This window comes from Canis lupus, chromosome 1 (assembly GCF_011100685.1).
Source record: "Canis lupus familiaris isolate Mischka breed German Shepherd chromosome 1, alternate assembly UU_Cfam_GSD_1.0, whole genome shotgun sequence".
In the NCBI taxonomy this organism is placed as follows: domain Eukaryota; kingdom Metazoa; phylum Chordata; class Mammalia; order Carnivora; family Canidae; genus Canis; species Canis lupus.
In genome coordinates, this window is record NC_049222.1 from 100030406 (window position 1) to 100151624 (window position 121219).

Sequence of the window (121219 nt, forward strand, 5' to 3'; positions counted from 1 at the left end):
GGTTGGGGGTTTGCTGTGACACACTTGCCCTGGGGACACGTGTGGTCAGTACAGGACCCTGGCTGGACTGGGGGTGGCATCTGGGGGGTCATCATATTATGTGTGTTTACAAACAGTGTAAATTGTCTAAAATGCACAAAATTCAGAAATACATAGAAACACTGAGAGTGGGTCTCACCCTGACCTGTCCAACCCTCATTGGTCCATGTGTGTCCTGGTCCAGCCGCAGCCCTGGCCCCAGGTCCCCTTACTGCCCCCCCATGGCCCCCACCCTTGCCCCCTGCTCTTCATGGAGCTCCACAGCCCCTCGGGGTTCAGCTCACACAGTGACACCTGGAGGCCCCGTCCTGGTGGCCTTCCTATCCCTGAGACCCCAGGGGATGGGGGCACGTGGGTCATCCGGAGCACTTTACCATAGGGCAGTGTTTTGTTTGCTGCCGTCGTTCCCCCGGCCTCAGAGACTCCATGTTCCCTACCCAGAAGCCCCCAGTCCTCCCCTGGGGCCTCCGGAACCCTGCTTGCCCAGCAGCCTCACTCGACCCCATAGCGGTCCCAGAATGTGACGTGTTGCGGAAGGTTCTGTTGATGTCTAGATTTATCTGTTTGATGTCCCGGGAGGAGGCTTGGGCCTCCTCCTTCATTTCCTGTGGGGAGAACTGGGGGAGGAGGAGCGGCATCAGGGACACAGAACCCAGACTGTCACCAACTGCTGTCCTAAGCAGGGGGCACTGCAGGCCACCATGTGAGTGTGTCCTACAGAAACCTCTTTCCTTCCCCTGTGAAGCCAGGGGACGAGTGCCCGCTGTGCCCATGGGGCCTGCCTGAGGGCCTGTGCTCAGCTGTCGTGGGCAGGGAGGGAACTCAGGGTCAGCCCGGGTGGGGAGGGGACAGGGGGGTTCAGCCCTGGGTGGGAGGGGACATGGGGGGGCCAGCCCGGGTGGGGAGAGGACATGAGAGTCATCCCTGGGTGGGGAGGGTTTCCCAGGTGTCCACCCGAGGCTCCTCCCCAACCCCAGCACAGGGCCTGTCCAGGACTAAGCCCCAGGCTGTGCCCTGAGCTTGCCTCTGGGGAGGCTGCTCCCTGAAACCTGCTCTCAGGGCACCTGGGGAGACATCGGGGGGCCTCTGCTCCAGGTGCCCTCCTGAGTCCTAGATACTGCCTCCCCTGCCAGGTGAGGCACAGCACAGCTGGCTGTCTTCCCCTTCCCATCCCCACCCTAAGCGCTCATCCTGCTTTGTCCAGCAGGAATCTGGCCCCAGCCCACCTGCTTGGCCCCACTCAGGGCTCCAGGCCTGTCCAGAGGGCCAGCTCCCATCACCCCGATGCTGACCCTGCCCAGGAGGAGCTCAGAGCCCTGCAACCCTGTCCCTTTCTGGACCTGGGCCTACTCTGCTCCAGGGACAGTGGGACTGAGGTGGGGGCAGCAGAGAGGTGGGCGGGGCACTTGGGTCAGAGAGGCACCAGGAGATGCTGGGGCCACCCTGGGTCCCCAGGCAGCTGACCTCCCCCCTCCCCCCAGGTTCCCCTCTGCTCCTGTCCAGGCCTTCCCTGTGGGCCATGTGTCTGCCGGGAGTGGAAGGGCCCTACTTGGTATTTCCCTGGGTTCCTGGCTTTAACCTTCTCAATCTCCAGCAAATGCAACCACACCTGTCTCCACACCTGAGGTGGAACCCCCTTATAGACCCAGTGATGCAGCTGTAGGAGGGAAGGCAATGCTGGTGAGATGGGCCCAGGGTGGCCCCTTGGAGCTCAGGGAGCAAGAGGTATCTAGAAGATTCCGGCTTCAGCTCCACGGTGTCTCTGGAGAGGCTGGGTCTCCCTAGAACTGGGCCCCATCACCCACAAGGAGCAGGGGCGGTGGCCCTGACCTGACACTCCTTCCACTGCCATCCTTGGGCCTGGGGAGGCTTCGGCTCCAGCAGCAGACTCTCCCCAGGCGGGGGACTCTCCAGTGGACACAGTGCCCTCGGGGGCACCCAGCGCCCCACCTTCTCACTGTGGTGGTAGTGGCCTCATTTCCTGAGCATTGTTAACCACTTGTCAGGTCTCCTGGCGATGTTTCTGGAAAAGGACAAGTGGGGGCAGTAGATGAGCCTCCAGCTGTGGGAGGTGGGTGCTCGGTGCCGCGTCCAGTCGCCCTGCAGGGACTCAGAGGAGCCAGAAAGGCACAGGGCTGCTCCCGCTGACCATGGCTCTGGGTCTGGGCTGCATTCCCAGCAGCCCATGCAGTGCTGGGATGGGGGATTTGGGTAGACACCCTTGGGGACATCCTGGGGGGCCGGGTCTGCAGACAGCTGGCCCCCAGCCCACCGCCCATGTCCTACCTGGTGCCCAGGAGGGGCTCTCACCTTGGCCTCATGGGGGCTGGGGCCAGGCAGCTCCTTCTCCCTGTAAGGCAAGAGACACAGAGCCCTGAGGCCCAGGCCCCAGCCCCACAGCCCATATGTCTGGGCCCAGGGGACTTGGATGGGGAGGGCTCCCGCCAGGGAGGGCAGGGGCTGCCAGCTGCCTGTGGTCAGGCAGGGGCAGATTTCTGGGGGGTCTGAGAAGGATTGTGACTGGTGATGGGCTGGGCAGGGGCCCCTCGGCACCCCCAGGAGGTGACCTGCCCCTGTCCTGAGATGGACCAGCCCGAGAGCTGTCAGCGCAGCCTGGGTGCCCCTGTGATCGTCCGGCTGAGACCCCCCACCTTCCCAGGGCCTGACTGCCCAGCATCCTCCCCCTGCTGTACCCTGACTCCACCCCTCTTGCTGTCACCTCTGCCACTCTGGCCCATTTTACCTCTTGTCCTGTCAGAGCCCCTGAGCACGACCCACTCCTGACCCATCCAAGCAGCCACTGGGCAGTGAGCAGGGCTAAGGGGATCATGAGCAGCCCTGTTGGCCCCACATGGAGTCTCCAGCATCCACGAGGTTCTCATCGGACCATCAAACCAGCAGCCTCCTCTCCTCCAACCAAGGCCACTGGCCTGTCCCAGTTCCTGCCCCAGGGCAGCCTCCTCCTCCTATTCCCTCCTCCTGCCCAAGCTGGTCGGCCCCTCCCTCTGCTGCCAACCCTCCCTCCCTGACCTTGCCTTGTCCCTGGCATCTACCTGAAGCCCCGCAGAAGCCTTTGGGACTGTGGAGGCCCTGGCCTGGGGGGGTGTGAGGGAGGAGCACCCCTGCAGACTCGCCCCAGGCCAGACCGTCCTCCTACAGAAAGCACGCCACCATCCCAGAGCCCCTCACCCTCAGGAGCCCCTGCTGAAGGGACTGGACACCCTCCCTCTCCCCTGGATGCAAGAGGCAGACACCTGGCCCTGCCTGAAGCAGGCGTGGAGGCCACTCTTCTGAGTGCCCAGGAGCCTGTCCCCAGGCCCAGCTCCCTTCCTGCCCACTTCCCGGGTTTGCCTCCTGGGTCTCTCAGCTCCAGCCCAGCACAGACATGGCCCTCAGAGGCTCCGGGGGATGAGGTCCTGACCTGGGGGGATGGGTCAGCCTCCAGAGAGGCGTTCTTGCAAATGCAAACCCCCCTTGAGATGGATGAAGCGGTGTCCAGGGGACTCACTGCAGAAAGGCCTGATAATCCATGACCTTTCACAGTGACAGGTCTCGTGGAGACCTGCTTGGCATGCCTGAAACAGAGGGGGGCCTGTGGTGGAGACTGATCAGAGCCAGGGACAAGGGGACAGAAGGGAGCAGAATGGCTCCTCTCTCCCCTGAATCCTGAGGGAGCCCAGGACCCTCTGAGATTGGCCGGGCATGAAAGGAAGGGCCTGTCTGCCCAGTGGAGGCAGCTTGACAGCCTCACCTGCTTCTACCAGCAATGATCCCCACCTGGGCCTGACCTGACCTGGTGACTATGGTCCCCACCTGGGTTCATCTGCTACAGATGACTATGATCCAGGATGGACCCTCACTTGCTACTGATGCCCGGGACCGTCCCCAGGGACTCACTTGTTCCTGGTGACTATGGTCCTTGTCTGGGCTGACCTGGCTCATCCTTGGCTCTGATTCCCACCTGGACCTCACCTGCTCTTGCAGGTATGGTCTCCACCTCTAGCAAGTGCTCTAGCATCTGTGGTACCTGTCTGGGACTCACCTGATGGTATTGAGCTATGATATCAGCCCTTTCCAAGGCCAGCAGGGTCTCCAGGTCCTCTTGCATGATGCTGCAAACCAAACACACCCAAGAATGACACCGCATGAAAACCTTCAGAGGACACATGCATCTGTGTGCTCCCTGTGGGCAGATCCCTATCTGAACAGAGCGTGGAGACAACCCCATAGCTCCAAGGAGGACATACTGGGCTGGAGGATCACACATAAGCACTCACTCACTGTCACTCGTCCACCTACAGTCCACCTTCCCAGCCACTGTCCCAGGACATGCCGTCATGCTGAGATGACTGAGCTCCCCCACCCCATTATCAGGAGCACACGGGGGTCCCCGGAGCCTCTGGGGAACTGCTGACCTGATGCTTAGGGTGACATCTCCCAGCCCGGGGCCAGCATCGAGATGGTGGTAAATGGGCCAGCCAGCAAGTATTCCTGCAGGCTTGGGGGGGGGATCGAAGGTTTCTCTTAGATTTCACAAGCACAACAACCAAAGGGAAACAGCAACGAACTGGACTTCATCAAAATTAAAAACTTATGCCAGCAAGAGTGTGTCCAAACTACTCACCCTGAATGCAATTATGTGCACATAGCCTGACGGGGGAGTCCTGGGGGGAGCACGAGGAACTCCACATAGCAGTTCATGAAAAGCAAGCCTGCTCATGGGCCAAGAGGACCCAGAGAGCCCTGACTGCCCACCCCAGACCACAGGGCGGGGCGGGGGTTGTTATCACATGTCCGGGTCCATGGGTCTAGGACATGCTGGAAAGGTCATGGCTTGGGTCTCCCCTACACAGCACAGAGCTTACAGGGGAGTGGGGGGTCCCAGGTGACCTGCCCAAGCTCTGACTGCAGCCTCCTTCCCTGGACTGGGGCAGCAAGGCGGCCGCCCTTACCCCATGGAGCTGTGGAAGGGCTACAGGGGCTGCCTCATGGTCATCGCATGGGGGTCAGGGTGTTCTCGACCCCAGCCTGGGAGACCAGTGCCCCCACCCAGCTCCACAGGCCCCACAGTGGCCCGAGAACAGCCCCACTGTCGCTGTGCATAAACCTTCTCTTTATGCACCGGGGTACTGGGGAGAGTGGAATAGTTTGGTTACTGTGAGCCAGATCCGGAGCACCAGTGCCTCCAACTGCCTGCAGACGCAGAGTGAGTGCCAGGCAGCGGTGGAACCATGGGGCACCACAGTTCTGCCCACAAGGGTCCCACATCATCACTGTAGGCAGGCTGGGTCCAATCAGCACTTAGCCCTTCACCCTGATGGCCAAGCGTCCCGGGGGTGGGTCCTGTCACCACGGGGGGGGGGGGCGGTGTGGATGCAGGCATCCTCCCACATCCTTAGTTCCCATCCTTTTTTTTTTTTTTTTAATTATTTATTTATTTATTATAGTCACAGAGAGAGAGAGAGGCAGAGACACAGGCAGAGGGAGAAGCAGGCTCCATGCACTGGGAGCCCGACGTGGGATTCGATCCCGGGTCTCCAGGATCGCGCCCTGGGCCAAAGGCAGGCGCCAAACCGCTGCGCCACCCAGGGATCCCCTTAGTTCCCATCCTTAGGCCCTCCAGGCCTCCGGCCCTTCTACGCAGACTGAGGGTTGCAGATGTCCTCCAGCACTCCAGGGTTCACAGCATGGGTTTTGCACTTAAGAACATTTGAGGGGCTCGTGGGTGGTTCAGTTGGTTAAATGTTGACTCTTCATTCTGGCTCAGGTCAGGATCTCAAGGTTGTGGTATGGAGCCTCACGTGGGGCTTGGGCCCGGGGTAGGTGAGGAATCTGCTTCAGATTCTCCCTCTCCCTCTGCCCCTCCCCGCTGTATGCATTCTCAAATAAATATTTTAAAAACTAACATTGAAGACATTTGAGAAATCTTTATCATCTCTACAAAGGTGGCTTCATATCTGTAATGGCTGTGTAATTGCCTTTCAGGAACCCACCGTGATTTCTATCAGAAACCCCTATTCTGGGGCAGCCCGGTGGCTCAGCGGTTTAGTGCTGCCTTCGGCCCAGGGCCTGATCCTGGAGACCTGGGATCGAGTCCCACGTTGGGCTCCCTATAGGGAGCCTGCTTCTCCCTCTGCCTGTGTCTCTGCCTCTCTCTCTCTCTCTCTCTCTCTCTGTCTCTCATGAATAAATAAATAAAATCTTAAAAAAAAAAGAAATCCCTATTCTTTAATATTTATTGAAGTATAGCCGACACACAATGTTACATTAATTTCATGGCTACAAATTAGTGTTCGACAATTCTGTACATTACTCAGCTCTCCCCATGAGAAGTGTCATCACCATCTGTCCCCATACAAAGTTGTTACAATAGTACTGACTCTATTTCCTAGGCTGTACTTTTTAAATTTCTGTGACTTATTTTTTTTAGAACCAGACGCTTACAGCTCTTACTATTCTTCATCTATTTTGCCCATCTTCCACCCACTTCCCCTCTGGCAATCAGTCAACATGATCCATCACATTAATGAGAAAAGGGACAAAAACCATACAATCATCTCAATAGTTGCAGAAAAAGCATTTGACAAAATACAACATAAAAATCATAGTGGGTCTTTTTTTATTTTTTTTAAGATTTATTTATTTATGATAGACATAGAGAGAGAGAGAGAGAGAGAGAGAGAGGCAGAGACACAGGGGGAGGGAGAAGCAGGCTCCATGCCAGGAGCCTGACTGGGACTCGATCCCGGGACTCCAGGATCGCGCCCTGGGCCAAAGGCAGATGCTAAACCGCTGAGCCACCCAGGGATCCCCCGGTCTTTTTTTTTTTTTTTTTTTTTTTTATTCAGAGAGAGAGAGAGACTGAGAGGCAGAGACACAGGCAGAGGGAGAAGCGGGCTCCATGCAGGGAGCCCGACGTGGGACTCGATCCTGGGTCTCCAGGATCAGACCCCGGGCTGCAGGCGGCGCTAAACCGCTGCGCCACCGGGGGTGCCCTCTTTTTTTTTTTTTTTTTTTTAACACAACATTTTATTTATTTATTCATGATAGAAACACAGGCAGAGGGAGAAGCAAGCTCCATGCAGGGACCCCAATGTGGGACTCAATCCCAGGTCTCCAGGATCACACCCTGGCCCAAAGGCAGGCACTGAACCGCTAAGCCACCCAGGCTGCCCGCATAATGGGTTTTGAGGAAACGTCCATCAACAGAATAAAGGCGGTGTGGGAAGACCCGTAGCTGACATCATCCTCAATGATAAAAAACCTGAAATCATCACCCCTAAGAGCAGGAACAAGAAAGGAAGTCCCTCTTAGCACTGGAAGTCCGACTGTAGTAAACAGACAGGAAAAAGAAAAGGCATCCACACCTGTAATGGGAAGTCGAACTGTCCCTTTTGCTGAAGACATGGTACTAGAAACAGGAAACTCTAGAGACTCCACCAAAAACTGTTAGAACTAATGAGTGAATTCAGTAAAGTTGTGGGACACAAAATGAACATACAAAGATCAGTAGCGGATCCCTGGGTGGCGCAGCGGTTTGGCGCCTGCCTTTGGCCCAGGGCATGATCCTGGAGACCCGGGATCGAATCCCACGTCGGGCTCCCAGTGCATGGAGCCTGCTTCTCCCTCTGCCTGTGTCTCTGCCTCTCTCTCTCTCTCTGTGTGACTATCATAAATAAAAAATAAAAATAAAAAACAAACAAACAAAGATCAGTAGCCTTTCTGTGTACCAACAATGAACAATCAGAAAGGAAATTAAGAAAATGACTCCATTCTCAGTAGCATCAAAAAGAACAAAATAATTAGCCCAAACCAAGAAAGTGAAAGACTTGTACACTGAAAACTACAAGACTGGGAAGACATCCTGGGTTCATGGGGTGGGGGCCTTCATATTGTTAAAATGTCGATAGTACCTGAAGTGACCTGACCCTCAGTTTCAATGTAATTCCTATCAAAATCATGATGGAATATTTTAAAAATAGAAATAACAACCTTAACATTTTTCTGCCCCCACAAATGACCCTGGACAGCAAATCAGTAGTGAAGAAACAGAACAGAGCTGGACTCAGGACTTCCCTATTTCAAACTATGTCACAGAACTACAAAATTAAAACAGTATGGTTCTAGGGCATCTGGCTGGCTCAGTCGGTTAAGTATCTGACACTTGATCTCACCTCAGGTCTTGATCTCGGGGTTATGAGTTCAAGCCCTGTGCTTGGCTACGGATAAGGCATGGAACCTACGTAAAAAAAACAAACCCACAACAGTGTGGTTCTGGCATAAGCTGATGAAGAGACTTTTTTTTGGGGGGGGGAGTTAAAAGGTTCAATTTATTAGGGGTAGGATCCCTGGGTGGTTTAGCAGTTTGGTGCCTGCCTTCAGCCCGGGGCATGATCCTGGAGTCCTGGGGTCAAGTCCTGCATCGGGCTCCTGCATGGAGTCTGCTTCTCCCTCTGCCTCTCTGTGTGTCTCTCATGAATAAATAAACAAAATCTTAAAAAAAAAATTTATTAGGGGTATCACTGCAGACAGCACTGCCTGTCCCCAAGCGGATTTCACACAGACCAGACTCCCAAGAGATGGGAGTCTCCTTCCCACCCCACCCAGATGTGCTCTTCTCCTGCCCTGAGCCTAGGATGTTACAGAGAAACAGGCTGTGCCCCACCTCTGCCCTCCCTTCTGTTCCCATGGACTCTGTCCTAAGGAACAGATTACTCTTCCAAAACCCCAGCAGCCCCTGGCCCTTTGACTCTTGCTGCACCCAGAACCCACCCCCTCCCCTGGGAAGGGACAGGTTGGAGGGAGAGAGCCTGGAAGGAAATGCCCTCTGATATGGTCAACTGATCTTTTTTTTTAATTTAATTTAATTTAAATCCAATTAGTTAACGTATAGTGTATTATTAGTTTCAGAGGTAGAATTCAGTGATTCACCAGTTGAATATAACACCCAGTGCTCATGACATCCTGTGCCCACCTTTATGCCCATCCCCCAGTTACCCCATTCCCCCACTCTCCTCCCCTCCAACGACCCTCAGTTTGTTTCCTATGATTAAGAGTTTCTTTTTCCTCTCTCTTTTTTCATCTTATTTATTTTTTCTTCTGTTTTCAGATGCTTTTCTGTCTTGCTTCTTTAATTCCACATATGAGTGAAACCATAGGTAATTTTCTTTCCTGATTGACTCATTTCACTTAACATAATACCCTCTAGTTCTATCCACCACATCATTGCATATGGCAAGATTTCATTATTTTTGATAGCTAATATTCCTATCTATCTCCCATCTTCTTTATCCATCATCTGTCCAAAGACATTGAGGCTCCTCCCACAGTGTGACTATTGGGGACACTGCTGCTGTGAACATTGGGGTGCAGGTGTCCTGGCATTTCACTGCATCTGTATCTTTGGAGTAAATTCCCAGCAGTGCAACTGCTGGGTCGTAGGGTAGCTCTATTTGTAACTTCGTGAGGAACCTCCACATTGTTTTCCAGAGTGGCTGCACCAGCTTACGTTCTCACCCACAGTGTAAGAGGGTTGAGTGAATTTTGGTGGAAGTTATAAAAGTTTTTCCACATTTCATTTCATTTCATATTCTATGGGTTCCGATTCATTGTCCGTAAGTATTTCTGGAGAAGCCGGGATGTTGTGTTCCATTTCAGTGAGACATTTCCAAAGCTTATAGGACTGCTGGAGCCTGGAAGAAGGCGGTATGGCCCTGGGAGTGAGGACGCTCCTCCGGCACGGCCTCCTGCAGTGCCTGAATATCCCGCGGGGGGCGCCCGAGCTCAGCAAGGACCCAGCAGGGCACGCGTGGGCAGTCGGCCTTGCCCACCTGCTGTAACAGGAGCCCGGCCCGCACTGGGGAGGGCTTGGGGAGGATGTGGGACCGCGTCCACGCTGGCAGGAGCCCCGGCATCCTCAGGACAGGCGGGGGTGAGTCTGGGGGCTGATGTAGGCCCCCACATGCCTACAGAAATTGCCCTTCAGGACCCGTAGTGAAGGGTGCAGGGCCATGTCCACAGGACAGAAGCGTGGCTTCCTCAGGGCCCGCTGGAGGCTCCTGGAGGCATTGGTCGGGTCCACACCGACATCAGCAGGGACTACTCAAAACCACAGGGTAAATGATGTGTTAGAGTTAATTTTAGAGTTAGGGGTTAGAGTTTAGGGTTGGAGTTAGTGGTTAGGGTTGGGAGTAGGGGTTAGGGTTTAGGGTTAGGGCTGGAGTTAGGATTAGGTTTTGTGGATTAGGGGCGGGGTTTAGTGTTTGGTTTTTGGCTGGTGATATGTCTAGTATTAGGCTTAGGTTAAGGTTAGGATTAAGTTTAGGGTTAGAGTTATTTTCTGTGTACAGTTAGGGTTAGGGTCTGGGCATATGCCTGGCATTTGGGACTCCAGTATCTTCAGTGGGTTAGTTGTTTTTTTGTTTTTTTTTTTTTCAGTGGGTTAGTTTTAAGCGTTATTTTTAGGTTTTGGGTTGGAGAATAGCCTGGCTTCACCAATTCAGAGGCCTCTCCAGAGAATCAAACTCCAGGCTTCTGCTGGGGTGAGAATAGACATGGCAGGCATCGCCTGAGCTGAGCTAAGGAGGGGATTTGTGCTCTAAACACTCTTTATATGGATATTCAGTTTCCTTTGTTTTTATCTCTTGTGCGCACCCATTTCATCAATACTAACAATTGTTATTTTAAAGTTTTACTTGAATTACTGTTAACACAGTATAATATAGTTTCAGGTGTACAACATAGTGATTCAAGCCTTGGATACAGTGCCTGGTACTCACAGGTGCCCTCCGTTATCCCCATCCCACGTTTCCTCATCCCCCCAAACACACACTTTCCTCTGGTATTTATTATTCTTTATATTTAAGAGTGTGTTTCTTGGTTTGCTTCTCCCATCCCCCCCTTTGCCCAGTTGTTTTGTTTCTTAAAATCCACATATGAATGCAATCGTATGGTATTTGTCTTTCTCTGACTGATTTATTTCAGTTAGCATAATTCCTTTTCGCTTCTCCCACATCGTTGTAAATGGCATCGTTTCATCTCTTCTGATGACCAAGTGATATTGCAGTGTGTATATTTACCACATCTTCTCTGCCCATTCATCTGTCGATGGACATCTGGGCTGTGTTCATAGTTTGGCTAGCTACTGTTGATAATGCTGCTATAAACATTGTGCTGTGTCCACATCGAGTCTGTACTTTTGTATCCTCTGGGTAAATACCTAGTTGTGCAATTTCTGAATCGTAGGGTAGTTCTATTTTTAACTTTTGAGGAACTCCCATACTGTTTTCCACAGTGGCTGAACCTGTTTGCCTTCCCACCAGCAATGTAAGAGGGTTCCCCTTTCTACACATCCTCACCAACACCTGTTGTTTCTTGTGCTGTTAATTTTAGCCATTCTGACATGTGTCAGGTGACATCTTCCATGTGTCTGGTGGCCATCTGGATGTTTTGTTAGAGAAAATGTCCATTCATGTCTTCTGCCCATTTTCAGTTGGATAATTTGTGTTTAGGATGCTGAGATTTATATTTGCTTTATATATATTTTTAATTTTTTTGCTTTATATATTGTTGATACTAACTCTATTGGATATGTCGTTTACAAATATCTTCTCTCATTTTTATGTTGCCTTTTAGCTTTGGTTGTTTCCGTCACTGTGCAGAACCTTTTCAACTTGAAGTCCCAATAGTTTATTTTTGTTTTGTTTCCCTTGTCTCAGAGGCATATCTAGAAAGAAGATCCAATGGCCAATGTCAAAGACATTACTGCCTATCTTTTCTTCTTTTTATGGTTTCAGGTCTCACATTTAGGTCTTTAATCCATTTTTAATTTAGTTTTCATATATGGTGTAAGAAAGTGGTCCAATTTCATTCTTCTGCATGTGGCTGTCTAGTTTTCCCAACACCGTTTGTTGAAGAGACTGTCTCTTTGCAACTGGATATTCTTTCCCGCTTTGTTGAAGATTAATTGAGCATAGAGTTACAGGTCTGCATCTTGTTTTGATTTTCCATTCTGTTTTATTGGTCTATATGTCTTCTTCTTGTGCTGCACCATACTCTTTTGATCACTAGAGCTCTGTAATATAACTTGAAGTCTGAAATTGTGATGCCCCAGCTTTGGTTATTTTTTTCAACACTGCTTTGGCTATTTTCAATCTTTTGTGGTTCTATACAAATTTTAGGATCATTTGTTCCAGCTCTCTGAAAAATGCTGTTGCTATGTTGATAGGGATTGCATTAAATGTGTAGATTGCTTTGAGTAGTATAGCCTTATTAACAATATTTGAAAAAAAAAAAAAAAACAATATTTGTTCTTCCAATCCATGGGCATGAAATGCCTTTCTATTTTGTTTGTGTCATCTTCAATTGCTTTTGTCATTGTTTTATAGTACAGGGCATTGTTTTATAGTACAGGGCATTCACCTCTTTGATTAGGCTTAATCCTACCTATCTTATTGTTTTTGATGCTAGTATAAATGGGATTGCGTCCTCAATTTCTCTTTTTGCTGCCTCATTATTATTGCATGGAAATGCAACAGATTTCTGCAAGTTCACTTTGTATCATGCGATTTTACTGAATTTACCAGTTTTAGCAGTTTTTTGAAGGAGCTTTTTGGTTTTTGGTTTTTCTAAAAAAGAAAATCATTCATCACCAAATAGTGAAAGCTTGACATCTTCCTAGCTGATCTGGATGCCTTTTATTTCTTTTTGTTTGCTGACTGCTGTGGCTAGGACTTCCAGACTACGTTGAATGAGTGATGAGATTGGACATCCCTGTCTTGGTCCTGACTGTATCCCTATTGAGGATGATACTCTGGGTTTTTCATCTAAAGTTTTTATTATGTTGAGGTACATCCCCTCTAAACCTAATTTGTTGAGGGTTTTCATCATGAGTGGATACTGTGTTTTGTCAATGCTTTTTCTGCATCTGTTGAAATCACTTTTTTCTTTTTTTTTTAAGATTTTATTTATTTATTCATGAGAGACATGGAGAGAGAGACAGAAACATAGGCAGAGGGAGAAGCAGGCTCCATGCAGGAAGCCTGATGTGGGACTCGATTCCGGGATTCTGGGATCACGCTCTGAGCCAAAGGCAGACGCTCAACCGCTGAGCCACCCAGGCGTCCCAGATCATTTGGTTCTTATCCTTTCTTTTAATAATGTGGTGTATCGCATTGATTGATTTGTTAATATTGAACCATCTTGGCAACCCAGAAATAATCCCCACTTGATCATGGTGAATAATTTATTTTATGTATTGTTGGATCCACCTTGCTAGTTTTTTATTGAGAGTTTTTGATCTCTGTTAATCAGGGATATTGGCCTTTAGTTCTCTCTCTCTCTCTCTCTCTCTCTCTCACTCTCTTTGTGGGTCTTTATCTGGTTTTGGTATCAGGGTAATGGTAGCCTCATAGAATGAATTTGAAAATTTTCCTTCCTTTTCTTTTTTTGGGGGGATACTTTGAGAAGAATAGGTATTAACTCTTCTTTAGATGTGTGGTAGAATTGCCCTGGGAAGGCCATCTGGTCCTAGACTTTGTTTGTTGGGAGATTTTTGATTGCTGATCCAATTTCTTTGCTGGTTATCTGTCTGTTCAAGTTTCTAATTTCTTCCTTTTTCATTTTTGCTATGTTGTATATTTCTAGGAATTGATCTATTTCTTCCAGGTTTTCCAAGTTGTTGGTGTATAATTTTTCATAATATTCTCTTATAATCACTTGTATTTCTGTAGTGTTGGTTGTTATTTCTCTTCTCTAATTTGTGATTTTATTTGGGTCCTTTCTCATATTTTTACTTTTTTAAAGATTTTATATATATTTCTATTTATTTATTTATTTATTTATCACACAGAGAGAGAGAGAGAGAGAGGCAGAGACACAGGCAGAGGGAGAAGCAGGCTCCATGCACCGGGAGCCCGACGTGGGATCCAGGGTCTCCCGGATCGCTCCCTGGGCCAAAGGCAGGCGCCAAACCGCTGCGCCACCCAGGGATCCCAAGATTTTATATATTTATTCATGAGAGACACACAGAGAGAATGGCAGAGACACAGGCAGAGGGAGAAGCAGGCTCAATGCGGGGATCCTGATGTGGGACTTGATCCCAGGACCCTGGGATCATGACCTGAGCCAAAACAGATGCTCAACCACTGAGCCACCCAGGTGCCTTGGTGATTCAATTCCTTTGCTAGTTATGGATCTGTTCACATTTCCTATTTCTTCTTCAGTTTTGCTAGTTTGTACATTTCTAGGGAGTTGTCCATTTCTTCCAGGTCTCCCAGTTTGTTGGCATATAATTTTTCATAGTATTCTCTTATAATTGTCTTATTTTTCTGGTGTTGATTATGATCTCTCTTCTCTCATTTGTGATTTTATTTATTTAGGTCCTCTCTATTTTCTTGTTGATAAGTCTGGCTAGGGCTTAATCCATTTTATTAATTATTTTGAAGAACCAGCTCCTAGTTTCGTTATTCCATTCTAATGTTTTGTTGTTGTTTGTGTATTGCTTATTTCTGCTCTGATCTTTATTTCCCTTCTTCTGCAGGCTTTAGGCTTTATTTGCTGTTCCTTTTCTAGCCCCTTTAGGTGTAGGGTTAGTTTGTGTATTGGAAACTTTTCTTGTTTCTTGAGGTAGGTCTGTATTGCTATGCACTTCCCTCTTAGGACTTCCTTTGCTGCATCCCAGAGGTTTGGACAAACATGTTTTCATTTTCATTTGTTTCTATATATTTTTAAAATTTCTTCTTTAATTTCCTGGTTGTTCCATTCATTCTCTAGTAGTATGTTCATAATCTCCACGTATTTTTGGTCTTCCCCAATTTTTTTTTTTTTTTTTGCAGTTGACTTCAAGTTTCATAGTGTCGTGGTCTGAAAATGTACATGGTATGATCGCAATCTTCTTGTACTTGTTGAGGGCTGATTTGTGTCCCATTATGTGATCTGTTCTGGAGAATGTCCCATGTGCACTTGAATGTGTATTCTGCTGCTTTAGGATGAAATGTTCTGAATATATCTGTTGAGTCCCTCTGGTCCAGTGTGTCAAAGCCATTGTTCCCCTGTTGATTTTCTGCCTAGATTATCTGTCCATTGCCATAAGTGGGTGTTAAAATCCCCTGTCATTGTATTATTTTCAGTGAGTTTCTATATGTTTATTGTTAATTGGTTTATATATTTAGGAACTCCCATGTTGGGGGTATAAATATTTGCAATTGTTTGATCTTCTTGATGGAGAGTCTTCTTAATTATGAAATAATGCCCTTCTTCATCTCTTCTTACAGTATTTGTTCATTCTTTTTTTTTACTTAAAGATTTTATTTATTGATTCATGAGAGATACACAGAGAGAGGCAGAAACATAGACAGAGGGAGAAGTAGGCTCCCCAAGGGAAGCCTGATGTGGGACTTGATTCCGGAACCCCGGGATCACACCCTGAGCTGAAGGCAGTGGCTCAACCACAGAGCCACCAGGTGTCCCTAGTGTTTGGTTTCAAATCTAGTTTGTCTGATATAACTATGGGCCCTCCAGCTTCCTTTTGATGTCCATTACCATGATAGATGATTTTCCATCCCCTGACTTTCAATCTGCTGGTGTGTATAGGTCTAAGGTGAGCATCTTGTAGGCAGCATATAGATGGATCTCCTGTTTTAATCCATTCTGATACCCTAGGTCTTTTGATTGGAGCATTTAGTCTATCTACATTCAAAGTGATTATTGAAAGTTATGAATGCCTTGGTGTTACCAGTAGGTGTTTCTGGTGATGTTCTCTGGTCCTTTCTAGTCTTTGTTGCTTCTGGTCTCTTTTTCTCCCCCACTAGAAGAGCCCCCCTTAAAATTCCTTGCCGGACTGGTTTAGTGGCCATGAATTCCTTTATTCTTTGTCTGTTTGGGAAACTCTTTATCTCACCTATCCCGAATGACAGCCTTGCTGAATAAAGAATTCTTGGCTGCATACTTTTTCCCATCAGTATATTGAATATTTCCTTATACTTCTTTCTGGCCTGCCAAGTTTGTGTGGACAGATCTGCTGCAAACTTGATTCATCTTGCCTTGTAGATTAAGGACTTACCCCCACCCCAACCGCTTTGAGGATTCTTTCCTTGTCTGAGTATTTTGTGAATTTAACTTTGATTTGCCTTGGCAATGGTCAGCTTTTGTTGAATTTAGTGGGAGTTCTCTGTGCTCTTGGTTACAGCCTCTGTGTCCTTCCTCAGATTAGAGAAGTTTACATAATTTGTTCAAATAAAACTTCTGCCCCTTTTTCTCTCTCTTCATCTTCTGAGTCTCCTATGATATGGATGTTATTGTGGCTGAGTTTCCTAAGTCTGCCTCTGTGGTCCATTACCTTTCTTGTTTTTATGGCTTCCACTTGGGACTGCATCTCAGTTATAGCATTTTTAATGTTGGCCTGACTGGATTTTAGTTCTTTTATTTCTACAGTAAGGGATTCTCTAGTTTTCTTCTGTGCTCTTTTTCCAGCCTAGCTACTATCTTTATAATCATTGTTTTAAATTCTAGTTCAGACATCTTACTTATAGCTGTATTGATTAACTCCTAGTACTACCTCGTGTTCTTTTTTGGAGGTGAATTTCTCCATCTCATTATTTTTCCCAGAAAAGAAGGAAGATAGAAAAAGAAAAAACAAGAAAAACAACAAGAAAAATAACAAGAAAACCCCCCAAAAAACTAGATCCTGTGTGTGTTTTGGCCTGCTAGTTTAAAGAATTTAGATCCCAAGATAAGAAAGAAAATTAAAGTACAATGAAAGTAAGTAAAAATAAGAAATATATAAAGTATATACATAAAATTTAAAATTAAGCAATTAGGGCAGCCCAGGTGGCTCAGCGGTTTAGTGCTGCCTTCAGCCCAGGGAGTGATCCTGGAGACCCGGGATCCAGTCCCACGTCTGGCTCTCTGCATGGAGCCTGCTTCTCCCTCTGCCAGTCTCTGCCTCTCTCTCTCTCTCTCCCTGTGTCTCTCATGAATAAATAAATAAAATCTTTTTTAAAATAAAAAATAAAATTAAGCAATTAATAAAAAAAGAATTGAAGAAAATAAATGAAAAAATATTAATAAAGTACAAAGGAAGCTAGGTCCTACTTTCCCCATAGAAGCTAGGTCCTACTTTCCCCGTAGAGCTTTTGCAGCCTGTGGTCAGTATTGTGGTCAGTACACTTGGTGGGAGCGAGTTGTCTGTGCGGGTCTTCTGGGGAAAGGGCCCGTGGCGCTGATTGTCAGGTGTACCTGCCTTAGTGGAGATGCACCTGCAGGGCTCAGAGGCGGGGCTCGGTGTAAGCACCTCTGGCCTCCACCAAGCAGCGCTGTGCTGCTCCCTGAAGACTCAACGCTGACCGGTGGGATGAGTGTGGGAGCGCCAGATTCTCTAGCCCTGGAGCTGAACATCGGGACCCAGTCTGCAGTGAGCCTTCACAGAAAAGCCGTCAAGCCCTTTTGTCTCCTCCGTTTCTGTCAGAACTCTGCGTTCACCCTGCCTGTGCCCGAGGTTTTTTGTTTGTTTTGTTTTATCTCAGACAAGTGACTGAATTTCAAAACTCCAAATTTTAGGGACTTCCCTGGTGGAGACCCGTGCTCTTCCTGATGGGGAGGGTCTCCTCCACTTCTGCCCTTTGCTGGCCCCTCCCATGAAAGCGGCCCCATGACTGCACAGGGGTTTGCAGTTTATGGCCACACACGTCAGAGAGCTGGCCCCTAGACCCAATGCTTTCAGCTGGTTTCTTTGCTTGCTCCTGTGCCTGGGAACAGTTGGCACCACCATCATTGTGACCCTGGGGATCCTGAGCACACCCTGTCACTCCAGGGGTGGCCCCCCACTTCGCTACCTGAGCACCATTAAGGCTGGTGTATCCCCCACTGTAGCAGACTTCTGAAAGTTCTGATTTTGTGCTCTGCTGCTTATAATACTGTGTGTAGACCTGTAAGCTGGCTCCCTGCCCCTGTGGGATCCGGGGCTGTGTCTCCCCCAGATCAACTGATTGATTGAATTTTTAAGATTTTATTTTTCTGTAATCTCTACACCTAACAAGGGGCTTGAACTCACTACCCTAAGATCAAGAGTCGCATGTTCTTATCAAGGGAGCGTGGCACACGGGAAAAGTGGACTATTTCCTTTACCTGCAGTGCCTGAACATCCCACAGGGGGTGCCTGAGCTCAGCAAGGACCCAGCAGGGCACGGGTGTGCAGTTGGCCTTGCCCACCTGCTGTAACAGGAGCCCAGCCCGCGCTGGGGAGGCTTGGGGAGGATGTGGGACCGCGTCCACGCTGGCAGGAGCCCCGGCATCCTCAGGACAGGCGGGGGTGAGTCTGGGGGCTGATGTAGGCCCCCACATGCCTACAGAAATTGCCCTTCAGGACCCATAGTGGAGGGTGCAGGGCCATGTCCACAGGACAGAGGCGTGGCTTCCTCAGGGCCAGCTGGAGGCTCCTGGAGGCGTTGGTCGGGTCCACACCGACATCAGCAGGGACTATTCAAAACCATGGTGTAAGTGATGTGTTAGAGTTAATGTTAGGGTTAGGGGTTAGAGTTTAGGGTTGGGGTTAGTGGTTAGGGTTGGGGGTAGGGTGTTTAGGGTTGGGGTTAGGGGTAAGCATTTAGGGGTTAATGGTTAGGGTTAGGCTTAGGGTTAGATTTAGGGTTTAGAGTTTAGGGTTAGAGGTTAGGGGTTAGTGCTAGGTTGGGGTAGGGTTAAGGTTAGGAGTTAGGGTTAGATTTAGGGTTTAGAGTTTAGAGCTATGGTTTAGTTGTTAGGGTTAGTGTTGGGGTTAGGGTTAGTGTAGGGTTAGGGTTTACTGATAGGGGTTGGGGTTAAGGGTTAGGGGTAGGCGTTAGGGGTTAGGGTTAGATTTAGGGTTTAGAGTTTAGGGTTAGGTGTTGGGGTTGGGTTAGGATTAGTGTTAGGGGTTAGTGGTTAGAGTTGGGGTTAGGGTTAGGTTTAGGGTTAGATTTAGGGTTTAGAGTTTACGGTTAGGGGTTAGTTGTTAGGGGTTAAGGGTTAGGGCTAGGGGTTAAGGGTTAGGGTTAGAGATTATGGTTAGGGTACACAGTTGTATCTGGTAAATGGAAGGATTAGAGGTCTTGGGGTTGTAATGATCTCAACCTATTCTCAAACTTTAAATGGATAAGAAGCTCAGCTTGCTGGCATAGATCTGGGCGTGGAATGGGAGTGCCTAGTGGGCCCCTTTGGGTAAGTAGAACTGGCGCTGTGGGATGAACCCAACACCAGGCTAAGGTGCCCGATGTTGACATTCATCAGACCCCAGAAAACGAGTTGGTTGATATAGACAGGAGGACAGTGGCCATGGAAGTCGGAATCCGCTAAGGAGTGTGTAACACTCACCTGCCGAATCAACTAGCCCTGAAAATGAATGGTGCTGGAGCCTCGGACGCATACCCAGCCATCACTGGCAATTGGTCACGCGCCAGACGGACAGGAGCGGGTGTGGGAGGAGGGTGCGCTGGTTTCCCTTCCTGGAGGGCCGCCGTTGTTCCCCCACCCCGTGGATACTAGGTATGCTGAGATGGGTAGGTGGGCTGCTGCAGTGAGCCTTGAAGCCACCCGGGCTGCCCGGATCTGTAACTTTAGGATAAGTATTCGCTCTAGGGGCTGGGTCGGTCGGGCTCGGGTCAGAAGCAGTGGTGGGCGCGCTCAGCCGCTGGACAAGGCGCCGCAGGCCCCTGCACGCCTGCCCCCGCCCAGGCCCACCACCTCCGCCCTCCTCATCCCTACCCAGCGCGGCTCCACCCACTCTCCTCTACCCCCTTCCCCTCCCGAGGTGGGGTGACAGGGGAGGGGGATGGGGGGGTGGGCGCGTTGGTGCGGGAGGTCCACCAAAGAAAGGGCCTGCGGCCCAAGGTCCCGGGCACCCAGGGGGCCGGCAAGGGCGGCGACTGTAGAGGTGAGCCAGGCCCTTACCGTGGATCGCCCCAGCTGCAGTGGGCATCATGGCTGCACCTGGGGAGCCCGGCGGGACCCAGCGCACCCCGCCGCGCGCTCAGGGAGGTGTCGAGCTGCAGGAGGCAAGGATTCTGTCGTCCCAGTCTTCCCCCGCCCTCGCTCTTGTCGTCGTTTAATTGAAACAAAGCATCGTGGGGCAGCCCTGGTGGCTTAGCGCCTGCCTTCAACCCAAGGCGTGATCCTGGAGACCCGGGATCGAGTCTCACGTCGGGATCCCGGCAAGGAGCCTGCTTCTCCCTCTGCCTGTGTCTTTGCCTCTCTCTCTCTCTCTCTTCATGGATAAATAAAATCTTTAAAAAAAAACAACAACAAAGCATCGTGAAGGCCTGCAGCAGGTGTTGACGCCATGCGATTTCTGCCTAGTACTCTGAATGTCAAAGTGAATAAATTCAATGAAGCATGGGGACACGGCCGGAGTAACTTATGACTATCTTAAGGTAGCGAAACGCTCATCATCTAATTAGTGACTCGCAGGAATGAATCCAGGAATGGATGAGCGAGATTCTCACTGTCCTACCTACTATCCAGTGAAACCACAGCCAAGGGAAAGGGCTTGGCATAATCAGCGGGGAAAGAAGACCCTTTTGATCTTGACTCTAGGCTGGCACGGTGAAGACTTAAGAGGTGTAGAATAAGTGGGAGGCCCTGGCGCCCTTGGGGCGAGGGGGCGGGGTGATGTCTGCCAGCTTTGTGGGACGCTGGTGAAATACCACTATTCTTATCATTTTTTCACTGATCCCGTGAGGTAGGAGGGCGAGCCCTTGCTTCTTGTGCCAAGTGCCTGGTGGCGCCAGCTGTGAAAGACCTGCTCTGGGGACAGTGCCAGGTGGGGAGTTTGGGGCGGTACACCTGTCAAATGCTAACTGCAGGTGTCCTAAGGTGAGCTCAGGGAGGACAGAAACCTCCAGTGGAGCAAAAGGGGAACAGCTCACTTGATCTTGATTTTCAGTATGAATAGAGACTGTGAAAGCGGGGTCTCAGGATCCTTTGAACCTTTTGGGTTTTAAGCAGGAGGTGTCAGAAAAGTTACCACAGGGATAACTGGCTTGTGGCAGCCAAGCGTTCATAGCGACATCGCCTTTTGATCCTTCGATGTCGGCTCTTCCTATCATTGTGAAGCAGGATTCACCAACCACTGCATTGTTCAGCTACTAATAGGGAACAATTAGACCTAATTGGGTTTAGACCATCGTGAGACAGGTTAGTTTAACCCTACTAATGATGTGTTGTTGCTATGGGAACCCTGCTCAGTACAAGAGGAACCGCAGGTCCAGGCTTTTCATGTATTTGCTTGGCTGAGGAGCCAAGGGGGTGAAGCTACCATCTGTGGGATTATGACTGAATGCCTCTAAGTCAGAATCCCGCCCAGTCAGAACCGTCAGGCAGCACCCCTGAGCCCAGGTTGGCCTTGGATAGCTGATCCCCCACTGTCCCCGCAAGCGGCCGGGCACCCCACATAGCAGGGTGTGGTGTGCCCCACTGCACATCGGGGCAGGGGTCCTGTGCAGAGAGACCCTCCTCCAGGGAAACAGGGCACAGCCAGAAAGGGGGCCATCCCCTCGCTCCTCACGCAATGCACGTTGGTGGGGAACCTGATGCTAATCCATTCGTAGATGACCTACTTCTTGGTTGGATTTTCATATGTAGCAGAGCAGCTCCCTCACTGCAATCTATTGAAAGTCAGCCCTAGAACACAAGTGTTTGTCTTCCTCGCCCACACGCCAACCCTGCCGCTGCGGGAGACTGGGGTGGGGTGGGGGCCTGAAGCCATCCCCTCGTCGCTCCATCCTTCCTCCTGCGGGTCCGCTTCCCGGGTGGTCCTCCGCGCCTTGGCTGTTCCGCGCGGCTGGTGGTCGCCAGGTCAAACCGTGCCGCCTTGGCCTGGCTGGCTGGCCATCGGGGGTGGGGAGAGGCGCCCAGCCCAGCCCTGAGGCCCGGGAGGAAACCGGGTCGCGGGGATCGGTGGGGAGCGGTGCGCACCACCGCTCAGCGGCCGCCGCGTTAGGGCAGCTGGCACGCCAACCGTCTCCCGCCCACCGGGGCGCTCAGCCCGGGGCTGGGACCGGGAAGGGGGAGAGTCGGTGGGTCTCCTGCCGACAGGCGCGTGGGCGTCGTTGGGATCGGCCGCGCGGACCCTTTCCTAGAGGGGACACGAGGCGGGATGGCACCTGCTTGCCGTTTCGCCCATTTTCCTCCCTCCCTCCCAGTCGAGCCAGCCGACCAGCGATCTCGTGGGTGTCGCGGTGGTGGCTTCGCCAGAGTCTGTCCAGCCGCCCCCCCTCAGCAACTCCGAGGTGCAGATGACAAGTGTCTCAGCTGGTTGGTTCGAGTTCGGGTCTCCCGGGGGCGGGGCGACCACACGGCGGGGTCTCCCGGCTCCTGGGTTGACCACCCTTAAGGGGCTCCCAACCCACCCCCACCTTCGTAACTTGTGCTTTCTGCGGTCGGAACCAGAATCTGATCGCTGGTAGCATGGATGAACCGACTCCACCCTCCACCTGACCCTGATCGTGTCTAATCCTCCCCCCCCCCCCGCCTTTTTTTAACGACAGATTTTATGTATTTGTTCGCGGCAGACAGAGAGAGGCAGAAGAAACAGAGAGAGGCACAGGGAGAAGAAACAGGCTCCTTGAATGGAGCCAATGCGGGACAGATCCCTGGACTGGGATGATGCTCTGAGCCACTCAGGCGTCCCTAGTCCACCCATCTTACTCCCCATTGCCACCAACGGTCTTTTTTTTTTTTTTTTTTAAGATTTTATTTATTCATTCATGAGAGACACACACAGAGAGGCAGAGACACAGGCAGAGGGAGAAGCAGGCTCCATGCAGGGAGCCTGACATGGGACTCAATCCCGGGACTCCAGGATCATACCTTGGGCTGAAGGCAGGTGCTCAACTGCTAAGTCACCCAGCTGTACCTGGGCCATGGGCTTTTAAGGGTTTCATTTCTGAGCCTCTCTCTCAGCCTTCTTCTTACCTGTATGAATTGCTGATCCCACTTCACAACATCCATCCACCCAGGGATGAAAACTGTTCCCTGTACATCCTACATCCTGAGCACTATGAAAGCTACTGATGAGATGCGAACAAGAGAGAAATCCAAGTCAGGTGAATCAAAAGGCTGGAAAGATGTCTAGCAGGTGGAAAGCATTGACTGAACATCAAGACACTTGAAGGGTTTTCTTTCTAGGGAATCCTTCCTCATTTGGCTAAACTATGTGCATTACTGGTATTTCCTCCACTCAGAGGGCAGCTGAGCAGAAGACTGCTCAGCAGAAGAGAGGTCACAGGTGAAGACCTCACATTGCTTTTTCAAGGATACGTATTTCAGGGCACCTGGCTGTGACTCAGTTGGAGGAGCCTGCACCTCCACACAGGATCAACAAGCTTCTGAGAGCCAGAACTGTCTCTGATGGGTGTACACATGACCTCGACAAGCTAGACAGGCAGAGGATTCAGAGACGCGATGGCCCTCCACATTCGCCTCCTCTGGGTTCTGCGGGACTGATCCCTAGGAGTGGGATCACTGGGTCCTCTGGTAAGAGCATGTCCCGCTCGCAAAGGAATCACCCCTATCCCTATCCAGGCCCTTTCTGGAGATGGTGGCTGAGAGCCTGCAGGGCAACCGGAAGGGAGCAAGCAAGGCCACGAAGGAGGTCCGAACCAAAGATGCAGGAAAGAACAGTGTCCCTAGGGGCACCATCTTGACCTCCACCTTCTCAGCGTCTGGGGCCCTGACCCGGAGGATGACCTTGAAGTCAGACTGATGAATGGGGAAAAGGAGCAGACCAGTTTGTCCCTGACAAGCTTCACATGGCAGAGCCATCCTAAGCAAACAAAGACCCCGAGGAGTGGCAAACCCAAATGCTTGTCTATTGGGTTGAACAAAGAGAAGAGATTGTGGAAGAGTAACTCAACTATGTGGGGAGGCTAAAAGAACACAAGGATTTTCTTTCTTTCTTTTCTTTCTTTCTTTCTTTCTTTCTTTCTTCTTTCTTTTTTCTTCTTTTTAATAACAAGATCTGTTTGTCCAGCATTCTCATGCTCATGCTCAACTTCCTGTCCTTGAAGATAAGAGTATCATTCACTCCCTCCTGGCACTCCCCTCCAAGGCACCTTCCAGGGGCATGGGAGGGGTTGTGCTTCTCAGGAGGAAGCTGGAAGGGTGCTTGTGTTTCATTGCTGTTGCTGCTACTTTTTATTTTTTTAAAAGATTTTATTTATTTATTCATGAGAGACACAGAGAGAGAGAGAGGTAGAGACACAGGCAGAGGGAGAAGCAGGCTCCATGCAGGGAGCCCGATGTGTGACTGGATCCCGGGTCTCCAGGATCATGCCCTGGGCTGAAGGCGGCGCTAAAGGAAGTAATCTAGAGGAAGTAAAAGTCGTAACAAGGTTTCCGTAGGTGAACTAGTGGAAGGACCATTAACAAGAAGGGAGCTGCTGTTGGACGGCCCAAGGGAAGGGGTCATCGCTGGATGACAGCTGTGGGGGAGGGAGGAAGTCTTCGCTCTTGAGATTTGTGCTCTTTCTGCCCTTGAGCCCGGAATCTGGTCACCAGTAGCAAGGGCCAGTGACTCCACCTCCCAGCTAATCATGATCATGCCAATCCACCCCCCCCCTTTTTTTTACGACAGATTTTATATTTATTCCTGAGAGACACAGAGAGAGGCAGAAACTGAGGCACAGGGAGAAACAGGCTTCTCGCAGGGAGCCCGATGTGGGGCTCGATCCAGGATCCTGGGATCACACCCCAACCAAAGGCAGCTGCTCAACTGCAGAGCCACACAGGTGTCCCTAGTCCACCCATCTTACTCCCCATTGCCACCCACGGTCTTGCATGTTCTTCTGTTCCCCACATACGACCTCATGCTCTACTTCTATCTCTAGACACACCCTCTGATACCACTCTAGGGAATAAGCTAAGACAGGACCGATTCTCCTTTGACCATTCTTGAGTTGAGGACTGTCCTTTTTTGCTGTAGCAGTGTCAGTGAAATAAAGGGTCTCTCTCCACAAATGGTGCTAGGTCATGGGGAGATGACGCAGGAAATACGGATTTCAGTTTGCAGACATTTCTACATCCGATTGGGAATGGCTCCCACCCTCCAGTGTCCTGGGTCTTTTTGGGTGAGGGCAGCAGGACACCTAGGATGACATTTCCAAGTGTGCCCTTGCCTGGGGCTGAAACCGGAACTGGAACGGAAACCACAACTGGTGCAGCCTGGGTGATTTGGGAGGCACCGGCGGTGGGGGGGTGGGGGGAGGGGAGGAACATGCCCTCTAGTATTGCAGATGTCCCCGTCCCTGGGAGGAGGAGAAAAACACCCCCAAGGCTCCTCTTTGGCGCCTGTCCTGAGTCAGGGAAATGCTACTGACCCAGGTGGATCCGGACCAGGCTGTGTCCCAGCCCCCCTGAGATTCCATATTTGTCACCCCTGGACTCCTGCCTGCCTGCCTCCTTTCTCTACATTCAACTTGCAACTTTAAGTCCATGAGGTTGGAAGCTTTAGCTCTCTGGGTCTTGCTAGACATTTGCCATACAATACCAGTTTCAATCAAGCATCTGTGACATGAAGGGAATTCTCAGCCTTGAATGTTTCTGGGCCCTGCTCCCTTGGCTTTCACACTGACCCAGGTCCAAAGGGCTCGGAAAAATCTCAGCACGGGGTCTCTAATTCCATGTCTCTGAACACAAGTTGCCTGTCTGCTTCCCTTAAAAATAAAGAAACAGGGATGCCTGTGGCTGCGTGTTGAGCATCTGCCTTGAGATCAGGTGGTGATCCTGGGGTCCTGGGGCTCGACTCCCCGCATTGGACACCCCGCGGGGAGCCTGTTTCTCCCTCTTTAAAAAATGAAGGAATGATTAATTTAAATGAATGAATATACACATAAGCAAGCAAGCAAACAAACAAACAAATAAACAATATCAATCAAGGGGTGCCTGGCTGCTGGCTGGCTCTGTCAGTGGAGTGTGGGACTCTTGATCTTGGGGTTGTGAGGTCGAGCCCGACCTTGGGTGTAGAGATTGCATAAACATAAAATCTTTAAAAAAATTTTTTTTCAATCGATCGATCCCTAAAAAACAACATGCCAAGCCCAAAGATGAGAGAATGAAAAAAAAACCTTCTTTCATATTTTGAAATTTGATCTGCCTTAATACTATAAAATCATTGAGAAGCTATAAAACATTAACCTTTTAAGTTAAAGACTGAGAGTGTAAGCCTCTCCTCAATGAAATATCACAATTAGATACATCAACTTGATTCATCACAATTCCCTCAATAGTTTTAACCCTATTCATTATATTTCAACTAAAAATTTCAAAACACTATTATCCAGAAAATCCAGGATTAAAATCAATAAAACCATCAAAATAGTCTACACCTTGGGAAAACAAATTGAACAAAAATTTATTCACCTCTTCCATTACTCCAACAATAATAGGACTCCCTATTGTAATCTTAATTGTTATATTTCCAAGTATCCTATTTCCCTCACCTGTCTAATCAACAATTGTCTCGTCTCCATTCAACAATGATTAATTCAACTAACATCAAGGCAAATACTAGCTATCCACAATCATAAAGGATGAACTTGAGCTCTTATACTAATTTCACTTATCCTATTCATTGGCTCAACTAACCTACTTAGATTATTACCACACTCATTTACCCCTACCACACAATTATCTATAAACCTGGGAAAAGCCGTGCCCCTATGAGCAGGGACAGTTAGTACTGGTTTTCGATACAAAACTAAAAGCATCCCTAGCGCATTTCCTGCCCCAAGAAACACCCCTCCCCCTCATCCCAATACATGTAATTACCGAAACTATCAGTCTATTTATTCAACCCATAGCCCTGGCAGTACAAGTAACAGCTAACATTACTGCAGATCACCTATTAATTCACCTTATTGGAGGAGCTACTCTTGCTTTAATAAATATTAGTACTACTACAGCTCTCATTACTTTTATTATTTTAATTCTATTAACCATTCTTGAATTCACTGTGGCCTTAATTCAAGGCTATGTTTTCACCCTACTTTGAGCTTATATCTACATGATAACAACTAATGACCCACCAAACTCATGCTTATCACATAGTAAATCCAAGCCCATGACCACTGACAGGAGCTCTTTCAGCCCTTCTTATAACTTCGGGCCTAATCATATGATTTCACTTTAACTAATAGCCCTACTAGCATTAGGACTGACAACCAACACACTAACTATATCAATGATGATGAGATGTCATCTGAGAAAGTATATTCCAGGGACACCATACTCCCATTGTCCAAAAAGGACTGCACTACGGAATAATTTTATATATTGTATCAGAAGTATTCTTCTTTTCAGGATTCTTTTTTTTTTAAATTAATTTATTTATTCATGAGAGACAGAGAGAGAGAGGCAGAGGGAAAAGCAGAGTCCATGCAGGGAGCCTGACATGGGACTCAATCCCAGGTCTACAGGATCACACCCCGGGCTGCAGGCAGCGCCAAACCGCTGCGCCACCGGGGCTGCCCTCTTTTCAGGATTCTTCTGAGCTTTTTACCACTCTAGTTTAGCTCCAACCCTGGTTGCTGGCCACCTATAGGCATCATTCCCCTTAATCCCCTGAAGTTCCACTACTCAATACCTCAGTTCTCTTAGCCTCTGGAGTCTCCCTTATCTGAGTCCACCACAGCCTTATAGAAGGAAACCACAAACACATACTTCAAGCCCTATTCACCATTATCTCCCTAGGTGTTTCTTTTAGACTTCTTCAAGCTTCCGAATACATCTTTTACTATCTCAGATGGAGTCTATGGCTCTACCTTCTTCATAGCCATAGGATTCCATGCATTACATGTAATTATTGGCTCAACTTTCCTCATCGTTTGTTTCCTTCAACAATTATATTACCATTTTACATCCAATTACCATTTTGGATTCTAAGGGGCTGCATGATACTGACATTTTGTTGATGTAGTCTGATTATTCCTATACGTCTCTATTTACTAATGAGGATCCTACTTTTCTAGCATCAACTAGTACAATTGACTTCCAATCAATTAGTTTCAGATAAACCCTGAAAAGAAGTAATAAGTATAATATTAACCCTAATTATCAATGTATCCCTAGCGTCTTTACTTGTAATAATTGCATTCTGACTTCAACTAAATATTTATGCAGATAAGGCAAGTCCCTATGAATGAGGTTTTGACCCTATGGGATCTGCACGTCTACCCTTCTCCATAAAAATTTTCCTAGGAGCTAGCACATTCCTACTCTTCAACTTAGAAATTGCACTACTTTTCCCACTTTCTTGAGCATCACAGACCAATAAACTAACAACAATACTAATTATAGCACTATTACTAATTTCCCCATTGGCTGCAAGCCTAGCTTACGAATGAACCGAAAAAGGTCTAGAATGAACTGAATATGATAATTAGTTTAAATTAAAACAAATGATTTTGACTCATTAAACTATGATTAAATTCATAATTATCATGTCCATAGTATACATCAACATCTTCTTGGCATTTATTCTCTCCCTAATAGGCATACTCCTCTATTGATCCCATCTAATATCATCCTTACTGTGCTTAGAAGGTATGATATTATTCCTATTTGTAATAATATCAGTAACTATCCTAAACAATCACTTCACATTAGCTAGCATAATAACAATTGTCCTATTGGTATTCGCCACTCGTTAAGCAGCACTAGGATTGTCTCTAGTAGTCATGGTATCTAACACCTATGGTACCTACTATGTACAAAATCTAAACCTTCTACAATGCTAAAAATTATTATTCCCACCATAATACTTATTTCACTAGCATGAATGTCAAAATCCAACATAATCTGAATTAATACAACCTAGAGCCTACTAATTAGCTTAATCAGCCTATCATATCTAAATCAACCCAACGACAATAAACTCAACTTCTCACTGCTATTTTTCCTCTACTCCCTATCAGCACCCTGACTAGCACTCACATGACTTACCACTCATACTAATAGCAAGCCAATCCCACCTATCCAAAGAACCTTTAACTAGAAAAAAAACTATATATTTCTATACTCATCACACTTCAATTATTCTTAATCATAACATTTACTGCTACAGAACTAATTCTCTTTTCATTTTATTTGAAGCCACATTAATCCCAACTCTTATCATTACTTGATGAGGAAATCAAACTGAACGACTAAACACAGGACTTTACTTCCTATTTTATACGCTCTTTTTTTTAAGATTTTATTTATTTACTCATAAGAGACAGAGAGAGAGAGAGAGGCAGAGACACAGGCAGAAGGAGAAGCAGGCTCCATGCGGGGAGCCGGACATGGGACTCGATCCTGGGTCCCAGGATCACACCCTGGACTGAAGGCAGCGCTAAACCACTGAGCCACTCGGGCTGCCCAGTGTTACTCTTTATACAAAACACCATGGGCTCCCTAAATTTCCTCATAATTCAATACTGAATCCAACCTCTATCAAACTCTTGATCCAATGTCTTTCTATGACTAGCATGCATGATAGCATTCATAGTAAAAATACCTCTATATGGACTTCACCTATGACTACCAAAAGCATATGTAGAGGCTCCCATTGCTGGCTCCATAGTCCTTCCGCCATACTTCTAAAATTAGGAGGGTATGGTATAATACGAATCACAACCCTACTAAACCCTTTAACTAACTTCATAGCATATTCATTCATAATATTAACCCTATGAGGCATAATCATAGCAAGCTCAATTTGCTTACATCAAACAGACCTAAAATCCTTTATCACATACTCCTCAGTTAGCCATATAGCCCTTGTCATTGTGGCAGTTCTCATTCAAACACCATGAAGTTACATAGGAGCAACAGCCTTAATAATTGCGCATGGCCTAACATCATCTACGCTGTTCTGCCTAGCCAATTCAAACTAAAAATGAATCCACAGTCGAACTATAATTCTTGCACGAGGACTTCAAACCCTCCTTCCCTTAATGGCAGCATGGTGACTATTAGCAAGTCTCACTAACCTAGCATTACCCCCTACAATTAACTTAATCGGAGAACTATTTGTAGTGATAGCCTCATTTTCATGATCCAACTTCACCATTATTCTAATAGGAATAAACATTATCATTACCACCCTATACTCTCTCTATATATACTAATCACCACACAACGCGTTAAATACACTCACCATATTAAAAACATTAAACCATCCTTTACATGAGAAAACGCCCTAATAACCCTACATTTATTACTACTACTACTTTTTTTTTTAAGATTTTATTTATTTATTCATGAGAGACACAGAGAATGAGAGAGAGGCAGAGGGAGAGAGAGAATGAGAGACACAGGCAGAGGGAGAAGCAGGCTCCATGCAGGGACTCCATCCTGGGACACCGGGGTCACGCCCTAGGCGGAAGGCAGTGCAATACCGCTGAGCCACCCGGGCTACCCTACCACTACTACTCTTATCACTCAATCCTAAAGTAATTCTAGAGCCAATCTACTGCAGACATAGTTTAATAAAAACATTAGATTGTGAATCTAATAATAAAAGTTCAAATCTTTTTGTCTACCGAAAAGTATGCAAGAACTGCTAACTCATGCTCCCTGCATAAAAGCATGGCTTTTTCAACTTTTACAGGATATAAGTAATCCATTTGTTTTAGGAACCAAAAATTTGGTGCAACTCCAAATAAAAGTAATAAACTTATTTGCTTCCTCTATAACAGCTCTAGTTATGTTAACTCTACCAATTATACTAACTACTACTGAACTCTATAAAAACAAACTATATCCATATTATGTAAAAACCATTACCTCCTATAGCCTCATGGTCAGCATAATTCCTACAATAATATTTACTTGGGACAAGAGATAATTATCTCAATCTGACACTGAATATTCAAACTATAAAATTAATCCTAAGCTTCAAATTAGACTATTTCCCAATAATCTTCGTACCAGTAGCACTCATCATTACATGATCAATTATAGAATTTTCCATATGGGGCAGCCCGGGTGGCTTAGCGGTTTAGCGCCACCTCGGCCCAGGGCCTGATCCTGGAGACCTGGGATCGAGTCCTGCGTCGGGCTCCCTGCATGGAGCCTGCTTCTCCCTCTGCCTGTGTCTCTGCCTCTCTCTCTCTCTCTCTCTCTCTGTGTCTCTCATGAATAAATAAATAAAATCTTTAAAAAAAAAAGAATTTTCCACATGATACATGCATTTCAGACCCTTACATCAATCAATTCTTCAAATACCTTCTTTTTTTAAAAATTTTTTTTCAAATATCTTCTTATATTCCTCATTACCATAATAATTCTGGTAACCACAAACAATATACTTCAACTATTCACTGGCTGAGAAGGAGTGGGAATCATATCCTTCCTACACATTGGGTGATGATACGGCCGAACAGATACAAACACAGCTGCCCTACAAGCATTTCTCTATAATCGAATTGGAGATGTAGGATTCATGGCTATAGCATGATTTCTACTAAACCTACTAAATCTACTAAACTAAAAAAGAAAAGACATTGCAGAAGAGGTTTCTGAAGGAGACTTTTTTTTTTTTAAAGATTTTATTTATTCATGAGAGACACAGAGAGAGAGAGAGAGAGAGAGAGGCAGAGACACAGGCAGAGGGAGAAGCAGGCCCCATGAAGGAGTCCGACATGGAACTCAATTCTGGGACCTCAGGATCACGCTCCAGGCCGAAGGCAGGTGCTAAATCGCCAAGCCACCCAGGGATCTCCTGAAGGAGACTCTTTGAGATTTTTTTTTAAAGACTTTATTTATGTATTCATGAGAGACACAGAGAGAGGCAGAGACGCAGGCAGAGGGAGAAGCAGGCTCCATGCAGGTAGCCCAATATGGGACTCCATCCTGGGACTCCAGGATCATGCTGTGGGCTGAAGGGAGGCGCTCAACCGCTGAGCCACACAGGAGGCCCTAGTTTGTTTGTTTGTATTTTTAAAGATGTATTTATTTATTCATGAGAGACAGAGAGAGCGGCAGAGACATAGGGAGAGGGAAAAGCAGGCTCCTTGCAGGGAGCCCGAAGAGGGGCATGATCCTGGATCCTGGGATCACGCCCAGAGTTGAAGGCAGATGCCCAACCGCTGAGCCACCAGGCGTCCCTAGTCCACTCCTCTTACTCACCTTTGCAACCCACGGTCTTGCACGTTCCTCTGGGTCCCACACACAACCTTGTGCTCTACTTCTATCTCTAGACACATCCTACAATACCCTTCTAGGGATAGGCTAAGATGGGACTGATTCTCATTTGACTGTTCTTGTGTTGAGGACTGCCTTTGTTTGCTGTAGAGGTGGCGGTGAAAAAAAAAGGTCTCTCTCCACAAATGGTGCCAGGTCGTGGGGAGATGACACAGGAAGGATGGGTTTCGGTTTGCAGACATTTCTACATCCCATCGGGAACATCTCCCACTGTCCAGAGTCCCGGGTCTTTGGGGGTGAGGGCGGCAGGATGCCTCGGATGACATTTCCAAGTGCACCCTTGCCTGGGGCTTGAACCCAACCTGGACCTGGAACCAGAACCAGTGTGTTCTGGGTGGTTCAGAAGGCGCTGGCAGCTGGGGATGGGGGGCATGCTCCCTAGAGTTGCAGATGTCTCCGGAGGAGGAGAAAACATCCCCAAGGCTCCTCCTGAGTTGAGAAACGCTACTGGCCCAGGTGGATCCTGAGCAGGCTGGATCCCAGCCACCCTGCGATCCCATATTTGTCACAGCTGGACTCACCAGAGTGCCTGTTTCCGGCCCTGCCTGCCTGCCTGCCTCCTTTCTCTGCATCCAACTTGCAACTTTAAGTTCATGAGGTTGGGAGTTTAGCTCTCTGGGTCTTGCTAGAACCCAAATATAGAAAGAAATTTGCCATACAATAGCAGTTTCAATCAAGTATCTATGAAATGAATATGGAGGAAGGGAATTCTCAGCCTTGAATTCTCAGCCCTGTTCCCTTGGCTTTCCCACTGACCCAAGCCCAAAGGGCTCGGAAAAACCTCAGCACACGGGCACTATTTCTGTCCATATGTCTGAACACATGTTGCCTGTCTGCTTCCATTAAAAATAAAGAAATAGGGGGATCCCTGGGTGGCTCAGCGGTTTAGTGCCTGCCTTCAGCCAGGGCATGATCCTAGAGTCCCAGATCAAGTCCCACATCAGGCTCCCTGCAGGGAGACTGCTTCTCTCTCTGACTGTGTCTCTGCCTCTGTGTGTGTGTGTGTGTGTGTCTCTGATGAATAAATAAATAAAATCTTGAAAAAAAAAGAAAGAATAAAAAGAAAGAAAGAAAGAGAAAGAAGAAAGAAAGAAGAAAGAAAGAAAGAAGAAATAAAGCCACCTCCCTCCTCCACTCCACGCCCGCCTACCACGACGCCCGACATAACCCACCATCCCCACCCACTAAAGCCCTCCGACCGCCACTCGTCCCATTCCTGGGGAACTGCATTAATGAATGAAGGAAGAAAGAGTGACCTGGGTGGCTCCGTGTTGAGCATCTGCATTGGGGTCAGGTCGTGACCTGGGGTCCTGGAGCCCGACTCCCACAGGGAGCCTGCTTCTCCCTCTGCCTCTGTCACCGCCTGTCTCTGTATGTCTCTCATGAATAAATAAAGAAAATCTTTTAAAAATGCATGAAGGAATGATTAATTAAAATGGATGAATGACATATTCATTATGTATGCATATAATATATTAATAATTAATATAATATTATGTATGTATATATACATACATACATAAGCAAGCAAGCAAATAAACAAAATCGGTCAAGAGGTCCTGGCTGCTGGCTGGCTCTGTCGGTAGAATATGGAACTCTCGATCTTGGGGTTGCGAGGTCAGCCCTCCTTGGGTGTAGAGATTACGTAAACATAAAATCTTAAAAAAAATTTTTTTTCAATCGATCGATCACTAAAAAGCAACCTGTCAAAACTGAAGATGAGAAAACAAAAGAAAGCCTTCCCCAGAAGGTTCAAATTCTAAGCCTTGCACGTACTAAAAACAGAAAATAAACTGTCCAGTTTTTACAATGTTCCTCCTCATGTGGACACCCATCTCTTTTTTTTTTTTTTTTTTTTTTTTGACACCCATCTCTTTATGGAGAATGCACATGCACAGGCAGGTGCATGCAGAAAACCAGACCAAACAAAACCAGACCCCATAGAACCCTGCACCGAAGGTTGAGCACATGACACACACACACCCCACCTCCACCCCACCCACCCCCCACCCCCACCCCCACCCACCCACCCCCACCCCCCCCCCCCACCCCCCCCCCCCCGCCAGCCAGCCATAGAAAGCTCGGGCTGGCTACCCTACCCATACGATGCTTAGGGGGCCTATACTTACTTGCAAGTGCTCACTTACCTAGGTCATGTGGAAGGTTAGCCTGAGGCTCAGATGGCCCAATGGGGTGAATGGGGTTCTTTGCACATGCCTGAATGCTGTCTACAATTACAGAAAGCTGGCGATGAGGCCAGCCAAGGGACCAGAACCTGGAAAGCCCTCTGGTTCCATCAGGAAAGTCCCGACTTTGGGGGAGGAACCAGCGCTCAGCTCGCTCGGGGAGATACTCCGGTCTTCCTTGGGTTGATTTGTTGCTGCAGCTTTTGGTATCTTTGCACGACACCAGCCCTGTTCTGATTGGAAATGGAAAACAACAGATGGATGGGATCCAGATGTGGTCATGCGACCTGGCAACTGGAGTTGTTTTCATCAAATGGGGAGATTGGAACATCAGGTCTTTCATAACCTCTCCACAAATAGGAGTGAGACAAAGGCTAGAGTTTGTTGGCATCTTCTTTGTGTCTGCGTGTCCCTATGTGTTCTATATGGGAGAAGTTTCTTCTGCCTCCAGAAGCTAATGCTAACATCCATTTGAAAAGAACTCTAGCTCTTGAGTTGAAAGGCAGGCGTGGTTAAAAATAGGGCACCCTACAGTTGAGAAAGATAAAGACGAGCCCCAACGCTTTACAAGTTCCCATGATCTGGGATGAAATTCCCTACATTTGGGACACCTGGATGGATCAGCAGTTGAGAGTCTGCCTTTGGCTCAGGGCAGAATGCTGTGGTCCTGGGGTTGAGTCCCCCATCAGGCTCCTGACATGGAGCCTGCTTCTCCCTCTGCCTATGTCTCAGCCTCTCTCTCTCAAAAATAAGTAAAATCTTTAAAAAGAAAAGAAATAGAAATTCTTAACATTCGGACTTCTAGGTCACCCCATCAGAAAGATGCCTCATGGGACAGGACCCAAGAAGTGGTCCAGAGAGATAAAGATAGACCAAAATTTTACACACCTGACCTGACCTCCCAATTCTCAATAGTCAAAATCACGAAGAGGGGAAAGAAGTTCAGGCGGACGCCAGCAATCCAAAACCCACTTCTCCCAAAGCACAAGCACCAGAAGCGATGCCCAACCCACTGCCTGCTCCTCCACCTCTTTCAGAGTGCTAAAAGTCACCACAGACGAAGCCTGTATTGCAGGAGGAAAAGACAGGAGATTGAGATGAAGGAACAGGTGGAGGTGGAGGCAGAAGGGTGGAAGGTGACAGATAAGAAAAAGGAAAAGAGGGATGCCTGGGTGGCTCAGTGGTTGAACATCTCTGCCTTCGGTCTCAGGGCCTGATGCTGGGGTCCTGGGGTTCAGTCCCGCATCGGGCTCCCTAAGAGGAGCCTGCTTCGCCTCAGCTTGTATCTGTGCCTCTCTCAGTGTCTCTCATGAAAAAATAAAGAAATCTTTAAAAAGAAAAAACCAACACTTTAAATCTGCCTCAGGGCTTGCCTGCAGGTAACTACCCTGAAATCTCTGCTTCCATCCCCAGCTCCCCCCACTCCGTCTCCCCCTCACCGGTCTTCCCCTCCTCCTCCCCCTGTTTCAGCACTCCCGTGTCTGGAGTGATCAACTCCTCTACCATCCCATGTGCCTCCAGCGCCACCATCCCCCCACCTCCCCACCCCCAGCAAGGAGCAAAAATCACCCCAAGCCATTGGGCCACCTCCTTCTGAGGTTCACATTGGAGTACTTCCCAAATCAGCAAGCTGGAAGGGGCCCTGAGGGCTCTCCTGGACCTAAACTGCCTACTTCAGACTTTCCCACGGGAACCTGACAGTGGGAGTGGGAAACACATTGACTTTTTAGGGGACACAGGGGTGACATATGGCTTTCAAGCCAATTCAAGGTTGTTGGTTTATTTTGAAAAGACGTATCCTTGGAGCTATCAACATCACACACCATACAGATAACCAGCTTTATCTCTTCCCCACCCCACCCCACCCCCGCCGCCCCATCAAGTCGTAAAATTGCTTGATTTTCAGTTCTGTCTGCCTTACAAGCCCTTGGGGTGGGTGGTGGGATGTGCTGTGCTCCTGTCACAGTTTGTGAGCCTGGAATGGAGGTGAAAGAAATAGGCCCGTCACCTTTATACAAAGAAACCACGTTTGCTCTCTTGTTATACAAGAGGCACAAAAAAGAAAATGAGAACTACTTATGCCCTTGTTCCACCCAGACTGACCCAGATCCTGGAGGGTCCAGGCCCAAGGGATGGTCCTACTCAACTTTGCTGTTACTTCAATGGATTAGTTAAGTTGTACCTGTTATGATTTGCCCACAGAAACGACTTAAAATGATCGATTTTGACTGTCTCGTATACTTTTCGTTGTTAAGAGCAAATAGGTAAAAAAAAATAAGAAAAAGAAGAAAGGAAGAAAGAAAGAAGAAGAAAGAGAGAAAGAGAGAAAGAAAGAAAGAAAGAAAGAAAGAAAGAAAGAAAGAAAGAAAGAAAGAAAGAAAGAAAAAAAGGTTTTTATATGTAAACCTTTACAACAGCTTCCAAAATCTTTGATGACCTGAAACTTTGAAGTTGTGCTAGGTTAATTGACAAATTGGGTTGAAGTCATCTGATGCCTACATCTTTTCAACAGAAGGTAAAATACCAAGGCATGAGTCACTAAGACACCCAAGGTGGTTTTTTGTTTTGTTTCCTTGTATTTTCCTTCCTCCCCCCACCTTTTCTTCCCTCCCCTCTTTATTCTTTTTGTCTTATTCTGGAAAACTGCAGATACCTAGGTGTGTTAGTAAACATGTTTCATGCTTTCTTTAAAATTGTATCATAAACACACACACGCACGCAAACACACACACTGTGTTTCTAAAACTATGACATGTATTCATACATTTGCCATTCTAAAGAATTTTGGTACAATAGAGAGTGTGCCATTGGTTCCTACTGACTTTTCACCAGAGACTGAAGTTTCTAGGAGTTAACAGTCTGCCATATGGGGGAGGCCTGAGCGGCTCAGCGGTTAAGCATCTGCCTTCTGCTCAGGGCCGGATCAAGGAGGGGCAGGGGGCCTCTGAGATCCATTCGGGCTTCTGGCTCCTTGCGGGAAGCCTGCTTCTGCCTATGTCTCTGCCTCTTTTTCTCTCCCTTTCCTCTCCTCCCTCTCTCTCCCCCTTCTCCGCTTCACACAGTGCTCTCTCTCTAAAAAAAAAAAGTAAATAAGTACAATTTTTTTAAAAGTCTGCCACATGGAATCAAGACTACTGGAAAATATAAGGAAAACATCTCCGTGTGTGTGAAGGTAGGAACGTGTAGAAGAGGTATAAGGCATGAGAAGACATTTTTTATTGAGGGAAAAGAAAATAATTCTGTCCTAAAATAAGCCTGGCTATTTTTTTGTATTTTAAGATTTTATTTACTTATTCATTGTTGGGCTGGCGAGACTGGGGACCTCAAAACAGCCAACCCGAGGCCCCCAACCTCCCAACAACACTGCCTTACCGCCCTACCCTAACTTAGCTTACAAACCTCGCCCCCCCCCCCAACACTTGCCCTAACCGGAATGCCACCCCGCCCCCATCTTCCCCGCCGAAAACTATAAACGCCCCTGCGGTTTGCCTGGGTGCGACTTCCCTGACTCAGAACCTCGCCTGGGAGCGCTCCCCATTAAAGCACTCTCGAACCTACCGCCTGGCTCTGCTAATTTTCTCCGCCCATCATTAAAAGAAAACCTAACATTCATGAGAGACACAGAGAGAGGCAGAAAGAGAAGCAGAGAGGGGAGAAGCAGGCTCCATGCAAGGAGCCTGATATGGGACTGGATCCCAGGAATGCAGGATCACGCCCTGAGCCAGAGACAGACGCTCAACCCCTGAGCCATCCAGGTGTCCCAGAGCCTTGCTATTTAGAGAAAGAAAACTTAAGACTAACTCTGGACGACAAAGGACATTGTGGAAGGGGTTTCTGAAGGAGATTTTTGAGATTTTTTTTTTTTTAAGATTTTATTTCTGTATTCATGAGAGACACAGAGAGAGAGGCAGAGACATAGGCAGAGGGAGAAGCAGGCGGGCAGCCCCGGTGGCTCAGCGGTTTAGCGCCGCCTTCAGCCCAGGGCGTGATCCTGGAGACCCGGGATCCAGTCCCCCGTCAGGCTCCCTGCATGGAGCCGGCTTCTCCCCCTACCTGTGTCTCTGCGTGTCTCTCTCTCTCTCTTTCTTTCTCTCTCTCTCTCTCTCTCTCATTAATAAATAAAATCCTAAAAAGAAAAACAAAAAGGAGAAGCAGGCTCCATGCAGGGAGCCCAATGCGGGACTCGATCCCAGGACCCCGGGATCACGCTCTGAGCCAAAGGCACCCGCTCAACTGCCGCTGAGCCTCCCAGGCGTCCCTGAAGGAGACTTTTTGAAAAGGAATTGTATGCATGGTTGGGACGGACTGAGATTGGGAGAAGTGAATTTTACAAGTACACTGGTATAATATTTAAATTTGGCTCTTCTCTGTTAAAATGACAAGGTTTTCTTGCATTGGTAGTCTGCTCTTGAGAAGAGATTGTGAACAGAGAAGAAAAGACGATGTTTTTTTTTTCTTTACATGCCCAGAACAGCAAGGTTTTTATATTCATTTTTATCCAGTCCTTACCTACATAAGAGAGTGAAAACTTCTCAATATTAAAGGAGCTACATTTTGGTGACCACTCTATTACCTGTAGAATCTCCTAGGGCCACCTTGGCGAAACAGATACTGAAGTTTTCAGTTTTGTAATGACCTGTGATCCTTTGCAGGCACATGCCTTGAAACCTTGTGAGATATTGGTTGGTTGGTTGGTTGGTTGGTTGGTTGGTTGGTTGGTTGGTTGGTTGATTGGTTTGGCTGGCTGGCTGGCTGGCTGCCTGTTTGCTTGTTAATTCATTTGTTCATCGATTTTCAACAGATTCCCAGAAAGTCAAACCCTAAATAGAGTCTCTTGACTAATATATGTAGTTTATCTGCTATGTGAAGTCACATGAGAAGCGTTGTCAAACAAATAATAATAAGCCCTCTTAGATTCTATTGGGTGCATGAATGTTATTGGTGTTCCAAAAAACGAAATGAAATTCCTAAAGTTGTAACATGTCCTGGTACAGTGCCATCCCTCAAACTGTTCACTTGAGTGTCATCACTTGAATTGTTCACTCAACATTCGAATTGTTAAAATGCTGTGTGTTACAAAAAATAATCAAATTTTCTTCTCGACTGCATTCTAATGTACTCTTATCAGGTCTTTGTTGTTCTGATGCTGTTGCAAAAATATGGTCCAGCTTCCAGAAGATTCACGAAAAGGACTTTTGACAAATACCGGTTTCTGGTCACCCTGAGATCATAAAACTCCAGTAGGAATTGCCAGAACTAATGAAAAAGCTGCATCTAAACAGAACAAAAAGGAACATGGAGCTGAATGAGTGAAGGACAATGATGACCATTTTTTTAATGACTCTTGTTCAAAACATTGTTGATCCCCTCATGTTTGCTCTTCCAGATTGAAGGAAACTTTGTCTCTAGCGATATCTGTAACTTATAGAAATCTTATGAAAATATTGTTTGTCAACAAATTAAAATATTTATCTTTTCTCCCTACCTGTGACCCTCCAGAGTTCAGAAACTCTCAGTGAGTACTCTTTCTTTTATGGCAATTTTTTTGTGTGTATTTTTTATTGGAGTTCGATTTGCCAACATACAGTATAACACCCAGTGCTTATCCCGTCAAGTGCCCCCCCCCTCAGTGCCCATCACCCAGTCACCCCATCCCCCCGCCCACCTCCCCTTCCACCACCCCTTGTTCGTTTCCCAGAGTTAGGAGTCTCTAATGTTCTGTCACCCTCTCTGATATTTCCTACTCATTTAATCTCCTCTCCCCTTTAAACCTTTTCGCTATTTTTTATATTCCCCGTATGAATGAAACCATATAATGTTTGTCCTTCGATTGACTTACTTCACTCAGCATAGTACCCTCCAGGTCTATCCATGTTGAAACAAATGGTAGCTATTCGTAGTTTTGAGGCCAGGTACTTTTGACTGACATCGTAACCAGACACTGTTGGAAGGATTGGTTGTATTACCTAGGCCTTGAGTAGAAAGAAAGGCTTCTGTTTTTCTTTTTCTTCCTCCCCCCCCCCTCCCCCCTGCTCAGGTTTTAATTTTCAAATTAACTCTAATCCCAACATAGGGCTCAAACTCACAACCTTGACGTCAAGATTGTGTTCTCTACTGACTGAGCAGGTCAGGTGCCCCTGGAATCTCATCCTTAAGACACATGCATAGACTCAGATAGGATCAGACAGCTTGGAGAAAGTCAGATCGACTTTTTGGAGCCAATCAAGCCCCTTAGAAACTGTTGGCCTGATACCTTCCCTACAGCGGTCCCCACAGCCTGACCAGGTGAGTCAAGAGCGCCACCTCCTGACAGATGAAACCAAGAGTCAGATGCTTAACCCGACCAAGCCTCCCAGGTGCCCCTATAAGGTGCTTTGAAATGCTTCCTTCTTGCTTCGCTAGTACAGGGATGATGTCAGTGACCACATCTGTCTACCTGGAGAGGAATATTCCATATTGCTGAACCCTGGTTTTCCACACTGCGGATGACAGGACCCCCTCCAACCTGACCCAGGAACTCCCTTACTCTGAGCCAAGGACAGTGGGTCTTGTTTTGTTTTTAAGTTGTGGTTAAAAATAGACATCACCTATAATGGAGCATTTTAGCTGTTTCTAAGCCTAGGGTTCAGCAGTATTAGGTACGTTTACATCCTCCTCACCACGTTATCTTTCCTTTCCATTTTTTAATTTTAATTTGAAATTTTTTAAAGTTTTATCTATTTATTCATGAGAAACACACACACACACACACACACACACACAGAGGCAGAAACACAGGCAGAGGGAGAAGCAGGCTTCTTCCAAGATGAAGGCAGATGCTCAACAGCTGAGCCACCCAGGCACACCATACATAATTTTTTACAAATTCGTTCATTCATTTTTCATTATCTCTAGACACAAGGTAGGACTTGAACTCATGACCCTGACTAAGATCAAGAGTTGAGTGCTCTTCTGACTAAGCCGGCCATGTGCTCCTTCCATTTCATTTTTTCAAGAACCCTAGGATTATGGCTCAGAGTTACCATTTGTCTGGTGAGCCCCCTCCGCCCCCCCATGAGGAAGTGCCATCTGTCAGGCTGGTTCATGTTTGTCCATCTTCCTTCCTTCTTTTAGTAGACAGAAGGTGGCTTGTGAAACAGCCAGTGAATATGTCGAATGAGACTGAGGATTTCCCTTGGGAAGTGGGTGCAAGAGGGAGGACAGGTCGATGGAGAACCAGTAAACTTTTGGTGTTGCTTTAGAGGAAAGAGTGTGCTTGCTGGGCCCTCACCCAGGGTGGATGAGTCAGAGCTGTCCCCTGCCAGGCCTCCCTTAATCCTTTGCCCTTATCACTCTCTGCCTGTGTTTGTCCTCTGAACCCTAAGACACCACCATCAAGTGTTTAAGTGTCCCTCAGACTCAGCAGGCCACACCATGCCACGCCCTCCTTGATACACCCCCACCCTGGAAGGCATTAAAGTGAGATGTCATCCTCTACATCCATGATTCCCAAAGGGTTTATTGGGGTTTCCTGGGTTAGGAAACCAGGAAGGGATTCTTTTGGCCCCCAGACAAGGTGAGTTCTTCAGACATCCTCTTTCCCCTTCCCCTTCCCTTTCCCTTTCCCTCCCTCTCCTCCCCTCCCTTCCCTTCTCTTCCCCAAGCAGTCTGAGGGCTGGGGGAGTTGAGGAAAGCCATTCAATGGAGAGAAGTCCAAGGCTCTGACTTTAACAAGATAGCCTTGTGCATTTGAATGAAATGATTGAATGAGGCCCATTGGAATGGACCACCCTGAACCTCCCTTCAGTCACTTGGCCATACCCTCCTCAACTGTGAGTCCTACAGTGGATTTGGGAATGGAAGACCAGATGTGTGTGTGTGTGTGTGTGTGTGTGTGTGTGTGTGTTTATATGTATTCACATGCTGAGGGTGGTGGGGCATGCTCAGGCTGGCTCCTGCAATTCAATTCATTCTGGGAATATTCTGTTGTTTCTGCTGAATTGCCAGTTGCTGCGATGAGCAAAGCTAAACTCCCATTGCCTAGTTCTTAAAAAGCCTGATTCTCTGGTTTTCTTGGTGAATGGAGTCACCCACACCCTCCCATCCCGCCAGAACCCTTGTGCAAATACTTCCACTTGAAGAGTTCTTTCACCTTGTCCAGAAAACAAACAAACAACAGCAACCCACACCCACCCCATTGCCACAGATATACAACCAACTGGCCTCCTTCTGCCTCAACCTACTATAGAGTGTCACTCTCTTAGACATGCCTTAGGCTCAATGACTTGATGCTATCTCCCATTCTCTGCCACAATTCCATCCCCCATTAGGTCCATATTATAATTTCATGACCACACTGCTCATGTGAGCTGGAGACAATATGCTAAAGTGACCGGATGGTAGCACCGTCAATCTGAAAGGACCTACATGCCAAGGCGTCCATAAACATGGTCCCTGGAAATCTTTGACATTCACATGCCTCTGATGAAATCATTGCTCTGGAAACTCCAACATCTATAGCTGATCTTGTCCATGTTCTTCTAACCTTTACTCACCCTCTGTTCACCTGATATTTTGTCTGATTATTCATGGAGAAATTAGATCCCATCCCGCAAGAGGTGAATCTGAATCCTCTGCTCACCAGCCCCCCCATACAGAAAAGAATATGCACAGGTCTGCACCCATCTTATCGTTCTCCACCACGGCAGAAGAAAATGTGGCCTGCCCTCTCTCCTCCTGTCAAAAGGCAAATCTGAGATAAGACTTGTATATAAAGGAAACCAGAATACTTTTTTGAATAGACACTTTTAAAAAGTTGCTGAAGCAGCAAAGAAACACACACAAAACACCCCCCAGCAGGTGGAAGGAGGGTGTGCTGAATCCCCTCCTTTTCCTGGAAGGTGCCTTGGAGAGGAGTGCCAGGAGGAAAGTGAATGACATTCAAGGACAGGAAGTTGAGCTTGAGAATGAGAATTCTGGACAAACAGATGGTTATTAAAAAAAAAAAGAAAACCCTTATGTTCTTTTAGCCTCCCCACATAGTTGAGCTATTCTTCCACAATGTCTTCTCCTTGTTCAACCCAATAGACACACATTTAGGGTTTGCCATTCCTCAGGGTCTTTGTTTGCTCAGGAGGGCTCTGCCACGTGAAGCTTGTCAGGGACAAACTCTTTCGACTGCTTCACCCCCGCCCCCGCCCCCCCCCCTCCCGTTTGTTGTTTGTTGGACTGACATCAAGGTCATCCTCCGGGTCAGGCCCCAGAGGCTGAGAGGGTGGAGGTCAAGGTGGTGCCTCGGGGATGCTGTCCTTTACAGCATCTTTGGATTTGACCTCCTTCGTGGCCTTCCTTGCTCCCTTCAGGGTGCTGCCCCACCAGCTCTTAGTTGCCATCCCAAGAAATGCTCTGGATAGGGGCGATGCCTTTGCCAGCTCCACACTCTCTTACTGGAGGATCCAGTGATCCCACTTCTGGGGATCAGTCCCAGGTAACCCAGAAAAGGCGAAAGCAGAGGGCCATACGATCTCTAAATCCTCTGCCTGTCTAGCTTGTAGAAATCATCTCTACACCTAACACGGTGTTGGCACTTGGGATATGTGCAGATCAAGCATGGAGGTGCATGCTCCCCCCAACGGAGCCACAGCCAGGTGCCCTGAAATACTTGTCCTTGAAAAACAAACGTGAGGTTTTCACCCGTACCTTTCTCCTGCTGAGCAGCCTTCTGCACAGTTACCCTCTGAGTGGAGGAAATACCAGTAATGCACGTAGTTTAGCCAACTGAGGAAAGATTCCCTTGAAAGAAAACCCTTCTTTTCACGTTTCTGATTTTCCATCAATGCTTTCAACCTGCTAGACTTCCAGCCTTCTGAGTCACATGACTTGCTTGATTTCTCTCTTGGTGGTGTCTCATTAGTAGCTTTCATGGTGCTCAGGATGTAGGATTTACAGGGAACAGTTTTCATCCCGGGGTGGGTGGATGTTGTGAAGTGGGATCAGGGATTCCAAGAGAAGGCCAAGAGAGAGGCTCAGAAATGAAACCTTAAATGCCCATGGTCAATTGGTGATATTTAATGTATTAAGAGTTACCTTTAATCAGAGGAATTCCTGCTGGAGGGGCATGTGTCCTCTCCTGTCTGGATCCAAAGGTGAAATTTTTAAAGTCCCTACTGGTCCCAGAAAGCATTGAAGTGCCCTAACACCTAGACAGGATGCTGCTTTGTCACCTCCACTGTCCTATCCTCTGCCACCACTGTTTATGTTTTCCTATAACTGCTTAATGCTTGCAGGTGTATATCTTTGATAGTTATTGCTTCTCCTTGTCCTCTGTGGTCCCTTTTGTTTGTTCTTTTTTTTTTCCTTTTGTTTGTTTTTCAAAGCTTTTTATTGTGATTGAATTTAAGTTTTTTAAAAACTCCCTTATTCATGAGAAACACACGGCAGGGGGTGGGGGTGGGGGTGGGCAGGCAGAGACATAGGCAGAGGGAGAAGCAGGCTCCCTGCAGGGAGTCCCATGTGGGACTTCATACCCACCCTCCAGAATTACGTCTCCAACCAAAGGGAGAGCCTCAACCGCCAAGCCACCCAGGCGTCCAAAAGCTTTTCAGTTTCAAGAGATCACTACACCCATCCAACAGACATAGTGCTGGCGGGAACTCATGACTCTCATCGATCAAGACTGACATGGAGGGATCCCTGGGTGGCGCAGCGGTTTGGCGCCTGCCTTTGGCCCAGGGTGCGATCCTGGAGACCCAGGATCGAATCCCACGTTAGGCTCCCGGTGCATGGAGCCTGCTTCTCCCTCTGCCTGTGTCTCTGCCTCTCTCCCTCTCTCACTGTGTGCCTATCATAAATAAATAAAAAACTTAAAAAAAAAAAGACTGACATGGAGCCAGCCAGGTGCCCTTGAATACCTGGACTAGGAAAAAAAAAGAAAAAAAGTTTTGTACATACATGCCAGAGAAAGTTCTGTGCATTGTTTTCCTTTCCCCTTAATATCCTGGACAAATTCAAGATAAATAACTACCTATTTTCCAGTGCCCCATCCCTCGGGGGGGGGGGGGGGGACAGTGCGGATGTCCTGGAACTACATTTATGTACTGAATGGCTATTTTAATCCTCTCCTCACACCAGCTCTCCCAAACTAAGCTCACCACTAGGCTTCTCTCAGAGGCCTATAAGATCCTGATGACATAGCAGCTGTGAAGGCACAATGGAAATCAGCTGGCCTGAGTTCTTAGGCTTAGGCCTTCCCAAAGGTTAACTTCTCAATGAAGGGAGTTCAACCAGTATCACCAGAAGTTTTGGAGGGGCAGTTGAAAAGCATGGATGGTTTTGTGACACCACAGTTCCTTGAATACAGCTCTCCGCTGGCCTCTTCAGTGAGGAAAGTTGAGTCCTAAACCCCAGCAGACAATCTGGGCAGTCGCAAGCCTGTGGGCTTCAGGCTGAACCAAGCCCTCCCTTAGGGAACTTTTAAATGAGCCCTCACAGCTGAGGGAGTTTAGCAGCTACCTCCAGGCTTGGTGTTGGAGAAACACTGGAGAATCCAGGTAGTCTTCACTGAGAAAGCAGCTTTCTGGGCCTTCAGCTTCCAAGGGTCACCAGGGTAAGTTAGCACACCCTCGCCACAGTTGTGGAGATGAAAAGACCATACGACCTACTAAATGCTGAGGATTAGCATTCATTGAATCAAACTTTCAGCCAGCCCCTCCCAGCTCTGAGGAAACTCTCAGTTCCATATTTTGTTCGGAAACCAATGACACTCAGTGTCCTGAACCCTGGACCCTAAGGGTCATGAGGGAATTTTCCACTGGCCTCTCCAGGAAGGGCTGGAGGAGCCAGTTCCTCAGGATGTTTGGAGGGGCCCGGGAAGGCTCTGTCCAACTCTAGGGGCCATAGACCTTACTGGAGGTCACTTTGCGACACGTTTCTCACCTCAGGGAGTTGGAACATGTGTCTCAGCAGTCGTGTTGGCACCAAGGGAAAGCAGGCTACTTTACTCTGAGAACAAAGCTCTCCCTGACTAAGCTCACCACTAGCCCTCTCCCAGAGACCTGTGACACCCTGCCCCCTCAAAAGCAGTGAGGTCACAATGGAAATGAGCTGGCCTGAATTCTGAGGCTCAGGCCTTACTGAAGGCAATCTTCTCAATGAAGGGAGTTCAACCAGTCTCCCCAGAAGTTTTGGAGGGGTGGCCCAACACTGCTGGAAAGCCTCTGGGACACCACAGTTCCTTGAGTGCAGCTCTCCACTGGCCTATTCCGTGAGGAAAATCAAATCTCTCAGCCCAACAGACACACCTGGGCAGTGACAAGGCTGTTGGCTTAAGTCTGAGAACCAAGTTCTCCCTGATTTAATCTTTCAGTGAGCCCTCAGAGGTGAGGGAGGTTAGAAGCTAGCTCCATCCTTTGTGGTTGAGTGCCATTGGAGAGGCCAGGTACTTTTCACTGAGAAAGCACCTTTCCTGGCCTTTAACTTAACACAAGTCTGTCCCTGGGGTGAGTTAGCACACCCTCTCCACAGTTGTGGAAGTGAAAAGACCATGGCACCTACTCAATGCCAAGGAACTAGCGTTCCTTCAATGAAACTTTCAGCTAGCCCTTCCCAGGTGGGAAGAATTTCCTAGCTCGTTTTAGGCTGGAGAACCAATGACACTCACTGTCCTGAACCCTGGGCCCAAGGATCCAGTGAGGCAGCTTTCCACTGGTCTCTCCAGGAAGGGCTTGAGATTCCACCTCCTCAGGAAGTTTGGAGGTGCCCTAGGAGGCACTGTCTAGCTCTAGGAGACATAGGACTTCCTGGAGTGCATCTTGCGTCTAGTTTCTCATCTCAGGAAGTTGGGTCATGTGTCTCAGCAGTGGTGGTGGCGCCAAGGGAATGCAGATCACAGTCTTTTGACGAAAAAGTTCTCCTTGACTAAGCTCACCACTATCCTCTCCCAGAGGCCAATGAGACTCTGCCTCCCCAGCAGCTGTGGGGATACAATGGAAATAAGCTGGCCTGAGTTCTGAGGCTCAGACCCTGCCAGAAAGCTAGGTTCTCAGTAAAGGGAGTTCAAATGTGTCTCTCCAGAAGGTTTGGAGGGGCGGTCCAAAAGTGCTGTAGGGCCTCTGGGACACCACAGTTGCTTGAGTGCAGCTCTCCATTGGCCTATTCTATGAAGAAAGTCAAATCTCTTAGCTCAGCAGTCAACAGTGGCAAGGCTGTGGTGCTTCAGTCTGAGGATGAAGCCCTCTCTGAGGGAAACTTTTAACAAGCCCTCACAGGGAGTTTAGCAGCTACCACAGCCTTGGAGATGGAGAGCCAGCGGAGAGGTCAGGTACTTTTCACTGAGAAAGCAGGTTTCCTGGCCTTGTCCGTAAAAGGAGTCTGTCACCGGGGTGTTTTAGCACAACTTCTCCTCAGTTGTTGTGGAGGTGAATGACCATGCAACATAACGCTGAGAAACTAGCGTTCCTTGAATGAATCTTTCAGCTATCCCCTTCAAAGTGGGATGTATGCCCTGGCTTTATCTTAGGCTGGAGACCCATGGCACTTGCTCCTGAACCCTGGGCCCTTCCTCTCCCTCTGCTCACGTGCCATCCCTCTCTTTCTCTAAAAATAAATAAATAAATAAATAAATCTTTGTGTTTTTTTTTTTTTTTAAAGATTTATCCACTCATGAGAGACACAGAGAGGCAGAGACACAAGCAGAGGGAGAGGCAGGCTCCATGCAGGGAGCCCGATGTGGGACTCGATCCCTGGACTCCAGGATCACAACCTGGCCCGAAGGCAGTCACTCAACCACTGAGCCACCCAGGGATCCCCATGTTTTGGGTTTTTTTAAAAAGCCATTTATAAAAATGAAAATAGCTCAACTTCTGGGGAAGATGGTGGAATAGGAGGATCCTAAGCTCACCTCATCCTCTGATACAACTAAGTAATACTTACATCAGTGTAAATAACTCAGAAAACTACCCAAATATTGGCAGAACATAATCTCCACAGCTAAATGTAGAGAAGAGGCTACATCGAAGAGGGCAGGAAGGGTGGAGATGCGGTTGGGAGACCACCTGACCCATGGGACTGTCTGTAGGAGGAAGGGACACTATGGGCAGGTGTGGAGAAGGGAGAGAAACAGACTCTCACAATAGGCACCTCAGGCTTAGGGAATCCATACAGGGAAGATGAATTCCCATAACATTTGGCTTTGAAAACCAGAGGGGCCTAATTTCGTGAGTTCTTACAATTAGTGGGGCTGAACATCTGGAACTTTAAAAATCAGCGGGCTTGACTCTGAGAGAGCTGGAAAGCAAGAGGAAACAGAGTCAGCTTCACTGAGATACAGCATAGAAGCAGCAGTTTGAAAAATGCTTGGGGTATATGGGAAGGAGATGTTTACTAATCTAATTTGTTTACTAATCCAGCACACTTGAAGGGCAGAAATCTTTGGAATACTTCAACAACAAAAGAGCTGGCAAGCACCATTTCCTTCACCTACATGGACATTTGTGGGAACAGCCTAGCATGAACACTCCCCATTTAGCTTGCTAACAGTGTGCCCTGCCACCCATGCTCTTCTGTGGATCCACCCCCTCCATCTCAGCCGAGGCAAGCATTTTCCTCAGGTGGATGCAGGTCCCTCCTGCAGCATACCTGTGTGGACCTTGCTGGCACTGTGCGCCCCACCTCCACACTCTTCTGCATGCCTGCCCACCCCACCCACCAAGCCTGATGACAGGAATTTTCTAAAGTATCTCCAGCAGAAAGGCAAAAACCTTGCTAAAACCATGCACCTCCCTGCTCCTCCCGTGTTCTCCTATGAACCTGCCATCAGCAGGTGTCCATCCAAAGCAGTGCCACAAGCATGGCAGTGTGAAAGTGGCCCCAACAGTGGCCAGCACCACTTCAAAGCATCTCCTATCCCTTTGGGGAAAGGGAAAGATAACCACAGAGGCCAGACTGCAGCCCCAGCAGTGGGCTGAGGGCAAACATCTGATCTGACTGTAGGCACTATTCTACATTTGTGGAAAACCACAAATTACCAAAACTGGAACAGGAAGAAATAGAAAACCTGAACAAGTAAATAACCAGGAAGGAAATTGAAGCAGTCATCACAAACCTCCCAAGACACAAAAGTCCAGGGCCATATGGCTTCCCAGGGGAATTCTATCAAACTTTTAAAGAAGAAACAATACCTATTCTACTAAAGCTGTTTCAAAGGATAGAAAGGGATGGAATACTTCCAAACTTGTTTTATGAGGTCAGCATCACCTTAATTCCAAAACCAGACAAAGACCCCGCCAAAAAGGATATTATAGACCAATATCCCTGATGAACACGGATGCAAAAATTCTGACCAAGATATTAGCCAATAGGATCCAACAGTACATGAAGAGTATTATTCACCATGACCAAGTGGGATTTATCCCCGACATGCAAGGTTGGTTCAACACTCGTAAAACAATCAACGTGATAGATCATATCAACAAGAGAAAAAACAAGAACCATATTATCCTCCCAATAGATTCAGAGAAAACATTTGACAAAATACAGCATCCATTCCTGATCAAAACTCTTCGGAGTGTAGAGATAGAGGGAACATTCCTCAGCATCTTAAAAGCCATCTACAAAAAGCCCATAGCAAATATTCTCAATGTGGAAAAACTGAGAGCCTTTCCCCTAAGATCAGGAACATGACAGGGATGTCCACTCTCACCACTGCTATTCAACATAGTATTAGAAGTCCTAGCCTCAGCAATCAGGCAACAAAAAGAAATAAAAGGTATTCAAGTTGGCAGAGAAGAAGTCAAACTCTCCCTCCTCACAAATGACATGATACTGTACGTAGAAAACCCAAAGACTCCACCTCAAGATTGCTAGAACTCATACAGGAATTTGACAGTGTGTCAGGATACAAAATCAATGCCCAGAATTCAGTGGCATTTCTATACACTAACAATGAGGCTGAAGAAAGAGAAATTAAGACATCAATCCCATTCACAATTGCACCCAAAAGCATAAGATACCTAGGAATAAACCTAACCAAAGAGGTAAAGGATCTATACCCAAAAACCTACAGAACACTTCTGAAAGAAATTGAGGAAGACATAACCAGATGAAAAACATTCCATGCTCATGATTGGAAGAATTATTTTTTAAAGATTTTATTTATTTATTCATGAGAGACAGAAAGAGAGAGAGAGAAAGAGAGGGGGAGAGAGAGAGGGAGAGAGAGGCAGAGACACAGGCAGAGGGAGAAGCAGTTCCCTCCATGCAGGGAACTCGACATGGGACTCGATCCCAGGTCTCCAGGATCATACCCTGGGCTGAAGGCGGTGCTAAATCACTGAGCCACCCTGGCTGCCCAGATTGGAAGAATTAATATTGCGAAAATGTCTATGCTATCTATGCAATTTACATGTTCAGTGTGATCCCTTTCAAAATACCATGGACTTTCTTCACAGAGTTGGAACAAATAATCTTAAGATTTGTATGAAATCAGAAAAAAACTGAAATAGGCGGGGGAATATTGAAAAAGAAAACCTATGCTGGGGGGCATTATAAGGCCAGACTTCAAGCTATATTACAAAGCTGTGATCATCAGGACAGTGTGGTACTGGCACAAAAACAGACACATAGATCAATGGAACAGAATAGAGAACCCAGAAATGGGCCCTCAACTCTATGGTCAATTAATATTTGACAAAGCAGGAAAGACTATCCACTGGAAAAAGGACAGTATCTTCAATAAAAGGTGCTAGGAATATTGGACAGCCACGTGCAGAAGAATGAAACTAGACCATTCCCTTACACCATACACAAAGATAAACTCAAATTGGATGAAAGATCTAAATGTGAGACAAGAATCCATCAAAATCCTAGAGAACACAGGCAACACCCTTTTTGAACTTGGCCACAGCAACTTCTTGCAAGATACACCTATGAAGGCAAGGGATACCAAAGCAAAAATGAACTCTTGGGACTTAAGATGAAAAGCTTTTGCACAGCAAAAGAAACAATAAACAAAACTAAAAGACAACCTACAGAATGGGAGAAGATATTTGCAAATGACATATCAGATAAAGGGCTAGTATCCAAGATCTATAAAGAAATTATAATTCAACACCCAAGAAACAAACAGTCCAATCATGGAATTGGGCAAAAGACATGAACAGAAATTTCACCAAAGAAGACATACACATGGTCAACAAGCACGAGGGAGAAAATGTTCCGCATCACTTGCCATCAGGGAAATACAAATCAAACCACAATGAGATACCACCTCACATCAGTGAGAATGTTGAAAATTAACAAGACAGGAAACAACAAATGTTGGAGAGGATGTGGAGAAAGGGGAACCCTCTTGCACTGTTGGTGGGAAAGTGAACTGGTATAGCTACTCTGGAAAACTGTGTGGAGGTTCTTCAAAGAGTTAAAAATAGAGCTACCCTATGACCCAGCAATTGCACTGCTCGGGATTTATCCCAAAGATAGAGATGCAGTGAAAAACCAAGATACCTGCATCCCAATGTTTATAACAGCAACGTCCACAATAGCCAAACTGTGGAAGAAGGCTCAGTGTCCATCGAAAGATGAATGGATAAAGAAGATGTGGTCTATATATACAATGGAATATTACTCAGCCATTAGAAATGACGAATACCCACCATTTGCTTCGATGTGGATGGAACTGGAGGGTATTATGCTGAGTGAAATAAGTCAACCAGAAAATGACAATCATCATATGGTTTCACTCATATATGGTTATAAGAAATAGCGAAAGGGAAGTAAGGGAAAGGTGGAAATAAGGGAAAGGAGGGGAACTGAGTGGGGAAAATTAGAGAGGGAGACAAACCGTGGGAGACTCCTAACTCTGGGAAACGAACAAAGGGTGGTTGAAGGGGAGGTGGGTAGGAGGATGGGGTACTGGGTGATGGGCAAGGAGGAGGGCACTTAATGGGATGAGCACTGGGTGTTATACTATATGTTGGCAAACTGAACTTCAATTTAAAAAAATATAAAAAAATACATGAGATGGGCAGCCCAGGTGGCTCAGCGGTTAAGCGCTGCCTTCAGCCCAGGTTGTAGTCCTGGAGACCTGGGATTGAGTCCCACTTCGGGCTCCCTGTATGGAGCCTGCTTCTCCCTCTGCCTGTGTCTCTGCCTCTCTGCCTCTCTCTCTCTCTCTCTCTGTATCTCTCATGAATAAATACATAAAATCTTTAAATAAAAAAATAAAAAAAAACCACATGAGAGACTCCTAACTCTGGGAAATGAACAAGGTGTAGTGGAAGGGGAAGTTGGTGGGGGTTGTGGTGACTGGGTGACCGGCACTGAGGGGGGCACTTGACAGGATGAGCACTGGGTGTTATATAAGTTTGATATGTTGGCAAATCAAACTCTAATAAAAGAATATACAAAAAATTAATAATAATATTTAAAAATTTTTTTAAATGTAAAAAGAAAAACCAATAAAAGAAATTGGAAGCCAAGTAACTTGTGCGGAAGGAATACACAGAAAACTTTGGGTGGTTTGGTTAGAGTATGACTAACGCATACTATAACTATGTATAGGCTAGATTTTTCTGGTTTTCAAAAATTGAATTGTAATTTTTTGATATGCTATTTCAATTTTGGGTAGCAAATGTGTGTGTAAAGGATCTTATTGAAATTGAGACTTATTTGAAAAAAAAGTCTCTTATGGTTTGTCTCCCTCTCTGATTTTGTCTTAATTTTTTTCTCTCTTCCCCTACAAACCTCTGTTTTGTTTCTTAAATTTCACATGAGTGAGATCATATGATAATTGTCTTTCTCTGATTGACTAATTTCACTTAGCATAACACACATTGCAAATGGCAAGATTTCTTCCTTTATGGCTCAGCAGTGTTCCATTTTATTTATATATTTTTATTTATTTATATTTTATTTTCTTATTTATATTTATCTACTATATATATATATATATATATATATATATATTTCTTTATCCATTCATCTGTTGTTGGACATCTGTGCTCTTTCCATAGTTTGGCTACCGTGGACATTGGTGCTTTAAACATTGGGGTGCAGGTGCCTCTTTGGACCACTAAATTTGTATTGTTGAGGTAAATACCCAGTAGTGCAATTTCTGGGTTGTAGGGCAGCTCTATTTTTAACCTTTTGAGGAACCTCCTTACTCCTCTCCAGAGTGGCAGCACCAATTGCATTTCCACCAACAATGTAAGAGGGTTCCCCTTTCTCTGCAACCTTGCGAACATCTATTGTTTCCTGACTTGTTTTTTTTTTTTTTTTCTGACTTGTTAATTTTAGCCATTCTGACCAGTGTGAGGTGATATCTCATTGTGGTTTTGATTTGTATTTCACTGATGCCGAGTGATGTTGAGCATATTTTCATGTATCTGTTGGCCATTTGTATGTCTCCTTTAGAGAAATGCCTGTTCATGTCTTCTGCCCGTTTCTTGATTGGATTGTATGTTCTTTGGGTGTTGAGTTTGATAAGTTCTTTATGGATCTTGGATACTAGCCCTTTATCTGACAAGACTTTGCAAATATCTTCTCCCATTCTGTTGATTGTCTTTTGGTTTTGTTGACTGTTTCCCTTTGCTGTCCAAAAACTTTTTATCTTGATGAAGTCCCAGTAGTTCATTTTTGCCTTTGTTTCCCTTGCCTTTGGAGATGTCTAGCAAGAAGTTACTGCAGCCTAGGTCACATAGATTGCTACTTGTGTTCTCCTCTAGGATTTTGTTGGATTCCTGTCTCATATTTAGGTCATTCATCCTTGTTGAGTCTATTTTTGTGTATGGTATAAGGAAATGGTCATGTCTCATTCTTCTGCATGTGGCTTGTCCTTTTTCAAGATTGCTTTAGCTATTTGGGATCTTTTGTGGTTTCATATAACTTTCAGGATTATTTGTTCTAGTTCTGTGAAAAATGTTGGTATTTTTTATAGAGATTGCATTAAATCTTTCATTTAGGTAGTATGGACATTCTAACGGTATTTCTTCTCCCAATCCATAAGCATGGAGTATCTTTTTTTTAAGATTTTATTTATTTATTCATGAGAGACACAGAGAGAGAGAGAGAGAGAGAGAGAGAGAGAGAGGCAGAGACACAGGCAGAGGGAGAAGCAGGCTCGATGCAGGGAGCCTGACGTGGGACTTGATCCTGGGTCTCCAGGACCACACCCTGGGCCGAAGGCAGGCTAAACCTCTGAGCCACCCAGGCTGCCCCAGCATGGAGTATCTTAACACTTGTTTGTGTCATCTTCAACTTCTTTCATCAATGCGTTATAGTTTTCAGACTACAGGCCTTTCACCTCTTTAAGTTTATTCCTGGGTATATTATTATTTTTAATGCAATTGTAAATGGAACTGTTTTCCTAATTTCTCTTTCTGCTATTTCATTATTAGTGCATTGAAATGCAACAAATTTCTGTATATTGATTTAGTATCCTGCAACCTTTCTGAAATTCATTTATCAGTTCTAGTAGTTTTTTTGGTGGAGTCTTTAGGATTTTCTAAATCACATATCATGTCATTTGCAAACAGTGAAAGCTTTACTTCTTCCTTACTAATTGGATAATTTTTATTTCTTTTTCTTGTCTGATTGCTAGGACTTCCAGTATTATATTGACTAAAAGTGGTGAGAGTGGACATCCTTGACTTATTCCTGATCTTAGGGAAAGGCTCTCAGTTTTTCACCATTGAGTAGATTAGCTGTGGGTTTTTCATATATGGCTTTTATTATGGTATATTCCTTCTAAATCTACTTTGTTGAGAGTTTTTTTTAATCACAAATGGATGTTCTACTTTGTCTACTTTTTCTGCATCTATTGAAGTGATCAAATGGTTTTTATCCTTTCTCTTGATATGATGTATCATGTTAATTGATTTGCAAATATTGAACCACTCTTGCATCCTAGGAATAAATCCCTCTTGATCATGGTGAATGATTTAATATATTGTCAGATTCTATTTCTTAATATTTTGTTGAGGATTTTTGCATCCGTATTCATTAGATATGTTGACCTGGTATTCTCTCTCTCTCTTTCTCTTTCTTTCTCTCTCTCAGGATATTTATTTGGCTTTGGTACCAGAGTAATTCTGGATTTGTAGGATGAATTTAGAAGCTTTCCTCCCTCTTCTATTTTTTGAAGTACTTTGAGAAGAATAGATATTAACTCTTCTTTAATGTTTGGTACAATTCACCTGTGAAGCCATTTGTCCTGGAATTTTGTTTGTTGGAATTTTTTTAAATTACAGATTCAATTCCTTGCTGGTAATCAGTCTGTTTGAATTTTCTACTTCTTCTTGATTCAGTTTTGGGAGGTTATATGTTTCTAGGAATTTATCCATTTCCTCGAGGCAGTCCAATTTGTTGGCATATAATTTTTCATAACATTTTCTTATAATCCTTTGTATATCTGTGGTGTTATTTCTCCTCTTTTTGATTTTATTTGAGTCCCACCCCCCTATCTCTTTGGATGAGTGTGGCTAAAGGTTTATCAATTTGTTTGGTCTTTTCAAAGAAACAGCTCCTGGTTCAACTGATCTATTCTATTGGTTTTTAGTTTCTAATTCACTTATTTCTGCTCTGATCTTTATTTCCTTCTTTCTACTCGTTTGGGTTTTGTTTGTTATTCTTTTTCTTGCTCTTTTAGGTATAAGGTTAAGTTGTTTATTTGAGATTTTTCTTGCTTTTTGAGGTACGCCTGTACTGCTGTAAAATTCCCTCTTAGAAAAGGTTTCCCTGCATCCCAAAGATTTTGGACTATTGTATTTTCATTTTTCATTTGTCCTTATGTATTTTTTAATTTCCTCTTTGATTTCTTGGCTGACCCATTCATTGTTTAGTAACGTTATGTTATTTAACTTCCATTTATTTGTGCTCTTCCCAGATTTTTCTTGTGGTTGATTTCTAGTTTCATAGTGTTGTGATCAGAAAAGATGCATGGTATGACTTCAGTCTTTTTTAATTTATTGAGACTTGTTTTGAGGCCTCACATGTGTTCCATGTGCACTTGAAAAGAATGTGTATTCATTCCACTGTTTCAGGATGCAATGTTCTGAATGTATCTTTTAGATCCATCTGTACCAATGTGTTAAAGCCACTGTTTCCTTATTGATTTTCTGTTTGGGGTTTGGGTGATCTATCCATTGATGGAAGTGGGGTGTTAAAGTCACATACTATTATTTATTACTATTGATTACTCTCTTTGTGTTTGTTATTAGCTGCTTTATGTATTTGGGTGCTTCCATGTTGGGTGCAGAATTATTTGCAATTGTTATGTATTCTTGTTGGACTGTTACCTTTATGATTGTACGGTGATCTTCTTTGTCTTATGTTAGTCTTTTTTTATTAAGATTTTATTTATTTCTTCATGAGAGACAGAGAGAGGGAGAGAGGCAGAGACACAGGCAGAGAGAGAAGCAGGTTCCATGCAGGGAGCCTGATGTGGGACTCGATCCCGGGACTCCAGGATCATGTCCTGGGCAGAAGGCACATGCTTCACTGCTGAGCCACCCAGGCATCCCTGTTACAGTCTTTTTTTAAAGTCTATTTTGTCTAGGGTCACTGGGGTAATTCAGTAGATTGTCTGACTCTTGATTTCAGATCAGGTCTCGATCTCAGGATCATGATTTCAAGCTCCATGATGGGCTCCACACAGGGTGGGGAGTCTACCTTACAAACAAACAAACAAACAAACAAATAAATAAATAAATGTCTTTTTTGTCTGATATAAGTATTGCTACCCAGCTTTCTATTTACTTCCATTTGCATATTAAATGCTTTCCCATCCCTGCACTTTCTTTTTAAGATTTTATCTATCCATTTGAGAGAGAGTACAAGTTGGAGAAGGGGCAGAGGGGGAGAGAGAAGCGGACTCCCCATTGAGCAGGGAGCCTGACATGGGGCTGGATCTCAGGACCCTGAGATCATAACCTGAGCCAAAAGCAAACACTTAACCACCTGAGCTACCCAGGTACCCCTCTTATCCTTTCACTTTCAAAAAAGTTTTTTTTAATTTTTTTTTTTATTTATTTATGATAGTCACGCAGAGAGAGAGAGAGGCAGAGACATAGGCAGAGGGAGAAGCAGGCTCCACGCACCGGGAGCCTGACGTGGGATTCAATCCCAGGTCTCCAGGATCGCGCCCTGGGCCAAAGGCAGGCGCTAAACCGCTGCGCCACCCAGGGATCCCTCCTTTCACTTTCAATCTGCATATGGCTTTAGATCTGAAGTGAGTCTCTTGTAGGTAACATATAGATGAGCCTTGCTTTTTTATTCATTCCATCATCCTGTCTTTTGACTGGAGCACTTAGTCCATTTACATTCAAAGTAATTAAATATGTACCTACTTGCCATTTTTAAAAAAGATTTTACCTATTTATTCATGAGAGACACAGAGAGAAAGAGAGGCAGAGACACAGGCAGGCTCCTCACAGGGAGCCTGATGTGGGACTCCATCCTGGGTCTCCAGAGTCACACCCTGGGCTAAAGGCGGTGCCAAACCGCTGAGCCACCCCAGCTGCCCTACTTGCCGTTTTGTTATTTGTGTTATGATTGGTTTTGTAGCTCTTCGCTGTTCCTTTTTTTTCTTGCTTTCTTCTCTCATGGTTTGCCACAGTTCAATCAGACCAGGCATTTGCTAGAGCTGTGGTAGCACCAAACTGCAGGGCACTCTATATATGTTGTCTTCTGAGAAGAGGATAGTGCCTACAGTCAGATCAGATGTTTGCCCTCAGCCCACTGCTGGGGCTGCAGTCTGGCCTCTGTGGTTATCTTTCCCTTTCCCCAAAGGGATAGGAGATGCTTTGAAGTGGTGCTGGCCACTGTTGGGGCCACTTTCACACTGCCATGCTTGTGGCACTGCTTTGGATGGACACCTGCTGATGGCAGGTTCATAGGAGAACACGGGAGGAGCAGGGAGGTGCATGGTTTTAGCAAGGTTTTTGCCTTTCTGCTGGAGATACTTTAGAAAATTCCTGTCATCAGGCTTGGTGGGTGGGGTGGGCAGGCATGCAGAAGAGTGTGGAGGTGGGGCGCACAGTGCCAGCAAGGTCCACACAGGTATGCTGCAGGAGGGACCTGCATCCACCTGAGGAAAATGCTTGCCTCGGCTGAGATGGAGGGGGTGGATCCACAGAAGAGCATGGGTGGCAGGGCACACTGTTAGCAAGCTAAATGGGGAGTGTTCATGCTAGGCTGTTCCCACAAATGTCCATGTAGGTGAAGGAAATGGTGCTTGCCAGCTCTTTTGTTGTTGAAGTATTCCAAAGATTTCTGCCCTTCAAGTGTGCTGGATTAGTAAACAAATTAGATTAGTAAACATCTCCTTCCCATATACCCCAAGCATTTTTCAAACTGCTGCTTCTATGCTGTATCTCAGTGAAGCTGACTCTGTTTCCTCTTGCTTTCCAGCTCTCTCAGAGTCAAGCCCGCTGATTTTTAAAGTTCCAGATGTTCAGCCCCACTAATTGTAAGAACTCACGAAATTAGGCCCCTCTGGTTTTCAAAGCCAAATGTTATGGGAATTCATCTTCCCTGTATGGATTCCCTAAGCCTGAGGTGCCTATTGTGAGAGTCTGTTTCTCTCCCTTCTCCACACCTGCCCATAGTGTCCCTTCCTCCTACAGACAGTCCCATGGGTCAGGTGGTCTCCCAACCGCATCTCCACCCTTCCTGCCCTCTTCGATGTAGCCTCTTCTCTACATTTAGCTGTGGAGATTATGTTCTGCCAATATTTGGGTAGTTTTCTGAGTTATTTACACTGATGTAAGTATTACTTAGTTGTATCAGAGGATGAGGTGAGCTTAGGATCCTCCTATTCCACCATCTTCCCCAGAAGTTGAGCTATTTTCATTTTTATAAATGGCTTTTTAAAAAAACCCAAAACATGGGGATCCCTGGGTGGCTCAGTGGTTGAGTGACTGCCTTCGGGCCAGGTTGTGATCCTGGAGTCCAGGGATCGAGTCCCACATCGGGCTCCCTGCATGGAGCCTGCTTCTCCCTCTGCTTGTGTCTCTGCCTCTCTGTGTCTCTCATGAGTGGATAAATCTTTAAAAAAAAAAACAAAAAAACAAAGATAGATTTATTTATTTATTTATTTATTTATTTATTTATTTATTTATTTATTTTTAGAGAAAGAGAGGGAGGGCAGGTGAGCAGAGGGAGGAGCAGAGAGAGAGGAAGAGGGAGAGAATCCTCAAGCAGACTCCCCACTGAGCATACAGCCCAGCTCAGGGCTCAATCCCAGGACCTTGAGATCAAGATCAAGAATCAACTGTTGAACCAACTGAGCCACCCAGGTGCCCCTTTATAAATGGCTTTTAACATGACTTTTAAAAGTGTACGTGTAAGTAATTTCTGGTCTGCTACTTTAATCTAACATAAGAGTGGACATCTAACTAGGCCACATTATTTTCAACATTTCCATGTAATAGAATATTACACCATTGGACGTTTGGTTTATTTCAGATTTTTCTCTGTGTAATGAAGTACTTTATTTTTTTCCAAATATTTTTTTCATTTATTCATGAGAGACACTGAGAGAGAGGCAGAGACACAGGCTGAGGGAGAAGCAGGCTCCCTGTGGAGAGCCTGGTGTAGGACTCAATGCCAGGACTCTGGGATCATGACCTGAGCTGAAGGCAGACGCTCAGACCACTGAGCCACCCAGATGCCCTAACAAAGTACTTTAAAGCAACATCTGTGCAGCTAGACTGCTTTTGTTTGTACTTTATTAGTAGTATAACCTTTAGCGATTACTTCAATATCATTATCTATAAGATGGAGATAATGGTAGCACCTACCTCTCTGAGTGTAGTGGTGTGAGTTAATTACATATGAAGTGCTAGAAAGTGTGTCTAGCTCATAGGAAGCATCTACTTATTAGAAACTCTTCTAGTTGTGGGTTTTAATGACATGGTAGCTACTCTCAGCAGGCATTAGGTTCTGATTTATTACCCCAATCTCATTCATTATTGCCATATTACTTCCCAGCACAGTACTCAAGATACTTTTTAATAGTTTGTAGCTCTAGATTGGAGGCTTCACAAAGAGGACACTTAGGATGAGAATTCCTCCTTACCAAGAACTATTTCCCAGATATCCAAGTAGATGAGGCCTGAGAGTGCCAGGGTGAGTTGGGGAGTGGGTGCAGAAGGCAAATAAGGATAGAGATCCGGGGCAAGTAACAAATACCTCTCAGATATTGGTGATAGACAGAAAGACTTCCAGTATTCAGAGTCACTTCCATGTAGACAGACCAGCATTTCTACAGGAAAGAGATTTCTGAAATAGAATGCCCAGCTATATCAGAGAAGAAACTTTGGGAATACAGTAAATGTGGCAACATACAGAGTGCCTGCTCAGCCCCTTTTTTGGACACTGCAGAACCCAAAATGGAGAGAAAGCATGTACATGTAGTAAATGTGGAAATGCCTTCAGCCAGGGAACCAGTTTTTCCCTCTGAAACATAATTCATGCTCAAAAGGATCCTGGTAAATATGGAAATGTCCCTAATATGAAAGTGTTCTTTATTCAAGCACACAATGATACCAAAGAGAAGTTTTTTGAAGGAAGTGAATATGAGAAAACCTTCCATTAAAATTCTCCCTTTATTGACTATCATAGATCCATACCTGGGAAAAGCCACTTGGAGTGCAATGTATGTGGGAAAACTTTCACCATAACTCATTAATACCTCAACATCAAAAAATTTGTGCTGGAGAGAAACCTTTAGAAAACACAGAATGCAGCAAGGTCTCCAGCTGCAGAGAGGTCTTCAACGCAGTTCCAGATAATTTATTCTGGAGAAAAACCCTTTCAGTGTAATGAATATGGAAAAGCATTCAGCCTCACATTATTCACTCAACATTAGTTAATTCATTAGAGAGCGAAAATCTATAAATCCAGCAACTGTGAGAAGGCCTTTAGTCAGAGAAAACCTGCTACTCAACATTAGAGAATTCACGCTGGAAAAAAAAAAACCTATGAATGCAGTGAATATGATAAAGCTTTCAGCCAGAAATCTTGTCCTACTCTACATCAGAGCATCCATTCTGGAGAGAAACATTATAAATATGGTTGGTGTGTAAAGCTTTCTTCAGTGACCTTGTAGCCCATAACATCAGTCCATGTGAATGTTTTGAGTGTGAGAATGACATCTGTGGCCACTTGGGTTTCACTTAAAATCAGAAATTACATACTGAGGAGAAACCCTACAAGGGCAAGGGATGTGGCAAAGCTTTCAGCTAGACCTCCCACTTTATAATACATCAAAGAATTCACATGTGAGAGAAACTATCGACATTATGGATGTGGGAAATGCTTCAGGAAAAAAAAAGCACATCAGGCAGCCGATTCAAGAGAGGGACTCTGAGTGCAATGAATATCTCAAAACCTTCAGACACAGTTCATACCTTACAGGATATCAGAGCACTCACAGTCAAGAGAAATGCTATAAATGCAATTACTGTGGGAAACCTTTTAGAGTCTATACCTTACAAATCAGACAATTCATACTGGAGAAAAACCATATAAACAAATGAATGAAAAAAAAAATGAATGTTGCAAAGCTTTCAACCAGGACTCACATCTTAAAAGCATCATGTAATTCATCATGGAAAGTAACTATAAAAACATATTCAAAGTCTTAGACAATAACCTTCCTAGTCTGAATCAATAGCAGAGAACTCATACTATATGGATCTTGAGAAAGCCTTCAATGAATTAGCTTTTGTACAACAGCATTTTATCCTGAAGAATAAATCTGTGATTTCTTTAAACTCAAATGTTTTTGGGTTCCTCTTGGAGGATGATGCTGTATCAGCCCAAGTAAATATAAGATCGTATCTGAAAATTTTTTCTTTCCCTGGGATTTTTGACTGGAGAAAGCATGCAAGATGGAAGTTTGAAGATGGATCCATTAAAATGTAAAATTTACTCAGGGTGCCTGGGTAGCTCAGTTGATTGAGTGACTGACATTTTTTAAAGATTTATTTATTGAGAGAGAGGAGAGAGAGAGAGAGCATGAGTGGGAGGAGTAGAGGGAGAGGGAGAGAAAGAATACTCCTCAAGGAGCCCAACATGGGGCTTGGTCTCACAACCCTGAGATCATGACCCAAGCAGAAATCAAGAGTCAGACGTTCAACCGACTGAGCCCCCCAGGCACCCCTAACTAACTGGAATTTAAATAAAAACTTAAACAAAATAAAACCTTTGCCTAGGTTAGCATTTTCCAATCATTTTTTGGAATACCAATAGATTTTTTTTCCAATAGATATTTTTGAAAAGTGAGGAGGTGCTCCAACTCCATACAAGTATATTTAGGTTCCAATTTTGGACCTGCTGCTTCCTAGATCCTACTCATCTATGCTTTAGTCTCCTTGTATGTTAAGTAAGGATAACAATAGTACCTATCTCCTGGGGAGGTTATAAAGCATTAAAGCAGTGCCTTGACACATTGCAAGAACTCCTTCTCCACCCCACCACACTCCCACAAAGAAAAAATTTAGGTATTATTTGGAACATGCTAGATTAAACATATACAAATACCCTCTTGCAAGGATTTCTCAATGTTGTTAATGTGTTCTGTAGTTTTAATGGGGTTTGGAAGAGAATGAAAGTTAACCTTCAAATATAAAGGTTGGCTAGAGCATGCAGCCTATCCCATACATATTTGACCACAATATCTTTCTTTTAGAAATGTTCAGAGTGCCCTCTTGGAATGGCAGCTGAAGGAGCTTTTTCCACCATTGTTCCCTGCCCTAAAATAACCACCTTCTGAACCTGATACTTAGCACCATACGGGCACCTGAAAGGGGGGAAAAACTACCAATATCTGAGAGGGCTGTTGCGGGGGAGCAGAAACTAGGCACAGCCAGATTTTCATCCCCTCCATTTAGAGCCAGATGATGAAGGAAATGGTTGGGATATAGGGGTGAAGCATAAGGGAAGTCCAAGATTACGGACTGGAGTTCCTTGGAGCTTGGGCAGGGAGAGGTAGGTCACAGGGTGGGGAGCTGGAAGGTAGACAGAGTGGTACAGGACAAACATCCACTTTCTCAACACTCTTCTCTCATCTTATCTACCCTGCTCTCTCATTAATTGTTCAAATCTCACACCAGAGGTCAGTCACATAGGGAGCCTTTCCCAGTATCATAATACTAAGGTTCCCTTTCCACTTCCCCAGCATCCCTCTGCAAGTATATACTGTCAGGTGCCAAGAATTGGGCAGGTGTGCAAGTAAGACTGGATGAGACTGTCACACAATGTGTCAAAACACGATAGCCTAAACAAATCTTAGCCTTTCTCTTCTGCTTAAGATTCTCAAACAGCTCCTCATGTGTGGTAGCCAGATTCCAATATGATGCCCAGGGATTCTCATCTCCTGATATTCATGTTACCACCTCCAACACTGAACAGAGTTGACCTGGATAGCCAGTAAAGTATTGTGGAAATGAAGGTCTGTGACTTCCAAACCTAGGTTATAAATGATCCTGTCTTGCTCTCTTGGCTTACTTGCTCTGGTAGAAGCCAAACACCAGGGGCATCTGGATGGCTCATTCATTTAAGCATCTGCCTTTGGCTCAAGTCATGATCCCAGGGTCCTGAGATGGAGCCCTGTGTTGGGCTCCCCACTTGGCAGGGAGTCTGCTTCTCCCTCTCTCTCTGACCCTCCCCTCTGCTTGTGCTCACTCTTTCTTTCTAATGAATAAAATAAAAAATCTTAAAAAAAAAGCTAAAATCTCCTAAATTCCTGACCCAGAGAGACTATGACATGATGTGTTGTCCTAGGCCACTTGGAGTGATGTATTACACAGCAATAGATAGCTAATATACCATGGCTTAGTATTCATTGCTATTCATTACCCATCACCTACATTTTTATATGGCCTTGTGACTCACCAACACATCTGCCTCACAGACTAGAAGGCTTCTAATGCTCAAACAGCAAGTTGCATCTATCATTCTGAGCCTTCTTTCAAGGCAATTCTCTGCTCACCATGTCCTCTCCTTTCTTTTTTTTTTCAAAAGATTTTATTTATTTACCGATGAGAGACAGAGAGAGAGAGAGACAGAGACAGAGACATAGGCAGAGACACAGGCAGAGGGAGAAGCAGACTCCATGCAGGGAGCCCGACATGGGACTCAATCCTGGGTCTCCAGGATTCTACCCCGGGCTGAAGGTGGTGCTAAACTGCTGAGCCACGGGGGCTGCACACCATGTCTTCTCCTGTACCCATTTTCAACCCACACTGCCTCACTCACTCTTTTGCAGGAGGCCTTCTATGGTAGATACCTCTCCATGCCCCCAGGGTACCTGCACACCCTCAAAGATTGATGGTTTCCAGGAGCTCCTCTAGGCAAGGATGCTTGCTGATTCATGGCATGGTCCAAGTACCCAACATGGGCAGCTGAAAGCTGGGCTGGGCAGGTACCTAGTCACTTGCCTCCATATCTGGCTCAAGATGGACATCCTCACTTTGATGGACTTTATGGGATGGACTTCCCCTCTATCCTCAGGCCTTCACTTTGGGCCCATACTACCTTTCTATAGACTCAGAAGTTACACAGAGTTCTCTCTTCTGGCTGGATATCTGAAGGACAGGAAAGGATCCTGGGGGATTGAGTGGGAGCTCATAGCAAAGGCCAAATCCAGGGATCCCTGGAGCCAAGATCTGCTCACACTTTCCATGAGCCACCAGCCCTATTCATTGCACCTCTAGCTGTGTGAGTCTCCTCCTGAGAGGCATGGTCCATCTCTAGCTGGATGCCACATCCCAGGGACAGTCTCCTCAGTGAAGCTGGGAGTTGGGCTCTTCCTCCCTGTCCCAACACCATATTCATCACTTACCTGATCTCACTGCCATTCTCCTCTCCTGTCCCTCCTAACGCCAACCCAAGGGTGTGTCCTGATGAAACAAGCCCTAGACAGAACCTAATACACACCAATAAAAGCAGTTCTTTACTGAATTGACTCCTGATCACAGATAAAGTCCATGTAGAGGTCAGCACAGCAATGCAAGGAAAGCAAGGCAGAGGCCCAGGTTCCAGGCTCCTCATGTCAACAGTTTCTGACATGAGAGGAGGGCTATACAGAACTTCATCAGCAGCTGGTCATTAATTACAGCAGAACCCAAATGATTGGAGGAACATAGGAACCTGATAGACCCTGGCAGGGACATTTGTTGGTCCTGCACTTGGCTTTACACACACACAGCCTGTGTCCCTCCCTGCCAGTTACAGACAGGACTCTCGAGACTTCACTCAGGGACCATTCTCAGGTATGACCTCTCTGATGAAAACTGAAGCCTCTCTCTCTGCCTATGTCTCTGCCTCTCTGTGTGTCTTTCATGAATAAATAAATAAAATCTTAAAAAAAAAAGAAGAAGAAGAAGGGATGCCTGGGTGGCTCAGCGGTTGAACACCTGCCTTAGGCCCAGGGTGTGATCCTGGAGTCCTGGGATTAAGTCCCTCATCAGGCTCCCTGCATGGAGCCTGCTTCTCTCTCTGCCTATGTCTCTGCCTCTCTCTGTGTGTGTCTTTCATGAATAAATAAATAAAATCTTTAAAAAGAAAACTGAAGCCTCTAAATACATTGTGAATAGACTCCTCATGAAAAACTGCTCAATTGTTCTCAATCTGTTGCCTAATAAATATAACTGCCCATCTTTGATGGAAAGGATCACACATAGGATGTTTCTGACTTCAGCCTTCCTTGTCTAAATCCAGAATGGAAATTCTGATAGTGTGACCAATGCCAGGAGCAGAAAGTGCTTTGATAGAGTCCAACTACACATTCTTTTTTTTTTTTAAGATTTATTTATTTATTCATGAGAGAGACAGAGACATAGGCAGAGGGAGAAGCAGGCTCCATGCAAGGAGCCCGACGTGGGACTCAATCCCAGGACTCCAGGATCATGCCCTGGGCCGAAGGCAGGCACCAAACCACTGAGCCACCCAGGGATCCTCCCAACTACACATTCTTAAATGGGAGTGGAAGCATACTGAGGGAAGCAAGAAGTCTCTCCTCCATGCCCAAGTCACCATTCTCATAGCCTGAGAGTCTCTGCCACAGGACGAGTCCACATATGTCATGCAGGATTCACATACATGGGCTTCCCCACAGCCCATAGGGCATACACCACAAAGCACCACTCCAGTTCTTGGCACCTCCAGCAACAAGACAGTGAGGCCATTGCACTCATTCTCAGACCTGTCCATCCTCACACTCTGCAGCAGCTCTTACAGATCCTCTTCTGCCTCCAGCTGGCTGACTGCCCCATTGGGAACCGAGGATGTCAACAGGCCCACTTTGATGTCATGACCGAACATCCCCTCATAAGATGAGCTGCAGATGCTCTCATTAAATATTCTATTCTTGGGCTGCAGCTCAAGATTGTTGAGCTTTGATCTCAGGGTTGTGACTTCAGACCCCACATTAAGTGTAGAGATTACTTAAAAATAAAATCTTTAAAAAAAATAAAACAACAAAATTCTGTTCTTCATCACTTGAACAAAGTGCAGCTCCCAGGTCCACACACTGGTCCCCTCTACCAAGTCACAATATTGTAGATGTCTTGGTGGCCCCACTTCATGCTGCCTGGGCTCTGGCTCAGATGGTGCTTCCTGGTCATGATCATTAATCCACTCCACATACCTCATTTGCAAAGTATCTTCCATTTCCAGACTAAAGAATAGAAAGGGCCCCAGAGATGCAGAAGATGTGGGGTGCATAGATGGCTTAGTCAGTTAAGTGACTGACCTGGACATGGGGGCTCAGGTCAGGTCATGATCTCAGAGTTGTGAGATTGAGCCCTGCATAGGGCTCAGTGAGGAGTATGCCTCTTTCGCTTTCCCCCTCTGCCCCTTCTTGGTTCATGCTGTCTAAAATAAATAAAATCTTTTTAAAAAGATATGAATATATCTAGCAGACATCTGTCCACATCCCCAGCACTTTTGCTGGTCAGAAGCCTCCACTGGACAAATTTGGTGGTGGGACTCTGGTAGACCATGATAAATTTAAATTGCATTTCAATACGGTCCACCCGGCACCAGCTCCTTGTCTCTACAAATATTAGTCTTCAACATACATTTCTTCACAGGATGCAACTTGTGCTACCAGGGTCTGTATATCTTCAAGTACAGGAGTATAGCTTCCTATGTCACATTCTTGTAGCTCTTCAGCTCTGCCAGCATCCTATGCTTCCCTCCATGCCCAATGCTAACATGGGCCTCATGCAGCATATCCTACATGTTCTCGTTCTTTGACATAGCAAAAGCCCACATTGCCTTCTGACAGGGGGAAAATCAGCATTTCCTCATTCCCAATGCAGATGACAAATCACTTCAGTTGGTGGAGCGGGAGAGTAGATCCCTCTTTTTATTTGGTATGTTTCACTTATTCGAGTATCTCACTGTACTTGTCACTTGTGAAACACATGGAATTGTATTTCTCCTCTTTTTTTAGACAGTAAAAAGTTAAAACAGTGATAAAACTGTTGTTTGGCATCACACCCAAGATCCTGTGAGAATGGTGGGGAGCTGTGCTGCCTGGAAACTAACACAGGTACAGTCTACTGGAAATTCTCAGCCAGGTCTCCCTGCCAGGGCAGGTGGACACTCACTGACCAGCAGGCTTGGATTCCTAAATGAAGATGGGCCACATGCCCCATGGCCAACTAATGGCAAGTGACCCTTCCTTTATCTGACTAATGTACCCAAGGGTCATGTTTAAAGTCAGTCTCTCATTTGACTCTGATTCTACATTAAGTGGTATAGACACTCAAATGGGAGAAGCTGACCAGCAACTTGGGATCCCAAGATAAACCCACGGGGGCCACTCCGAGGAGAACCCAGAGCTGGTCCAAGTATTGGGGCAGAAGAGTTTCCTGCTCAGGTGCAACAGGTTCAGCCAGCAGGTGGTACTCATTTCCTGCATGTAATCTGAGGTCAAGTCTGGGCATGCCTCAGCCAGGTGTACATAGGTGTGTATAGAAGGCAGATGTGAAAAGTGTGGAAGGAGCCTCGGTGCCCATTGAAAGATGAATGGATAAAGAAGCTGTGGTATATATATACAATGGAATATTACTCAGCCATTAGAAAAGACAAATACCCACCATTTGTTTCGATGTGGATGGAACTGGAGAGTATTATGCTGAGTAAAATAAGTCAATCAGAGAAGGACAAACATTATATGGTCTCATTCATTTGGGGAATATAAAAAATAGTGAAAGGGAATAAAGGGGAAAGGAGAGAAAATGAGTGGGAAATATCAGAGAGGGTGACAGAACATGAGAAACATCTAACTCTGGGAAACGAACAAGGGGTAGTGGAAAGGGAGGTAGGCAGGGGGTTGAGGTGACTGGGTGACGGGCACTGAGGGGGGCATTTGACAGGAGGAGCACTGGGTGATATGCTATGTGTTGGCAAATTAAACTCCCCCCACCCCCAAAAAGATGAAGAAGGCAGATGTGAGATGTGTGGGCATCTGGGATCCACAGCAAAACATTCAGGCCAAATTTAAACAATAAACAATCTCCTAAGCTAGCCCTCCCTCTCCCCACTCCTATGGAAAGTGGATAGGCTCAGGTAAAGGTTTTCTGCAGCAGGAACCCATGGCTGGAAACAGACCACTCATCTGAGGGCTTGTGTGTCTGGCAATAAGGCCAATCCACTCCCCAAAATCCACATCCTTACCCAAACCAGTCACATTCCTGAAGGCTGCCTTCTGCAGGGCACTGGGTGGCCCCCAGTCTTCTTTTGTGGGATCCAGATTTGGCCTTTTCTCCAAATGCCACCACCGTCTGGAATACACCATGTCCACAGGGAGAAGAAAGTCAAAGTGGCATAGCAGGAGTAAAATGGAAACCAGTAGAAAAGGAGTGCAAGGCAGGAAGAGCAAGGGAGACAAGAAGAAAGGAAGAATTAGCAATCAGTCCTGGCCACAGCCATGTCCTGTGGGCCTATCAAATGCTGTTTTAAATTGTAAACTGGTGCCAACAATAACAACCTGGATTTGGGCTTTCCTGACAGCGATATTTAGCCATACCCAAAAGAAGCTGAGACCAGGCAACCCCATCTGTGCCCCAGTCTCACTCTTGTGCCTTTGGATTTGGGCACTGGGATCCCAGGACCTCAGGACAAGCATTCACTCTACTACTCAGAAGTATAAGCCTGGGTATACTCCACCCTCACAACCAGGAGCTGAAAGAGGCTGCAGGGCAGGCTCCTGGGCCAAGCCTAAGGGTGAGGGGAAGTAGGGGAGGCTGGGCACAGCTGCTGAAGTGACCCTTCAAGGAAAGCTTATGAGGCATTGGGGAGGATCGGGGCAGCGGGGGTTGGGGGGAGGGGCGGCGAGTGGTCAGCAAGATGTGGCATCTGACTTTGGAGGACTCATAGCTCACCTGAGCTACATCCATGAAGGGTTTGGACAGCTCTGCCAGCTCTCCAGGCCCCTGGTCCTCAGGACAGGCCTGGCCAGTGCTGAGGGGAGAGGAAAGAGTTGGTGTCCTCAGCCTCACCCTAAGGACACAGTGGTCAGGCACCCAGGCCAATCAATCAATCAATCAATCAGTCAGTTTACATGTAACCACTTGCTGGTCTGGGATTCTGAGCTGGATGAGACAAGGGCCTGCCCTCCAAACCACACAGAACACCCTGCACTGACCAGCATGCAGCTCCCATTTTTATACATACAGACCTCAAGAATACAACCAAGGCCCCTGAAACCCAAGTCACTGAAACACCAAGGAAACGATGATGAGAACCTTCCTTTGGCTGCAGCCAGATATGTTCAGTAACGGGTTGACTCAGCGGGCCTGGTTTGTCCAAACCCTGCACGTTCCAAAAGTTTGGCCTTTGACCAGCTCCTAAGAGGTAACCTCTCAGCCCTTGGAATATTCTGCCTGTTAAAGGCATCTTTGTGGGATGCCTGGGTGGCTCAGCGGTTGAGCGTCTGCCTTTGGCCCGGGGCATGATCTCGGAATTCCAGGGTCGAGTCCCACATCGGGCTGCCTGTGAGGAGCCTGCTTCTCCCTCTGTCTATGTCTCTGCCTTCTCTCTGTGTCTCAGGAATAAATAAAATCTTAAAAAAAAAAAAAAAAAAAAAAAAAGGCATCTTTGTTTACCTAAGTACTTGGGCCAAACCAGATAGTTCATGCTAACAATGTGACTTATAGTAGTGACCCTGGGCTACACTGTACTAATTTGATCTCTGGAAGGAGTTAAGATTGAGTAACTAAAGTCAGTATGCTCCATGCTTATGAGACTGACCCTCAACAAAAACCCCGGACACCAGAGCTCAGGTAAACATTCCTGGTTGCTGCATTGTCATGTCATTGCTGTGAGAATTAAGCACGGTCCACATGGTACCCTGGGAAAGGACATGTAGAATTTCATGCCCACTACATCCCAGACTATGCACCTTTCTCCACTGCTGATTTTAATATGTATCTTTTCACTGTAATCAACTATAATCATGAGTAGAAAAGCCTTGTTGAATTCTGTGACTCCTTACAGCAAATCATTAAGCCAAAAGTGGTCTTGAGGACCCCTCCTCCCCTCACATCTTGACATTGATAGCCAAGGGAAAAAGTCTGAGACATCAGGCTTCTGAACTTCCTGAGAGCATTACAGCAATAATCTCCAAGGCCACTCAGAGAAAGCAAGGGCCGGATCCTCTACCCTCTCTCACATGGGGCCATTGGAGGGGCCAGCAACAGGCCAGGATCAGGTAAGCACATGAAGCAAAGGCAGGAGTGTTCATGTAAGTGTGAACTGTGGAAAACTTGAAACCATCTGATTTCAAGGATGAATGGACATAACCATGCACACCCCACAAGATCCACAGAGTACCAGGCCTGAGTCCATTCAGTGACCAGTAAGCTGCTGTTCCAACATCCACAATGTTATGATGCAAAATCGCTCTCTTTTTTAAACTTTATTCTTTCTTTAGTAATCTCTACACCCAGCACGGGGCTCAAACTCACGACCCCAAGATCAAAGTCCCATGCTCTTCTGACTGAGCCAGCCAGGTGCCCTGCAAAATCTTACAGTGTGCATCACCTAAGCATCCATTCAGTGGGAAGCTGGGAACTAGAACTGGGAGACAAACCTCAAAGGAGGAAGCAAACATTGGATGTTGGTCAGGAGACAGTCCACCTCCAAACATTGGTAACAGGCTTAGAAAAGGGCACAACTGAACACCCCACAGGGACTACATGCCTCCAAAATGCTTCACCTGCACCTCACGTTCATGCCTAGGCAAAAGTCATGCATTATCAAGGTTTTCCTTTAAGAGTAACTTTTTCCCCCCTTAACAGTAACTTAATCCAGTTTGCAGCTTTTCCAACACATGCAGAACCAGCTTCATCATGTCCCCCTCAGAGACCCCAGCACCATCCAGCAGTGGCCTCTGCTCAGGGGTCTGGGTCTCAGGACCTCCCTTCAGTTTCTAATTGTCTTAATTCCAATCTCTTCCCTTTGCTCCCACAGCTCTAGGAGTAGATACTATTCCCTGCAGTCCTTACTGCCATGATACCTTGAAGTTCTTTACTTTTCTCCTCCTTCAATAACTGGTTAAATTATTTACATTAAAATCCCCTCTATTAAAACAAGTGGTGCATTACCATTCCTCAAAAAGTCAAACAACCTAACCATATGACCACGCAATTCTACTTCTAGGTAAATAACCAAGAGAAATGAAAATCTTTGTGTCTCTATGGATTTGCTTATTCTGGACAGTTCATTACAGGGAATCATGCAGTATGTAGCTTTTTATGACTTGCTTCTTTCATGAGTGTAATGTTTTCAATGTTCATCTATGTTGTGGTACATAATTATCTCTTTTTTTAAGATTTTATTTATTTATTCATGATAGTCACAGAGACACAGAGAGAGAGACAGAGAGAGAGAGAGAGAGAGAGGCAGAGACACAGGCAGAGGGAGAAGCGGGCTCCATGCAGGGAGCCCAATGTGGGATTCGATCCCGGGTCTCCAGGATCGCGCCCTGGGCCAAAGGCAGGCGCCAAACTGCTGCGCCACCCAGGGATCCCCAATTATCTCTTTTTTTATGGTTGCCAGGGCATTAGGAAAAGAATGGAGAGTGACTCCAGAGTTTCTTTGGAGATGCTTAAATTATGGAATTAGGCAATGGTGATGGTTGTACAATATTATAAATATACTAAATCCAGGGACTGTACTTTTTTTGGTATGTAAATTATAACTTAGTAAAACTGTTTTTGTTTTTAATTGCTATGGTTTCTACCTCTTGATACAGAAAACCAAGAAAGTAAAAGTCACTGCATAGGTTATGCGTAGCAAATGTGTGAACAAATGCCAGGATGAATGATGGCATCCTAACCAACCATCTCTCCTGCCTGTTTCATCGTTATCCCCTCCTCACAGGCATACAGGCATACCTGTAGCTAAGGTGAAAATGCCACATGGCAGGAAATGCAAAGCCATCCCTGGCCAGGCTGACCTCTGTGCTCACCTCCTTGTGCCTCCACCCCATCCAGAGAAAGGACACCCTAATTGTGACTGGTGGTCTCACTATCCAACTCTCCAAATAGACTAAGTTTCAATAGGGCAGAAATCTTGTTTCCTTCCCTGCTTGATTTATATGGCCTGAAACATGGCATGCATTCAGTGGGGCTGCCATGGTGAGACGTTGGGAAGCTGTCCTCCCCTGCACTCACTCAGGCCACACACCATCATCCTGGGACAAATGCCTACCCAATCAGGGCCCCTCAAGTCTTGCCAGCTGGCAACCTGGTAGGGGATACCTCCAGCCTCCCCATCTGTGCCCTTAAAAGAACACCTGGCACTGGGAATCTGGTTAAGAGGAGAGCAAACTCACCCCTGCAGAAGTTTACAATAGCTGATGCCAGACTGGGTAAAGATAGAAGAGTTGTTCCTGAGGATAGGGGGCATGGATTTGTCATGTTCCGATGAACTAAGAGAACCTCACCAGCAGTCAAGCAGAAGTGCAGGTGAGAACTAGCAAAGGGTCAGTGCCGAGGGAGGGTCTGAGCAAGTGAAGGATGCAATCTGCCACGCACTGGGAAGAGTGATGTGGGGGACAGACTGGAAGGGCAAGATGAAGCTACGGACAGATGCAGTGCAGCTAGCATGGGCCAGGCACAGGGATGGCAATAGCTGACTCCTACACTGGAAGGCCTTCCTCCCCCCATGGCAGACTCCTACAGAACCTCAAAGGCTCAGCTCAAACCAGTAAGATCAAAAAATGACAAGGAGAGATTTCCACTCTACAATGTTAAACAAGAAAGTAACCTGTGGACCTCCCCACCGGTGATTCCACTAATGTTAACACTTTAAAACCATAAACCTCTCCGGTATATATGTGTGTGAGCGTACGCAGGAGCTGTTATAAATGTTCAGAAATGGCGCCTGAAGAACCAACCCCCAATGGGCAAACCTGGGTAAAGTAACTGGAGGCCAACATCGTTTTTTTCTTTTATAAATCTCTACATACCGTCAGATATCTGGGAAGCTGGGGAACGGCCATTTGTTACCACTGCAACTTTTCAAAGGGACTATTTTCATTGCCAGCACGTGTTTTTAAAAAGGTTGGTCAGGGTTCCCCAGACCCGGCAGCTCCATTCCCGCGCCCGCCGCCCTCCCCCCCCCCACACCCACCCACCCGGCTGTCAGGTGTCCTGAGGAAGCTACAGGAGAGAACATTCTGGGGAGTGGGATCAGATCAGGCCAGAGCCCTGTCGCCAGGGCAATCCTGCAGAGCCTTCGGCCGTGTAAGGGTCTGCACTTTAATCCTGGAGTGTGGAGTGCCCTCCCGGAGCACTCTCACATACAGACGGCAGGACGCGTAGTGGGAGCAAAGAGGGAATTCAGGCCTGGGCTACGGAAATTGACCTCCGCAGAGGAAGTAAGAACAGTTTTGAAAGAGCTTGGTTGGGTATCCATCTAAAAGGGAACTGCTGTAGAGAAGCCCGAGAAATTCGGCTCAGGGAGGTTAACAGCGCCCATTGGAGGGCAGAACCGGAGGAGCGGCCAAAGACGAACTCAGCCCGGAATCATTTCCGGGTCAGGATGCGATCATGGAACACTCCGCATCCCAAGCGCCCCGGATCCCCTTCCTCGAGGACTAACAGGGCTTTCTGGGAAACCGGCGGTGCTTCTGTTCACCACTTCCGCTGCCGCCCTCCGCCGGGCGGCACACACCCTGACCCAGGCCTTTTCGAATACTTGTGGCTGCACTTCGCGACTCACGCACACACTCCCCACCCCCGGGAGCCACACGTGACCGCTCCACTGGGCAGGGACAGCAACCAACCCCAGCCTGGCAACGAGAACCAGAAGCTGCCAGCCCCTCCACTGACGCTTCCGGCGCCTGTGCCCTTCCCCTCGCGTGCGACCCCCGCCCCCCACTCGACCATTCCGCGCAAAAACGCCAAGAGGTGAGGGAAACTGGCGTCAGGTGCTTCTAGTCTCTATGGAAACGGCCCACGCCCGGAAGTGAAAGGCGCGGAAGACAGTCTGTTGGCCAGGCTCTCTGGTAAATGTAGTTCCCAAGAGTGTCGGAGAACCAGCCTGTAGAATTGCAGGCACTGCATTTCCCAGAAGACACCGGGTTTCCCTGATCCACCACCAGGGCCACTCTGAAATGTTCAGGGGCCTGGGAAGGCTGCTGGTCGAAGAATCCAGGGTCTCCCGCATCGCGTTTGTTGAGGGTCAGGCGCTGTCCCTGGCTCTGAAAAAACAAGCCCTGTTGCCTGGACCGGCCCATGCGTGCCTCATCTCCGCTACACAACGCCTGGATGACCACGATTGGCTGGTCATGTAACTATTCCTTCCACACATTCAGATTTGGCCTTAACGATTCCCACCTGGTCACCTGTCTCCTTCAGCTGCTGTACCGCATTCAGCCTCCACAGAGGATACCCCTTTCTCCTGGTCTTTAGGCTTCACCAATCATCACCCCACTACACTGGGCTGCCTCTGTCAAGCCCCTCTGTAACACGCAGCATTTTGAAATGACTAGTTTCTTGTCAGCAAGGTCCCTGAAAGCTAAGATACCATTTCCCCAGAAAGCCTATCTATTATGTCCTACCCTCTATCCCGGGCTAGGTGGGGGTCTCTCCTGAGTCACCTGTCATAGCCTTGTTGAGTTAGGGACAAACAGGGCTAGGTAGGGCGCCACGGAAGCACACACAAAATCCTAAAACTGCTGAGTTGTAAGGAAACCAGAGATTAAGGAACAAGCCAGACCACCCTGCCCTAAGGTGTGGGTGGGGAGGGTGTCTTGTAATAACAGCTACTTGTGACCAACAAAGAATAACCAGACCCCAAAGAAGTATGCCATTAAAGATGTTATCAATAGTCCTTACTCAATGTGATGTCAATAGATAATGTTAAAAGGGTTTAGGGAAAAAAAAAAGGGGTTTAGGTTCCCAGATTAGGCTTCCAATAAAAGACCAACCCTACAAGCCCTCAGGGGCAACCCTGTTGGGACCCCTCTCACTCCTGAGAGCTTTCTCTGTTTCTTTACTTATAAACTTTTATCACTTTACTCACTCTCCTGTGTCCACGAGATTCATTCTTCGACTCCGTGAGACAAGAACCAAGCTCTCCTGTATCATTGTCACATAGAATGCAATAACTTCTGGACTGGCAGCTCCTGAAGTCAGTCTCACTCTGGTCTCCTCAACACCTGGCATATTACAAGTACTCACAAATTGTGCAATCAATTAATCCAGTCTGTCACCAGAATCCTAAGAAAAGCTTCCCTTCTCTTTGTCATCCCTCTTACCACTTTCCCCAGGAAAGCAAGCATGGGGCCTCATATGACCTTTCTCCCAATAAGGCTGGCCGTTCAAGTCTCTCCCTGGCCCCCAGCCCCTGTGATATGACAGCAAGCCCATCAATGCAGTGTTAGCTGACAGAAGTAGCAGGAATCCTTTCTCTCATCTTTATTACTTGGTGTGAGTGTGTGTATGTGCACTTGTATTTGAAAGGAGTTCAAAAGCCCAGACACCCCTGTCCCACCACCTATGGCTCATGCAGCTCATGTGTTTTGGTGACCCAGGTGGTATTTCTGCAGTCAGATGGACACCCCACAATGCCCGTTGTTACAGTTTGAGGGACAGAAAAACAAACTGGAATTAGGGGAGATAATAAAACTGTGTGTGTGTGGGTGTCCATCAGAATCAGAGCTTTGGATCTAACTCAGGGAGAGGCTGGGCTGTAACTAATGTACTAGGAGTTAACCCTGAGTTGATCACTGAGTTCTTAGGAGTGGATGGTATTTTTCAAAGAGCACCCGAATAGGGAGACCATCACAGTCACAAAAGCCTCAACCTCAGAGGATGGAAGGAAGCCAAGACAACTATACCACAGAAACTCAGGAAGAAAACATCTCCAAAGGAAGTGATCCCTGGTATCAAAATCCACAGTATCAAAGTGCTCAGGCACAGAGAAGGTACCAGAGACCCGGGTCAACAGAGGCCATGGAAGCCAGAAGACGTGAGGATGGCATGGAAAGTGAGAACGGACATGCCCAGAACAGGAAACCCTCATCTAAAGTTGGCAAGGAAGGGTCACAACGGTGCAGGGAGAGGTCAAGTTTGGAAAATGGAAGAGGCTGATCTTACTTCTGGCCTCTCACCACAAGGAAAGCTGCCCTGGCAGGCTATGCTGGGCAACTACCATACTACAGGATGTGTCCCTGTCATGGGAGGGCACTCCTGGGCCCTACAATTCATCTGCCAATCAGAGACCACCACCCTTCTGTTCCCCAAGCCTGGAGCTGTATGTCACTATACAGAGACCACAGATCATGAGATATGAGAACCATGTGGGAGAAGTAGCAGTATCTGACCTCCAGAAACAAAACATCACTAGACAGAGATCACATGAGGTCAAGTCCAAGCCCCAAATCATACAGGACAGCCAGAGGTCTGCCCTTCTGGACGTGTGCCCTTAACCACTTCTCTACCCTCTACGGGCCCTACTTGGGGCAAAGGCAGGTTTCCTGCCAACTCCCTTGCTGCCACTGCAGTGAGGCCTCCTGAGGATGCAGCTGCCCGAGCCTGTCGCCTCCCTTCCCAGTGCAGCTCCCAGAGGTGGGCAAGGGCACAGTGGACACCCCGAGAGACCCGCAGGCTGCGCTCCCGGTTTGGATCATTCTCCATGAGGACTCGTAAACCAGCAGCAAAGTGAGACAGGGCCTGGGCCAGGTGCTCGGGGCTCAGAGCACCCACACCAGCTTCCTCAGTCCTTGCACCCACCACAGCCTCTGTGAAATCTGGCTCTGGTTTTCTGGAAACTGAGCCTTTCCCTGCCTCCCAAGGCAACCCAGAGCCACTGATGTCCCCATCTTCTGTATCCTGGGGGATGCCGTGGCGGGGGGGCTCCCCATGGGCCTGCAGTAGGTTGGCAACATCAGCCTCAGCTGCATCTCCAAGGCCCACATGGCTAGCTAGTGCAACAATGCTGCGGCGGAGCTGAGGCACAGTGTCAGGCTCGGGTGTGCCAGCAGGGACACACTCGGGCCAGAGCTTTCTCCAGGCACTGTTCATGGTGACAGGCTGCAGCTCTGCCCAGGCTTCGGCTATATTGTCCACAGCGGTCACAACAGTATAGCTTCGCCAGAACTCCTGCACAGAGGGTCGGTCTTCACCAGCTGTCTCCTGGACTAGCTGGCTGAGCATGCGGCGCAGGTAATAGGCCTTGAATGTGGCAATGACACCCTGGTTCATGGGCTGGATCAGGGCCGATGTGTTCTTGGGCAGGAATTCAACTCTCACATGGGCTGAGAGGCCATCCAGGTGAGCAGGGTGGCAGGGCGCGCCATCCAGGAGCAACAGGGCACGGTGTGGGAGGCCGTGGCTGGCACAGTAGTTCTCTACAGCAGGGCAGAAGCAGCCAGTAAACCACTCCTGGAAGATGCTGGGTGTCAGCCAGTCATTGCGATTTGAGCGCCAGACCACAGGAAGGCTGGCCTTGGAGCAGCCCTTGAGAGCACGTGGGTTCTCTGAGGGGTACACCAGCAGAGGCTTCAGTTTGAAATCACCAGCTGCATTGCCACCAAGCAGCAGGGTCAGGTGGTCCTTAGAGGCCTTGAGGCCAGGCCCAGCTGCCCCTTCCAGTGCCAGCAGCATGCGCTCTGGGAGCCGCTTCCAGAACAGGCCCGTCTCGTCCACGTTGAAGACTTGGTGTGGTGAGTAGCAGCCTTCCTCCAGAATGGTGCGCAGCACTAGGGGGTAGTGGGCAGCAGCCTGGGTGTCAGCCACGGATGGCTCATCTGTCAAAAGCACATTGTGGCGAGCCTTGAATCGGGCAAACCAGCCATTACTGGCCCCAAAGGTCTCAGCCTGAGTGCCATTGCCCTGCTCATGCTGCAGCTGCACAAAGAGCCGTCGTGCCTTATCCTGAATGAGCAGTGTGCTGATGGGCAGGTTCTGCCGCTTTTGCTCCTCAATCCATAGGCTGAGCAAGCGTTCCATATGGCCCATCACCACACCCCGGCAGCGGGTCAGCTGTGTGGCACTGACAGGTGTGGCTGCCTGAGAATTGGCCCGGATCTTGTCCTTGTTGACACGGATCGAAGCGACGGTAGAGGTGGCCAGCCCCAGGGCTCGGGCAATCTGAGTTAGCTTCTCACCTTCCTCAAACCTCCGAAGCACCTCTAACTTTACATGCAGTGTGATGGACTTTCGGTCCCGCTTGGCACTGTGGCGGAGACCAATCCCACCAAGGGGTGCCTTCCCTGACACTTGCAGCCGGGGAGTTGTCTTCATTCCGCCTCCCTGAGCCACGTGCCTTGATGAGGTCTCTCCCCAGTGCCTGTCCAGTGTGTGCCCACAATGGCAGCCTCTTGGCCTCTCCTGCCACACCTGCCTCTACCTGTAGGACAAGGACACATGGGCATTAATGCGTGAGTACTTGGAAGTCCCAACTACTAGCTGGCCTTCCCATGCTCTGACAACAGAGTACTCCCCACAGCTGACCATTGCCTCAGAGGCATGCCCAGTCCCTTCTTTCCCGACTGCTAAAAACACTGCACACTCACTTCCAAGCATTCTTTATATCTAGAGGAGCATGTCACTTAGTTTTAACTTATGAGATCAAGAGAATCTGCTAGGAGATTCTGCTCTCTTCCCCTAGCAGACCTCTTGCAACCATGAGATAGTCTAGACACTGCGATGCAGGCCAACTGCTTCTGCTGGGCCAGTGGGGCTGCGGGTCTTCCTCATCTCCTGCCTTACAGTGCCTTTTTCCGGAGGTGGCACTAGGCATCCTAATCCCTATGAATAAGTTACCTTACATGGCAAAAAGGATATTGTGGGTGTGATTAAATTAATAATCTTGAGATGGGGAGATTATCTTGGTTTATTCAAATGGGTCCTAAATGTAATCAGAGGGGTTCTTGCAAGAGGAGGCAAAAGATTTCACTCAGAAGAAGGCAAGTGACCACTGAAGCCTAGAACCTCCAGAAAGAACTAGCCCTGCTGATACCTTGATTTTACCCATGGAGATCCATCTCAGATTTCTGACCTCCAAATCTCTAAGATAATACATATTTGTTGTTTTAAACCCCTCATTTTTTCAGTAATATGTTACACCAGTCATAAACTAAAGCAGAAGGAAGCCAACCTAATTCATGCCATCAATCATAGAGCACCTGGGAATAGAGGACAAAGGTGGTTCTCCACACAGTAGCCACAAAGATTCAGTAAGCACTATGATCCTACCCCTGCTCTGCTCAGAGACCTCCCAACTGTAAGTAAAAGCCACAATCCTCACCAAGCACTTGGTGAAGCACCTCAAAGCCTCCTCCTTTACTTTGTTCACTCCTGCCCACATCCTTGGGGCCAACTAAGTGTGCTCCTGTTTCCTTCCGCCCAGGGCCCAGTTCTTCCCTGTTATCTGCATGGCCTGTTCCCTCTCCTACAGATCTCTGCTCAAAAGTAACCTAATCAAAGAGGCCTTCCCCATCGACATTTTTTTGGTGCATCTGTCACATGCTGCCTGAAGATAGTAGCTGTGTCTGCTGATCTTTCCCTTGTGTCCAGGCCCAGGAATAGTGTGTGCAGTAGTGGTTTGCTGAAGAAATTATTAAATAAAGTGCAGCGGTGGGAGGCAGGTTTTTCACCTTGTCCCTTTTGCATTTTGAACCATGAGAAAGTAGCACCTGATCAAAAAAAAATTTTTTTTGAAGGACTGCCTGTGAAAGCATGGACAAATGAGTGACAAGTCTGTTTTTGCGCCGACTATGGCACCTATAGGTATAGCATCAATACCTTCAATGATCCATGGGCTGCACATGCTTGAAACAAGGTAGTACAGGCCACAGGACCCTCGAGCCTGGGACGCAGAGATAGGTGGGTGGGCATGGGAAAGGCTCCTCTAGCTTGGAAGGAGTCTCGGGATTCTGAACCACTCACGCCCCATTGTTCTTTCTCCAACATCCATCCCTTCCTCTGCTCACCCAAAAATTTTAATTAATTCACCGATATGTTCATTCATTCATTCCCTCTTTCACTCTTGAGAGAAAGTCTCCAAGCCCCAAGCGGAGAGGCTCACTGCCCAAGGTCTGGATGGGAGACAGGGCTCGTCCCGGTGAGACTACAATTCCCCGACAGCCGCGGGGCCGCGGGAAGCTCCGATTGGCCCATCCGCGCCCATCCGGCTGAGCGCGCAGCGGCCTCTCTCCATTCCCATCCCGCCTTTCGGAACCAAGGGAAACGGCGTCCCAGCCCCCGCCACCGGAGACCGGGCCCCCGCGCGGCCGACCGTCCTCACCTCCAGACCGCGACGCGGGCCAGCTGCTTCTGCTGGGCCGGTGGGGCTGTGGCTCTTCCCCATCTCCTGCCTTACAGTGCCTTTTTCTGGAGGCGGCTGAGCTCAGCCTCCATGTTATCCGCGGAGACGGCCGACTGACCGGGACTGGCGAGATTGGAGGAGTCCCGCCCCTGACGGCTCTGAGCCCTGCGCCCGGCGCTCCCAGGCCGGCCGGAAAATGTAGTTCGGCGACGGGGGCGCTGCGCGTAGAGTCCAGCCGGGGGCGCCGGAGGCTTTCTCTGCCCGAAGCTGCTTCATTTCTCTCGAATTTTTCCCGCCGCCTACTTTGTGTGACTTTCCATCATCCTCCCTATGTCCTTTCCTTCCCGGCTATGTCCGTTTTCTTTTTCTCTCGGTTTGTCTCCCATCCTGAAGAATTCATTCCGCTCATACTGTCAAATATTTTTTAAAAGTTAAAAATAAGCTCTATGATTGCGTGTCAAAAAGTTATTTACCTCATGGAGGGAACTAGCAGGATGACATAGGTGGTTCCAGAAAGATGAGAAAGAACAGAAAAGGTGAGAAAAAGGAGCACTGAAATAAAAGCCCAAAGTCGAATTAGTAGTGCCCCACAGGTGGGGGCCCGGGTGTCTCAGTTTCTGCTCGGTGTCCTAGAGGTGATATACAACTCTAACCACAAGCGTTTGCAGCCTGGATTCTGATCAAAAGGTACTTAAGAGGGAGGGCAGCCCCGGTGGCGCAGCGGTTTAGCGCCACCTGCAGCTCAGGGCGTGATCCTGAAGACCTGGGATCGAGTCCCACGTCAGGCTCTCTGCGTGGAGCCTGCTTCTCCCCCTGCCTCTCTCTCTCCCTGCATCTCTATGAATAAATAAATAAAAAAATTTTTTTTAAGGTACTTAAGAGAGAAAGTGTTACTTCGTTTTCGGGAATCAGAAGCTGGCTTGATAGACAATGCCAGGAAACGCAGAGAGGGCTCCCAATCATCTTTTTGTCCTATTGTCAAAATTTTTAAAAGACTTTATTATTTATTTATTCATGAGAGACACAGACTAAAAGAGAGAGGCAGAGACACGGGCAGAGGGAGAAGCAGCCTCCTCGCAGGGAGCTCGATGCGAGACTCAATCCCGCATTCCGGGATCAGACCTGAGCAGAAGACAGGCGCCCAACCGCTGAGCCACCCAGGCGTCCCCCGTCAAATTTTGGATAAGTTTTCCTAACAAGTCTACCTCCAACTGTCTCACTTCTTGCTGTCCCCCTTCTCTAGGTCTTTGAAAACTCTCCATCTTTGCTGTATTTCAAAGTTTTGTCCCTTTCTCTCCTCTTGTCTCTCTGTATGCCAGTATTCCTTGTCTATCTCTTGAATCTCGATATTTGCACTGTCTTTGTGAATCTATTCTCTCTCACCCTCTTTGTCTCTTTCATATCCATCCCTTCCTGATCTCCCTCCCTCTTTCTAACTTTTCTGACACTCCTGTCTAACCGGCCCTGACTCTCTGATCCTCTGGCTTCTTTTCACATTCTCTAGGTCTCTGAGAGTAGATATTCCTCTCTGTTGACTTTCTTTCTTACCAGTGTCTCAGTCTCTGTATCTGTTCAATTACTTTGTTTTTTTTTTTTTTTAAATCTTTTTTTTTTATTTTTTTATTTATGATAGTTACACACAGAGAGAGAGAGACAGAGACACAGGCAGAGAGAGAAGCAGGCTCCATGCACCAGGAGCCCGATGTGGGATTCGATCCCGGGTCTCCAGGATCACACCCTGGGCCAAAGGCAGGCGCCAAACCGCTGCGCCACCCAGGGATCCCTGTTCAATTACTTTGAACACTGCCTCTCCTCAGCTCTCTCTCTGCCCCCAGTGGGCCCTTGGCCTCTCCTTGCCCTGTCTTTGTGTCTGTCTCTCCTCACTGTCTTGCTCGGCTTCTCTGCCCCTGTCGGCTACCCAAGCCCTTACCCCACGACCCCCATCGCCTCTCAAACGCCCACCAGGTCCCGCAAGGTCGTGCTGAAGACCTACGGGTTGGCCCAACCGGTTACCATGGAGTCTCCCAGGCCCGCCTACCCGCTCACCAACACAAAGGAACGGCGTCGCGCGACGCAAGCGCGCACGGACGGCGCATCCGACTACACTTCCCAGAAAGCCCTGGGCCGAGCCTCTTTTCAATTTGAAGTCCGAGCGGGCGGTGGAGGCGGTGCCCCACCTTTTCTGCAGGTGGTTTCCATGGAGATGTGATCTGACGGCGTCGTAGCGAGAGCGGTAATTGGTGCAGAACCCTGCTAATCTCTGGAAGGCCCGTAAAGAATTGAGGAAAACGTGGTGGGGGGCATGCGCGGTTGGGAAGACGGTGCTGCTGTCCGCTGTCCCCAAAGAAGGTTGCGCACGTCGACGGGGCATGGACGCCTGGATCTGAGGCGGGGAGCGCGGGAAGAGGCGGACGGTCGTCTGATCTGATCTTTGCAACAACGCTACCCCGGGGAACAGGGGAGAGGGTGGAAAAGGAGGCGAGGGTAGGGGAAGGGCAAGGTGGCACTCGGGCTGATGCGTGGAGCATTCTGGGAGACATAGTCCGGCCGGGGAGGGGGAAGTCGGCGAGTGCGCATGCTTAGGAGCGCGGAGCGGCCGGCTGAGCGTGGAGGTGAGGGCGGAGGCCTCCCGACGGGGAAGGCTTGGGCAGGGACCCGGTTGGTGGCTGCGGATTGTTGGCTGCGGACTCTTGGATTCCAGCTATCCAGCGGGATCTGGAGCGCGGAGTAGGGGCCTAGGCACTCATTCTCAGCGAGCCGGGCGCTGTCGCGCGACGCTCTTCACTCACTGCATTACCACAGCTACAAGGACTGGGAGCCCCGCCCCCTGGTTGCCATGGCGGCACTTGACCTGCCTGGGGAGGTAGGGATGGGATGCTCTCTAAAGTGGAAGTTGCCCTCCAAGATTTCTGGTAACTGTAGTTCAGAAAGCTTCGCAGTGGCTAGCTGGCTTAAAAACGGTCCAACTTTCTCCCAAGGTTGCAGGTCGGAAGTTTGACTCACGGGATCCAGAGGCCCTGGAAATCGAATCTACTCACTTAATAAACTCAGATTCCTTCACAAAACCCGCACATTACTCCCAGCTGCGAAAGGTGCAGCAATGGCGGGGAAGGGGAGGGGCATCCCCACTTATCGGGGATGGTAAAGATGGGGAAACTGAGGTTCACAGAAATCTGCCAAGGTTACATAGCTAATAGGCAAGATCAGATTTTCCCACCTTGCTTGCAGGCACCTGGTCCAGTTGTTTTGGGACCTTTTTGGGTCCGTAAGCTCCCATCACCACCTAAACCCGCCTAAATCGGGAAGCTAAAGAGATGGTGGGGCATTACCTTGTGTGATAAGTTGGGCCGGTTCAGAGGTTGAGGCTGAATGGGGGTGAGGGGAAGCTGCCTTGCCCAGTTGATCTTGCCCATCTCTGGGGGTGGGGAACAGATAGAGGCTGCCCTATGGGACTGAGCGCAGAAGGGAATGGTCTGAGAGACTAGATGGGAGAGTGGGTGGTGCAATGATGGGCTGGTATTGGGTGGGCATGGGAAGTCCTGGGGGGTGGGTGGTAGTGGCACTTACATTGCAGATGTCATTTACTTGGCAGGGGGAGAGCCACAAGGCAGGGATGAGGTGGTGTGTGTTGAAGGGCAGGATTTAGGGAAGAAGGAGTGCTTACTGTGCCTAAGAAGCACCCTATATATGGAGAAAAGGAATGCCAGAGACTGTGTAAGTCTCAGCTAGAGACCAGAGACACAGATGTCTAGCATGTGACCACCTCTCTGTGCCTCAGTTTTCTCATCTGCCTTCCACTCGGTGCAGGTCTGAAGATGGAACAACGAAGCATACAGTAGATGCTTAATAAGCATTTGCTGCCACAGTTTCTCCCTGCAGTAGCCTCATCATATTCCTCTCCTAGGGGAAGATATCCTCGGAACCCCAGCCCAGTCTTTCCAATGAGACCCGCAGCACTAGGCTCCCCAGGTCACACATCACTGGAAGATGAGGGACCTGTCATGGTGAAGCTGGAGGACTCTGAGGAGGAGGGTGAGGCCACCCGGTGGGATCCTGGCCCAGAGGCTGCGCGCCAGCGTTTTCGACACTTCCACTATGAGGAGGCAGTGGGTCCCCAAGAGGCCCTGGCCCAGCTCCGGGAGCTATGCTGCCAGTGGCTGCGACCAGAGGTGCACTCCAAGGAGCAGATGCTGGAGCTCCTGGTACTGGAACAGTTCCTGTGTGCACTGCCCCCTGAGATCCAAGCTTGCGTGGAGGGACAGCAGCCAGGCAGCCCTGAGGAGGCCGCTGCCCTGGTTGAGGGGCTGCGCCGGGAGCCAGGAGGCCCCCGGAGATGGGTGAGTCAGTGGTCCTGAGCCAGGGCCCAGGCTGGAACCGCATCCAGCTCTGCCTCATCCTGGGGAGTGCCATGCTCAGCCAGACACCTGTTCCTTGTGGTTTGGAAGTGGCTCCCTTGGAGTAGACCTTGTGTGAGAGTAGACAAGGTTCCACAGCCAGCCTCTCAGGCCCATCCCTATATCAGCTGGAGTCATGGACATGGAAGGGATGCAGGGTGGGGAGCAAGGGAGACCAATAGGCATTCATGGGTGTAAGCAGCAGGAGAGCAAACTGCACGTGGTCCCTTCACTCCTCAGTGCTGAGGGGATGTGGGTCCTTGAGAATCTAGTGGGTCAGGTCCTGTGATGGGGTAGATGCCCATGAACCTCCTGCTTGTGCCCAGCCCGACTCTCTGCATGGGCCCCTGATGGTGGGGGACACCTCCCCAGGTCACAGTCCAAGTGCAGGGTCAGGAGGTGCTATCAGAGAAGATGGAGCCCTCCAACTTCCAGCCCCTCCTTCAAACCAAGCCTCAGACTCCAGAATGTGGCCCTAGGACACCATCTGAAGTCAGACAAGAGTCACCACTTGGCCTTCGGGTGAAAGAGGAGCCCACGGTTACAGAGAACCGAGGTAAGGGTGGGAAAGGCATGCATGATCCAAAGCCTGATTGAGTAGACCAGAGTTGCCTGGTGTCAATAGCCTAAAGGTCACCTGGGTAGAACTGTTCTTATGCAGTGGTGTCCCCTACATCCTGCCTAGCCAGTGGCCATCTGCTCATCACATGCCAAGTGTGACTGTCACAGCTATGGTTCTGTGTTCTCCCCTGACATGTTGGGGTTTTGGCTTGGGAGGGCATGTGGGGTTTACTCTCCAAGGAGCTCCATCGGGAGATAATAGCTGGTCTCTGGGGAGCAGGCAGCAGGCTTGAATATGGGTGGGTATGGCTGAAGGAGGACCTCAGGGTGTTGGGAGGTATGCCCCTCCCTATTTTACTCCTTCCAGGCAGATGCTAGAGCTGGCCACCCACACTCTCCATCATTCCTTTGTGGACCCTAGTGCAGTGCTTCTCTCCACTCTCACTGGCCATCCTGCTCAGGGCTCATTCAGGGGTGCAGGGCACAGACCTGAGCCTGTCTCATCCTGTACAGCTTTTCCTATGGCCTTCCAGGGGGTTCTGCCTTACTCCAACCTCAAGGTGGATTCCAGCATCTGGCATACCACTGAGGAGGGCACTGGGGTGGGGACACCCTTGGGCCACCTGACCCCAACCTTCCTCTACAGAGCTTCTGGATTCTGGGCCTCTAGCCACTCCCCAGGAAGCCACTTCTACTCTCCTGCCTAAAGAGGCCCAGGTGAGTCCCATACAGGCCATGCTCCTCTCTCTGGGGAGCCTCAGTGGGTGGGGGTCAGGTAGGTCCCTCCCTAAGCCTGGCTGGGCAGACGAGCAGTGACCACTGTGGTTTCAGGGCTGTGAGATAGTGCTGGACCAGGCCTCTCCCCACAGCGAGACTGGGCTTGAGGGGCCTTCATGGAGGGTGCATCCTGGGGCCCTGTGGCAGGAGGAAGCTGGGGGCATCTTCCCTCCAGGTGAGTGAGACCGGGCATGGTGGGCCTGGGCCCTCTGCATGGGCAGCACCACATCTACCTATCCCACTCCTGGCCCTGCTCATGTGGCCCTCTTACTCCAGTATCTCTAGGCTCCTCCATTCTATGGACTGTTCCTTCTCTGCTCTCCACTGGCATGGAGTAGGCTGCTGGGGTTTCCATTAAGCCCTCTGCTGACTTCAGGTTCCTTCCAGCTGCTGCTCCTCACCACAGTAAAACCTCTAGAGAGCAGAGCCTGTTTTTACCATATCCCCAACTTCTCCCAGCCCTGGCATCCTGGATGGCCCATAGATTCTAGGTTTGCATTCCTACTGATTGAGTAGCAGGGGAGGGAGGGTCTGGATCTGGCAAAGACAGCAGGTTAGTGGACAGTGGGTGGGCATGGATCAAGCAGGACAGCAGGCCCCTCAGCTGTACTGCTCTCAGTCTGCCATCAGCCAGTTTCCCTGCCTCTTCTTCCTTGTTTCTTAGACCCCTCCTCTTTCTTGGTTTACTCTCTTATTCTGGCGGACCTTCCTGCAAACTCTGGTATGGGAGATAAAAAGTTTTGAGATGCTACATCTCTAAAACACACTTACTTAACATTCTATATTAGGTTAGTTGGGCTGCATGAAGAATTTTTATTAATTAAATTTCAAAGCTTTTTCATCATCATTGTTGATAAGCCCTTTCAGTTTGAAAATTCCTTTCTCTCAATTATGGGAAACGCTTGAATTGTTTCTCTGATTTCCTTTCCCTCTATTGTTCCTTGTTTCTGGAATGTGTATCACTTCACTGTTGGCTATATTGCTTCCTTGGTATGGTGTCTCACCCTCCACCCAGCCTTTTGCCAGGATGGAAGAAGAGATCCAGGCATCAGAGCTATAGCAGTGCCCACTATTTGCTTAGAATTCTGTGCTGACAGAGCCCAGGGCTGTTCCATGCAATAGTCCTGCCCACCTTCTGCTTCTGAACAGTCTCCTCAACATGCTTGGTGCCCCTGTCCCATCACCTCCATGGCCAGAGCTACCTGGTACTTCTAACTCCCAAAATTTTCAAGTCGTCTTTAAGGTCAAACTGATTTTTTTCCCTCCTTTTCCTCACTGCTGGCTTGGTATTCACCTTCTACAATCTGCTACAAGGTTACTATTTACCCTTCAGCTTTCCAGAATAGAAGATGTCAGGAGTTTGTTTCCTTTCCTCTTCTTTAATCTTTGTGGATATTATGCCTTAAGAAACAGAAAGCTTTGTTGTGGTTTTTACTGTTGTCTCAGGATGGAACAAACATAGATACCCAGAATTCCTTATTCACTATGTTTTGTCAATAAGGATTCTCATCATTCGTTTTTCATCATGTCCTTGTTTTGTGGATGCTGATCCATCCTTCGAGGATTTGGACATATTTCAGTGCCCTTTCCAGGCTGGTTAGCTAGTTTGGTTTCTTCAGGTGTGAATTCTCTTTTTTATTTTTATTTTTTTTTTAATTTTTATTTATTTATGATAGTCACCCAGAGAGAGAGAGAGAAAGGCAGAGACATAGGCAGAGGGAGAAGCAGGCTCCATGCAGCGAGCCTGACGTGGGATTCGACCTGACGTGGGATTCGTCTCCAGGATCGTGCCCTGGGCCAAAGGCAGGCGCCAAACCGCTGCGCCACCCAGGGATCCCAGGTGTGAATTCTCCAACCATTGACAGTCTGCCCTTCATAGCTATAGAAGCTTCTTATTTGTCTCTACCCTAAGTATCATGGTAGGTGAGTCTGCCACAGGATCCATCATAACCCTGAAATGGAAAGATCATCTGGGCCCCAGGACGTTGAGTGAAGATACTTCTGGAACCCAGCCAAAGCAAGCAGCTTATTCTTGGCCAGCTGTGTGGATCAACTGTACTAACCTAGCCCATATCCTCAAACTCCAGCTTCATGATAGAGCCTGGCTTTAATCCCTAGGTCTAATGACCCAGGAGCTTTACAGCTCACTGCACAGGCTCAGGATTCCTTTATTTATTTATTTATTTTTTAATGACACAGAGTCAGAGACACAGGCAGAGGAAGAAGCAGGCTCCATGCAGGGAGCCTGATGTGGGACTCGATCCTGGTACTCCAGGATCACACCCTGAGCCAAAGGCAGATGCTCAACCGCTGAGCCACCGAGGCATCCCCAGGCTGAGGATTCCTAAACCTCACCAACTGTCCTTTCTTCCTTTGAAGTAGCCCAAAATATTTTAAAATTTTTTCTCAGGTTCTGTTGTCATTTCTGGACATTGGAGTTGAAAGAATAGGATCTAGCATATCCCCCATCTGCTGTTTTAGTCTTCAGCTGGCTGGCCAGGCTTAGCCTTGTGCTTTGTGGCTGACCACTGCCTCCAGATTGGACCTGCTTCTCTCAATTCACAACCCCACAGTCTTTCAGTTTTCTCCATCCACACCAGTGGCACCACCTCAGACTCCATGGTGGGTTCCTTCTCAGTCTCTCCATTGACAACTGCAGCTCCCAGCTTCAAACACTGATTCCCTTCAGTTACCTTGGTCTCTCCATCAGGACCCCTGCCTGCTCTCCTTGCCCCTCAACTGACCATCTCTGCAGCCATTGTTTTCATCATGTTATTTTGCATAGCTAATGATATGATAGAAAATTCAAAAGGCACAAGGGAGTACACAGTAGAATGCCCCTCCCTGTCCTGCCTGTGTTACACAGTCTTGTTTCTCAGTAGCCAACATTATCATCTTGGGTGTTCTTCCAAAAAGATTTTGTTCATAAAAGAGCAGACACAAATTCAAGTTCATATTTCTTCCCTTTAAAACACATGTGAAGGCCTAATCACCAGGTTTCACACCTGACATTTTTTGTGCATCTTCCCACTTCACACAGCAGCAAGTACACTTGTCTCTGAACAGCTGCATGGATCCCAACTGTGGCTCACTGTGGAGATACCTGTTTGTCCTTCAGGCTCCTACTGATATTCCTTTGGAGGAATTTTTCAGTGACGAACTGAAAAACCTCATGTATAGGTCATTTTGGACAGTGGGGAACACAACTGTTGAGGTGCATAAAAGTGAAATTGCTGATCAAAGTATGAGAAGTTTGCCATTTTAATGTAGTTTTGCCCTACTGGCTTCCCATTTAATCTTCACCAGCAAGGCATGCAAACACTTGGGTCCCTCCAAGGAGGGTGTGAAAATGATAGCTGAGTACAGCTCTAACTGGCAGTTTCTTACTAGGAATGAACTCAGCATATTTTATGGAATATAGCATTAGTTACATTTCCTTTCCTATTCACATCATTTGCCTGTTTTTCAGGTCACTGGTCTTCTAAGTTCTTTACTTAGAAGCTTAATTAACCCTTTGCTTCTGGAAAATCTGTCATTCGTTTTTTGGTTCTGAGGTTGTCTTTGCTGTGCACAAATGATTTCCTTTGATGCAGTATAATTTAGGACTTTTCTTTGACATATTACAGACTTTTCTGTCACCGACTGAAGCCCTTGCTATTCTCTTAAGTCTCCTTAACTTCCTTCAGCCTTCCTCTTTCTCTAGCCCCTGCTTCTCAGTTGCATTTGCTCACACCTCCTTCCTCACACAGGATCTAATGCTGGAGTGTTCCAGTGTGGCTAGGACCTGCTCCCTTCCATAGACACCCACTCTTACTTGATCACACACAGGGCCAGGGCTCTGTGTGCCATGCATATACCACAGCACCCATGTTCACATTTCTCTGAAGACTGAGCTTCAGCTCCTGCACCCTATAGCCTGTATGCAGTTTCTGTCCCTCAAATGCCCCATGGACATCTCAAGCAAGGCACATCAGACCAAAGTCCTGCCGCCTACCCTCCTCCCATCCCATCACTCTCAGACCTACTCACACTTCTGTGTATTTGGAAACCATCATCACTAGTGCAGGGCCTCTTGCCCCATATTTGCCCTACAGCACTTCCAGAAAGGCGATTTTTGCAAACTTAAGCCAGGCCTAGAAAGCTTGTCCCAATCTTCTGAATCTTCCCCTTCATGCTAGGTTCTGTCCCATTGTTTCCACCTTAGGGAGGCCTGCACAGATAGAACCCTTGCGCCTGTCACCTCTGGCTCATTGGCTAGTTTCAGGTCCTTCTAGTTCAATCTTTCCCATGGGCCAGAGTGGGTCCAGGCACAGTTCCCTTGGTATGGATCCCTTTGTGCAATGCAGGGTTTGCGCTCCACATGGACAGTGTCTCTGCTGGCCCAGGCACTGTGAGCCCCCACCTCCACATTCCCTGGGACCTCAGCATGGCTGGCCTCACTGACCAACTGCAGTCACCTTCCTGTGAAAGTGGCTTCTCACATGCAGTGGTGCTCCCCAATGGCCCTGGAGGTGAGCAGAAGCCCATGAACGAGGATCCGGGCCAGCTCCTGGGCCCCATACTGGCCAATGCCCGCTGGCGTGTGCCCAGAGGCCGGGGTCGAGGCCAAGACCTAGGCCGCCCCAGCACAGGCCCCAGGGCAGGACGAGGTGGCCGCTGCGACGTTTGCGGGAAGGTGTTCAGCCAACGCAGCAACCTACTGAGGCACCAGAAAATACACACAGGAGAGCGGCCATTCGTGTGTAGCGAGTGCGGTCGAAGCTTCAGCCGAAGCTCACACCTTCTGCGCCATCAACTCACACACACTGAGGAGCGGCCATTTGTGTGCAGCGACTGTGGCCAGGGCTTTGTGCGCAGCGCGCGCCTGGAGGAGCACCGGCGAGTGCACACAGGTGAACAGCCCTTCCACTGTGCTGAGTGCGGCCAGAGCTTTCGGCAGCGCTCCAACCTGTTGCAGCACCAGCGCATCCATGGGGACCCCCCGGGACCGGGCTCTGTGACCACCACGCCCCCTACGCCTCCCGGGGCACCGGAGCCCCCAGGCCCCTTCCCCTGCAGTGAGTGCCAGGAGAGTTTCACGCGGCGTGCCGTGCTCCTAGAACACCAGGCAGTGCACACGGGTGACAAATCCTTTGGCTGCGTGGAGTGTGGTGAGCGCTTCGGCCGCCGCTCTGTGCTGCTGCAGCACCGTCGAGTACACAGTGGTGAGCGACCTTTTGCCTGTGCCGAATGCGGCCAGAGCTTCCGGCAGCGCTCCAACCTCACACAGCACCGGCGTATCCACACAGGTGAGCGGCCCTTCGCCTGCACAGAGTGCGGCAAGGCCTTCCGCCAGCGGCCCACACTCACGCAGCACCTGCGCGTGCACACAGGCGAGAAGCCCTTTGCCTGCCCCGAGTGTGGCCAGCGCTTTAGCCAGCGTCTGAAGCTCACGCGCCACCAGCGGACGCACACCGGGGAGAAACCATACCACTGCAGTGAGTGTGGCCTGGGCTTCACACAAGTCTCAAGGCTCACTGAACACCAGCGTATCCACACAGGTGAGCGGCCCTTTGCTTGCCCTGATTGTGGCCAGAGCTTCCGGCAGCATGCTAATCTCACACAACACCGGCGCATCCACACTGGCGAACGGCCCTATGCGTGCCCGGAGTGCGGCAAGGCATTTCGCCAGCGGCCCACACTCACGCAGCACCTGCGCACCCACCGGCGTGAGAAGCCTTTTGCTTGCCAGGACTGTGGCCGCCGCTTCCACCAGAGTACTAAGCTCATCCAGCACCAGCGCATCCATAGTGCAGAGTAAGCAGCATTCACTGTATTTGGCTTTTGGCCTTTTGTTGGGGGAGGGCAGTGTATGCACACAGAAAACTTACCTCACAGGGTTGTTGTGAGGCCTGTGATCAAATTTAGGTACAGGCAGGCCCACCCAGGACCTAGCCTCTAGTAGGTGCTCAATAAATAGTAGACGGAACTTGGGTCTGGGGATCACCCATTCAGTGCCTCCCTACCTGCGTGGGTCAGTCTGCCCACCCCACCCATCCAGCACTTCCCCAACCAGGCAGTCTCTGTGAGAGCCATGGACTCCTAACAGCACCTCCCGACATCTGTGGGTGCCACCTTGTATCATGGCTCCTGTGCTATTTGTCCATGATGCCTTCAGCCCACACAACCATGGGGCCAAGAACTGGCCCAGTTTTCCCCAGCCAGCCAAGATCATCAAGTGCAGTATAAAAAGCAAACTGGCCAGAGCTGGGGATATGTTTTTTAAAACTTTAAACTTAGGAAGCCATTTCTTAGGCATAAAACTAGGTTTTATATGGAGATCGAGATTCTTTCATGCATGTTAACTACCAGCAAGTGCTAAGGTTAGGTCCCCCTTAGGATAGAACCCTGACCAGTCCAGAAATCAATGACCACTGGAGGCCCCAGGCCAGTTCCCTAGCCCTCTAGTGATCATTCACATTCCATGGAGCAGTTGCTGACAAGCCTGGCCAGCTGCACAATCCCCAAGGGTTCCCCCATACTGGGTGGTCTCTATGAGGAATGCATTCACTGGCAAGTCACAGGAAACACAGCTGGCAGCAGCTTCCATGAAAGTATACCTGCCAGTGTAGATTCAATGTCCAGACTGGGATGGCATCTCTGGAACCCTCTAGACTTTTCCTGTGCCATTGACTCTTGGCCCTAGTTATCTTCCCCTTCCATCCCATTGTCCAGGCCCTTGGCCTAGTGCCCCCTACACCTCCAACTAGTGGGTACACTGGCTGCCGAAAGCGGGATGAAAAGCAGTGCCAAAGAAAAGACCTTCATGCATCACGATTTGGCTTGGGACCTAAACGCCACTCTGGACAGGTGTTAGCCTGCCCTTGGCCTAAGGGGTTCTAAGAACAATCCTTTGAGCCTCATGTGTCCAAGCTTTTTCCAGGGATATGGCTGGACTTTGCTACAAGACTGAGATCCTGAAATCAGAGAAAGAAGACAAGCCAGCCTTGGCCAGAGATGGCCATCAGCCAATGGCCATCCCAGAGATGTGTTCCCTGCTTCCTTCCCTCCCCTACTCCACCCATCTTTCCACCTCCCCCCTGGCCTAACCCAGCCAGGACCAGGGACACTCTGGCATCTACCACATCTGGCAAAGAACAGCTCCCCATGTGACACAGTCGGAGTTGGGGGGTTGTCAACTGGGCCCTATGCCAACACTTCCTGTCCTCTCCAACCACAAAGGGAACTCTGAGGACTCTGATCTGGGATATACTAATTAGAGGGGAGGAACACAGTCACTGGGTCCCTAGGTGGAGGCTAGGAGTCAGATTAAGAAGGGCACACAAACAGTGAAGTAGCTAGTATTACGAGGTTAAGGAGTATTCCCAGAACTTTATAAATCCTGTAACATGGATTCTTTTCAATACCTGTGTGAATTTTATACTCAGAAACCAAACAAGAAAGTTCACTTTCATGTTTTTGATCATCATGATGTTTGAAAAACATGGAGAGAAATCTGCACACATATGACTAAGAACTTGAAATTATACACAGGAAAAATTAGAACACACATGAAAGGCTTAGAGACATGAGGCCAAGGCCCCATGTCCAAAGTCCTAAGAAGTCCACAGACCCACCTGCTAAACCAGTCTTCTAAGAAAGAAACATGAAGAGTGATGTGAGAGCCTCCTACAAAAGGCCATTTCTACAATTGGCTAGGGACATACCTGCAAGCCAAGCTTGGGGGTTATGAACTCAAGTACTACCATAGTATCAGCAGGGCTGAGGGCTTGGAGAGAATAACCATTTGGCCTCACTCAGAGCCACTGGGGGAAGCCAGGAGAGGAACCCCTAAGGTACTGGTCATCTGGGAAAGCTACAACAGTGCCCAGCTAACCTGTCCCTGGATCATGAGCCCATACTGTTTGCTCCAAGCACAGCCTCCCTGTGCCACATCCACCCAGTTATTCTAACCCCAAGCTTCCCAAATCTGTCCAATTCCCTTCATCCCCCAGCACTGCTTTGATCCCAGCCACCCATCTCCAGCCTGGAGGCCCATAGCACTCAGCGTCCCTTCCCACTCCTGGTCCCTCCTTTCCAAGAGAGTCCCTAGCTTCCCAGTCACAGGTCCCAAGTGCACTTACACCCTCACTCTTCACCTGTGATATGCTGCCCAATCCCTCCAGGTGCCAGCCCCAGCTTCCTTTAGGACCTCTGATAAGCTGAGCCCTATGCTGCCTACCAAGAGGATGCAGGCCCAAGGGGTACAGGCACCATTGCCACCCAAACTACCTGTGCCCCTCTGCCATGAGAGTAACAAAACACAGGTGTGCCACTTCCAGCCCACCCCTCTGCCTCAACTCAGCCATTCCCTCCTCCCTGGACCATGGGAAAGCCTTGAGTTCCTAGACCACACGAGTCTAGCTCTGGCTAGTGCACCATCAACTCTTCAGGGAACCAAAACCCCATCATCTGATGGGCCTCAGAAATTGGCCCGAGGTAAATGACACATAGTTTAGACTGACCAACAGGCAACACCCCCAAGACTTTGGCCGGAAACAGAATATGGTCATCAACCCTAATTTGGCAGTGGCCCAATAGATATAACATAGATAGGAAAAGCAGAGTGGCTGAGAAGAACAGAGAGGAAGGGATAAAGGAAGAGGAAGACTGAATCTGGAAGGACCATCTGAGTCCCATGACCAGCCATGTCTGAACCGAAAGAACACTGAGATGGCTGCAATGTCAACCCCAAACTTGAGCTGTTTGATGCTTCTGAGTCCCAGTTCTCATCCTGGGACCTCTCTAGCACTTAACTCTCAAAGGAGTCAAGAAAGGATGCTGGAAATGCAAGGCTAGAATAACAGGACAACCAGAAGAATGAAAGGAGTGTGGGAGATGGTGGCATTGTGAATGGAAGGGCCTAAAGAGGTAGCAGTTGCAGAGACACGGCTGCGATCAGTCCGTGGAGCCCAGGGACCTCAGTGGTACCCGAAGACCCACAGGGTAGGGCCTCTAAGGAGGCTAGGGCCAGCCCAAGATACGAAAAGGTGGAGGTGACTTCCTGAAGCGAGGATACGTGTCGAGATGGACGCCAGGTCGGGTCTGAGGAGGCGCAGGGCATGGAACGGCCACTCCCCCGAGGGGAGGACTGCGAGCCTGGGCAGAGGTCGACGGCTGAGAGGACCCCGTGAGCACCCCTGCCCAGCCCCAGCGCTGGCTCAACCGGACCGCCAAAACTACTTGTTCCACAACGCTCCAGGTGATGACGGCAGGTGGCCTCAGAGACAGACGGGGACGTACAGCGGGAGCCGCACTGGGTCGCAGAGGTGCTGAGAGACTGAGCACCGGCCGCACCCACCCACTGAGCGCGGTGCCGCGCTGCACACCCGCCCGACCGTTTCCATGGCGACAGCCGGACGTCATAGAACCGCCCCACGCCGCGTCCTCCCGCCCTCCGAGGCACGCTGAGCTGTGTGCGATCGTTGTGGAGGCTGGCCACACAGCGGAAGATCGCAAAGCGTGTCCGCTGGGTCTCGGGACCTGCTCCGAGAGGGTCCCCGCCCCACGTCCCATCTAGTGTCCACCCATGTAATCTCCCAAAGTGCTTACCACTAGCACAATACGCGTTTTATTTACTAGTTTACCTCATCCAGAATCTCCGCGAGCCAGTTGCTTTTGCGATGGGACATCGAGGTTGCTCGACCCCGCACTCTCTGAGTAAAGGCTATGGCCTCTCCGGGCTCTGGCCCGCCGTGATCACCTTGCCTCTGTGACCTCCAGGGGCAAGGACCTCATGTGACCCACCCCCACCACAATCTGCAAGGGTGGGCTGCCTACGAAGTGACCATCAACTGCCCTACTTAAAGATGGCGGTGGCACCGCCATTGACTGGACCCGCGAGCGTCCCCGGAAATGACCGCGGGACAGGCGGCACAAACGGAAATACCCGAGTCCAGCCGAAAAAGTCCGAATATTAAGACCTATTGCTGAGCAACGCGGGGCGGGGGTGGCGGCGGCCGTGGCGGCGGCGGCGGCAGCGGCGGCGGCCGCGGCGGCCGCGGCGGCTGCTGCTTCTGCGCAGGCGCATAGCGCAGGCCGGGCGAGAAGAGCCGAAGAGTGCAAGCGGCGGAAATATCCGAAGCGGTGGGGCGCCCGAGGCCGTTGCGGACCTCTGCGCCGAAGCCGCTGCTGCCGCGGAAGCCGAGCCTTTCTAGTACACGGCAGCCGCCACCGCGGCCGCCGCCTCCTCCTTCCCCTCGAGCCGCAGCCCCTCGCGGTGGGAGCAAGTGAACAGACAAGCGGCGCGGCCGCAGCTGGGCCTGAGGGGACCTAAGCTGGCGAGGGGGAGGAGGAAGCGGCTGGCTGGGGGCGGGGCCGAGCGGGCCCGAGAATAGCCGAGTCGGCCCGAGCGCCGCCGAGCGAGCCCGAGGCGCCGGGCCAGGCCAGAGCCGGACTACGGGAGCCGACGCGGGCCGCGCGGTGGGCGCGGAGCGGCGCGGCAGGCCGGGCGGGCGGCAGCAGCAGCGGAGGAGGCCGCGAAGGCGGGTTCGAGTGGCGGAGGCGGCGCAGGCGGCGGCAGGGGGCCGGGTGGCCGGGGTCCCGGGCCCCGCAGCGGCGGCAGCGGCGGCGGCGGCAGGATGATCAAGCTGTTCTCGCTGAAGCAGCAGAAGAAGGAGGAGGAGTCGGCGGGCGGCACCAAGGGCAGCAGCAAGAAGGCGTCGGCTGCGCAGCTGCGGATCCAGAAGGGTAGGGGGTCGGGGGATGGGGGTGGGGGTCGGAAGTCAGCGGCTGGGATGGGGTGATGTAGGAGTCTGGAGTGAGTTAATGCAGTCACCGGGGGGTCAGAGATGTCAGAGATGTGGCCGCAAATGTGGAGGTAGGAGGTTAGGGCCTGGGTTTCGGTGTGATGGGGGATCAGGGGTGAGTAATGCAGTCACCGAGGGGTCAGAGATGGGGGGCCGAATGTGGGGCACTTACAAGACTCGGAAAGCCAGGCATCTTGCATTGGGGACCAAGAATCAGAGAGTCAGGCAATGGAAGGCGAGTAGGAACCTGGGGACTCCACAGAGTATGAGAACATGGGTGATAGGCAGAGGAGATTGGATAGTGGGGGCCAAGGATTGGAGATAGGAGTAGGAGAGGATTTAGTGAAGTATATTGGGGTCATTGGGAATCAGAGTGAGATGGAGTGAAGTAAGTTTTGGGCACTGCGATTTGTGGGTCTGGGGGGGTCACATGGCAATTTGGGGTTTGGGGTGACACGTGGAGGAGGGAAGAACAGTGTGTGCTGGGGACTGGAGATGGGGGTAGGGTTAATTTAGACTAACATGCTGGGTGCTGGGAATCTTAGAGGCAATGTTTAGAGGGGGTACAGGAATGGGAATTCACATGTCTGAGGGTTGGATGGGTACCTGAATTTAGGATGACAAGCAGAGGAGAGGAGGGATGGTGGGGACGGCATTGGTTAGGGGCAGGGTCCTTGGATTTGGGTGGTCAGGTGGGGACCAGCAGTGTCTACTAGAAAATGGAGGTCATGGCCGGGGATCCTGGTGTTTGGGGTAGTTGTAGGCTCTTGGGGGGCCACACAGGGGTGGGAGTATTTGGGGGCTGGGGGGTTGGGTACGCAGCTGCTGGACGCTGAGACTTTAGGCTGTGGATTCGGAAGAGTTGGAACTTATCCCGGGCCGGGAGCTAGAGCATAACCACAGTTTACAATTCATGTTTGAGTTGTGCTGTGGATCTAGAAGAGCCTGCCTGGAGACTAGAAAGCAGAAAGAGTAGGGAGAGGGTTGGGGGTGTGGGGCACAGCCCAGGACAGAGCCCTGAGGGTCCTGGAGGAGGCCATGGGTGCTCTCCTGGCACCTGCACCTCCGAATGCCCTTGTCTTTCCATCTCCCTTTCCCTCTCATCGTTCCCCTTCTTTGCTATGCAAACCCAGACATAAACGAGCTAAACCTGCCCAAGACGTGTGACATCAGCTTCTCAGATCCAGACGATCTCCTCAACTTCAAGCTGGTTATCTGTCCTGATGAGGTAAGGGTACACTTAGTTGGACTCTGAGGCATGGGCCAAGGGGTCTGGGAGAGCACTTTGAGTTGGGAGACTTAGTTTACCTGCCAGGCGCTGCAGGATGATGTCCTAACACTTTCTTCTTTCTCTTTGCAGGGCTTCTACAAGAGTGGGAAGTTTGTATTCAGTTTTAAGGTGAGTCCCAGGTGGGCAGGGATACCTCCGTGGCTGAGGAGGCAACAGCTGAGGCCCCAGCCAGGCACTGCTGGGGCACTTTTCTATCTTCTCTCCCTTCTTGGAGCCAGGTGGGCCAGGGTTACCCACATGACCCCCCCAAGGTGAAGTGTGAGACGATGGTCTATCACCCCAACATTGACCTTGAGGGCAATGTCTGCCTCAACATCCTCAGGTGAGGGCTGTGACTTTGGATTGCACAAGTCTCTGTCCCTTCCTTCCCTATTGTGGTCTGTGGTCCTCTGTCTTCATCTCCATGTTTTCTTCCTCAAGTCTTGACCTTAGCTTTCTCCCTGGCCTGTCCTGCTGTGCGCCCTCCTCCTAGCCTCTCACATCTGCACTGTCCCGTGCCCTGGAGCTGACTTGTTCAGTCCCAGCAGGCTCTGTGTTGGCCATCCACTCACCAGCCCCTGACCTTGATTCTCCCTCCACAGAGAGGACTGGAAGCCAGTCCTTACGATAAACTCCATAATTTATGGCCTGCAGTATCTCTTCTTGGTGAGTAGGGGTAGGTGGGGAAGGCTGGGGAAGGTTGGCCCTTTCTGCTTTAAGGGCCTGTTGACCCCCACCTATACCGGCCACAGGAGCCCAACCCCGAAGACCCACTGAACAAGGAGGCCGCCGAGGTCCTGCAGAACAACCGGCGGCTGTTTGAGCAGAATGTGCAGCGCTCCATGCGGGGTGGCTATATCGGCTCCACCTACTTCGAGCGCTGCCTGAAATAGGGTTTGCGCACACCCACCCCTGCCAGGGCCACCAGCCCCGGCGTCCCCTGCAAATATTTATTGGGGGCCACAGGTGGGGGGCATGGGTGGCCGGTGGGGGAATCCCATGCCCTGACCTTGCCTCCCCTCCCTGCCACCCGCTCCTAGTTATTATTTTTTTTTTAAACCACCATGTGATTAAGGTCGGCGCTGCCTCCGACCCACTCAGCAATGGGAAATGAATTGGCTTGTCTAGCCCCCAGCTGGGTGCTGTCCAGCCCCCCACTCTGGGCTCTGGGGTGGGTGGCCAAGGGGACTGGGTGGCTGGGGCTCGGGCACCCTACCCCTCCACCACTGGAGGTCCCACCAGGCTATTAAAGGGGAATGTTACTGCATGGCTTCTGCCTCTTACTTCTGTGGGATTGGGAGGGGCAGGTCATATACACTAGCAAGAGTGGTGGGAGATATGTGGTCACAGGTGGCACTAGGACACCCCTCAGCAGGCTACCCAGTTCCTGGAGCAGCCTTGGGGAGTAAAAGGGGGCAGGAATACCTCAGCCTCAGGCTGGGTGGGATGAATCCCAGTCTGGGACCAATGAGGGGCAGGATCCAGTAACCACTTGCTTCCTGCTTGGTAAACCAGTATAAAGGAAAGCCCATGCCACCTCCAGTTCTGCCCCCTTCTGCCATGGTTGGGCCCACCAAGGAACCCTCCCTGGTGTCACCAGGTGCCTGAGATCCAGAAACGGAAATGCCATGGTCCGTCGGATGGGCTGGGCCCTCTGGTGGGTGCGGTGGTGGGATGGCGTGGCTGGGTGGAAGGTGCCCAAAGATGCACCAACCCAACGACGTCTAGGATCCCAGGCCTGGCTCGTCCTGGAACCTATGGAACACCGTCAAGCAGGCTCTGGAGAGACGGAAGCTGGCGCGCATGCGCCTGGATGCATGCCGGCTCCAGGAGGCGTGCGCACGCGCGCTCTTGTCCCCGCCCATCGCTCCGGGTGCCGGTGGAGCGTGTGACGTCAGACCACTTCTTCCGGAAACGGCGGCGGCAGAAAGAACGGAGGGGCTATCGTTGGTGGGCGCGCCCGAGGATCCAAGTAGAGAGGAGCGTAACCCGGAAGCGGAAGCGGGTTCCCGTCCCAGCTACGGTGAGTGGCCCCTGCCGGGCCGCGGGTCCCGGGTGGGTGCGTGGGCGACGGCAGAGGAGGGCTTCTTCGCCGGGATGTCGACTGCCTCGCCCATCCCCGAGACCCTGGCCTCATCTAGCCACTTTGCTCTCTGGGTGCGGGCCTCCCAACACCCTCCAGGTTTTGTCCTGGGTGAACCAGGCACCCCAACACCCACCATCCCGTTCCTGGACCCCAGACTCTTCCAGATCTACAGAACTCCCTAACGTCTATCATGTCCTTAGTGTACTGGGTGCCCAGACGCCCTGCAGCCATATTATTCGTACCCAGGTTCCCTCCCCACTCAGGGACCCCCAAATCCGAATGGCATTCATACGTTCTGAAGCTTCAGAACCCCTATATCCACTTTGTTCTTGGTACTCAGGTTGTCCACCTGCCTTGCCATCCCATAGGGCCCCCACAATTCCCGTCCTTGGCGCTCAGGGTCCCAAATGCCCCAGTGCACCCTCACACATCCACCTCCATTCTGAGCCTGTCAGACTCCAAGGCCTCTGGGCTGGAGAGGCAGGCTGAAGCCTTGAACTTCCTTGGGGGCTCTATGATGAAGGGATGGGGTGGGTATGTTGTGGAGGACTTTCAAATCTTGCTGCCCCCACTTCTGTGGAATAATTTCAGTGTTCCTGGCTGCGTTTTAGCCTTCTATTAAGGTTTCCTCTTCCTGCTTAGCCCCTTCGCATTTTGCACCACCCTGCCAATATACATTGTGACCCTGGCTCTGCTTCTGCTTTTTCTGGGCCCCATACCACTTCACAGCTAGGCTTCACACCACTTGTCACAGGCCCATTAGTGGGCTACTGCTATCATGGACCTGTTGTTTGGGCGCCGGAAGACACCGGAGGAGCTGCTGAGGCAGAACCAGCGGGCCCTGAACCGTGCCATGCGAGAGTTGGACCGTGAACGACAGAAGCTAGAGACCCAGGAGAAGAAAATCATCGCAGACATCAAGAAGATGGCCAAGCAGGGCCAGATGGTGAGCTCAGCTGGGCACAGGTTGGGACACAGGATCAGGGGCTATAGTTGGGTCAGGTACTGCTATAACTATAGAGCATGACAGGATACCAACAGGTGCCTTGAGAGAAATTAAGGGCAAGTATGGGGCTTCCCTATTTTTGGGGATCCAGAAAGGCTCTTCCCAGGAGGGGATGCCAGAGCCACAAACCTTAAGTAATGAGGAGTGAGCCTGTGAAGATCCAAACTACCAGTGTGTCAGATGAGGAACCACATGTTCCATGAGGGAGTTATAGTTGAATTCAGAGTAGATGGTAGGCCACACAAGTTGAAATCCTGGGCCACAGTGGGAAGTGAGTCAAAGGGTTTAGTTTTAATGCAAGAGAGATGTAGCCCAGAATACACTGTGACCTGAGTGTCAGTAAAAGAATGGGGATAGCCTGAACCAGTAGGGAGCAAAACCTATGACAGTTTGAACCTGAGCAGCTAGGTTGAAGTGGTTCCATTTCCCGGAATAGGCAAGGCAAGGCAAGCATTTGGGAAGTCAAAAGCTGAGCTATGGATCGATTCATTTGGGGTAGAGCTTGAGGTGTGAGCCTTTGTGAGATGGAGAGAGAGGCACTCTTCAGCCGGGATAGTAGTTCAGAAATAGGCATTTTAAGAGAGTGACTCTAGATATGGAGGGAAAAGGGTCCCTATGTGGAGTGAGCACAGCCTTCCTTCCAGCACCTATGGGTTAGAGAGGTCAGAGTAGAGGAGCCTGTGGAGTCATGACCCAAGAGGCATGAGGATGAGGTTGGGAGGAGGGAGGGGCCAGTGAACACTGGATTAAGCCACACGTAAATATCTGAAAGCATCTTGGCCCATCCCTGCCACCTTTGTGCACTCTTCAGGACGCTGTGCGTATCATGGCAAAAGACCTGGTGCGCACTCGGCGTTATGTGCGTAAATTTGTGTTGATGCGGGCCAACATCCAGGCGGTGTCCCTGAAGATCCAGACGCTGAAGTCCAACAACTCAATGGCACAAGCTATGAAGGGGGTCACCAAAGCCATGGGCACCATGAACAGACAGGTACGCCTCTCCCAAGCATCCCCCCCTACCCCCCCCCACCAACTAGTCCCCAACTAACCCTCCCCCCACATCACTTCCAGCTAAAGTTGCCTCAGATCCAGAAGATCATGATGGAATTTGAGCGGCAGGCCGAGATCATGGACATGAAGGAGGAAATGATGAATGATGCCATTGATGATGCCATGGGTGATGAGGAAGATGAAGAGGAGAGGTTAGGGGACACCAGGTGTGGGAAGGGTGGGGATGGATGCCGGGTCCTCAAACATAACCAGGCCCTCATAAACTTCTTCTCTCTTCCCAAGTGACGCTGTTGTATCCCAGGTCCTGGATGAGCTGGGATTGAGCCTGACAGATGAGCTGTCAAGTGAGTGCGCCCAATTTTGGGCCCTGCCCCACCCAACAGTCCAGACAAAACCCCTGACCCCCTCCCCCACAGCATTATTCCTTTCTACAGGAGCTCTCCTAACCCCCACTCTCTGTAGACCTCCCCTCCACCGGAGGCTCACTCAGTGTGGCTGCCAGTGGGAAGAAAGCAGAGGCTGCTGCCTCAGCCCTAGTAGATGCCGACGCAGACCTGGAGGAGCGGCTCAAGAATCTGCGGAGGGACTAATCACCCTATACTACCATGAGTGGGAGGTGGGCAATCGATGCCCAGTTTTGCTGTACTACTTCTGTAATAAAAGATTGGACACTAGTTCCTAGGCCTGTGTGACTGACCGGACTTGGGCCAGGCTGGGGTCCCTTGGCAGAGGTCACATACAGGGTTTGGTAAAGGGGCAGTTGACACGTGGCCAAAGGCCAAGTACCAGAGTTGTTGGGATATAAGAAAAGGTAGGCTGGATTGCCTCCCAATTTGTGGCAGGAATTGACAGGTCGTCTCCACATGTTCAGGGTTTGGGAGCTGAAGGTCATCTGTGAGCTCTGCTTCCATACCCCTCCCAAAGCCTCCAGTGCCTTGGCCTATCAGTGCCTATCACCTCCAAAACAGTCGGGTTCCCAGATACCCTTAAGTCTGGGCTCATCTGCCAGGAATCCTCAGCCCACCCACACTGTGGTGCCATCTGATGAGAAATGGTTACACCCAAGTCCAGGAAGTACTCAGAAAGAATGACCACCATGCAGCTGTGTATTTGGGGCTACACCCTGCCTGCCCATTACCACCTACAGGGGCACCCAAAAGCCTACAGGATGTGTACCATGCAACCCTCCCACCTACCCAAGACACTGGAAAAGCCCAAGGGGGATGCTCTTCCCTACTCCCTGGACACCAAAATGGCTCAATGGTTCAGGAGTGCCCCACACCTACTCCATCTACCAGGGCATGGTGAGGGAATTGCAGAGACCAAGCCCTAGGACCACTCCCCCCACCACCAAATGCCTGAGGAACTGGTGAAGTTTTTATTAAATCCACATAAGTAAAAACCATATTGTGAGGGGTTGGGGGATGGGGCCACCAAGAAGTAGGAGCCAGGCCACCAGAGGGGGAGGTAGGGGGAGGGGAATTTGACAGGACAGAGAACATTGCCAGGCCGGGTTGGCCTGAGAGGCCACAGACTCAGGGGCCATCACCAGGACCACTGGATAGCTCCTGGGCACTCAGGCCAGCACCAGGCAGGCTCAGGGGGGGGGGCTCCACCAGCACAGCTGAGAACTTGGTGTCACCAAAGGCCTCGTTCATGCGAGTCTCGAAGAAGCGCTGCAGGCCGATGATGGACTGCACGTCTGCCTTGTCCTGAGCCGGGCAGATTGCAGTGGATGGATCCTAGCTCTCCCTCCTCCCATCACCCCTAACCCTACCCCCCTCCCAACCCTATTCTCCCCAAGCTCACCTCTGTCAGCTTGTTGAACTGCTTAAACATGCGGCCCACATCCTGGGCAAACTCCTGGGGGGAACTATATGGGGGTGACAACTTCTCCTGGAGACGGGCACGGATCAGGGTCAGGTCCAGGGTGCCACCAGGCTGATCCTGTAGACAGACCCCACAGGCTGAAAGTGAGGCCTGGCAGTCCCTCCCCCAACCCTCTCTAAGTCCTAAGACTCACCAGGGAGAAAGTAGAGTCAGTAGCCAGCTGGTGCAAAGGTCGGCAGGGCTCATGACAGAATAGGGCCAGCAAGACACGCTCACACTTCTATGGACAAGACAGAGAACAGAGTCAGGAGGGTAGGACTATTGAGCTACTCCTAAGGGAATAGGACCCCACCCTCACCTGCTGGTTAGCTGGCGAGAGCTTGGCCACCACACCGGTGCTATCACCACTGTCCAGGCTCAGGCTGCCATCTTCCTCTTTCAGATCGGGTAGTACATGGCAGAGAGAGCAACTCCACTCCTCCCTGGATGGAAGGAGAATGAGGAGCTGCAAAGAACCTGGCCCAGCCCTCCACCCTGCACAGACCCCACACAAGCCTCGCACCCTGGGACATCCTGCAGGGCAGGCAGGTGGCAGTCCAGGTGGAAGCAGAACTCGCACTGGTTGCACATGACTAGATCCCCTGGCTTCTGGCAGACACGGCAGATGGTGGCACTGTCATCCAGGGCACCTGGACCACCGGCTGGGGCTGAAGTGCCCTCTGGAGCCACTACTTCTAGACCTGAACTGGTGCTGCCACTGGGTGAGGCCAGGCGGGGGCCCTCGGTACCAGGGCCCTCCGCCAGAGCCATCAGCACAGGCTTGGTCTCAGGACCCTCCGTGGCAACAGGCGGAGCTCCAATGGCAGCTTCTGTCTCTTCCTCCTACAAGGATGTAATAGGTGTTAAGCAGGGTGCAGACCTGGATGCTCATTTCCTACTCATAGTCACTTGAGACAGGCTCACCTTGACTATGGCCATGCCAGGTAGTGGTGGGGCCCCAGGGGCCCCAGGTGGAGCAGATCCAGGCTGTCCAGCAGCAGCAGCTGCAGCACCACGCTCAATAACAATGAGATTGTAATCCTCAGTGGTGCTGCCTGGGAAGACCTTGAAAACTGGTGGCTGGCTATCAGCCGTGAGATCCAGGTCTAGGCGCTCGAGGCTCACCCGTGGCACCTTGCGCATGAGGCCACTCACCTCCCCCTCACCTGAGCGGGACCTGTGGGTACAGGGGCAGCATGATGTTAGGACACCCATCCCTTTGCCCATCTGGCTCCACAAAAGGATAGCCAAACTCACCGCTTTACACCTGACACATGGGGCTCTGCACTCGAATAAGGATCATCTGCTCAGAAAATACAGAAAGAGATAGTAGGTTAGGGACAGACCTAGAGCACTGAAGCTCTCCCACCTACAAGGTACTTACCTGAGCCAAAGCCATAGCCTTCCTGTACCTCCATGGGCTGTGGGTAAAGCAGGTGGACCTCAGTGGGCAGGTGTCCCATAGGACCCCATGTCCCCACCCTCCCCAGCCCACGATTCCCCCCCCTCCCCTGCTCACCTGGCTACTGCCAGAGCCCTGTTTGCTCAAGGGCCCTGGAGCCCGAGGAGGGGCCATGGACGTAGGGCCTGTTGAGTTGGTGCCAGGACGCTCTGCCACAATCTTGCCTGCAAAAATGAGATAAAGTCAGCTTAAGACCCAGTGTCAATCAAAAAAAAAAAAAAAAAGACCCAGTGTCTGGAGCAATAGCAATATTCAGCAGGATAAAGAAAAGGACAAACCAAAAGCCTCTGCACTCTTGGTCCAGGCATTAAGGTCCCATTGAAATTTCATCTCGCCATGTGGCTCTACAGGGTCCACAATCATCTTGAGGGCCCGATGCAGTTGGAAGTAGATCTGGAGATAGAGCAGTGCATGAACACACAGCAAACAAGGCTGCAGGGTACTGAGTGGCACCTGCCTGGAACCCACCACTGAGTGCCCACCAGCACACACCAGCTTCTTGGAGAGCAGCAGGGCCGTATTGTTGTCACTCTCCAGAGCCCAAGAGGCAAAGCGCAGGATGTGTTCCTGGTGCTTCTGGATCTTGGTCATGGTCCAGTGTTGTCGTTCCAGGCGCTCCTGCTGCCCCTCAGTCACCTTCTACAGGTAGACAGAACAAAGAAATCAAGGAAGAAGACACCAAAGATGGCATCAACAGCCAGCAGAGAACGCCAGTCCCCAAGATCCGACTACCACAGATGGGGTCAGCAGCCAGCAGATGGGACCCAGAATCCCTCCCCCCTCAAACAGGGTATACCTGAGCATCATTGACCAGCACACGGCCCCGCTTGTTCAGCTCCTTCATGATCTGCAAAATGGCCATCTTGACATCTACCTGCACACGCTTCTGTACGTCAGACACCTGGCGGATCCTGGGAGGCAGAGTGAACCAAGTCGAGAAGGTGATCCCCCAGAACTGCGCCCAACTACGGCCCTGGCATCCACACTTACGAGCTGCGAACCTCCTTGGTGTTCTTCTGCAGTGTTGCATGCTTATCCCCAAGGCGCTTCACCAGCGAGGCCAAGAGCTTGCGCTGGTTCCTCACTGCATCCTCCAGAAACTGGTATCTGAGGACAGACAGAAGTGGGCCTGGGTGCTGAACCATGCTAACAGACAAACCCACCAGCATCCTCAGTACTCACTGGTGGTCCTTGTGGGCATTGAGCTGGCAGTCCCGGCAGGTGAGGGTGTCACAGCTCTCACAGAACAGCACAAGGGGTTCGTGCTTGTGCACATTGCAGTACACCGTGCGCTCACCGTCCCTTGATTTGGCTGGCCCTGGAGAAGAGAAACCATGAGGCTGAAGCTCATCCTCAGCCATCTCCAACTCAAGTAGAAGACAGAACTTGAGGCCTTGCTTCCTGCCTGTCCTGCAACCCTGGGCTGTCTGCTGGGAAAACTCAAAGCCCTGCAACAGTGGCCAGGGTAAAGCACAGGCCTGTAAACCTAAATCTTTCCTCTCAAAATCTTCAGCCCAAACCTGACCCAGAAAAATCACTCCTCCTTCTAGCTACTGATATTGACAACAAAATCTGAAGACTTTGGCAGAGACCTTCCTCTTACTATTCCCTCTACTAGAACCTTCCCAAATGGATACTCAGGAGAGCTCTTCCATCTTGAAAAGCACCACTGGCTCCACTCCTCCACTCGCAGTAGGTTCTGTCCAGCAGAGGAAGGCACTCTGGCTACTGTGCCATCCAAGCATATAAAATGTTTGCTTGCTGGTGTAGACAAAAACAAATCAGAAACTAGAGACACTATTCAAGCACAGCTTCCTTAGAAGCCATACTTTGGTGATCTACCCTCTCGAGTAAAAAAAAAAAAATGCACAAACCACTTATATAACCCATAGACCTACAAAGGATCCAGGCCTTACAAAGCCTTCTCAGAAGAGGTGAAATGTCAGACCACAACCCTCACAAAGATGTCAGAACCCCTCTTCTGAGGGGAGAGTCCTGGTACTTTGAGTAATACCACCTAAAGACCAATATACTACCTCACCCCCAACCTGTCACCATCATTAAAAAGCTGCTTGAGACAATCTATCCCTCTTTCCTACCCAATCCCATTTACAACCTGGCTGTATCATCCCAGCCCAAAACACACGACTTTGAGATACAAATCAGCCAGACCATGGATCCTCTAATACTGCCGCCTCCTGTACTCTGCCCTTTGCCTTAAGCCAGGACCTCCTACAAATCCCTGCTCTTCGCTCCTGGCTCCTGATTCCTCGTGCCCCCACAACCACCATCTCCATTATTATTTTCCTGCCAATGCTCTGCTCTAGGACTGAGAAGCCACAATGTAACTACCAAAAGGCGACCCAGAGTGTTCTGGAACAAAAAAACAGGATAAACTCAGAAAGATCCCAAGCCCTTTTCTTTGCCACTACCAGCGTCTACAGGAGTCTCTTAATACCTACCTGAGTGAAACACTCTCTAAATACCTACCTGAGCTGAACATGTATAACCCAAAGTTCTAAGACTCTCCATAATGCTATTCAGGGCCTGTGCAACTTAAACACAGTGGCTCAGAGGTCTCATTTCCCCCTACAGAACCATAACAAGTTGCCAGGGAACCCCAGTCCAGCCCCTCCACTACTGGGGCTTATCCCCTGTGTGCTGCGGGGGGGAGGGGCCTGATGAGCTTGCCTGAATCCTCAGTGCACCCCCTCACACTTCTGTGGTCATTTCCCTCCCACTGGACCCACACACCTGAGCCCCATTTTTTAATTCTGCCCTCAGACCCTTCCAGAGGTACCCTGATAAAGCTCCCTGGGACCCATCCATCATCAGTAACCAGCACCATAAACAGTTGAGAACATATGCAAGATAACCAAGGCTTTCTGCTCTGCCTTGCATACCAGTGGAGCGTACGGTGTGGTCCTTGGTGTACTTCACCCGCTGGTGTGCTTCCACACACGTCTCACACAGTGGCTCAGAGCACTCCACACAGTAGCTGGTGGCAGGGGCATTATCCTCACAGCTAGTGCAGCACTAATGGGCAAAAGCAGAGTGAGAAGAGGCAAAAACGCCAAATAGATCCACGTCTACACCCCAGATAACACAACCTAAGCAAAGTGTTGCCTTCACCTAACCTATACAGTCTGCCGAAACACTGGTAGTATGAGAAGAATAAAGTCTGGAACTGATTACATGTATTGAGGCCTCCTAGGGGTTGCTAGGGCAGGACATACCTGATTTGCATCCTGGGAGTCTGTGGCAGCCTTGCTGCCACTGTCACGCATAAAGTAATTCTCCACAATGTCTTTGGAGAAGCATTGCTGTTTGCATACAGGACAGTCGACCACTGCCAAAAACAAACAAAATAATGAGATTATGAGCTCACAGCCAAGTCGTAACCCATCCCCCCAATGAGCCCAACCTTCATCCCAAAGAAGGCCAAATCCTCTCATTAGGAAGCAGAAACCAAACCCTTCTTTCATCGAACTTGCAGCATATGAGCTCACGCCCAGGACAGAACCCACTGCCCATACTCAACCTGACCAACTACTATCCGCGTCCCTATCCTCTCGCTCAGGCGATCCCCCGCCATCGTCACGCTGGGAACAGACCCCCCAATCCCGACGCCGAGTGGGTATCAAAGCCTGTGGGGTGGGGGGATGGGCTGCCCCGGCCCGACCGTACTCACCGGCGCCGTCACCCGCTGCACCGCCATCCCCCGAGCTGTTGGCGGCGGCGGGCGCCGGGGGCCCGAGGCAGGCACTGCAAGCCGAATGCAGGCAGGGCAGCAAGCGCGGCTCCCTCTCGGGGCGCAGGCGCTCCCGGCACACACCGCAGTGCTCCAGCAGCTCCAGCGCCTCGCCGCCGCCCCCCGCGGGCGACGACGCCGAGGCCGAAGCCGAGGCCGAGGCCGCGGCCGACGAGGCGGCGGCGCGCTTTTCGCCGCCAGCCGAGCCCTCGCCCGGGCCCGGGCTGCCCGAGGCGGCTGCCGCCGCCGCCGCGGAGGCCGCCGCCGCAGAGGCCGCCATTCACACGCCGCCGGGGGCGCCCAGGGGGGAGGAGGGGCGCGGGGCCCGCCGCGCAGGCGCAGACGCACTCGCCGCCAACGGCTGGGCCGCTGCCGCCGCGAGGCCGAGCGCCGCCACGCGCCTCCTGGGCTACTGCCCGCTGCGCGCGGGGCGCTGTCGAAGCCCGGCCGGCAGCCGCCCGCTAGCCTCCCGCCGACGACGACCGCGATCCCTCTTTAGAGGCCGCCCAGACACCGCGCCACACGCCACGCGAACAACCGCTCACCCGCGCGCCCGCTCGCAGAAAGAGCCGCGGCCGGGGGGCGGGACAGAAATAACTGGCGCCGACGCCGCCGCGCAAGCGCGCTGGGCGTCTTGCGCCCGGGGGCGGGGCCCGGGCTGGCCGCCCCGAGCAGGGATGCGAATACGCAAGCGCCGGAGCCGGGTCTTCCCACCTCCGCCTCCACCACCTCGGCGCCGCCTGTGCGGCAGGGGCGGAACTATTGATATCACCGCCGCAACATTGTGCCCGGGCGGGGCGCGCGCACCTTTGCATGCGCTTGCTCCCCCTCTAGTCCCAGCCCCTGACCGCGGTTCTGCGCAGGCGATTTGGCAGTCCAGGCCGCCACCTCAATCCCCGCCCCTTAGGCCAAGGCCAAAGAAGTCTCCAGTCTTGGCGTCTGCCAGTGCTGGGGAGAAAGGCTGCGTTCAGAGAGAGAGGCCGAGAGTCCCCTTCCCACTTCTAAGCCAAGTGGTTGACTTTTGGGTTTTAATCGCTTTATTGTTTAGCTTGCAAGCACTAAAACCTGCCTAAAGCAAACAGATTCCAAGGGGCTACAGAGCAGCGAGTCCTGTGAAATCCCGCCTGGCCCCCCAAGCGCCCCCTTCCCATCTTCTAGGCAACCGCTGCGCTGACTTGGATGCTTTTCCAGGTGGGCGAACCGAATGAACAGCAACAGTGGAGGAATTCTAAGGAAGGAAGCAGGGTCTGTGTAGGGAAAACCCTATCAGAGGGAGGAAGCAAGATCCTAAGAGAATGAGGCAGCATCTATGCGGGGGCCTGGGGGTGGAGGGGCAGAGGAGTTTCTGTCTGGGGGAGGAAGCAGAATGTCTGGGGATAATTCTGTCAGATGGGGAGAATGAGGCCTGTGAGGGGTGGAAGGAACCCTGTTTGAGAGAACCATGGCCTTTTTGTGGGAATCCTGTCTGAGGAGGAAGCAGTCTGTGGCAAGAATCCTGGGTGCTAGGCAGGGTCGGGGGGGTGTTGGGGGGTGCGGGAAGGAGAGAAGCTGGGTCTGAGCTGGGAAGCAGGGCCTACGGTGGAGGCCGAAAGATCCTGTTTGATCCTGTTTGAGATGGAGCAGTCTGGGAGGGGATCGTGTTTGAGGCAAGAAGAAAGCTGAAGGGATGGATGCCTCGGAGCTGGTCCTTGGAGTGGCCCTTGAGCCCTTTTGCAGGGTTCCTGGTGCTGAGATCTCTATGCTCAGAACAAGGCTAAAGGGGGCGGGGAGGGGGCGGCGGTCAGCTTTTGAGAGGATGCAGAGAGCATGCTGGCTGGCAAGTCTGGCCCCAGGACCCTACTCCGCGACTCTGGGTTCAAACATAAAACCGTGGGCAGAGCAAGGCGCCCACGCGTGGTGGCAGTGGAGGCGCGTCTGGCCCTACTGGGCGGGGTGTGGCCTTTGTTCCCGGAGGGAGTTGGGGGGCTGTGGGGCTTTGTCTCGGTGCCTGCCTTTGTTCCAGCCTGGCCGCAGCCCCCAAATCCGGCCCCCGCCCCGCCCCTTAGCTGAGCTATTACGAGCCTCTGCCCCCTACCCACCCACCGGGTCCGCGGGGCCACGCCCCCATTGAGTGGCCCGCCCCCTCCATGCTGCTACCCCAAGGCTCTGGCCTCAGATCTTTGCTGCCTTTCTCTCAGAATTGGGAAGGAAAGTTGGCTGGCGCACGGGGTGAGGTGTGGCATCCATTAGTGATACTGGCTGAGCATTTCCCACGCCCCCATCCCTCCCTGTGACCCAAAATCACCGGTAAGGGGGCATAGGAGCTACCCATACCTACCCAGACCTCTGGAGCAGACACCAGAGTGTCAGGGCCAAACAGTCCAAATATGAAGGTGATGGTAAAGACTGTGGGAGTGGACTCCCCTAGGCGACTACCTCCAAACACCTGTGGAAGGACCGTTCTGGGTAGAAACAACTGCAGAAGTCCTGACCAGGCACTGAGAGAGCAGTGAAGTAGGGAGGAGTAGGAGATAGCTGAAGGGGGCCTGCAGGTTGCTGAACAGCTTGCTCTGGATAGGTTAGGATGTGTCCTCTGCCAGTGTTCACAGCAGCAATGTCCACAATGGCCAAGCTGTGAAATGAGCTTCAGTGTCCTTCGACAGATGATGGATAAAGATGATGTTGTCTATATATACAATGGAATATAACTCGGCCATTAGAAATGACGAATACCCACCATTCGCTTCGACATGGATGAAACTGGAGAGTGTTATGCTGAGTGAAGTAAGTCAATCAGAGAAGGACAATAAAAAAAAAAAAAAAAAAAGAGAAGGACAATCATATGGTTTCACTCATATGGGGAATGTAAAAAATAATGAAAGGGATTATAGGGGAAAGGAGGGAAACTGAGTGGGAAAAATTAGAGAGGGTGACAAAACATGAGAGACTCCTAACTCTGGGAAATGAACAAGGAGTAGTGGAAGGGGAGGTGGGCGGGGGGATGAGGTGACTGGGTGACGGGCACTGAGGGGAGAACTTGACAAGATGAGTGCTGGGTGTTCTATATGTTGGCAAATGAAACTCCAATAAAAATAAAAAACTAGGGATCCCTGGGTGGCGCAGCGGTCTGGCGCCTGCCTTTGGCCCAGGGCGCGATCCTGGAGACCCGGGATCGAATCCCACGTCAGGCTCCCGGTGCATGAAGCCTGCTTCTCCCTCTGCCTATGTCTCTGCCTCTCTCTCTCTCTCTGTGTATGACTATCATAAATAAATAAAAATAAATAAATAGATAGATAGATAGATAGATAGATAGATAGATAGATAAAAAATAAAAAACTATTAAAAGAAAAAAGGTTGTGTCCTCTGGTTTGCCCCTCGTTATGGACTCTTCTATAGACTATGGCAACTGACCCTGTGGTTTCAGTGGTTCATGTTTTTTTCTCTAAACAGTACCTCCTTCCTCCTGGGGCCCAGTAGTTTCTCTTCCAGTCCATGGCAGCCACAGAATCAGGGTATAATCAGGTACCAGCAGTAGGCCTTGAAGATTCCCTCTACCACCTTACCAGGTACGGGGCCACTGCCAGCTCCATTGTCCAAACGCCCAAACCAAGTCTTCTGGAAGTGCCAGGACTACATTGAGAGAGAGGGAATCAACTGGGAACCAGGTTCAGTCAGACTGAGAAGCACAAGGGGGCACCCGGGGACAAGTGGAATATGCATACAGGAGGGCAAGGCCAAGGCAGACATCTTGCTCAGAAGTCCAGATGTGTATGACAGGATATGGGTACCTCTTCGCACCAGGCCAGACCAAGTAGTCAGTGGCACCTTATACTCTCATCCTCTGTGCTCCTTACTCACCCTTTACAGCATCTCACCCTTCCCAGTCCTGGACCACTGGAAACTCTATACTCTGACCTTGCAGACAGAACTCAAGGGATAAAACAATGCGTAAGAGTCACTTAGACTGCACCCAGGCCAGCCATGGCCTGCCCACTACTTCTTTTGAGCACCTACCTTACTTGCAGGAAGCCATTTTCTCTTTTCCCCCAAACTCCACACCTGCACCTGGCTCTCCTGGCAAGCTTCAGGTGTCACTGACAAAGCCGTTTCCTGGGGAAGTCTTGTGGCTGCATCACTTCAATCTCTTTCTCCACCTTCACAGATTTCATTTGGGAACTAGGTAGTTGTAATAGTTGTACAACATCAGGAATCTACTTAATGCCACTGAATTGTATACTTTATGTTTTGTTTTTGTTTTTGTTTTAGAGAAAGAAAAAGAATGCAAGCAAGGAGGGGCAGAGGGAGGAGGAGAGAAAATCCTCACAACCTTCAGACCATGACCCGAGCCAAAATTAAGAGTCGGATGCTTAACCAACTAAACCACCCAGACACCTCATGTATACTTTAAGATACAGTTGAGGGGATCCCTGGGTGGCGCAGCGGTTTGGTGCCTGCCTTTGGCCCAGGGCGCGATCCTGGAGACCCGGGATCGAATCCCACATCGGGCTCCCGGTGCGTGGAGCCTGCTTCTCCCTCTGCCTGTGTCTCTGCCTCTCTGTCTCTCTGTGACTATCATAAATAAATTTTTAAAAAAATTAATAAAATAAAATAAAATAAAATACAGTTGATTCTTGGGACACCTGTCTGGCTCAGTCAGTAAAGCATGCTATTCACTACTATTGATCTCAGAGTTGTGAGTTTGGGCCCCAATGACATAGATGTGCACTCAGGAAAAGAAGCCAGACACTGACATGCAAACCCTGTGTGGTTCTACATATGGACCAGCAAAGCTTGTCTGTGGTGGAACTCAAGATGGCAATAGCTATGAGAGGCACAAAGGACTTCTGGGAGCCCAAGACATTCCACTTTTTGCTATAAGACTTGATTACCCAGGGTGCTTACTGTAGGAATAATGTGTATGTTTTTCTCTCTATATTACAAGCCTTCATCAAAAGGTTAAAAAGTTCATAGAACAGAAAGTGGGTTGGCGGTTGCCAGGGGCTGGTGAGAGAGGAAATAGGGAATAAGGAATATGTTTACACATTCTCTTCTTGACTGCACTTGGATCTCCCTCCTGCTGGTGCTATTAGAAATATGGATGTTGGCCCCATACAGGTCTTTCAGCTAGGATTTTCTGTAACTGTAATGAGGAGCTAATAAAAGGTTTTATCGGAAGATGACATAATGCAACTCCCATGTGCAGGGTCGCAGGTGGGGAATGGATGGGTGGGAAATGGAAAACAGAAGATAAGCATCCATGCAGGCCAGGCACTAGATCCTCTAAACTGCCCTTTTAAATCACTATATTTTCTCCATTAGTTTCCTGTTGCTACTGTAACATACGACCATAAAATTGGTAGATAGCTTAAAACAAAAATTTAGGGGCGCCTAGCTGGCACAGTCTGTAGTGCGTGCAACTCTTGATCTCAGAGTTGTGAGTTCAAGCCCCACAATGGGTATGAGCCTACTTAAAAAAAAATTTTTTTTAAATGAGCTTACTGTGGTGACAAAGAAGAGGTTATGTGAGCACACAATGATATAGCAGCCTCCTACCAGCCAAGAGAAGAGGCCTAAGAATGACACCTACTTTGCTAGCACCTTTATCTTGGACTTCCCGGGCCTCCAGAACTGTGAGAAGTAAATTTTGGTTGTTTAAGCCATTCAGCTATAGTACTTCGTAATGGCAGCTTGAGCAAACGAATTGACAAATTTCCCTCTGCCTCACTTTTATAAGGATGCATGTGAATTTACATCTGAGCATACCCAAATAATGCAGGATAATTTCCTCATTGCAGGATCTTTAATTACAACTGGAAAGATTCTTTTTAATAAGATAACATTTCAAGGGGCCAGGGATTAGGATGTATACATCTTTGGGGACCATTTTTCTGCCTGCTGAAGTCTACATTTCACAGATGGGAAAACTAATCCCCAGAAAATAGGAGTTGTCCATAGCCCCACAATCTGTAGGAGTCCAACCTAATCCTGGGCTCGGGGGATGCCCTCACCCCTTCCATCTGCTTCCTTCCCAAGGGAATCTGCAGCTCCCAGGAAGGGCAGAGAGGGAAAGGACAGGAGACATCCATAACCCAGAATTTCATCCCTTTTCCTGCAAAGAGGAACCAGGGCTCCTGAAGGAAATTACTAATTCCAAGACTAAACAGGAAGAGTCCTAGGTGAGCCTGGAACATCTTGTTTTTGTCACAAAATAAGTGCCCAAAGAATGACAAGAATGACAGGAACATGTTAAAAGGACACAGAAACCAAACCTGATGATACAATTCAAGCATCAAAAAAAAAAAAAAATAGTGACTGTCATTGGCTGACATACAATGAATCCTTAAAGGTTCTCAAAGAGCCAGGAAAGTAAGCCCATCTGTCACATATGATGTCACTTAAGCCAGCCCCTCACTGGAAATTCAGCACTGATTCTGCCTTTCCAAGGGGAACTGTATTTCAGTTCCAATTCTTGCTTAGATACTTAAATTCTAGAATTCAGAAAATATTATTCCCCAACCCATAATAAGATTCCTGAGCAAGTCAGGATTATCGATTGTGTACACTATGAGGTGACTAGAGAGAGGGTGTGGTATGAATACGATCATCTGAAGGGGGGCACATGAGTGGGCAGTAGATAGGCTGTCACTCCCACATTAAGGTCAGCAATACTAAGATTGTTCATGAGATACAAGGGGACCCATCCAACACTCTCTGAGAGGTTCTAGCCAGTGTTTGCCTGAAACCTAAGTCTTTAGAGCTAGTTTCTCATTCATGGGAGCTAATGAAAGGCTACAGGAAAGGAAACAAGTAGCCAGTGGGCCCATCCAGGAGTAGAGGTTGTCCTGACAGAAACTAAGGTCTACTATTCTTTAATTGTCTTCCCAGAGGGGCCTATAAATCTGTAGCCAGACACTGGGAGTCACTCTAAGCAGAAACGGATGCAGACTGTACAAAGGAAATTTTAAGGTAAAGAATAATGTTCTAAAACTGGATCGTGGTAAGTTGCCTGGCTGGCTTAATTGGTAAAGCATGCAACTCTTGATCTTGGGGTTGTGAGTTCAAGCCCTACATTGGGCATACAGATTAATCAAAAATAATAATAACCTTTAATAAAAATTAACTGGATTGTGGTGATAGCTGTACAATGATGAATATTAATTTGCTAAGACTCTTTGAAGAATATCTATAATGGGTGTATTCTATGGCATATAAACTATACCTTAATACAACTTTTACTTATTTATTTATTTTTATTGAGAGAGTTAGGTTTTGTTTTTTTTTTTAAGATTTTATTTATTGATTGGAGAGAGAGAGAGAGCTAGAGAGCAAGAACCGGGAGAGAGACAGAAGGAGGAGAAGCACACTTCCTGCTGAGCAGGGAGCCGAGCTCCAGGCACAATCCCAGGATCCCGGGGTCATGACCTGAGCTGACAGCAGATACCTAACTGATTGAGACACCCAGGTGCCCCTTAATACAGCTTTTATACAAATGCCCTGGATAATAAGAACATGAAGAGATATTCTACACCATTAGTTATGAGAGAAATGCAAATCGAACCATTATGAAGTACCAATTCACATCTACCTTAGGGGTGCCTGTATGGTTCAGTCAGTTGAGTGTGCAACTCTTTTCTTTTTTTTTAAATATTTTATTTATTTATTCATGAAAGACACAGAGAGAGAGAGAGAGGGAGGCAGAGACAAAAGCAGAGGGAGAAGCAGGCTACATGCAGGAAGCCCAGTGTGGGACTCGATCCCGGGACTCCAGGATCACACTCTGGGCTGAAGGCAGGCGCTAAACCGCTGAGCCACCCAGGCGTCCCCAGTGTGCAACTCTTTTTTTTTTTTTTAAAGATTTTATTTATTCATTCATAGACACAGAGAGAGAGAGGCAGAGACACAGGCAGAGGGAGAAGCAGGCTCCATGCAGGGAGCCCGATGTGGGACTCCATCCCGGGACTCTAGTATTGCGCCCTGGGCTGAAGGCAGACACTCAACCGCTAAGCTACCCAGACATCCCTAACTTTCTTTCTTTTTTTTTTTTTAATGACTTTTATTCATTTATTTATTTAGAGAGAGAGACTGTGTGAGCACAAGCAGGAGAGAGGAGTAGAGGGAGAAGCAGACTCCCCATGAGCTGGGAGCCTGATGTGGGGTTCTATTCCAGGACCCTGGGATCATAACCTAAGCCAAAGGCAGATGCTTAACTGACTGAGCCACCCAGGTACCCCTAAACATTAACTTTTAAAAAGTTATCACATGTGAAAAAAACTAAACAAAACCAAAAACATTAATCTGGCTTCAGTAGATCTGTTAAACTGAGGATGAAACAAAAGGCCTTTAAGGGACAGAAGTGCCCAGGTGTGCCACCTTGAGGGGCTTTCTCCTTTGCCTACAAGCCTTACTTTAAAAAAAAAAAAAAAGAAAGAAAGAAAGAAAAAAAATTTTTTGCCTTTTGTGTGTGTGTGTACTAAAAGTAGGGAGAAAAAAAAAAAAGGACAGGGGCTCCTGGTTGGCTTAGCCAGTTAAGTGTCTGACTCTAGTCATGATCTCAGGGTAATGAGATTGAGCTCTGTGTCCAGATCCATGCTCAGAGGGGAGTCCACTGGACATTCTCTCCCGCTACTGCTACCCAGGCTCGTGCTCTTTCTCTCTCAAATAAATAAATAGATCTCTAAAGAAAACAGGCAAAACAAGAACATTTGTTAATTTGGGGGTGTGAGTGTTCCAGTGTGTGCTGTATTGTACTTCGTGTTTCTTATTGTTGTTGTTTTTTTCACTTTTCAAAATTAAATCAAGAACCAGTACAGGACCCTGTGCAGGGACCCGAGAGGAGTGACAATGGTAGTTGTGTTATGATGATTATTACTTTCAATTTAGGTCTCCTATTTTCCCTGTGATTTCCTCAGGTCTCTGTCCAAGGACTAGCAGGATGCTCTGGTCTTTTACATATGAAAGCAAATTAAATATTTTCTCTCTTATCGCAAATATCCCTTGTCCATTTCCCCCTCCACCCCTTCCTCAACAGTCCTTGATCCCTGTCTGGATATTTCTTTTTTGATAAGTCCTGTAGGCATCTTGCATTATCTGACCTACTGCTCCTCCTATCATCTTTCATACACTTCACCAGGGCCTGGGGCTGGGTTATCCCTAGCCCTCTCCCAAGCTTCCAAGACCTTATCAGTGTAGAAATGGGATCCTGTCGTTACTCTTCCCCTACCCCAGAGGGTTCCCCATTTCCTCTCAGTCTTATCAAGAGGGCTAGACCCTCCACAGCTGGTACCTACCTGCCTTGCCCGGGACCTTCCTGTCTCTATCCTATCTGCCTTGTACTGGGAAGCATTTTTCCAGAGATGGGCTTTGTGTCGGACCCCTGGCCAAGGGGAAGCTCCTGGCAGATTGAGGTATGTACTTGAATCTTGGGACCTGCATCCCATACCTGGCACCATCCAGCCCCGTTAGGGTAGGGCTGGGCTTGTAGACAGTGGGACCTGAGCAGTGTTTACCTGTGGGCAGTGGCTGCCACTGAAGGAGATCCTGTGTGAGAAGCTAGTAATGGAGGGTGGAGGGAGATTGGGAACCCTGAGCTGGGAGCAGGGACTGAGCCTTCTGACTTCTGGCCTAAGCTGTGTGTGTGGTTGTGAAGGGGGTGAGGGATCAGGGCTTCCTGCCTCTTGGCAGCTGAGGAGGCCCAGTCAATTAGTAGCCTTAATTTCCTCTCCTTTCATGTGTCTGTGACTGTTGAAATCTCACAGGTTCTTCCCTTGATGGTCTGTCAGCTAGTGCCACCTGCCCCTCCTCACCTACTGCCACTAAGACCCTAGGACCTGGCCTAAAATTTCCAATATTTTCAGGCCACATTGATCCTAACTTGGCTTATTAAACCTGTGTCCTTAGATATATTATTTATTTCTCAAAATGCCCCCACAACCACTGTGATAAGGCCTTTGGAGAGGAAAGCAAAACAGATGTCTCCTCAAGGCTTGTGATACTGGAGGCTGTAGCTCCCACTTCTCTTGCTGCCTGAGACTGGTCAGGATTTGTGTTTCTCTCTCCTGCCTCCTACTGGACCAAGTCCTCCATCTCAGCCTCATCCACTAAGACCTTCTCTGAAGCCACCCATGTCCTCTCCTTCCTACCCTGAATCCTATCCCCTATCCTGTCCCCTTCTGGCCTTCCCTGCTGAGGTCTGAGCAGCCATTGTTGCCCTTTCGGCCTCCTGTGTTTGCTGCTCCACTGGATCCATTGCTCTCCCCATAGTTCCTCAAACATGCAGGTGGGACTGGGGTCCTCCCGCTCTCCTCTCCCAACTCCACAATCCCCATAGCAGCCCAGTCCACAATTCTCTTGCTTTCTTCAACTTAGGAAAGCCACTATTCCTTCTCAGAACCCCATAAATGCCTTTCTACCTGCCTGAGGTTGTTCTAGCCATGTATCTGAATGGTTCATTCCCTTTCTCACCCCTGCATCCCTCTGCTTGTAGAATGGGGTAATAAGACCACCAAGGTGGCTGATAGATGCTGATAAGGCAGAAATGAAGCATTCAGCAAGGGAGAGGCAAGGGGAAGGTATTCATCAGATGGAAAAACAGTGGCATTTATTTTTTTATCTCTTTTTTTAAATTTTTTATTTATTTATGATAGTCACACAGAGAGAGGGGGAGAGGCAGAGACACAGGCAGAGGGAGAAGCAGGCTCCATGCACCAGGAGCCCGACGTGGGATTCGATCCCGGGTCTCCAGGATCGTGCCCTGGGCCAAAAGCAGGCGCTAAACCGCTGCACCACCCAGGGATCCCAACGGTGGCATTTATCAGAAACTTACTGTGTGCAGACCCTGAGTCTCTGGCAGCTTAATCCATTTTCTATTGCTACTTAACAAATTACCACAAACTCAGTAGCTTAAAACAACACACATCTATTAGCTTACTTTTCTGCTGGTCAGAAATCCAGGCAGTGACCTCTGCTCTAGGTCTCACAGAGGCTGCAATCAAGTTTTGGGCAGGACTGGGCTCTTATCTGAAAACTCTGGGGGAAAATTGGCTTCCCAGCTCATT

The 121219-nt window shown here is 49.0% G+C and overlaps 5 protein-coding genes and 2 long non-coding RNA genes across 30 annotated transcripts; 4 read left to right on the forward strand and 3 right to left on the reverse strand.

Annotated features, from left to right (window-relative positions):
• Positions 1-1241: 1241 nt before the first annotated feature.
• LOC111097189 lies at positions 1242-46507 on the reverse strand. 5 transcript variants are annotated; one of them, XR_005354399.1, is made up of 6 exons: positions 46353-46507; positions 39013-39713; positions 34401-34672; positions 4082-4151; positions 2350-2389; positions 1242-2062 (listed from the first exon to the last, which is right to left on the reverse strand). It is a non-coding gene; the product is annotated as an uncharacterized LOC111097189 (long non-coding RNA). The 5 variants fall into 5 exon arrangements; XR_005354395.1 differs by having other exon boundaries at positions 38949-39713; XR_005354398.1 differs by lacking the exons at positions 1242-2062; positions 2350-2389; positions 4082-4151 and adding an exon at positions 20073-20294 and having other exon boundaries at positions 38949-39713.
• LOC119875983 lies at positions 22140-39913 on the forward strand. Its single transcript, XR_005354400.1, has 3 exons — positions 22140-22323; positions 36642-36954; positions 39568-39913. It is a non-coding gene; the product is annotated as an uncharacterized LOC119875983 (long non-coding RNA).
• Positions 46508-76342: 29835 nt separating the features above from the next.
• Positions 76343-96870, reverse strand: LOC100856086 (tigger transposable element-derived protein 1-like). 5 transcript variants are annotated; one of them, XM_038527445.1, is made up of 3 exons: positions 83259-83727; positions 81192-81622; positions 76343-79292 (listed from the first exon to the last, which is right to left on the reverse strand). In XM_038527445.1, the coding sequence occupies exon 3, from the start codon at positions 79184-79186 to the stop codon at positions 77324-77326; it is 1863 nt and encodes a 620-aa protein (XP_038383373.1). In that variant the 5' UTR covers positions 79187-79292; positions 81192-81622; positions 83259-83727; the 3' UTR covers positions 76343-77323. The 5 variants fall into 5 exon arrangements, with proteins under 5 accessions (XP_038383373.1, XP_038383372.1, XP_038383371.1 ...); XM_038527444.1 differs by having other exon boundaries at positions 83175-83727; XM_038527443.1 differs by having other exon boundaries at positions 83143-83727.
• Positions 83303-93262, forward strand: MZF1 (myeloid zinc finger 1). Of its 11 annotated transcripts, none has more exons than XM_038527439.1 (6): positions 83303-83445; positions 85117-85549; positions 85979-86162; positions 86814-86884; positions 86999-87119; positions 91291-93262. In XM_038527439.1, exons 2-6 carry the CDS (start codon positions 85154-85156, stop codon positions 92742-92744), a joined length of 2226 nt encoding a protein of 741 aa, XP_038383367.1. In that variant the 5' UTR covers positions 83303-83445; positions 85117-85153; the 3' UTR covers positions 92745-93262. The 11 variants fall into 11 exon arrangements, with proteins under 11 accessions (XP_038383367.1, XP_038383362.1, XP_038383368.1 ...); XM_038527434.1 differs by having other exon boundaries at positions 83429-83445; positions 85020-85549; XM_038527440.1 differs by lacking the exon at positions 83303-83445 and adding an exon at positions 83477-83696.
• TRIM28 (tripartite motif containing 28) lies at positions 83983-110752 on the reverse strand. Of its 3 annotated transcripts, XM_038527430.1 has the most exons (18): positions 110127-110752; positions 109672-109784; positions 109339-109471; positions 107618-107753; positions 107426-107542; positions 107232-107346; positions 106928-107074; positions 106714-106828; positions 106493-106599; positions 106358-106394; positions 106231-106276; positions 105898-106150; positions 105497-105816; positions 105293-105416; positions 105128-105214; positions 104914-105051; positions 98921-98926; positions 83983-83996 (listed from the first exon to the last, which is right to left on the reverse strand). In XM_038527430.1, the coding sequence occupies exons 1-18, from the start codon at positions 110464-110466 to the stop codon at positions 83994-83996; spliced, it is 2337 nt and encodes a 778-aa protein (XP_038383358.1). In that variant the 5' UTR covers positions 110467-110752; the 3' UTR covers positions 83983-83993. The 3 variants fall into 3 exon arrangements, with proteins under 3 accessions (XP_038383358.1, XP_038383357.1, XP_038383356.1); XM_038527429.1 differs by lacking the exons at positions 83983-83996; positions 98921-98926 and adding an exon at positions 104464-104816; XM_038527428.1 differs by lacking the exons at positions 83983-83996; positions 98921-98926 and adding an exon at positions 104464-104846.
• Positions 97017-100270, forward strand: UBE2M (ubiquitin conjugating enzyme E2 M). Its single transcript, XM_038527451.1, has 6 exons — positions 97017-97672; positions 98865-98959; positions 99092-99130; positions 99241-99344; positions 99604-99667; positions 99754-100270. Exons 1-6 carry the CDS (start codon positions 97564-97566, stop codon positions 99892-99894), a joined length of 552 nt encoding a protein of 183 aa, XP_038383379.1. The 5' UTR covers positions 97017-97563; the 3' UTR covers positions 99895-100270.
• Positions 100863-103778, forward strand: CHMP2A (charged multivesicular body protein 2A). Of its 4 annotated transcripts, none has more exons than XM_038527447.1 (6): positions 100863-101024; positions 101817-102033; positions 102905-103084; positions 103165-103295; positions 103387-103448; positions 103567-103778. In XM_038527447.1, exons 2-6 carry the CDS (start codon positions 101866-101868, stop codon positions 103692-103694), a joined length of 669 nt encoding a protein of 222 aa, XP_038383375.1. In that variant the 5' UTR covers positions 100863-101024; positions 101817-101865; the 3' UTR covers positions 103695-103778. The 4 variants fall into 4 exon arrangements, with proteins under 4 accessions (XP_038383375.1, XP_038383378.1, XP_038383376.1 ...); XM_038527450.1 differs by having other exon boundaries at positions 102989-103084; XM_038527448.1 differs by having other exon boundaries at positions 100871-101024; positions 101821-102033.
• Positions 110753-121219: the final 10467 nt, after the last annotated feature.

Bases quoted from the DNA above. Each gene is read 5' to 3' on its own strand.
- MZF1 (XM_038527434.1), top strand. From the start codon at position 85,052: ATGCTTAATAAGCATTTGCTGCCACAGTTTCTCCCTGCAGTAGCCTCA. The intron at 85,550-85,978 runs GTGAGTCAGTGG...ACACCTCCCCAG, and splicing joins CAGGAGGCCCCCGGAGATGG to GTCACAGTCCAAGTGCAGGG. The intron at 87,120-91,290 runs GTGAGTGAGACC...TGTGCAATGCAG, and splicing joins TGGGGGCATCTTCCCTCCAG to GGTTTGCGCTCCACATGGAC.
- LOC100856086 (XM_038527446.1), bottom strand. From the start codon at position 79,186: ATGAAGACAACTCCCCGGCTGCAAGTGTCAGGGAAGGCACCCCTTGGT.
- TRIM28 (XM_038527428.1), bottom strand. From the start codon at position 110,466: ATGGCGGCCTCTGCGGCGGCGGCCTCCGCGGCGGCGGCGGCAGCCGCC. The intron at 107,543-107,617 runs GTGAGTACTGAG...GTCTGTCCTCAG, and splicing joins AATGCCCACAAGGACCACCA to ATACCAGTTTCTGGAGGATG. The intron at 105,817-105,897 runs GTGAGCCTGTCT...ACATCCTTGTAG, and splicing joins CTGGCATGGCCATAGTCAAG to GAGGAAGAGACAGAAGCTGC.
- UBE2M (XM_038527451.1), top strand. From the start codon at position 97,564: ATGATCAAGCTGTTCTCGCTGAAGCAGCAGAAGAAGGAGGAGGAGTCG. The intron at 97,673-98,864 runs GTAGGGGGTCGG...ATGCAAACCCAG, and splicing joins GCAGCTGCGGATCCAGAAGG to ACATAAACGAGCTAAACCTG. The intron at 99,131-99,240 runs GTGAGTCCCAGG...TCTTGGAGCCAG, and splicing joins AGTTTGTATTCAGTTTTAAG to GTGGGCCAGGGTTACCCACA.
- CHMP2A (XM_038527447.1), top strand. From the start codon at position 101,866: ATGGACCTGTTGTTTGGGCGCCGGAAGACACCGGAGGAGCTGCTGAGG. The intron at 103,085-103,164 runs GTACGCCTCTCC...CATCACTTCCAG, and splicing joins TGGGCACCATGAACAGACAG to CTAAAGTTGCCTCAGATCCA. The intron at 103,296-103,386 runs GTTAGGGGACAC...TCTCTTCCCAAG, and splicing joins GAGGAAGATGAAGAGGAGAG to TGACGCTGTTGTATCCCAGG.